The sequence below is a fragment of the Musa acuminata genome, chromosome BXJ1-11 (assembly GCF_036884655.1).
Source record: "Musa acuminata AAA Group cultivar baxijiao chromosome BXJ1-11, Cavendish_Baxijiao_AAA, whole genome shotgun sequence".
In the NCBI taxonomy this organism is placed as follows: Eukaryota; Viridiplantae; Streptophyta; class Magnoliopsida; order Zingiberales; family Musaceae; genus Musa; species Musa acuminata.
Window position 1 is genome coordinate 10,303,764 of NC_088337.1, and position 128,863 is coordinate 10,432,626.

General features: G+C 35.9%; 9 protein-coding genes across 12 annotated transcripts; 6 read left to right on the forward strand and 3 right to left on the reverse strand.

The window, feature by feature from the left end:
• Positions 1-11,978: 11,978 nt before the first annotated feature.
• LOC135597192 (N-glycosylase/DNA lyase OGG1-like) lies at positions 11,979-16,646 on the reverse strand. Its single transcript, XM_065089817.1, has 4 exons — positions 15,769-16,646; positions 13,730-13,940; positions 12,443-12,711; positions 11,979-12,335 (listed from the first exon to the last, which is right to left on the reverse strand). The coding sequence occupies exons 1-4, from the start codon at positions 16,545-16,547 to the stop codon at positions 12,299-12,301; spliced, it is 1,296 nt and encodes a 431-aa protein (XP_064945889.1). The 5' UTR covers positions 16,548-16,646; the 3' UTR covers positions 11,979-12,298.
• Positions 16,647-17,541: 895 nt separating this feature from the next.
• On the reverse strand, positions 17,542-52,177 carry LOC135597193 (kinesin-like protein KIN-7E, chloroplastic). 3 transcript variants are annotated; one of them, XM_065089819.1, is made up of 26 exons: positions 51,747-52,177; positions 51,579-51,676; positions 48,928-49,017; positions 47,923-47,975; positions 45,989-46,054; positions 45,849-45,902; positions 44,363-44,422; positions 34,840-34,918; positions 33,853-33,920; positions 29,917-29,979; positions 29,701-29,805; positions 28,004-28,108; positions 27,778-27,885; positions 27,536-27,682; positions 25,823-26,005; positions 25,242-25,412; positions 24,787-25,026; positions 23,118-23,258; positions 22,919-23,044; positions 22,512-22,562; positions 22,371-22,418; positions 21,997-22,278; positions 21,120-21,866; positions 20,820-20,909; positions 20,483-20,548; positions 17,542-17,910 (listed from the first exon to the last, which is right to left on the reverse strand). In XM_065089819.1, the coding sequence occupies exons 1-25, from the start codon at positions 52,028-52,030 to the stop codon at positions 20,528-20,530; spliced, it is 3,480 nt and encodes a 1,159-aa protein (XP_064945891.1). In that variant the 5' UTR covers positions 52,031-52,177; the 3' UTR covers positions 17,542-17,910; positions 20,483-20,527. The 3 variants fall into 3 exon arrangements, with proteins under 3 accessions (XP_064945891.1, XP_064945890.1, XP_064945892.1); XM_065089818.1 differs by having other exon boundaries at positions 17,542-17,921; XM_065089820.1 differs by lacking the exon at positions 22,512-22,562 and having other exon boundaries at positions 17,542-17,921.
• Positions 52,178-57,701: 5,524 nt separating this feature from the next.
• On the forward strand, positions 57,702-64,694 carry LOC103971266 (aldehyde dehydrogenase family 3 member H1). Its single transcript, XM_009385254.3, has 10 exons — positions 57,702-58,006; positions 59,851-59,919; positions 60,006-60,102; positions 62,489-62,695; positions 62,940-63,055; positions 63,200-63,304; positions 63,384-63,556; positions 63,637-63,727; positions 63,897-64,046; positions 64,225-64,694. The coding sequence occupies exons 1-10, from the start codon at positions 57,773-57,775 to the stop codon at positions 64,462-64,464; spliced, it is 1,482 nt and encodes a 493-aa protein (XP_009383529.2). The 5' UTR covers positions 57,702-57,772; the 3' UTR covers positions 64,465-64,694.
• Positions 64,695-65,234: 540 nt separating this feature from the next.
• LOC135597194 (probable methyltransferase PMT26) lies at positions 65,235-71,875 on the forward strand. Its single transcript, XM_065089821.1, has 9 exons — positions 65,235-65,516; positions 66,098-67,378; positions 67,449-67,598; positions 68,292-68,562; positions 68,642-68,752; positions 69,441-69,615; positions 69,713-69,985; positions 71,016-71,210; positions 71,415-71,875. Exons 2-9 carry the CDS (start codon positions 66,131-66,133, stop codon positions 71,641-71,643), a joined length of 2,652 nt encoding a protein of 883 aa, XP_064945893.1. The 5' UTR covers positions 65,235-65,516; positions 66,098-66,130; the 3' UTR covers positions 71,644-71,875.
• A 2,884-nt stretch (positions 71,876-74,759) lies between these two features.
• Positions 74,760-76,744, forward strand: LOC103971302 (gibberellin 20 oxidase 2-like). The gene is made up of 3 exons (XM_018820412.2): positions 74,760-75,313; positions 75,402-75,723; positions 76,364-76,744. Exons 1-3 carry the CDS (start codon positions 74,760-74,762, stop codon positions 76,742-76,744), a joined length of 1,257 nt encoding a protein of 418 aa, XP_018675957.2.
• A 1,395-nt stretch (positions 76,745-78,139) lies between these two features.
• On the reverse strand, positions 78,140-78,898 carry LOC103971303 (GATA transcription factor 9). The gene has a single exon (XM_009385295.2). It carries the CDS (start codon positions 78,896-78,898, stop codon positions 78,140-78,142), a length of 759 nt encoding a protein of 252 aa, XP_009383570.2.
• A 14,108-nt stretch (positions 78,899-93,006) lies between these two features.
• On the forward strand, positions 93,007-96,355 carry LOC135597195 (psbP domain-containing protein 2, chloroplastic-like). The gene is made up of 3 exons (XM_065089822.1): positions 93,007-93,393; positions 93,482-93,634; positions 95,931-96,355. Exons 1-3 carry the CDS (start codon positions 93,112-93,114, stop codon positions 96,180-96,182), a joined length of 687 nt encoding a protein of 228 aa, XP_064945894.1. The 5' UTR covers positions 93,007-93,111; the 3' UTR covers positions 96,183-96,355.
• Positions 96,356-100,009: 3,654 nt separating this feature from the next.
• LOC135597196 (lipase-like) lies at positions 100,010-105,987 on the forward strand. Of its 2 annotated transcripts, none has more exons than XM_065089824.1 (11): positions 100,010-100,163; positions 100,248-100,317; positions 102,043-102,122; positions 102,399-102,464; positions 102,592-102,639; positions 102,727-102,794; positions 103,354-103,426; positions 103,520-103,681; positions 104,810-105,004; positions 105,340-105,428; positions 105,516-105,987. In XM_065089824.1, the coding sequence occupies exons 2-11, from the start codon at positions 100,251-100,253 to the stop codon at positions 105,727-105,729; spliced, it is 1,062 nt and encodes a 353-aa protein (XP_064945896.1). In that variant the 5' UTR covers positions 100,010-100,163; positions 100,248-100,250; the 3' UTR covers positions 105,730-105,987. The 2 variants fall into 2 exon arrangements, with proteins under 2 accessions (XP_064945896.1, XP_064945895.1); XM_065089823.1 differs by having other exon boundaries at positions 100,022-100,145.
• A 2,581-nt stretch (positions 105,988-108,568) lies between these two features.
• On the forward strand, positions 108,569-109,846 carry LOC135597197 (probable esterase PIR7A). The gene is made up of 3 exons (XM_065089825.1): positions 108,569-109,015; positions 109,102-109,236; positions 109,312-109,846. The coding sequence occupies exons 1-3, from the start codon at positions 108,584-108,586 to the stop codon at positions 109,645-109,647; spliced, it is 903 nt and encodes a 300-aa protein (XP_064945897.1). The 5' UTR covers positions 108,569-108,583; the 3' UTR covers positions 109,648-109,846.
• Positions 109,847-128,863: the final 19,017 nt, after the last annotated feature.

Below are 128,863 nucleotides of genomic sequence, written 5' to 3' on the forward strand. Positions count from 1 at the left end.
TCCTTCGTCTTTTCCTTTTTTTTTTTTTTTGGAAATCAAGCTTCCATTTCCCTTCTCATGCGTTAAACATATCTTTTCTTCCTTTTTCTCTTATTTCATATTTTGAGAAATTATCATATTTTTCTTGTGTGTTTTTAATTATCTTCTCAAAATTAAGATTTGATAAGATTACAAACTATACACAAAATGTTCGACGTAATACTTATTTATGTCTATATCTTTCGGTTTTGCACAGTGTATCAATGGTATATAATATGTTTGACAATCTTATTTTGATTGACTTTTGTAGTCGTTTTAAACTTGTAAATATAAGTTGTGTATAACCACTATGTAGAGGCAAAACTATCTAGGAATAAGCCATCCAAGTAGTCATTTTGGAGATTTTCTATCTCCGTAGAATGGTACGAAATGTCAGTCAACACAACACCTATGAGTTATTCGAGTAGCACATGGTTGGATAGGCCTTTGGGATAGTATTTAAGGCTGATTCGTTGTCTTGTTCCATAATAGTATTATATGGATACTTGTGGGGACTATTGGCCACGACAAACCATCTTAGACCCTTTTTCATACGACAGTTTAGAGCTTGCAAAGTCTATATTTATAATTTATATTTTCTATCAAATGTTTGTTGAAATAGTTACTTATAAGATCATGAGTTAAACGCTTCCTCTAACACATCCTCTTTTGCATATCCTCAAGGGACCATAATAAGATGTTTCGGTGAGGCTAATCCTTTACGGATGGACACGTAAGGGTATCACATGATTTAGGAAAAACTAACTAAGTCCATGACATATAGTATCAAAGCAGGATAATTATACTTAGAAATACTTAAGCATACAAACATGGCGACCTAGCGGGGTTGCGTTGAGGATGGCCAGCATGCACGATCGCTTGAGGGAAATAGGTGTTAAGACGTAGGGAAATGAGTCACTCAAAGGACTAGGCATCCGAGATTGGTATTTAGAGAAATAACCAACCCTTCAAATGAGACGTACCACGAGGACAAGTGAGCTGAGAAGAACACATAATTTACAAAGGTTGGGATAGCTAAGTTCGAGCTATGGCTCGAAGTTGGCAACCAAACTTGACAATGCTCGTGACAAGTGAGGCACTTGGGAAATGATAAGATCATGCAAGGAGGAATGGGTTGGTCGGTGACTAAAAGAGTTGTGTAAAGCTCACAAAGGTGAGGGGAATTACTAACTTAAAGAATTCGGTGCTCATGCAAGAACTTGTATGTAGATGATCGATTGTCCATGGCCATCCCAATTCACTAAAAAAATCGACACCATAAAGAATTTAAACATTTTCTTTAGCATAGGAAGGATACATTTGTAGGAGACTAAAGTGTGTAATAAATTCAACATATTGCTAGGTCTTGAAGGGCACGATAAGGGCTATATCGGTAAAGAGTCACAATCTAGTAAATGCATTTGCAAGGGTAGAACAGTGCATAATTTGTTTTGTAAGACAAAGTACTGTAAGGAAATGGTGATCTTTAAAACTTCTAGATGGAATGATGTAAAGAGAAAAGTTATTCAAATAGAATAAATGTTCAAGAGAGATAAGTCCTGATTCTCTAGGGGGAGAATCATGTGCAACAAACTGCACATTTTGAGAATGGGTACCTCAAGACAATAACTTCACAAAGTTTAACGGACTGAGCGAGCGACGAGAAGTCATCGCATGATCTCACATGGGGTAATGTGTTGGTGGACACATTGTAAGATCAAGTGAGGAGCAACCTAAAACAATACTAAATGAAAGCACACTTAGAGTCGATATAGAGATTGAACTCAATGGAGGGTTAACACGTGGAATGGTAGGTACAAGGACCACCATCAACTTAATACAAATTGAGAAGCGAAGCAACTTAGGTGAAACTCAGTGAAGTGCCTAAGCCGCATGAAGGAAGTCGATATATAAAACAAAACATGGAGTGGAGGCATAAAGCTTTCCTTAAACAGAAGTCAAAGACATGAACTCTTGAAGAAGCAAAAGTAAGATCATATTATTCCATAGGTTCCTCGTTTGATGGAGCGGACTCATCTTGCATAGTATCAAAGTCGAAATGAGTTTTAAGACACATGCACCTTATTTTGATGAAGCATTTGATAGAAGAGCTAAGACGACTCAACTTACAGAGATGAAATTAGGATCAAAAAGCCTTAACATAGGGCAAGAGGATGTGGAGGTGAGTACTTATAAAAAATATACTCTGGTGCTACCATTTGAGTTACCGGGAAAGAAGCATGCGTAGTGGAGATTGTACTAGGGAGAGGGGCTCAAGATCTAGATATGGAGTATTAGGTTTAGTAAAGTCAGTAGACTTTGAGAGCTGTTAGGCGATGGATTATCCTAGAGCTCGCTTTGTTCAAGTGTGATTTGAGAACAAGTAGACAAAGGTCGATTATCAAAGGAACGAATACAATCTCTAGGGATAGAGGCAACCAATGTATTGGTAGAGGCCACATATGGAGAGATTATAGTCTAAGTTCATCCCACAAAGATCATAATGCAATAAAGATATCACTAGGAGGCAACATGGTATAGTGAATCGTAATGGAACAGTTCGAGAGAATACGACACATATGGGAGAAGTCCTGCGAGGAGCTTGATCATACGAAGATAGCTACTAAGAGCTCCACTTCGATAAACAATATGACGACAAGAAGGGCTATGGATTCAATGAGTGAATGTTATAGTACCGTAGAGGCAAGTTTTTCATGTGTGCATCGAATTTTATATCAGATTAAAGCCTTAGTCATCAGCATATAAGGGCTTTGTACTACTAAGGAAAATTTTCAAGTGCAAGTACCAATGAGCCTCGTAAGGGGGCCTTAAAATGATTGAAGCGGCTAGAGAATTGGACTATTCTAAAGCTCATATTTACTTAAAGGAGTCAAAAAAAAATCATAGGACAAGATCAAGTAATTGAATTTTACTATCAACGATACAAAGGAGATAATCGATAAATCTATATTATTCATATAGGCCGTATCGTCTAGTATACTTAGTATAAGATTAGTACTAGATAATTTCTTTTTAAAATTTTTCAAAACTCAATATGTATTACTAGTATGTCAATGCTCAGTACTAATATACCTCACAAAAAGATACAATACTCATTGGAACACTGATCAACGCACCATTTGTACACAAAATTCCTTACTTTGGTTACATATACTCATTGTTTTTAGACTCACGTTCTTATATATTACATGCTTAACTAAAAGAAACTAAGATAAGCAAGAAGGTTGCATGCTGAAGTTGTAAGGCACTAATAAGTAGAATCAACAAGACGAGCTCCTAGGCTTAAGCATCTTTTACGTTGCGTTGTCCTAATGCCACTACCTTCCCAAGGTTCTCTTCCTACCTAGCAGACTTACCTAAATGATTATGACTATAATATACTCTCATCAAGTTTCTCTAACTGAGAAGGTCTCTTGGAAACTTAGGTTGCAGATTCCATAACCTAAAAAGTGCCCAAGATTTTTAGGCCCCCCACCATCTATCTATCTATAGACATTTGGTCCATGTCTTCATACTTTATACTCCTTGATGACAACAGACGGGGAGTTGGGGAGACAATGAAGGACTTAAACCCATCACACATCTGCCATGTACCTCCAGCTCTGGAACATTCAAACTCCTCATGAAAGTAACAATGGGAAGAAGAAGAGTACTGCTACTTTGACAGGCCATTAGCGTGCATCTACTGCAGAACATATCCCCACATCTTCTTGCTTTTAGTCAGATGCCTGCTCCCTCGATTGCAACTGTGAGCAGATAGTATCAGACTGATTAGGGTCTTCCTGTCCATGTTCTTCTGACACGTACACAGGTTTTTATGCCTTGGCTGTGGACAAAGTTACCTTGAAAGTTAGGCTACACACACAAGCACTATAGCTGTCTGTTGCCAACGACTGTGATAAAAAGTGAACTCATACGCCATGCATATATGCTGGTTCCGATTTGGACAACGAAAGCGTGCACTGTGTTTCACTGCTATTTCCAACTTTAAATGCATGAGAAAGGCCATCGCATTTGGTCTGACCAAATTGTTATCTCAGCATGCCGACCTGAGTGAGAAACAGTGTCCTACTGACCTCGTCGCCACACTGTGTCGACCTCCCATTGGTGGATGGATGGATGGAGCGAGCTCCAGCGAGTCCGAGCCGATAGAATTTGGAGAGACCCTATGAGCATCCACGTGGCAGTCATCCATGTAGTGGGTTAGGTGCGACTGCATTAGCTCTTGTTGGGTGCGGGTCCCAGTCTAATCTACCAACATAAGCTCGCCACCTATCAGAAGTAGTTCTGTGTAGGACTTCTTGCCACGAGGAATACATGATTTCTTTTATCTCCGTTGGCGTGAGTAGGAAGCCAAAATAATTGTTTTTATTGAAAGAGGTAAACATATGTAAGTGATAGGAAATATCAATCACCCAAGTACCATATAAGATTTGTGAGAGAAAAAGACTCAGATGATTTAACATATGCTGATAGGAATTTAAGAGAGAATTCGAGACAATTACGATATGCATTCTCTTATGAAATATTCACATAAATATTAATGAGAGTCCAATAAATAATTCGGGACGATTACAAACCATCTCTTTTATGAAATTATTTATGAGAATATTTTATTTTTCTAAAATTAAGTTAAAAACATACATCCAACTTCATATGGAATAGGAATTTAAGAGAGAATTCGAGACAATTACGATATGCATTCTCTTATGAAATATTCACATAAATATTAATGAGAGTCCAATAAATAATTCGGGACGATTACAAACCATCTCTTTTATGAAATTATTTATGAGAATATTTTATTTTTCTAAAGTTAAGTTAAAAACATACATCCAACTTCATATGGAATAGGAATTTAAGAGAGAATTCGAGACAATTACGATATGCATTCTCTTATGAAATATTCACATAAATATTAATGAGAGTCCAATAAATAATTCGGGACGATTACAAACCATCTCTTTTATGAAATTATTTATGAGAATATTTTATTTTTCTAAAGTTAAGTTAAAAACATACATCCAACTTCATATGGAACATATTGAAATCGAGAATATAGACCTATAGAAGAAAGTTGACATTGGAATTAACTTGAGTGTTAGAGGGATTGACTTTGGTTTTTGTGTAGGTAATATCTCGAGAGGAGATGTTTTCCACTTATCCCACGCATATGAATCAGGATCACGTCAGACTGATAAGTACGTCAACGATATTTTTCTAAAACTTTTTAGATGAGATCTCAAAAACTTATGATAATCTTAAGAATTACTTTTGATATACACTCTGGTATCTGTTCATTTTATCCTTAATAGACTACATTGTTCTTTCCTAAAGAAAATAAGAGAAATGAATCATATAAAAAATACTATTTGGGATGAACCAAATAATCATATGTCCAACTCACACGTCTCTAAAGATGATTCAGTCCAGGTAGCTTAAATAATAGATCCAAGTGAAAGATGAGAAGTGGAATTCCGGTTGCCCACATATGTGGAGTCATAGAAAATACCCCTACGTATTGGTTGTAGAGATTCTTTCTTGGCCACATATGACTTGTGATATCAAGATTTGTGACATGTACTACTTGTACCCTCGTACTACTACGAAGTTTCATCATTTGAGTTTGATCGCTTCGCCGGTTTAGTTCTCAGTAGAAAAATTAGTCCATGCTGGTGTCAGAATTGATTCTCGATCTATTATATATATATCATGGAATCGGTCGAAATTATTTTATTTTTAAAAATTTCTGCATCGTGAGAACTAGATTTTCTAAATTATTTTGATATAGATTTCCTTTGAGTTAGATCTTTGAAATCGATTTCTCAGCTATCTACAAAATTAGTGTTAGATCTATGTGTATTTATCCCGATTCAGACCTAACTGGTAATCTCAGATTTCCTCTCCACCGAGTCATTAGATCTATGTGTATTTATCCCGATTTAGACCTAACTGGTAATCTCAGATTTCCTCTCCACCGAGTCATTAGATCTATGTGTATTTATCCCGATTCAGACCTAATGAGAAACCAAGAAACTGCAATGGAGACCAATTAACTCATCCATTTGTATCATAGTTACCATCCAATTCGAAAATGCTAGAAAGTACATCAAACAAGCTCATAGACCTGATGTGATGGCACTCCTACGTTCGAAGACGTTTACTTTGTGACATGATCTAGTTTTGAACTTGGATTGGTGGATTGGAGTGGAATCAACATGAACTATAAAGCCGAAAGACCTAAACCAACCTGAAGACCGACGGTGGATTAGGTCGACTCCATTGGTTCGTGGTTGACGGTAGGGACCTATTTTATCTACCAATTAAAGCAACCCAATAAAATATAATATAAGTCACATTTCTAGACTATTGAAAATATTGGCAAAAGTTGGAATTAGTGGAGTCGATACTGTAGAAAGGACTAAAAACAATTACTCTCTTAACATAACTATCATCGTCCTAATTAAACATGGATTTTATATAGAGATCTAAAACTATCCTTTTGCCCTTTATTGTTTTTCTCTCCTCATCTCTATTTCCTTAGTCTCACGTGTGACTCGAGACGCATCATTTTGGTCTCCCATGTGACTCAAGACACATTGTTACTCGATCGTTACATACATATGTACAAGGAATTTACTACATGTGACTTGCTTGTACACTATTATATGATAGTCTTCGATTTGTAGAAAATATTATAAAAAGCCTCTTTAGTATCTTGTTATTCATAGTTTCAAAAATTGCTAACTTTCGCTTTGATTTAAGGTTTTAATTCCTTTGACTTTTTGATGATTTCCCTCTTTATGCTTTCACATCTCACGTATGACTCGAGAAAATCATTGTATGTATATGTGTACGATGAACTTACTATGTGTGACTTACTTGTATACTAAAATATTATAAAATTCCTCTTTCGTATCTTGTTATTGATAGTTTTTTAATTGAGGTTTTTGATTCCTTTAACTTTTTAATGATTTTCATCTTTCTAATTATTTTTCACTACTAGTGCTAGTGCTGGAACCAATTATAGCTTTTTTTCATTATTAGATAAAAAAAATTTCAATGATCGCCCCACTAAGATATTAAAATATACGGAGATATATTTGTGGACCGTTTGTGATAATATCACCGACTTAGTTAGAATTATTATGTAAGTTATGAGGTATCATTACGCCAATATCACAAACTTAGGGGATTGCTTAAATCGTGAAGCACTCTTATACTAATGTCACGGACTTAGTTGGGATCGTTTAAATCGTAAGATACTCTTATGTTATCTGTTTACAAAAGGTTTGTCTAGTTACAACCTAGCTCAAGTCAAAAAAAAATAAATTGATTAGTTCCAAAGCGAGTTATAAATAAGTCTCAACATTATGCAAAGAGAAAGAGAGTAGCTTTATAAGTAATTCAACGAACACTTAGTGTGCATGAGAGAAAAGAGAGAATGAATAAAACAAAGATTTTAAAAGATAAATGAATAGTCGCAAATCCGTAAACGACTACTCATCAAGTGTCGGGCACAATAGCAAGTTCCCGTAGACTTAATATGCAAACATATAAAATATAATCAACGACTAATACTATCTCAAACCATCGTCCAGCTCGATGCTACTTGAAGAGTTCTAGAGTGCTAAAATGCTTAGCGTTTTGCATTTCATTGCAGCTCGCAAAAAACAGGCTATATAGTACATTGAAACTGAATCATTTTGGGATAGTATATTTATTCTAGTGATTGATTTCTCGACGACAAACTGAGGTGTCTTCTCGTATTAGTACTGATGGATGTGTATTAGTATGGCCCACTTGAAAGATGAGGAATGGACGGTAGGTTGCCACGTAGGTTTGAGCAGCAGAAAATCTATTTCTAAGAAATAGTTGTTTAGATTCTTGGCGACATGTGGATCGTGACATAAAGGATGACAGCATGAGATGCATCCATCAACACACAAAGTGAGAACCATTCCATGAATTAGTGGGCGTGGTTCTCTGATTGGTGTGCTGAGAAGCAGGTTCGAGGTAAGGAGGAGCATGAGTGACGATCATTGATCCTTCTTCTCCACCATGATTGAGTTCGTTCATGTGTGACGAGAGAAACAACAACGATTAATATTCATTCCATCCAATGTGGACATGTAGCATTCTCATGGCCATCCCCATTAAAGTCACGCCAGTTTCCTGACCAAGGGTGGTGCCGAATGAGCTTTGGTAGTGGCGGCTATATGCACCTTCGACGGCTTGTATTGTCTCATCCATAGCCAAATCCGTCAACCTTCCTTGTTGTAATCGATAGCACCCACAATGAATTGAACCCTTATGTTTACTTAATTTGATTAAAAATATTATTTATCATGAATTTAGTTTAAATCGTATGACGTACCAACTCAAGTTGTAATCTTTTGCTTTACTAAATTTACTACGTGGACTCTCAAACAAAAATAATTAGTGAACGAAGTAAGATACAATCGATTATGAAGATGCAAAATAGATGAAACAACTAACTCGGTCCGGATTTAATATAACTATACATAAGAAATCATCTGGCCATGCAAAAAATAAAAAATATAAAGAAATATGAAATCATAGAATAAGAAATTTCTTTGAATGGGGACAATCAACAAGCATTTGTTTAGTGGAGACTTTAGTGGGACCAAAAACGCATTGCTTTTGCTAGTGGATATGCCAAAAAAAAAAAAAGACAACAGCCCCCCAATGGGCATCCCACACATGCAATCTACTACTACTAACAAAACCTTCAAAAGAAGAAGGAATAGTTGCAATAACTTTAACATATCGAGGATTGAAACATGTGTCGAAAGGTGCTAACACTAACTCACTTAGAACTAAGTTTGCGAGTGCCTAACTTGCTCGCCTCGTGTAAGGCGGCATGAATGGTAGAGTTGGGACCAACTAATTCGTTGACCATTCCCACCTTCACCACGTCGAGCCTCCATTGCATTAGTAGTCGCATAACCAATAATGAACTCGCATGGTTCCACATTCCTAGAAAACCAAGTTTACGCATCATTCGTATTGATTGCAGTTAATTTAGCATCTTTTGACACCTTTTATGTTTGTGCTCCTTCTGATACACCTTTTAATTTTCATTTAGTGAAATCATAAATCATATCGTACAAGACAATCAATTGTTATAAAGCATTAAATAATTTTGTTACAATAATTATTATATATTTTACTACTTGTTATAATAATTTGTTGGAACCTTACAAAGTTTAGGCCTATAAAAGAGAAGGAGAGTTAATAAACAAACACTTAAAACATTTTATTCAAAAACAATATAGTTTGCTCACTCGGTATTATCGTCCAACAAAATATTTAAGTTCAAATTAATAATAATACATCTATCGGTTCCTTATAAATTATTCTTAGTCTTCGCCTACTTCCAATATAAAATTAAATTTGAGCGTTATATTATAGTCCTCCGATTCCTCTATAATATCAGAATACTCCTATGAGTTTTTTTTTTTTTTTTTTCTTTCTCATGAGGTTTCATAAAATACTCTTATCTTTAGAAGTGCTACATTGAGTACATCAAAATAAACTATTACTTCATACAATTTAAGTATCTCATTGAATTGATGGTTGTACCTCTTCCAAAATGTCAAGAGATGCATGGTTAAAGTTGGCAAAACATCATGTCAATAAATCCCGCAATCATATTATTCAACTGAAGGGCAGACTTGTCACACTTAATCATGGAACAATATCTGTATTAGAATATCATTTCGATAATTAAAGTCAATGCTCATGAACTTGATCTTCTTTATGTTAGTCTCCACCTTAAGAGGACTAGGGACAAAATACAAAGAACTAATTGTTACAATTCGCAATGGTGACAATCCAATCTCGATCTCTATCACAAGATTATTGAACATAAAGAATTATAAATAAAAAAAAGGATGAAGGGATAGTGATCATTTGTTTACCAACCAATGCTACATGATTTTTTGGTCGATACAAAAAATAAAGATAATCTGCTATCCTAGTTAATCTCTAGTAATCTATCAATATTATGAGAAATATAGACATATTGTTGACAAATATTTCAGGCCATTCTCTCACTTGTGTTTGAACCCTACTATCAATTATTCTACCATCAAACTAATCACATATCAAGGTTGGTTGATAGACTCTACTGTCTCTCATCATGTCACATCGGATTCACAAAATATATCTTTATCTTTATACAAGGATTACGAAGGATCGGATGACATTATCGTTAGGGATGATATAGGTTCTACACGCTTAAATTGGATCTAGTCAACTCTTTTCCTCATCTACAACCTTCGATCTTTTAAATATTCTTTGTGTTCCTCGAGAAAAATTAATTTTTACATCTTGTTTTTGTAAGATATATTAAACATCTATTGGCTCGTAGCAAACGCACCTCTACTACGGGCACAAAAGAAGGGTAACATAAATGAATGTCTAAGGTTGGCAAGCAATATTGCATCTCTTCTACAAGACTAATAAGTATCACCGTATTGCATATCCCTCTTCAATGATTATTATCTTATTCACACTTGTTATTTTTATTTACCAGAATAGTTTATATAACATTTTGATTTAGTACCCCATCAAAATGAGCTAAGACTTAAAATAATAAAAATCTATTAGGTCTATTATTATTAATTTCAATTAAGTATTTTGGACTAATGGTTTAACTTAAAAGTTAGTTATATCATCAAGTTTGATTGTAAATATTTGTATAAGAGTCAATCTAGCATTAAGGTATGATGAGAAGCTCAAGTAGAAAAAGGACTAACTATATACGAGGCTAAAGGATATATGAAACTGCTATTGAACTATATCTCACATGTATAGTTTGATTTTGGACAATATTGATGCTCGATGAGGTCGTAAAACTTTTTTAAATGTGAAAAATGTATCTTTTCATCGAACACTCAATGAAAAAGTCTCTATCCAATAATCATTCAAATTTATTGATGCAATACATCCGTTTTACGTTTGTCAATATATAGACCGAAGAAAAATCCAGAGAGAATTGTAAAATAATCAATATATAGACCGAAGAAAAACCCAGAGAGAATTGTAAAATAATCTCAAATAGCATCTTATATCCTTTAGTTTTACTAGCTCCAAGTTTATTACATCATTATTTATTTATCATCATGAGAACTATATGATATCATTATCATAGATAGTAATACACTCAATTTTTACGGTAGCTCTCACACTAAGTTCTCTAGAAAATATTAGGGTGATCTTCGTTATTATTTCTTAGATATTGGGAGGATTCTAACATTGAAAAAGATTTTTCTTTCCCGAGATGAATACATCAGTCTTACGTTATATGGTGCAAAACAAGTGCAAACTCCACAATCTATTTTTTAATATCCCTTAAAAAGATGGATCTTCTTATGTGATTGGAGTCTTACAATATTTGTCATCTCTTACATACATGACCAAATATTTTATTTTCTATTAATAAAATAAAATCCTATAGATACATTGGGATGCTATGAAACGATTGCTACCGTATTTAAAGAACACTCCATAATATTATGGATTACATATTCATCGTAACTAATCTCTCCATTTGTGCGCCTTTTCCAATGTATATTGGGATGATTTAACTTCGACCACAGCCTACGTTGTATACATCGGTGGAAATTGTATTTCTTAGTATTCTATAAAACACAACCGTAATACGATCGATCATGAAGCAAAATATCAAACTGCGGCATCCACCGTCATTAAACTTTTCAAGGATCAATTGCTTATTTTGCTAAAATCTTCACCGGTCATTTATTTTGACAACATTGGTAGTCAGTTTTTCATTCTCCTTTGTGTTAACAAAAATGATAACAAAAGCTGATGTAATTTATTAATAAAAGTTGTGACAAGAAAAAGCTACTGATAGCCCACAAGTTTGCAGAACAAATGTAGACTCCATCATATTCCAAAACAAAAAATCCTCATTTCAAGTGATAAAAAGTTCATATAAATGTTACGTGATGTTCATAACCAAAATAAAATGTTCATAACTCACCAGGAAAAAATTGACCAGGAAATTTTTTTTCAGATATAGCTGTGTCAAGAATTGCATATATGTTTTAGCTTCAGGCAAAATAGGTCGTGCATGTTTTACCTGCAGGATAAGCCTCCACATTCGACGCTCCATGGCACATCCAAATGCAATTTGTCAACAGGAACTCCATTGCGAGCCAGTAGCACGTCCAAGGACTCCAATGCAGCAGCATATTTGGGTTAAAAGCTATCATAATTTTGTGAAAGGCTGGGAAGCATCTTCAACTCTTAACATGAGAGGTAAAATTCCTCAGGAAATATAGTTTGTAAAATTGAAAAAACAAGCAAAATAATATTGATAACAGTAGTAATGCAGGAAAGTGGTTCATATTACCTAGTGATTGAGCCATCGTCTGACAATATATTAGCGACTGCAATTTTTGTCTCTCGTTTTTCATCATCACCAGATTCTGTCTTGCTCAGGGTGGCAACCTCTAATCGAATAGGAACCTTCTGGGAAGGTAATTCACCAATGAAAAGTACATTCTGTGCCCAACCGGCATATTCCCCAAATTTGGCCACAAATGCCTCAGACACACATCTGTAGAGCTTCGGAGTCAGCCGTGTGCCTGCAAGCTCTGGCATAAGATATCGGGTTGCAATCTGCATACACACACCAATAAAGAGCATTTGCATATCAGTCACTGGGTGACAAGTGAAGCAACACAAATCAACTTCACGTGAATTAAGTGTCAAGACCACATCAATTACACACAAGAAAGAAGAAAATAGAATGAACATATGCATTAATTCAAAAGCCAGTTGTGCAGAAAAAGAATATTATTAATAAGATCAACCATGTAGAAAATCACCCAATTATGATAAGAAAAATATAAAATCTCGATAACAAGAAACCTTAATTATCCATTTTCAACCACTAGTCAATGTAGACATTTAGATTACATGGCAATGTTTAGAAACTTGTTCTTTCAACATCAAAAGAATTTAAAACCCTTTTATTTTTGACCTAGAAACATGGTGCCCTAATCATTTCAGAATTATTCTACCAAATATAAAGCACATATGCCTCTTGATTATTAGCACAAAAATACTCTGGTAGGAGTATGATTCGTTATTTACAGCTGTACTCTAAACTTCACATACAATTAATTAGAATAATACATCTACTATACAGACAAAAAAAATGTCATTTTTGACATGCCACAAGCAAAATATCTTGTGCTCTTTCCACAACACTGCAATAAGAGGCCCTGATATCTAGATTATGCTCCATTGAGTTGTGATCATGGTTTAAGATAACAGTCAGACACCATATACCATCTGGTATTGCCAGTATGACAAAGCACCAGCGATGGAACCATCAGCGAGTACCAGACTGATTTGACCTGTTGCCATAGATTGGTACCATACTATGACCTGTTACCATCAACTACTTTTTATTATTTTCTTTAGTGACATAGGATGGTACAAAGCAGTCTATAACTGTGTATTCTAGCACCATACTAATTTGATCTGTTGCCAAAACCAATGTCATACTGGTATTTAGCATTGTTCTTGCACTCATGCCAACATTTTACATTAGTTGTTGCTCGTTTCATTTAAGGCTTTCCGGAAAGCCTTTAATAACCATATGAAGAATAAAAAAGCACAGAAAAGTTACCTGCCAAACATGAGTATCGACAGGGATGGCATGGTGCTGATCAAGGGAGAAAAGAGCAATGCAAGCAGCGACCTTAGGTCCCACCCCTGGTAGAGTGCAAAGTGCATCGATCACCTCATCAAGCTCCAAGCCACGAAGAGAGGCAAGCCACTCTGCACCTCCACCAGGCTTTGCTTGCAGAGCTCTAACTGCACCAACAATGTATTTTGCCCTGCTTGCATGTTACGTAAACCTTACTTAAAGTATGCAGAAATTAACCAATTAAACAATCCAGAGCACTGTTGATTTCCATCAACCAAGGAAAAGAGAGTAGAAAAGGAAGAAAATAGGGAAACAAAGAATGTAGAGGAATTAAGAGAGATATTACCCAGAATAGGGTCATTCATTTTAAGAAATAAAAACTGCAAATGATGACCATTGATGACTTCAACTATTTATTTCAATATCTTACTATGTATAAAATTACAATAAAAGCCGTCAAGATAAACTATATAACTGGTTAATTCTCCCCTCCAGCTTGCAGAAAATCAACAATTTTCAACTCGGAACACAGCAGCAAAAAGTTAATTTTGCATAAAGATTTTGTGAACAGGTCATTCAATCAAGTTACAGAATTAACATATGGAGTAAAAATCAACTTCTACATCACTGCAGATGTCAGTGTACTTGGCATGATTCATACTCTCATAAAATCCAAGATTAACTGCAACGTAAATTGCTCCTTGATTGTTTCATACAGGTTTGTGGGTTTATTAGTTCAATAACCAAGTTCCTAGATCAATAAATTTAATAAACTTCAACAGAAGTATCTATTCTGCATTGTTTTGAACAAAATCTATGTACTTCACTTTTGTTTGAAGAAGCATTCCATTTGCTGTATTTTTTTTCTGTTAATAATTCTATACATCATATTCACTTTAGTTTGCCATGAAGTCGTAATCAGAATAACCCACATAAAGTGTCCATCAGATCGAATAGTTCATCCCTAGCAAATAACAAGCATCACTTCAACACCATAACACAGGTAACACAGGAAAATGGATGATCCCAGAACACATAAAAATCATATAATAACAACTATCCTAATAAAAAATCATAAAGCATGCATCTAGATTGGATTCTAATGCACTGCAACAAAATATTATTGTCATGTTATAAGATAACTCAGAACAGTAATTAGTTGAAAGCTCATTATACAATCCATGGTCATTCTAATATAGGAAGGTAAAAAAATTTTGTTCCTCAAAAAGACCTCATGCCGCTTTTTCCAGATAACAATAATAAATGTCAAACCCTTGAAAACTTCTTAACTAGGGGTACTATAAGAATCCACTGTATAATATAAAAAATAAAAAACAAAAACTAGAATAGCACTCAACATTTGAGTCTATAGAGATGACTTTCCTTCTCTACACCATTCAAATTTATTATTCAGTAGGACCAACTGATAATCCAAGCTCAATAAGAATCTTTGATATTTTAACTTGAGCACCAGATCAGCTGGTATTCCTCCTCATTTCAAGCTGATTCACTCACACCAAAGTAGTAGCTTAATCAAGAGTATAGTCTCATCGAAAACATATACATCAAATACCATCTAAAAGAATACAACCATTCCTCCCCATAAAGAAAATCACTTAATCTGCGTATATCCTGTATTCCAAAAAAAAAAAGAAAAAAAAACCATTGCTGCCGACTACCATGAACCCTACTCAACAACTCGTCAGAACCCCTCCAGCATGCGGAAATAATTGTTGACATAGTCAAATTCTTTTCCAGAACAATTGCATGATCCAAATAAAAATCTGTTTCTTTTAATTCCCAACTTTCTACCATAATGCTACCAAGAAACAAGATGAGCAGTCACTTCTCTTCGTGATCTTCTTCTTCCTACATCTAAATCCTGTGAGGAATCGCAGACAAAAAAATGAACATTCACCCATTCTCAGTATGTTTCACATGAATCATGCTCTATAAATCAATAACTATACAACTGCACGCACTGTCACATTGATGATGGAAGCAAGATAAAAGCAAACCTGTAACCAAAGCCAGCCTCTCGCAGCTGCTGCTCTGTGACAAGAGATAACCTCTCAAGCGACGGGAACTCATGAAATTCGAACCCTCCGACCGTCCCGAGATATTCCCCAAACGACGAGAGCACGCCGACCATCTTCTCAATCCGCCCGATGTTGTTATTAGAGGAGCAGAGGAACTGGAAAACACACTCCACGGGTTCCTGCCGGAGGACACGGGCGCCGCCGTCGAACTGGCCGGCTAGCTCGGCGAAGCGTGGATCGGCGCCGGAGAAGCGGCTCCAGAGGTCGGCGAGGGACACGCCGAGGTTGAGGTAGTCGGCGAGGGCGTCTCGCACGGCGGCGCTTCTGCCGCCGTCCGAATTGTGGAGCATGAAGGCGACGCGGCCAGAGGGATCGCCGTCGAGGTGTCGGAGGGAGAGGAGGTAGGGCCCCACAACGCCGGTGAAGCGGGAGGGGTCGGTGCGGCGCCACCGGAAGGTCTGGCCAGTGGGGAAGGTGAGGGAGAGGGATAGCTCGGAGCGGGAGACAGGGAGGAGCTCCCATTCTCCAGAAGCAGCATCGGCCAAAGGGGCGGAGAGGGATCGCTGGGGCTTGAGACGGGGAGCAGTCGAGCCATGCTTCCGTTTCGTCGGCGGGGACAGCGATGGAGAAGAAGGAAGAGGGGTGGAGGGAGGCTGCAGCGGAGGCTTAACCCTCCGCCTCTTACTCATGTTTCCGGCGAGAGGAGACGGGGGTTTGGGGGCGGCGAGGGTGGCCAATAATGGCTGGAAAGGTCTCATTTCCAACCAAATTCTTAGCGATCATCCGCGGTAACATTTCCAAAGAAGGTAAACCCCACACCATATACAAAATACAGGCGAAAAGGATCGTTAGACATCTACATTGATGCATACACAAAACGATGCTGCAGTTACCGAGCAATGTCATGCTTCTGTCGATAACATTAGGAAAAATAAAATTAAATATTTCTCTATCATAACTATAAATTTTTTAAATCTAAAAATAAAATGCTAAAGAGGTCGGATAATAATTAGCTCAAAGAAAATGATAATACATTATACGGTTGAATTAGTCAAATGACAAGGGAGTGGCGATTGAAGCTACTGATCCAAAAGCTGACCATGGCCAGACCAACTGCGTGATCTCATAACACAGCATTAACTGCTCCTGGTAGATTAAGAAGATAAAAAAAGTTCACAAGTTTGTACAGATAAGTTGTACTATGATTAATCCTGGAACACATAGGATGGTTAATGATATCTTAAATTACATTAGTAAGACTTATAAAAGAAAGGGTAGCAGCTTTACTATTGGTTTGTACTCTATCTTGAAAACATTATTCAATCGACGCACTTAGGCCTTTAAACCACTTATGCAACAATCTCCAGCCGAGAGTCCCTGTGCTTCACCCCTTTCTTCCTTGTTCCCCGCCTTGTGGGACGCTTAAGGTGGAAAATCCAATCTCGTTACCGAAGGTTTGGCTTGTTGATTGAGTTCCCGAAACAGTGCCTCTATCATCGAGTATCTTTTGAGTAAAGAAGGGAAACAACAAACAAAAGATAAGATTTTCGTTGTTCCATATTAACTTAACCACTGAGAGTATTGACCCTTTTTATATATAGCCCACAAAGTCCATAAGACCAACTTTACATTGCCAACTTAGTCCATATTACAACTTAATATTGCCAACTAAACAATTGAGTTGGATGGAAGCCCTGCAACTCAGAGGACACTAATTTTGTTGCTATAATTAGGCAGCATGTGCCACTTACCTTAATAGTATGCATCTGCCACTTTAAATTAGTCAGCTCTCATGCAAAATAAGGGCTACAATCCTCAACCGTTTTTTTTGTTCTGTTCGAGAAGCAGCAGTTCTAAATAATTAGGCATCGTAGATATACAAGTTGTTAAGCATCATCCTTTTAAGATACAACATTGCTGACAACCATCTACACTAAAGAGAACAAACTATACATGAAGAGACTGATCTGCCAAAAAAATTATCATATTCAGACTCGTGGCAGTTATATATAACTATAGTTACTATTTAAGACTGGGATGAGCTGCAGAACTCATATTGTGCCGAAACAGACTGGACTGCCTCCATTGTGAAATAGATAAAGATGCAAGATCCTTGAAAGTCTAGACACATCCTACATGTAAGGATCAAGAGTTTAGTAAAAGAAAAGGCACAAGGCCAGAAGTTAAATTGATATAAATATACGAAATAAAACTTCCTAATGGCTGATGGGGAAAGCATGTTATCAGATTAACAACTCAAACAAAAAGAACAAAGTTCAATGCATTGTGGTCAGTGGTTAAAATTGAAACAACAACAAAGCTTGTGACCTAAATCAGCTATATATGCTCATTGGCAACACTTCATACTGTAGAATTAAATGAGGTAGTTGTCAACACACGTAAGCATGATAAAAACTTTGCTAAAGCATTGTTTAAATTAAAACTGTCAAAAGCCAGCCATACAACCCAATTAAATAACATACAACAGGCTTTCTTTTCCTTGTAATTGTTTGGGAGACTCATTCACATGCAATTCTTACAATGTATTTTTCTAAATAGAGTCATGCCAGCAAAAAAGCCACTTACTAAATAATGAATTTTAAACAATTTGAAAACCTAGAATCCATTTGCCACTGGACAGAATTACCTCAACCAACACATATAGTGATCATGACAAATATACTTGAATGCCGGGTTTGACGTACCGAAACATACCGCTCACTACGGGCAGTACGTACTGATCCAACAAAGGACCAATATGGATGGTACATCGGTATACTCCAGTATACCATGCATCAGTACAGCTCGTTATATATCATACCGATAGCTAGTCGATACACCGGTATGGACCGGTAATGCAAACCATGCTTGAATGTTAGAATATTTATGTTTGGTGAGTTCATGTAAATTTAAGCCCATTATATTCTTAACATGGATTCTTAAAATAATTTCCTAAATGACCTAGACCTTAATCAACCGACCATTGTGTACTTCCAAACATGATCCTAGATATCATGTAGTCAACCAACCTTTTTTGGTAGCCAAAATTGATCACTGATTCAAGAAATCAAACAGAAAAATAAATAAATTCACTAAATAAAGGTAAAATTTTTAGCTGAGAAAAACCATCAAGATCAGGAAAATTATCCTAAACCAACATGATCCAGCCCTAGTTCGCATCATTCAATTGAGACCTAACCAAAGAACAGAAACCAAACACTGCAGGAACTGAACTGCATCAGGTTAGGCAGAGAAAGGGAGAGTGCAGGAAACAATGGGTATGAAGCATTTAAGAAGAGTCGAGGAATCAGGGTACATTGGCCATTATGTGGTCATAAACAACTCCAACTCAATGGGCAGCCTGGTTGAATGGTTTCAATTTCTCTAATACTTCTTCATAACAACCCAACCACAAGCCAACCTCAGGTCATCTCAGCAGATTACCCTTGGCTATAAAAACTTGTCAATACAAATTACATGGAGGGAGGCCATAAACTGATAGAATGACTATAAATTTTCCTTAAATTCTATAACAAAAAATGCATGCCATAGAACAAAGGACCTATCTGAACCTTCAGCAATGACTACAGAATTTGTTCTATTCCATGTCGTTTGGAAGCATCTCTGCCAAATGGGAGTTTTCTTTTAAGTAGCATATTGCCACCTATGAGACTCAAAGAGAGAGAAAACGATAACGAAGAAACTAAAACCATTAGCAGACACAGGAAGATAACAACTGACCATGTCTAGGGTTAACATAGCACTCAAATATGAGTTGTGGGAGAAAAAATAAATGTTGTTATTCCACCGAAATGCACTAATAAAGACCTAGAGCTCTTCAACTATGATGCTCAAAAGCAAAATAACTTGCCTAATTTATACAATATCAATACTAAAACACTTAATAGTAATTAATTTAAATTAGAACTCATATAACCACTACCTAGTTGCCCGAAGAGAGCCAAGATTAATCTAAATATAATTAAAAAATTAAACACCCCAGGTTGGAGTAGGTTTAATACAACTTAATTTCCACTTCTTTCAGAGGCTATTTCTGCAAGTAGCCATCCTCAAGCTGGGTTATATCACTCCAGAACAAGTACTTGGAATCCTGTTATAGCTCTGTTGGAGGCAAGCAAGGACTGTGATAACCTTGTACCACCTCCAAAGTCACCTAACCAAGAGATTTGAGGCAGGAGAAGACCAGAGAAGCCTTGGGCTAAACTCATTTGGAATGATAGGGGATGCTTTTTAGCACATGCCATTCCTTTTGTCAATGCCTCCATTTGTTCAACTCTGCCCTTCTTAGTTGTCAGTAAACTTGAATGGATATGATCACAACTACATTATAGTTCTTATGGCCCCTCACTTTGTTTCAATGTGAACAGTACAAATAACTACAATGAGAAAAAGTAATTGCCAAGCTTTTATATTGCGAGTAAACTAATTCAGTTGCAAATCTAATATCACCAGGAAAGCTGTTATAGTTATTAGGAAATTGCATATTGGTCTATCCTAGATTTATTAGATCTATCAGAAGGTTATTATGCTTAAGCTTGAAATCCTACAAAAGCTACCAACAGCATTCTCATATTTGTCTTCTTTAGTCTTAAGTTAGTTGTAGTAAGCGTTATAGTATTGAGCACAGAACAGGATATTGACAGAAAAAGTTGAGAATATCTGGGATACTAACCTTGGGAAGAAAGAAAAATAACTTGATTTCTGCAGACTTCACCTTCTATTGAACCCGCTTTGTCACCTACAATTAACAGCAGAACAAATTAAAAGTTAAAGCAGGTACTGGCTGAAGACTGACCTAACAAGCGCTTACTTTCAGAAATGTAAACATATAGAAAAGGCCAAAATTGATATAAAGCACAATTACGGGATATACTTGGAAGCTACAAACAGACAAGGATTATTTTGCAAATCAAACTATCTAACATCAAAAAGGAAAACACAGAAATGGACACCAAAAGCTATCTAATAGCTCCACTATTGCAGTGCAAGGAATTGCACTATGCCAGTACCTTCTCTTGGCATATCTTTGATAATGCTCCAACGTGAAAACTCTGTAGTTCTTCAAGTGTTCTGTTATCTAAGCCAATGAGATCTTCACCCTGAGATAGAGGATGTAGTATCATTATAACCCTTACATAGACTGAATTTATTTTATATACATTATTCAGCCATGCAATTTCTTATTTTCATTGCTGTAGAGTGTAGACATCACCAGACTGCATCCAGTATGAGTAAAAGTAACAGCTTTCATTAAGAACGACCAAAACTAGGAACATGTAGAGATGTAACAGGAAGGCAAAATTGCAAACCTTTAATCTAGAAATAATTCCTTCTAATTCCTTAGACCTTCTTGTTTCAAGTTCGTAAGCAGCTCTTGTATCTTCCAAGATACTTACGCCATCTGTGTTCACATTTCCAGGTAACTTATCTCTCATGAACTTTACACAACTATTACCATTAGAAAGAAGAACACCACTTTGTTTAGATTGAAAGTCATATTCATTCAGACTTTCGGTTAAGGTTTCCGCTGAATTCACACCATTTTTCTTAATTTTTGCAACAAGCACCCACATATTTGCAAGCTCATTCTCTAATTCCTGTTCATGTTGTTTTGCCTCATTGATTCTTCTTTGTAGCTCTGCCTCTCTTTGATCTTTTTCAGATAATGCAGCAGCTAAAGATGCTTCTCGTTGACGTCTTGTTGCAAGCTCTTTCTGTAACTCCTCAAAAAGGGCTCCATTATCTGGCCTTTTCAAATAAGTATCCGCTCTTATATTATAATGGTCTTGCTTTCCATCACACTGATTATATCTCTGGCAATTAGATCTCCCAATTGACAGTTCTTTCATTGTGGCTAAATCGCCCGTCAATTTTGCATTTTGGTAAGAAAGTTTAGTAACTTCTTCAGCTAGATTTCTAAGCTCAACAGCGGCAGCTGCAGCCAATTCTTTGGCATAAGAAGCTTCCTCTGCTAGCTTTTGACTATGAATTTCAAGTCCATCTTTTTCTTCAGCTAATATAACCTTTTCTTGCTTCAAATTCTCAATCTCAGTAGCCTAAATGTTCAAAAGAAACATAAAACATCACTATAGTAATATTATCAATTGGTACTTCATGAAGCTATAGAATGGTGATTAACCCAGGAGATTTTTGCTTAAAACATATTACGAAGTGTTAAGAGAGAACCTGCATGAGAACTTGTGACTTCAGGGACAATTCACTATGGCACCCCTTAGAGACATCATCCGAGTCATTAGCAAAGCAGTTGGAATTTGAGACTTTATTGTTGTCAGCAGAAGTCTCACTGGACGTAATTGGTCCATCTGACAGTACACCATTTTCCGCAGATGCTTCAGCTAGACAAGTTCTACTAAGGCTATCCTCTCTTTTACTGCATTTGTCCGTCAAAGAAGAAATCTGCTTCCTCAGTGATGAAATGGTTTCACGAAGTTCAGTATTTTCAGATATCTGTTGATTTTTTTTCCCCAAAAACATTGTCAGAATGGTGCATCTTATTCCTGAATGAAAACTAGAATTACAATGCCATCATCCATTTTCACCTTCATCTGCAGCTGCTCTTGAAGAACTCTGTTATCCGCAGACATGATCTAAACGGAGGAAACCACAAGAAAATAAACAATATTCCCATGACTGACAAAACAAACGTGTTAGGAAAAGTAAACGGCAAAACTACGCTAAACCTCAAGTTCAAATGTCTTCTCGCTTAACTGAGTTGTTAGTTTTGACAGTGTCTGCAGAAATATGAAGTTTGCCCATCAGATATTATAGAAAGAAATCACACAATGACAGCAATAACAGAGCAAATACTAAATTTGTATCACTTTGCAGAATAGAAATACAAGCAGATACTTAGACATATGAGTCACCATGGTTAGCCATAGCTGCAAAACCAGAAATAGCTGGCTTTTCAAATGCAAAAGAACCAATCCAAAAGTAGTAACCTGATTACAGTATTTGTTTAGGCTAAGCAGGCACCATTATTTTATTAGTTATTTAAATTCTAATTTTAGAGCTCTTGGAAGTATTCAACAAGGGAGGAAGCTTGGAACATTTCATAAGTTTCAGATATCATTACTATGTGAATTACCTGGGAGATCTCATTGTTGTTTGATGGATGTTGGCCCACTTCTAAAGAACCAACCATCCGTTGCTCAAGAACATGCATCTGCTGCTTTTTCTCATTGATTTCATTCTTCAGCTTCTGCATTTGCTCCTACAAGAACACAAAATGAATCATATAAACAACCATCACAAGTATCAGCAAATTTATTTTGTAGCATGTATACCTGGATTTGGATGTCTTCAGGATCGTTAGCTGCTTGCTCTGATAACCGTTTAAGAGAGCTTGTACAGAGTGCTACTTCCCCAGCTAACATTTTGACTTGCTCATTGAGTAGATCCATTTGATCAATGATAGTTGTTCCTGTCTGCAAGGCATTCAGTATTTTATCTCATGAATGATTATAGCAGTAAAATAGTGAAGAATGACTAGAAGTTCAACCAGCAAAATTTTCAGAAAAACACATTCAATAGTCTAGATCTTTGTTAAAAAATGGGAGTATCAGAATGTGATATATCAACTATCTCTACCTATTTATGATTAATATAACATAGAAAGGTTATTATACAATAACGAACTCAACAAATAAACAATCTAAAAATTTAAAGGAAATTAGATTTATTAAAAATATGAATTTTCAGCCATCCTTGAGTACATAAGCAAAGACTCAGGTCATGAAAGGAGACAAAATGATAAAGATTTTTTAAAGTGAACATAAATTCGTTATCTGAATAAAAAATCACTTAGAAAGAAGGCAACATGGATAAGATGAGGACAATGCTATGCATCGTTAAGGTACAAAATTCTGAGTTCTTGGAATATGAAACTGCAGTTGATGAGGCAGATATACACAAGTCACACAAGAAATGCCATATAAGTTATCTTTAATGAAATTAGCTTAAGACTCATCACAAAATGGAGATTCCTAGAAAAAATTGTGTTATTTCAGTTATAAAAAGATGATCATGTAAGTTCAGAAAAAGATCAAGTTATGATGAGCATACAAGTTATTAACAAAGTGAAAATATTCACCGAGCATGTGGCTTGCTCTTAATAAAATCCATAGGAATGATGAACCATATATAACATTGTATGAAAAGAACACATTAAAAAAAAACATAATGAAAAAAGAAAAAAAAACATACAAGGAATACATTGCCTAAACTATCATAAGTATTCTGAGAAAAATCTGAACTTTAAATGATAGTAGGAGACTAAAGTAACTAGATGCAGTTCCTTGATTACCTTCCATGTAATTTTTTGTTATTTTTAAGAAAAAAGGTGTTCACATTTATCCCTTGTCTCTGCTCTTTCATTAGGGCTTTGGAACAAACAATTCTGGCTGAAAAATAATGGGAAAAAAAGATATGCATGAGAGTTTAAACTAGACTAACAGAACCAGTGACTGCTAAATTGAAGCCTTCTCTTAGTCGATGAGATATGTGGCTTATATCCATCAGGTACTATGCACAAGTCCAAAGTCTTATCCCACTAAATTTGCAGTTTTCTTGTTCTACATCTTTCCTTTGATTCTTATTGAGCTCAGGCTGTTCTTGTTTGTACAGTATTGTATAGATTTCTTGCAAACCTGAGCATCCTACAAATAGAATACCCCAAGAAATTGGAGCTTTAGGAGTTGGAAGCATGCTTTTGATTGCTTCAGGTGCCTCAGTATTATAATAACATATAGATGATGATATAACTATTTTCTACGCCATAATTGGTGGGAAGCTGTTGGGAAGGGTAAAATTTTCACCACACCAAGGGTTGGACAGTAATGCAAAGGGCATTTGACCACAGCAAAGGAGTAAATATTGACAAAGTGGTTACATAGAATTTCTATTGGACTGCATAATATCCATGGATATCTATTCAGTTTTTTAAGCATGTCTCACCGGTGGAAGCCGACGACCTTTAACTGTGACACCAAATAAGTCGCCTGCTTGGGTTCTTTCTGCAAAGGAGTCAACTATTGGCGAAGGATCATCCCCCTTTCTACTAATAGATCTTCTTCGCCCATCCTTCTGATCAAACAACTGCTGCTTCTGCTGTGAGGACTGTGAAGAGGATGGTGACCCACCAACAGAATTCTCACTCTCAGCACTAGGCGAAAGTCCAGAAAGTTGTTCTGGCTTCTGCATCAGAGACAAATTACAGTCATGGATACTAGCTTTCTACATGTTTAAGAATAAAAATCATGAATCAAGTTCTTTGGTGAGGAATCTAGACAACATGAAACACATTAATATTTGCTAATCCACATTGTGCAGCATAACACATACAAATATGAAACAAGTGACTAGGAGAGTGTCATTCAAGGTTGAACCACAAAAAGGAGATGATTGCTTACCCTTAACTTGAACCATCCAAGCATTCCACTCTTCTTACTCCTTTTGTCAAACCTCAATGGTTCATCTAGACTGCTACTGTCTAATCTTCCTTCTGCAGAAAGCTCTGAGTCAAGCGTACCATCCTCATCATCAATCAAGTATTCCCGTTTCCTATCGGGCAAATAGGCTAGCTGCAATAACAACAAAATTTGAAAGAAATAAGGATAATAAGAGACCAACACAGTATTTATAACTATATTTAAACACGGGATTTAGATATTGTTACAAATAGATCAGAAATCATCAAAATCAAAATAATTCCAGCAAATTACCATATTTTAACAGTGGAAGCTAGTATGTCTGAGAAGTAGACTAGGAAGAATTATCATTGAAACCATTCAATCTGACCAACTATGTTGAACCAGTTAAAACTACTCTCAACTGAACATTTAATGTCCAAAAATATGTTTCACATCACGCTGGCAAACACTTCATATATTCCATGCACCCCATACACACATTAGCACTAATAAAGGAAAGCATAGTGAAAAATAGTTTAAATAAGTATATTAGAAAAAGGAAATTGTTGAAGAGGAACAACCTCATCTTCTCCGAAGGAGTGTCTACGTCTATGCCCACCCTTCTCAGAAATATTTGATGATAAACTATTCTTGGTGGATACCAAGATAAGTTTTGTCAGCCGTTGAATCCTACCCATTAAGGCTGCTTTTGCTTCCTCCTCTTCCTCCAGCCTTGATTGCAACTTGACTTGGCCAGCTTCCAGCTTTAACAAGACAAATAAAATGACTTTAGCATGTAAGTTTAAAAGCATAAAGTAACACACGATCAGGTGGCATAAGTATGAAAACCTGTTATCAGTTACTTGATATATAGAAAAATAGTGATTCTCAAGTTAAAAACTTGAGAAATATAAGGATACATAATTATGTATCGATGCATACATACTTTCTACTCGAACTTAAGATCCTGCACCTTGGCAACAAATAAATCCACAGAAGAAAAAGCTGGTGGAAAGGCAATGGTCATGTTTAATGAAACCCCAAGATCTCTTATTTATCTTTCCCATTTTTTCTGTAGGTAGTTGTACTTTAGGGTGATAACAAGGTCATACAAATCAGAATATGACAAAATAGAAGTCAGCTAATCAGAAAAGACATACCATCATCTAAATGTCGCCCTCACGCACCATCAATTACATATGTCATCATCTAACCATCACCACTTCCATTTACTCACTTGTTCTCACTGGTGTCACTGCCCACTCGCTCTCACCATTGTCCAGCTTTAATAGGGATATGGGAAAAGGGCACTATATAGTATAAAGTATATATATAGAATATAAAAAATATATTACATGATTATACTTAAAGTTAAATAAAATATATAAGTATATAGTATATCCTTATGTAGTGAATATTTACATAAAATTATAACTATTAAGTAAAATATATTAAGATATTTCATAATATTTTCTATTTTTTATATTTTATGATTTTCTGCTTTCTTTTTTGAATTATAAATTGCTTTTGACTCAATTCCATGGCCACCAATTCGCCCTATCAATCTCAATCCCATCGCTGATGGCCAATGCAAATCCTCACTCTGTTCTCGCAAACTACAACTAAAACCAGTATTTAAATGAACACAGAAATTGAGATGTAAAATTCACCAACATAAAGAAAACAAGATATTAGAGTCTGTTCATTAGGTAAAAGGGCAGATAAATGTGTTGGCTGCAAAATGTGAAAACAAAGCAAGAAGTAGAAGAAACAGCATCTCAGAAGGAAATTGCAATAAGAGAAAAGGGGAAAGATAAAGAAAGAAAAAAAGAATGAACTAATTCTGTCGAATCCCAGTTCCCAAGTCTATATTTCCATGGATAATGAATACCTATTTTTCTACTGGCTAGTCTTTTTCCCAACTTAAAGACTGGAACTCCATCTCTGTGACAAATAAATTTAATTTGGACCCTTCTATGACATAGATCTTGCAGTTACACGTAAAAAAGATAAGTAAAAGACAATGGCCATCAACAACAGCAACAGAGAATTTGCTACTGTTGTCGCTGTTGTTGTAATAAACATAACCAAGTAGCAACACCTTGTTGACATGTTAGATAGCTTGAAATTGATCTGTTACTGCAATAACCTGATAGGATACAAGCATAACGGGAACACACCACACCATAGTACACCGCAACAAAAATGTAAAGCATAGTGTACATTGAATTTCTAATATCAGAGTAAGTACTTACAGGATGTGTCATTTATATTGTGAAACTAAAAACACTAACCTGAAGTTTCAAATTAACAAGATCTTCTTGGTTGGAAGCAATCATATATGGGTTTTCCATCATGCCACGTTTTAGTTGCTGCAGCTCTTGTTTTAGACACGAAATCTCCTTTTGATATTTCTTTATAAGGGACTTCTCATCCATTATCTACGATAGCATATTAATCATCTCCAGTCACCATGGACAATGCATTAACAGACACAAGTATCCAACAAAATTATTAAAATAAGAACTCGATTTACCTTATTCTGAGAAGCTTTGATTTCCACATGTTTGCTACGATGTGCAAACTTCAGTGTATTATGTGTCTCTTCACTATTGCTAGAAGCAGGTGTGACTGTGCAGATAAGCTACCAAAAGTACAAAAAATGAGACAAGAAAACACAAATAAGAGCCATGTTCACTGAACATAAAAAGAACGATATATTAAAAGTTTAAAACTATTCTGTGGGAAAAATAATAACTCACAGAAATCCGACCATGTCCGCTAAGAGAAGACTGCAGTAAGCGGGTAAGTTTGGAATCTCTATAAGGAATATGTGTAGCCTTACCATCTGTTAATTTTGATATAACCTGGGGAGATAAACATCAATCTTAGAGGGCAACAATAGCCAACTCGACAATAGGTTCTAAGAAATGGAAACAGTTAGAAGATAAAGCATACAATTACAAGCATAAAATGCAAAATTGTAAATCAACATGATGAAATATTAACAGTCTCAAAAGTGTGTTTACAAAATGAAAAAGCAAATACTAGGACAACTTTGTGATGTGTGCATAAAAAAGTTTAATTGTTTTTTATGATATCTAAGTATCTTATTTCATGGTCATTATAGAAAAGAGTACAGATTTCATCTTGTTTGCCTCAAAAAACATGCTCACCATACGCTGGAGACAGATAGCAAAAATAAAATAAAATAGAGGGAATAGTAAACCATTGAAAAGGCTTACTTTCAAACAAAGAGGGCATGCGAACACAAGGCTTTAAGTACGTTTATTATTTTTTAATGGTTCGGACCAGACCGCCCAAAACGAGGATGGTACACAACTACGCATACCAATTCACAGTTGGACCACTCATTTCGTTCTGGACCAAGCTAAACGCTAAACATTGCCCTCAAGAAAAGTAAAATACTTTTGATTGATCTGATGCTCATCAAATTCGAATCTATGTCAAATGTCTCAACTTGCACAAATTGTATGCGATAAGTTAATTCTATCATAAGCAATCGCACTTATACTAGGACAAAATTCTAAACTCACATGACATTCAAAGGATGTTTGTATCAGTACATATTTCACTTCATATTTTATTCGTTTGAAAAATCTGTATTTTCATGACTAAAATAAAGATGCCATCCTGCAGAGAGGCTAGATCTTTTATGTCATATACCCCATTAAACTCTATAAGAGGCAATAACCTTAGTTAAATTGTGCACATTTTAATCTTTCTTTATAATTTCTAATATGGTCTTCTAAATGCCACTAACACTAGTCGCCTCACCTCTTCTAACTACAGCATCTACAAGTCTCTGTAGCACATTTACATTTCATCTTAAACAATTCTACCCCATCTTATCCTCTATAGAAGCTACATCTTATTATTCACAAAGACATGAGGATAACTTAGTTCTACTTATTTGATAGTCTTTCTAGAAGTAAAATAAATCTTAGATATCAACTCATATTGATCCTCTTTAGGACCAGTATGATATGTTGATTGAGTACGGTATACCTAGTAATACCACTAAAAATAGTAACGAAGCACCAACTGAAGTGTCAACATACCTCAACACAAAAAGGTATTGTTGCATATTGTAAAGTGAACTCAGGATATCCCAAGCTGAAGGAAACAACAATAGGGCATTCAAAGAAAAACCCCAAAGAGACACCAGCTGTGAAGTTGTTCATCATGGTTTACTTTATACAAGCCAATTTTACTGCCCACCAAGACTACTACTAAACTTGACAGTCTGGTTTCTCTAGCTTGCCTCCATAATATCTTGCTTGAAATAAGATTCAGTTTTGATGTGCTTGCCTCAGAAAAATCAAATTATTGATAACAGATATTAAAGCTTCATCTTCAAAATGAAGTTCAAACCAGTCATAGGTACTGAGTATAGCAAAGTGAGTATTAAAAACGATTCAGGGGAACAGTTGCTTACAGTCCCAAGAGTAAGTAAACTCTTGTTAATGTATGAACCTTCTTTACGTCGTAAACCAGTTGTTTCAGTCTTAGAACTTTCCGATCCAGCAAGGTCAATCAAGTTCTGAAGAGGATTTTCAATTTTTTAAATGCTAAATCGAAATCATTAAAGTATCTAATGGGTAAAATCTAAATGTTACTTGTCAAAAGAAATTATTTGTAATAATAAACTTACCAACTGAGACAATCTCACATCTTCACCATCTTCATTTTCACCAGTCGGACTGCTCTCAATTGTCTGCAGGCTTACATATATAAGGTTATATATATGAAAACATAAAGCAACATTTAAATACTCCTTTTCTATCAGATACATGAAAAATTAAAACCAAAAGCTGCATTCAATTTCATCATAAAGCAGTGGTTAATTCATCATAATCATCTATGGAAGATTAGAAGCATGGCAAAGAAGACTCAAAGAATCTAAAAATAGGAATGTAACCTAAGAGAGACTTCATGATAATGCAAGGAAGTTCAACATGCATATACTACTAAAAAAAATCATGCTTTAAGGATTGGCAAATTTGTAAAAATCAGAATAATTTTAAAAGACACGAGCTAAAATAGTTAAAATTATAAAAAGATACAAGGCTTATGATAATTTTTTATGATAAGTTAGGAACTAACTATGATAGAAATGATATATTTTGAATTGTTAAAACTAGGAAAAGAATGGATAAGAATTTATGCAATAATAGATAGATGAAAATAAAAATAATAGATAAATGAGAATAAAAATATACTTGTCAACTAAAAGGAGATTAAAGAAAGATAGAGAAATTATTTTTATCAATTATTTAATAAATATTTATTAAAGATAGAAAATAGTGACAGGTTTAGCAATCAGAGAATTTCATAAAATTAAAAGAAACTAAGAAAAAAAATATTTTAAAAAATACAAAAAGAGCATGGAACCTGATGGTATTCCTATTATGGTATGAAAGAGTTTAGAAGATCAAAGGAAAGTTTGATTGATTAATTTATTTAAAAAAAATTTGAGAATTAGAAAGATGTCTGATGAATGCAGAAAATGTACCAATTTATTATACTAAGGCATATATCAAAACTGTGTAATAATAGAGGTAATGAGACAATGCATGAGAAACCGTAGGAAAGAGTGATTAAAAGTAGAATAAGATGTGAAACAAATATCTCAGAAAACTGAACATATATGAAATTGTAGGAAGAGTGATTAAAAGTAGAATAAGATGTCAAACAAATATTTCAAAGAACTGAGCATAAAGTACATAGAGATTTATGATAGTATCTAGTGAGATTTTTGTTATTATAGGATTAATCAAGGATCAGATTTAGAGTCTTACCTTTTTCACATTTATAGATGGACTTAGTTATATACAGACCTCCATGGTGCATTTTATATCTTGACTATGTTATCATAGTTGGTGGGTGTCTAAATAGAACTAATTATAAATTTGAGTTATGAAGACAAACGTTAGAAACTAGAGGTTTAGTTTAAGTAGGACTAAGTCTGAACGTATAGGATGTAATTTTAGTAATACTAAAAGAAGAGAGGTAATTATGCAGAATAGACAAAAAAAATTAATAGATAGAAAGTCTAGGTGTCTTTGATCAATTATTTACAAGAGATTAATGATAATATTGTCCATAGAGGCTAAACTAAATTGTCAAAGCCAAAAGGGATGGCACAAATTTAGTAAGATCACTGATGTCTTTTAGATTAAAAAAATTTCAAAGACATTTGTCAGGCCAATAATGTTATATGGATCTTAATGTTGAAACAACATATGTAAAAAATTTGTATTGATGAGATAAGAATAACGAAGTGAATGTGTGAAGTTAACAAAGAATCTACAAAAAGAACTGAACAATTAAACATAACTCTAATAGAGAATAATATGAAAAGGTATATGTTAAAGAGACAAATAGATATCGTAGTTACAAGAGATGAAAAATTAATACTAAGTGATGTGAGGAATGGATGAGGAAGACATAAAAAAATTTCATTGGAAATTATAAATAAAAAATTAAATATTTTTATTGAATAAAGAATATTAATATGCACAAAGCCCTATAGTGGAATATATATATATATATATATATATATATATGTACCAAACTCCAAATAGGAGTGACATACCATATTTGTGAACCTTGCATTCACTCATTAGCAAGATTTTTAAAATACCACTTGGTACAAGCAATATTATCAATCCAACATCCTACTGGTATGCTGAGCAGGATATATCATATTGTACAGGGCTTGCACCATCAGATACTGGTCCTGTACCGCCCAATGCACCTGGTACAATCCTTGTATAGAGCAATTTGTTTTGTTGTTTCTCAGCTTTTCTGGTTTTTTTTTCCAATACTCAATACATAACAACACTAGATACATTGGTACTGTGTGGTCCAACAAACTGCACAACACTACCGGTACAAGAAAATTGTGAATCTTCCTCATTGGCTTCCAAAATAATACTAAACACACCATCATAACCCAAAATCTATTACTTCAATGCAGAAACCTCAAAACATCCCAAAAACCATAGATCCCAACATCCATAATTTTCCAAGCATATGCACCTACAAATAACATTACTCAAGCCAAACGATATCCCATATTGGAGCATGTTTCCAAGATTCAACAGCGCTTATTTACGTCATGCTTGAATACAAATTGGCATTAGATAAAAACTCTAGCACTATAAGATTATGGACAAAAGATTGTGGTTATCTAATTTGAACTCTCAAGAATCCATCATGTTGTGCCAGTATTTGTTATTTTGCATAATCTAATTATCAATATAAACCCTGACTACACATAATGGGTTATTTGTATAAGTAAATTTAGCCATACCCAGATCCCACATCAGAGAGACTGGCGCTAGAATCATGTACAGGGGTTCTTTTACGAATTAGGTGAAAATCTAAGTTGCTAACAAAAGGACACCTTATGAATAAATAATATGTATTCATCATCGATGACACTAGAATACATCAAAGTCATGCAGGTTATTTTGAGAATCTAATCTGACACTTTCTGTGACCATCTAAAGATTGTGGGTGCAGTAATCAGAGACAAGCTGGGTCAAGATAGATTGAGGTAGTCTAATGAGAAGGAATCCTAATGCAACATGCCCCTTCAAGCAAATCTTGAATAATTAAGGACATTGACACCAAATAAAAAAAGGTGAAATGGCTAGGCCAAGAACCATCGTCTGGCGAGTTTCCCAATGAATAGACTATAAGGCTTCTCTTGGTTTTTCTTTTATCTCAAGCAAAGACCTGTCACCTGCATTGTGATGGAGTTCTTAAAACATAAGAATGCACTACGTCAGTGTCTGCTTTCTCTCCAGCCAATAATTTAATTACCTTCATTCCTACCATTTTATATCATTAATTCCTATTAGAACAGCTGTATCAGTTATCAATATGAACTCAATTCCCACCAAATACTTGCATCCACACACAGGGAACACATCCAATATTATCAGCACTCTTCAAGGTCTTCAGTCTTTTAGAAAAATTACACACCCAAATACAAACTTAACAAGCATCATTTTGAAAACCTGCATCCTTTATCATAAGTTGTAATATCTTAAAATATGTTCCAAATCTGTTCCAAGTCAACAACATTTCTTATATTGTTGAAGTTTTTACTTGGCCAAATTAATCTTCACATAATTCTCCAAAACCAATTTATCCAAACTAATAATTGTGTAATGAGTTATCCCCAGATGTATAATGACCAAGTCTAGAATGAATCATATTCCCAGCTACCAATGATATATGATGCTTATCTTAGTGATTTGCCTAACTCCACATTTCTTCTCCAAAGCATACAAAGGCAAAGGAAAAACTGAAGACAACGAACTTATAGATCAACAACCAAATTTTATAAAGAAAAATGAACATAAACATTAAAGACATAGGTGCACGACCGAAGCTTTCTAAAGCTTCAGAAAGTTGTTGAACTGTAAAAAGCATAGGAATCCTCCATAAGTCAAAGTTCTCATCAATAGACAACTCTAAGGAAAACAAAATTCATGAATGTCTAGCAAGCTTGGAAAAGAAATAAAAACAACCAGAATTGGTAAAAGTCACTTTGATAAATAGTAAAGATATTTACCAAGGTGAAAATAGTGTGGCTCCGGCTGCTGACTAGATTAAAATTATTAGAACCAACATGTCTGTGCTCTGCAACAAAGTACTGTTTTGAGGTCAATGGCACGAAATCAGCCGAAAGACAAAAACAATTGGCTAATAGAATGTAAGGACTTAAATAGTGAATTCAAGGACCACATAATCAAAAAGCAAACTTTACAAAAGAAAACAAAATAAAGAATATGTGAATGAATACTTATAAGCACCAAGGATAATTACAAAGGGTCCAGTAAAAACAGAAACCAAATGAAAGACAAAGAATGCATATAGACAAGGAAATTCGCAGACACAAACATACATATTATCTATAACTGATTTCAGGCTCCATTTTCCATAATCTGAAATGAGGATGACAGGCTCAAGCCATATACAATGTTAATGGTCAGATTCCTGCTCAACAAATATGTATGTCTTGCTGAAATAAGTGAACAATAACCAAAAATTTTCAGTCTAATGCAACTTACTATGAGTCTTCAAACCTCCAATATTGTCCCCAGATCACATACCAGTAACCAATGATACCAGTGACAAAAAACAATCATGACAACCATGGCAATTGCTTATGTAAATATAGACAACACAATGGCAGCAAGGATTCACAGGAACTACAAGGAAACTAGTCATGGGTTTCCACAAACCATATAAACATCTCAACACCAATTAAACAGCAGTATAAAGCAAAAGCAAGCAAAATAATGAGAAAAAAAATGTTACAAGAATAAACAAGTCAGTTTGATCACTGCACTTGTCAACATAGCTAATAGGACATAAAGGTCTGCAAAATTAAAGCCAAAATTTCTTCAGTAGGCGATAGGAATTTTGTCAATCCTATGCACCAAAAAGATGAAATTAAAAATGAAAGGAATTGGTTGAAGCTTCTTAATTATAGTAAACATATTACAAGACCCAGTGAGTTTAACAACTAAACTAAAAATTCACTATATTGGGGTACCTTCACCGGTTGCTATCAAAGAAAGAGCATGAGCTGGAGATAGGACCACTTCTTCCTTAATTCCTTCCACATAAGTTCCCTTTATGTCAGACAAACATTGTGAACTTAGTGAAGCTTTAATAAATCTTAATAAAAAAATGCATATTACCATTAATCCAGATATTGACCATAATAATCAAAACATGATGCTTGACACAGAGACGTGAACAATCAAAGATTCAGCTGAAAGGAAATGATGGATTACTACTGTCAGTAAATTAAATCTAATCAGAATACGCTTTAACAAAATCTGCTTTTGATATAAAATAATGTCAGTGCATACAGCATCATAACAATGACTTCACACTGGCAAACAGACAAATCTCAAGCAAAGCAAATGATAAACATCTGTATATTGTAGTCAATGGCATAGAACAAAATGCATGCCATGTATCCGCAACTTCATCTTTTATTTTATCACAAGTTTGAGGAAAGGCACTTCCTCGATATAAGTGCTTTACCAAATTTAATGTTTCCCTTTAATTACAGAAACCACAATGATCAGGGCATGCATGAAGTTCCCAGTTATATGTTAATGATTTCCCTTAGAGCCAGCAACCACAGTCATCTAGGGCATGTCTTAGACACTGTTACCTGTCATAAGCATATTTCATATTGCATTATGTGAACCACTGCAGTGCATGTTAGCATGCACCAATACATCCCTGTGCACGCCACTTGGAGCAATACTGTGATTAAGGACTGCAATTTTGTATCGTCTCTTTACCAGATTGGCATGTACCATCTAATACTGGTAGGTACAAACGTACGACACAGTGATATATACCAACATATAGTACAACAAAAGTACCCAACATATGGGACATCAGCATGTACTGACCAAAGAAGCACGGACACGGACACAACACAGACACGGTGACATACCATTTTAAAAAAAAAACTAGGACTCGAACACGGCGAGGATACACGGGCGTGTGTGTATATATATATTCAAATGATATGATGGAAACAATAAAAGCAATTCTAGAATTCTATTAGATCAGTTTCTGTAGACTGCAGTTCCTAATATTTCATTTTTCTCGATGTCAAAGAAAATAACAATTTCAGTTTGCACTCCTAAAGAAGGACAAGGATGCTAACAAAGATGTTAATATCATGTTACCATACCATTCTAAAGCAATAAGAGGGAAGGTAGGATGGAAAGATGCCCAATTGACTCCACGATCATGGCCTTCCAAGACATACTTCACAACAGCATGAACCCCCAAATAATTGTTCAGCTGTCGATCAACAATTGGTTGGCTAATGTTTCATGGACACACAAACTAGCAGTTCATTCGTCTTCCCATGTGAGTGATACAGATCAGGAGTTTGGGTTACGAGCAAGCAAAAGTTTAAAAATCCAATCATAGAACACCAGGTCTCGTTGCCCTAATCCCAATCATAGGACATATGGATTTTTCTACAAAATCCTAATCCCCTCCGCCTCCAACCTACAACAGCATTACCATTCCCCCATCCGAGCCTTCTCCTTGACTTCAAGCGTTGCTCTAAACCCAACAGCTTCTCCATCGACGTCACTGCAGCCAACTCAGGGGGCAAATCCCGTCCCCATCACGATTTTCGTTGGCATCAGTCTCACCGCCATGCATTCTGCTCTGCTGCAGCATTACATTTTGCTCTCGGTAACACTGACGATCCTCTAGGTTTGGAAACAAATCCCTAAACTCTAGGTTTGGAGGGAAAAGGTGGAAGAGGAAGGGGGAAGAGGAGGTTGTAAAGGAAGAGGACGAGGAGGAGAAGAGTATTAAGTATAACCTTGGTCGCAAGAGGGCAACGAAGTTAATTAGAGAGTAATTAAGATCTTTAATATTATGATTAGTGTGTTTAATATTGATTAATTCGAAATTAGACACTTAATAGGTCAAATATTTATATTTCACGCATATTAAATATTGAAAGATATTTATGATAGTAAAATAAGTTTAATTAGGTTTTATTAAAGTTATTGAATACTACAATTAGTCATTTTAATATTGAAAGAATCGAATCGGGCGACAAGACACCTTCACAATCACATTCAGCAACTCGCTCGGTCCAGAGACATGAGAGCAACACGGACAGCAGTGCCTTGACAGATGATGGCAACGATGTCGGGCGATCGTTGGTCTCGTCTACACAACTTGAGGGTGGTGTATGGACCGAGGAGCAATATTTTAACACATGCTACCCAAGATTCAGATCATGGAACTCGACAAGATACTGGTCAAGTTTATGCGCGGAAGGAGAAGAGGAAGGGGAAGGGTGTTAGAACCCTTGCGGATTCTAAGATTGGGGTTGATCTCTTTAGGGGATCGGCCTCCTTGGAACTCTATAGGGGTTCCTTCCTCCAAGTTGCAGCTTAAAGGCTGCTGAAAAGATTCATCTATTTCTTATCAAAAGAGGATGAATACATGACTATTTATAGGGCTTCTAAACCCCAACTCCTAATAGGACTCCTACTCAATTAGGACTCCTACTCAAGACTCCTTCTAACCAACTCCTAATGCTTCTCTAAGAAGCAACCTCCAAACTAATCCTATCCTTAGCCGGCCTCTTCACCTCTTTAATAGGGGTCAGCTAGGTAGGTTTTACATGAATGCCCCTTTTAATTAGGACTCTCTTAGCTAGAGTCCTAACAGACCCGCCCTTTTCAAATCAGCCTTGTTCTCAAGGCTGACAATCCATGAATTCTGGGAATTTGATCTTCAAATCGTCATATTTCTCCCAAGTGGCATCTTCTGCCGGTAGGTTCACCCATTGTATTAGCACTTCAGTAGTGGGTCATCGTCGTCGAGTCACGATCCGTCAATCAATAATGGCACTCGGCTGGCTCTGGAGTTCTCCTTGGGTAGTCATATTTGATAGATGGCTTTGGGTTGTCTCGTTTTGTCCCAGCTTAAGCTTTAAACACGACACATGGAAGACTGGATGGATTCGGGAGCTAGCGGGTAAGTTCAATCTGTATGCTACCGCTCCGATGAACTCCAAGATTTGGTAGGGTCCATAGAACCGAGGTGAAAGCTTCATAGATGCTCTGGTCTGGATTGATGTATGCTTGTATGGCTGGAGTCGTAGGAAGACCCAATCTCCTACTGAAAATTCTCTTTTGCTTTTGTGTTGATCATATTGTTGTTTCATCCTTACTCGAGCTGCAGTGAGATTATCTTTTAGCAATTTCAGCATTTTGTCTCTGTCCTGTAGTTCCATGTCTACTTGTTCTACTTTAGAGGTGCCCAACATATATTTTGGGATCACAGGGGAAGGTTGGTCATACATAGCCTCATAGGGGGTACATTTTGTGGATGAATGGTAAGTTGTATTATACCATCACTCGACCCAAGGAAGCCACTTTGTCCACTCTTTTGGCTGGTCACTAGTGAAGCATCTGAGGTATGTCTCTAAGCACATGTTCACCACTTCAGTCTGGTCGTCGGTTGTGGGTGATACGTCGTACTCATTTTCAATTTAGTGCCCAGCATCTGGAATAACTCTGTCCAAAATCTGCTTATGAAGACCCTATCTCGGCATCCCATGCAATTTTATAATATTCTCCATAAAGATTCGAGCAATACTAGAAGCAATGTAGGGATTACGAACAACGCAAAAGTGAGCATACTTTGTAAGGCGATCCACCACGACAAAATTGTACCTTTTCCTTGTGATGAGGGAAGCCCTTCAATGAAGTCCATCGATTTATCAATCCATATTAAGTCCAGGATGGGTAAAGGTTGCAGCTTTCCGGGACTTGCCACTGTCTCGCCTTTATATCGCTGGCATACATCATATTGTGCCACAAATTTAGCAATAATATTTTTCATCCCTACCCAATAAAAATTTTGCTTAATTCTTTTATAGGTTCTAAGGAACTCGGAGTGCCCCGCCGCAAGTGTGGAATGCATCTCTTGAAGGATGGTCTTTATGCAAGTAGAATTTGGCACAAGCACAATGCGTCCCTTATAGCGTAATTCTTTTAAGTCCCAACTATAATGAGCCACGGAACTTGGTGTTTCCTCCAATTTTTTTATGATCTTACTGGTCTCTGGATCTTCCTATCATTCCCTCTTAATATCCTCAAGGAAGTCGCTGGTCGGAAGTGAAACGACGAAAAATTCAACTTGCTCGGGTAGCCGCGAAAGCGCATCTGCAACAACATTCTCTTTCCCATTTTTGTAAGTTATTTCATAATCATATCCAAGAAGCTTTATTATCTATTTTTGCTACTCGGGAAAAGATATCTTCTGCTCCAAGAAATATTTTAGGATTTTATAGTCGATCTTGATTTAAAAGCATCGCACGATCAAGTACGGTCTCCATTTGGCCACCGAATGCACAATCATGAGCATCTCCTTATCGTAAATAGTCATCCTGAGATGGGAAGGGGATAATGTCTTACTAGTATAAGCGAGGGGCGGCCATCTTGCATTAGTACAGCATCAATTCCGACTCCGGAGGCATCGACTTCACAAAAGTCTTGCCGAAGTCAGGTAGCGCTAGTACGGGCATTGTCGTCATCGCGGCTTTAAGTTCGTCAAAGGCGATGGTGGCTTTGTCCGACCATTGGAAAGCTTCTTTTTTCAGCAAGGAAATAAGGGGTGCACTGATCTTCCCATAGTTTTTCACGAACTTGCGGTAGTAGCCTATTAAACCGAGAAAGCCACGTAGCAATTTTTTGTTCCTCGGTGTCGGCCAAATCTACATTGCTTCAATTTTGGAGGGGTCTCCCGCCACACCTTCCTCTGATATGATATGCCCAAGATATTCTACCTTCTGTTGAAGAAAGTTGCACTTCGATTTTTTGACAAAAAGAACATGTTCTCGCAAAATCGTCAAAACAAGTCGTAAGTGCCGAAAATGACTTTCAAGAGAAAGGCTGTAAATAAGGATATCGTCGAAGAAAACAAGCACAAACTTACAAAGATAATTCCGGAAAATATTATTCATAAGGCTCTGGAAGGTGGAGGGAGCATTGGTGAGACCAAAGGGCATTACCAAAAATTCGTAATGGTCGTTATGTGTTCGAAAGGCGATTTTCGGTATGTTTTCTTTGCACACTTGTATTTGATGATACCCGGATCGAAGGTCCAGCTTTGTGAAGACTCATGCTCCCTTTAATTTATCAAGCAATTCATCTACTACTGGAATAGGGTATTTGTCCTTGACGATTATGTCATTGAAAGCTCAGTAATCAACACACATTCACCATGTTCCGTTCTTCTTTCGTACGAGGAGCACCGGTGAAGAATAGGGGCTGCAACTTGGATGAATAACTCCTGTTACGAGCATTTCTTTTACAATCCTTTCTATTTTATTTTTCTGGAGATGTGGATACCGATATGGTCGAGTATTTGCTGGAGGTTTGCCCAGAAGAATCGGTATACAATGATCATGCCGACGGGTAGGAGGTAAGTTGCGCGGTTCGTCAAATATATCTGAAAATTCAGCAAGCAAAGGAAGTAGGTTTGGATTTTCAAATCCTATTGGCTCTCCCTTAGTTTGCTGCTCAAGTTGTACTAAAAAGTCGTTGCATGCTTTGTGCAAAACCTTCTCCATTCATTGTGTGTGAATCATCGTTACGTCGCCCCCACATTTCTCGTGCAATATCACATGTTTCCCCTTACTGTAAAATTTCATAATTAGTTTCACAAAGTTTCAGGAAACATCACCTGATGTCGTCAGCCATTCGATGCCGAGCACAGCCTCATAATCATTAAGAGGGAGGAGGAAGAAATCTGCAATTATCTCTTGGTCCTGCAACAACAGTTTCACCCGCGAGCACCTATGATCACACTTCAAAATTCGTTCGTTGGCGACCTTAACGTCAAACCTGCTGCAATTCTCGATAGGTAAGGCCATCAGGACAGTAATCTTGCTGTTCATAAAATTATTAGTGCTCCCGGTGTAAATAAGAACGGTGATAGGTTGTTGCTTCAGAAGTCCTCCCACTTTTATCGTTTGCGGGTTCGCGTAACCAGCAAGGGCATGCATCGTAATATCAACCGACTGTTGTTCTTCATCCGCAACCTCTTCCTCATGCTCCTAGACCTCCTCCTCCATGTCTTCAAGAGGTTCAATCAGTAGGAGGCGGCCCCTTTTGTAGCGATGATCGCGGTTCTAGGGCTCATCGCAATGCCAACAAAGACCCTATGCTGATCGGTCACGTAGTTCTTCTCTTGTCAATTTTTTTTACAGCGAAGGACGATTGGGAGCAGAAGGAAGTTTATATGTCGTGGGCCTATGAGAGGTTCTCATCCTCCGAGCATCTTGGTTGAGTCGTTCTTCTTATATTCGGGCGAAAGAAATCGCAGTTGTCACGATACGAGGCTGTCGCACCTTAACCTCCCCTTTTATCTCTGGCTTGAGTCCTTCGATGAATGTTCCTAACAATTGACGATCAATCCAATCACGAGCAAGGTAGGATAGCTTCTCAAACCTGGTTTAGTACTCTTGAATCGTAGAGGTTTGTCGAATCTTTGCGAGTTAGCCATCAATATTTTCATACTCCGTAGGTCCGAAACGATTCAACAATGCGTTCTTAAATTGATTCCACGTCAGAGCCCCATGATTGTATTCTAGCCAAATGTATCATTGAATAGCATCACTTTCAAGGTGAAGGACAGCAATTTCCACCATAGCATCATCCGACGTTCGGTAGTAGCGAAAGTAACGTTCGGCGCATGAAATCCACCCCACCGAGTCTCCTTTTTCCCATCGCGGGAAGTCCACCCTCATGTGGCCGAAGCATGTCCGAGGGTTGTCCCTCCTTTGGAGACCTCTCTGAACTCTCTCCTCATTGAAATTTGGTTGGACTCGACGGTTGTCCAATTCTGAATTCTGCAAACAAAGAGCGCAATTTGTCCTCCAAACGCAATTCAAGCCGTGATTCAATCCGAGACTCCAATGCTTCAAATGTGGCATCAATTGGATCTTGAGAAGCCATAGCATATGCCTATAGATCAGAGATGTCTCTGTCTTTTTTCTGTTGACAAGTTAATGGCATGGGGTGATGGAAGGTTCGAAAAAATTGAGGATCACGGAAAGGTACTGCAGCAGATTTTTATGTCTAAAGTGTAGCAGTTTGGACTTAAAAGATCAGTGGTTTATATTGAGATTTTTTTTACGAAACCAAAGGAAAATCCGTTGTTAGGCGGTATCAAAGCTGTCGTAAAAATTTCGTAGATATTTGGACAGAAAAAACGCAATAGCAAGATCAAACAAACTGTGCAATACGGTTGGAATTCCGCAGTGCATCTTTCGTCGTAGAGATAAAAACTTTGCGACGAAAAGTTTATGCAGTAATATAGGAACAATTTTTTTTTGGATTTTTAAATAAGGATAACTAAATTGCAGCAGCAATAAGGTAGGAAACCAGAACCTATTGCAATTCACGGGGAGATCAAAGGATGATCCGCGGTGGTGAAGATGACGGCAGAATTCGACGACGATCTTTTTAGCAATTGTGGGAATTGCTTTGGGCGTCTGTGGAGGGCTGATGGAAGGCTGTGGAAGGGCAGGGAGACGCTAAGAACACTGTTCTGATAGTTAGAACCCTTGTGGATTCTAAGCTCGGGATGATCTTTTTAGGGGATCGACCTCCTTAGAACTCTATAGGGGTTCCTTCCTCCAGGTTACTGTTCAAAGGCTACAGAAAAGATTCATCTATTTCTTATCAAAAGAGGATGAATACATGACTATTTATAAGGCTTCTAAACCCCAACTCCTAATAGGACTCCTACTCAAGACTCCTACTCAATTAGGACTCCTACTCAAGACTCATACTTCTAACCAACTCCTAATGCTTCTCTAAGAAGCAACCTTCAAACTAATCATATCCTTAGCCGGCCTCTTCACCTCTTTAATAAGGGTCGGCTAGGGAGGTTTTACATGAATGCCCCTTTCAATTAGGACTCTCCTAGCTAAAGTCCTAACAAAGGGGAAGGCAGTGGATGAATTTGAGCACATGCGACAGAGCCTACATGATGTAGACATAGAAATAAGCTCATCGTATTCACAGCCATCGTATTATGGAGAATTCTACGGGCAACAGCAGTACGGTGATAGTTGATCATCCTTCTATAAGCAACAATATGATACAAAGCAGCAAATCAGTAGCGGAAGTAGAAGCTCTAATCAATTTCATGATGATCAGCTTACGATCATCACCACATTGATGTATCAATAGCATACAATGTACCAATACACTATATCGTGGGATCAATTTCATAATTGGGTCGAACAAGCATATCATATTAATATGCAGATATATAGGATCGAGGACCCCGATCCACTATCCATGGAGGCCCATCGTTCGTTTTGGTAGTAGAATCAGCAATCAGGTAAATCTACACATGTGATTATTTAATTCATTTAAATGTTAGAGTTTATATTGTAATAAAATAGTCTAACAATTCAAATGATTTTTCTGTAGATATTTCAATATTTACATAAGGATAATCCGTAACGGACTGAAATACGAACCTTGCACAAGACTATTCCTCAAAGCCCAAAAAAGATATGTGATACTATTCTTACTTAATTTACATTGATTTTGCTAAACTTATACTATTACTATATTTATTTCTAACTTTAAAACCCTATCCTAACTTTTTTTTTTTTTTTCAAATATTTTTGGAGGATTTACACCTAAATTAGGTGTACCGCCCGGTACGCCTTGACGTACCACTCGGTACATGGTTCTGTATCATACCAAGCCAAGCTCGAAACACTGGGACAATACGGTATTTCAATCCTTGCTAATAATAATAAGTTTCTTTTCTTTTCTTCAGCTAGATTTCTTCTTCTTCCTCACAATATGCTTGTCCCCTCTGCTTTTTCTTCTTTTGAGGCTGTCAAATTGATAGTATTGGTCAAATAGACCAACTCTTTGTGTTCAAAGATGCTAGCCAATTCTGAATGATGTCTGCTTATAAGGCCAAGAAATTGACCAATACTAAAATGACTTGGTCAATATTGACAGGAATCAGGTGTACCATATCAGTTTTTTAAAACCTAAAATCTCTGTGAACTATGTATCCAGAAAATTAATTAACTAATCAGTTAAATTGAACCCAGCAACTCACCTTTCACATCTGACTGCACATCTAACAGCCTGGACTTTTCAGTTTAAAAAACCCTTAGGTGGCTTATTTAACCAGAAGTATTAGGATCAAATTGCTCAAAGATATTAAAAATGGACAACTTTACTCCATAGTTTTTAGCAAATTAATCCTCCAAGCCTTCTCCTAATCTACCTTCCTAAACACCATAAGCCTCAATATTAGTCACAGATTCCGCTGATTTTACATGTCTGCTCAATTGGTTACTAAGTGATCTAGAATGAAACAAAGTCAGCTAAACATATAGCTGTATGGTATGGAACACTACATAAATTTGACCAGCAGAGAGAAGTCTACCTTGTTTTTTTTCACCAATAATATTAAACAAGTGAAAAAAGTCATTGATATCATATAGTCATAAGCTATACCTGTGAATCTTCCCTTATTCTAAGATTTTGCCCTATTGGATCAAGCAAGTCATTGATAACCTGTAAAGGAGAAAACAAAAGAAAGTATCAGAGAAACAATTATACTACTGAGAACCAAATTAATACCTCGAAAACAAATGAAGTAAAAAAAAAAAAATCAAACTATGCTAGTTTACATTGTGGACCCATGTCTATGCCAATTTAAAAATTAAAAATGCATTATATGTGACTTCCTTTAGGTGTGTCAAAGCTAGTTATACTTTATTTGGTACAGTACCTCTTATATATAATAGTGCAAAATCATTTTTTTGATGAAGAAATATCAAAAAGTGCATGCAGTCAGGAGTATGTTTGCCACATCAATGGAGATATAGCTTAGAAATCTTTAAAACAAGGAAATGTAATCTGGTTTATGTCTACAAAAAGTCAGCAAGCAAATATTCTTCAGCCTGCACTAAAGTACAAATACATGAACCTAGATATACTACAGCATTGCCCATTATCAAAGAAGCAAATCCAGCCAACAAGCAGCACTGATCAAAAGAGCTAGAAGCAAAAGGTAACATCCTTATTCTTCTTCAGTAGTCAGCATTCCTAGTTTCTTAAAACCTTCCAGTTCAAACATCAACCACGATACGGAGTACAATAACAGGAAATTGTATTTATGAAAAAGAATCCTTCTTATTACGTAGTTAGTTGTCTTGTCCTCATTACCAGAATTGCTAACTGTTACAGTTTTTCTAAACAGCTTCAGACAAAGTTCTGATATACTCATTAAAGGATTAGTAAGCAATTTGTATTCTTGAATTTGAATCAAGAGCTGATTAATAAATTGTTTTTCTACAGCATGCAATATAGTTAAAGCATAGTTGCTGCCATTCGGGAAAAACTCTCAAAGTAACAACAATAGTGTAGCAGTCATATTGCATATCTTCGTAATAAATCCTAGGTACAGACATTCAGAAAACAGAAATATATGCATGGCTTCAAATATCATAGCATACCAACCAATAACAACCATACTGGTGGTATATTGGTCCACGGAATGTATCAATCAGTACAGACATATCAAACAATCTTTTAATATTTTCTCGTTTGTGTAACAAGTAGCAGGAAATAAAGGTTGTAATTTAGTAAGGATCTGATATGGGTCCTGCAGTTAAAATTTAAAACCCTATTTACAACAGTATTTGTTACTTCTGGCAAAAAGAAAAAGATTTATACACGTATGTGATGTGAGTAGTCAAATCCAATGGCAATCACATAGAAACTATAATGTATGGGGAAAAACAAAAAATATAATTCCTCTGTCATGTATTTAAGAGAAAGAGAACAAACTATCCAAACACCTTTGAGTATATCACCAAACAAGTTGAGACGTCAAAATTTTTCAAATGTGGAAATCATAATAGCTTGTTAGCACCAAAAACAAGTTAGCACAAAAGCTTCATAAATGACCATTCATACAGACTTAGAAAAAAGCTACCTCATTGTATATTTCAAGGTATGAAACACGGAGAAGAAATTCTCGTCCGGGTGTCTGAGATGGAAAAACAAATTAGAAGTATAAGTTAAAAAGAACAGCGCATACAAACATGATCAACCAAATATACAGACATCTCTCACCTCTTGAATAATGCTAAATACATCCTTAATGGCCAACGGGATGATACCAGGTGATTTTTGGTCACCCTGGAATATAACAAAATGATTGTTTAGGGGCAGCAAAAGAAAATAATAACAACAACATTGTAATGTCTCAACTATCGAAGGTCAGCTACATGGATCTTTTACTGTCATTAAGTACGGTAAAATAGATGAATGGCAGAAATTGAACCGACAAAATCATATAATCATGTGACAACAGAACAGTTAAAGAAATGCTAAAGAATTCCAAAAATATTCATTCAAAGTTATCATCATTGAGAAATAGAGGAGAAGCATTACTTAGACCCAGCCAACATTAGGAGACAAACATCTTCGAAAAAGAATGAATCATATGTTCCCAGTGATGTTATTCGGAACAAAGGAATTAAGTTTAACTCATAAATGAGTAGAAAAAACTTCAACAATTAGTAAATTTGAATACTTGCATACTCAGTTGTCACTGGTTATCTGTAAACCTATATCAAAATTAATATGTAAAAGGAAATGTATGAAATCCAACATGCAAGAAAAGCATGGCAACGACTAGTCATTATGTTTATGTTCAAGAAATTGAAACTGTCTGACATACTATTTAGCTCTTACTAAACACAGTAGTTTCCTTGAATATTATTTTTTTTTTGTAAATTTCAGCATTCTAAATAAGTTTCTAATAGTTATAACACCAAGAAGAGGCACGTTAATTAAATTCACTGAAGTGGCTACCTAAAAGTGACTTCTAGTTGTGTTTAATCACTTACAACATATGGAGAGTCAAGTGAAATCACTGCCTGAAACTGACCTAAACTTGAAGGTGATTGAAATCATTTCTTAAAAATCGAATTCTCACTTCCTCACATTCACTTAATCATACAGATGAAAAGGAAAACATGTCAAAGTAGTTCTTCCAAAATTTTGTCTATAAACATCTTAGATAGCTAATCAAATATTCCATATTTTCAAAATGACACAGTATTCTGAGAAGTATATATTGCATATTTAGGTACAGAATACATGGTTTTTCTAACAAATCATACAACAAAGTTTTCTCAGAAAAAAAAAAGATATTTGGTGAGCATCTTGAAGAACCACATATTGACCATGCTACAGATCAATCATGTGCTGAGATGACAGATGTGTCACATTGTTTAAGTCAACTAATGTTGCAACCAAAGTCAACAAGCAAGCACAATTCAGAAATACAAACTAGATCAACAAACAAACAATCTTCCATGTTAAAGATAACAGAATAATACCAAAGAAGTCAACTAAATAATAAAAGCTAAAGTGTGCAGTAGAAAGTCTAATGTGTCCAAACAAACGACAACAGCGATTATGATGCATAAGGAACTTGACCTATACAAAACCAACAAGTGGTAATGATGCATGGGACACTTACCCAACACTAAACCAAACCATTTCCATAATTTGGACAATGAGGTTGTGATAGAATATGCTGTTTGCAACTTTGATAGAAATTCCAAATACTTTTACCACTAAGCTTGATTTAAAAGGTTTAAAAAAACAAGTTACAGTTTGTCTAGACAGTCCATTTTGTATGGTTTTTCCAAGTCCAGGATGATAGCCTTTGTGATTTTTTTTCAATATGTAGGCCACTCACCTTTTTCAAAAATTTCAATAGTGGTAAAATTTTCAAGAGAGGAAAACCAGAATGGTGGTTGGGGAACCTATAAAATTGTAAAAGGAAAATGTGTAATCCTACATAGGTAAAATCAGAGTAAAAAAGTATAACATAAGCATACTTTTCAGACCAAGAAATACACTTTATCTTATGAATCCTCCAAGTCCATCAAGGAACAACACATGTACCAGATCCTATTTCACTAAGGGTCAAAGATCATAAAGTATTTGTGAAGCTAAAAGATAAAAAAACTATAAATGCAGCAAAGACTTACATGCATGGTATGAGTCTTTCCACTACTAGTAACACCATAGGCAAAAACAGTACCTGCAATATAATCAAGCATTACAGATTCATGAAATTGTGACACCATAGCTCACTCTCCAGTATAACAATAGTTGCCTGAGTCTAAGATTTTATGGAAAATCAAAGTGCAAGAAACAAATGCATCTGGAACAACTGGTCCCGTAATGAAAGACCACAAAGCTTGGTGTGCCACATCAAGAAATCATTGGATAGAACATTGAAATCAAACCAGTAAACTACAGAATTTTCATCACATATGAAATTAATAAATTAAAAAAGCTTGGAGGCATTGAATTTCATTTTTATTGTAAGATAAAACTTTGATAATGAAACCAATCTAATGCAGATACAACTTTCAGTCTACAGCATCATTATTCTACAAAGTCTATCATTAAAAGTCACAATACACTTCCACTAGAACAATTTTAACAATGCTTTACATTTTAGTTACTAAGTTATTGTATTTTCCCAATGTCACTGCTTGTCCAAGAGTAGCAATGCCCTCGGGCACAAGAATATTATCCTTAGGTTTCCTGCAGCAAATTATAGTTGAATGTAACATAAATAGTTGCTAAGGAAAAAAACTTCAACCGATTTAATATATAAGACCAAATCAAATTAGGGATGGAGCATAATTGCTAAGGAGAAAAATTCAACATATTTTAATATATAAGACCAAATCAAAATAGGGACAGAGCTTCTTGTTAAACGCCTTTATATTCCTAGTAGATGATTTTTTATTTTATCAAAAACACATTTGAAACAGATGAAAGCAGTTCAGCAATGATATCACTGAATCATGTTTCAGAATATGTTGCAATCACAGAGTCTGAAGCATAGAAACTTTCTTCATGCATCAAGTCAATAGCCACAATCAAATTGATCAGATAGCTCTCAGACCATGGCATAACAGACATGCAATTGTTATTTGAAGTTCATATGAAAGGCAACTTTGAATTAGAATAGAAGATACCATTAATTCCCTCCATGGCACCGCTTACAACATGCTGCGCAGCAACATCATAGACATGTCGAGTTGTGGTTGCTGGTCCGAATACTCTATCTGTAAAAAAAATTAAAATATATCTTTATCTAAATGTATAGGCATGGAGGCATGAGCATGGCAACTATGAAAAACTAAAAATGCATGTAATAACAATTAGTGCCACAAGATTAAAGACATAAATGAAAATATCATGGGCATGGACCTTTCAGAAACTAATGCATGATCAAATTGTTAAGTTTGATAAAATCAGAGAACAGTTCACATGAATAGTTTTGAAACATAGCAATGCAAAGGCCAAATTAGAGACACCAGCACTATCTACTAAAGGTCTAAGAAGCAAAGAAACAAGCAGAACAAACTACCGCAGGAATCAAAATGTCAAATAATCAGTTCCTTTTGCAGAAGAAGCATAAATGAGAAATGTTGCACATGCCCAGGGCTTGCTTCTGTAATGATTTTAAAGTTCCAGTTAATTCATTCATCAAGCAATAGCAATAACCCAAACAGCTTGCTGGTTACATTCATTAAACAAAAGACTTGGCACAACAAAAGCATCGATCAGGTTTAGTTTGGGTAAAAGAATGAGATGTAAAGGTTTATGTCTGGTTTTTAAAATTTATTTGGCAATCTTCATTTTATGATTTTATATAAATTTTATGGTTTATGTCAAGGATTGAAATTTCATACCGTATCAAAATTTCAAGACTTATTCGGTATGGTACGGTATTATATACCGAGCAACATATTTCGTTATACCGCTCTGTATATATATATATATATATATATATATATATATATATATATATATATAAGTAAACCGCTCAATTTACCTCTATGCGAGGCGACGTCGCCTCCCTTCTCAGCGACGTTGCAGATAAAAAAAAAAATTGCATTCGACATCGCCCGAGAAGAGAAGAAAAAAAAAATCTTTACCTCTCTCTACCCCGTGACGCCGATGCCTCTTCTCCTGAACGCAGATGAGAAGTCACCGACAGACGAGGAGGAGAGCAGCAATCTCCAGGTTCTCCCTTTTTTTCCTATTTCTTTCTTCCCCTTCTCCCTCTTTTTTCTTCTCCCTCGGTCACCGTCGACGATAACGCCTCAATCGATGACGATAACACCTCGATCGACGGTACCGCTCAGTAGCGGGCAATCTGTGTACCGATCTAATGACGGACCAGTACGTACCGCCCGATACGGGCCGTATCATTCGGTATTGCAAACCTTGGTTTATGTTACATTTGATTTAGGAGAGTAAATGAGTAAGTCAGTGATTATATGCTTATAATCTCCTTTTACTTTTGTTGCTCCCTGAAATCACTTAAAAGATGGTCTTTGAAGGACTTGGCTTCCACATGAAGGTAAACCCATGGGAGTAAGAAAGACAAAGATTAGCAACTCCTAATTCCAAAAATCCTAGATGCAAAAACAAGGCAATTGTGGGGGAAAAAAATCAATGCAACTGAGCATAATGTTTCACGGGGACTGTTTGACTAATGGAAATAATTATCATGCTTTGAAGAGGAGAGACGAAGTTTTCTAACAACATTCCCCATTCCTGATTTGTATTTTCCATTTCCTCAGTTCTTGCTAGCTACTCTTCCAGGATTTTGTTGATATCTCTTCGTAGAAAGTCATTACCTTATAAGTCCCTCAAATTGATCCCCACTGGACTAATTTTTGGGCCAATCAAATGGTGTGGGGCCTCCTGCAAAGCAAGAAATTCATCAAAATAATTCTGCACATGTGATACCATAAAGGGAACTTTCATCTCTCCAATCAGCATCCAGTCGATCTAGGCAACTCAAGTCTACATATCTCTGGCAAATCATACAGAACCTGGATTTACAATTGTTGCTCTGCTTTAAAGCAACATGCAAGTGCTATCTCCTTTTTAGAACACAAGTATCTTGGTTCAACTCTCCCCGATATGAAAAAAAAAAAAAGGTTAAATAAAAGCTTGAAAGTAATTAGTGACAGCATATATGGAGATTCAATAAAAGCTAGGTTAAGAGCTTGAATCAGCTATTAACCAGTATTTGTAGCTTTCCATGCAATTCATGTTTTACAGGCCACACATACATACATATGCACATACTCATGGTCATTTTGAAAAGGCATCACGATAATACAAACATTAATAGAGAATCCTCTACAATAACACAAACATCAAGACAGAATATTCTCAAGTAAATTTTACAACTATATACGAACACTGAGTAAAAAACCACTCCCAGTATTTCAGGTTCCGCATGCACTTGTTATCATAGCTAAGGAAATATCAGCTTCTTTAAAATGGTCGGCCCAATAAAATGGGAGGAAGGAAAGGGGTCAGGCAACTTGCTAATACGTCGCCTTGCCAAGTTAAATTTTCATGGAAGAAGTTAATTTTTTGCTAACATACTACAAATGCTATTGAAAGAGTTGCTACATTGGTAAAGCTAATTGTCATTGAGCTGGTTCTAAACTAACACGCTAGCCAAAACTTTGCATCAAATTCTCAGAAGCTAAAAACATTGGATCAATTCATGGATGGAACAATGAGGGCATGCTGCTGTAAAACAAAAGCAACATATAGCATAAAACGCCAAAAAGGGACATGAATCAGGAACACTAACCAAAACCATATGCAATGGACGGGTTATACTCATTCCGGACTGTGTAATCCCCATCAGCGTACCAAGCTATCTCATCCCCCTTGTTGATTTCCCGACCACTGTCCACACCATAACAATTCAAGAATAAAAGAACCCCTCAAAAATGAAGCCAGAGGAAGAGAAGAACACCTGAGTGGCCGGAATCGGACGGTGACGGTCACGTTCTCCTTCGACTTGGCAAAATCCGGCCGATCTAGCAGCTGGGACGGCAGAGGAGGACTGACGGGGGAGAGCTTGGAAGAATGCTGCGCTGGCCGCGCCACACTGGACACCGACGAGGGAGTAGTCGGACGGGAAGAGGTCGACGAGGAGGGCGTGGTAGGGCGAGCCCCGGGCTTGTGCGCCGTGGGAGGGGCAGGGCTCCTCCTCGATCGGAAAGGGGAGATGCTCGACCGCAGCGATCTCGACGCCATTGTGGACCGATCAACGGGAATCGAGCTCCGGACACCGGTATCCTCTAGGGTTTTGGGGAGGGGATCGAAGGTTTTGGTGAGGAGAGGAGGGAAGTCACCGAGGGCTCGATCACATGCCCCCTGCCGCCGTTGGGTTTGTTTTCTTCAGTTTTGAGTTCCTTTCAAGCGACCATTAAAATATTCAGAATGAATTAGGTAGGATCACCAGTCACGTTACGTTACCGCCTGGCGATTATTTCCGCGTTTGAACGGTTACGATTGGAGGACACAACGCGGAGTTTGTTTTATTTGATTCACCGACGGTGTTTGAAGTTGGCGAGCCTTTTTTTGATTTGGCACAGCGATGAGAGGGAAAGGGAAAGGGAAAGGGCAAGGGAACATTGCTGTCCACTTATTCTTTGTCACGTGAGACGCACGTGTTATCTGAGGAAGACGTGGATTTTGGGACCTGTTGACACTGCTGTTGCAATCAGAGTCGTAACTTGTAGCTTCCGGACAAAAAAAATATCAGCCCGAAATATACCCGGTGCGTTATTGGATAGAATTTTGTGATGCTGGGTCCCAGGGGCCCATCGGTCTCGTGATGTAATAAAGAAGCAGTAATAATAAAAATGATGGCCTGCCAGGTTGTATCAGGAAGAAGGGCGGGCAGCACCTGTATGTGTGTTAAATGATTCTTCTTCTTCTTTGTGACATCGAAGCAACAAGGACGGTAACTATTGGGTTCAACCCAGGTAACCCCACATCGTTGTTGGACTCAAATCGGTTGAGCCATTTGGAATTTACGAAATATTAATCAAATCCCAACCCAAAGCTCAACATATTTGACTCAATGTATATTTTAAATATAAATTGATGCTTGATAAATTTATTTTTAAATTATGTTTAACTCGAAATGTTATATTATAAATGTTCAAATGTCGATATTTATAGGATATTAATTTTTTTTAATTTTTAATTTTTTTTAAATACCCTATGTCGTTCTCTAAGATTACAATATTGTCAAACTCTAACCCATATTTCTTCTCCTCTTCTCTAATATAACCTTTATTTATTTTATAAAATAAAACATTTTTCATTCTTTATTTATTATATATCTAGGCCATACAAAATGTTTTTGTAAGTTTATATTTATTTTTTATTTTATTTTAATATATATATATATATATATATTCACTTGTGAATAAATATTAAAAATATTATATGTATAAATTTATCATATTATATTTAAATTATTATTTAAAAATATAATTTTTATTTATTGTTTATCAAACACTCGAGGAATTTTATAATTGCACATTCACCTAAGGGCAATTTTTTCTAAGAAATACTCACATTTTGGGTATTCCTTATTTTCTCAAATAGTATCCTTAATTCAAAAAATATCTAAATTACCTCTCAAATTTTTCTCATTTATTAGTGTCTTGTCCTGTTATAGTGTTTTTGACCTGTCATAGTGTTTTGGCCACTGCACTAAAAATACTATAAAGCCTACTTAAACATACTATAGATTATTAAAATGAACATTTACCTCAATCAAACCAACTACATGTATAAAAAATATGATATCGTAATGTTGTACAAGCTATAACAACTAAAGAGACACAACATGATACCACTTATAGTATTTTTAATTACATTTACAGTATTTTTAATACCTCAATAAAAATTCATAAATATCATTGAAAAATATTATAAACGAGTCAAATGAAAATATTATAACTGTTAAAAAAATAATAAAAAGCAAAGAAATTGATGTGAAAACTTCTGATGTGTATTTTAGGTATTTTAAAATCAAATATATTATTTAAAAATCAAAATAGAGGTTACGGATGAGGAAATAATCCAAAATATGATTTTTTATTTTATTCTTAAAAAATATCCTTCGTTTAATTTTATTTCTCTATATAAATATGTTTCCAAATGTACCTATAATCCAGCTTAATCTGTTCTTATATAAGATGGGTATTTATTTATTTATTTATTTATTTATTATTATTATTATTATTATTATTATTATTATTATTATTATTAGTATATTGTTGTTGTTGTTGTTGTAACATATTAGAATCATATTCATATCAATATATTTAACTTTCATAAAATATTTGTAATTTAATTTATAAACAAAATATTTTTAAAGAAAATGTTCTATCTATATTATCAAATGCAATGGGTCAACCTTAGCTTCGGTGTCAGTGATAGGAGATTTAATCGATATAGTAATATTTTTTTTATATAGGAATTGATTGTTGGCTTCTTCCTCAATGTTACGTATCGATTGTTTATTCCTAATATCACTACTCTAAAGCTCGCACTTCCTACCCTCTAGTTGGAATTCTTGTACCACAGCCTGTGCTCTAGTTCGGACACGACTCACGGATATGACGTGTTTTAGATGTGTATTGCTCTTTGTCGTATTGGCTTATTACAGCTTTAAGTCACCACACATTTTGCAATTGATTTGGTCAGGATGGGAGAAGACAGAGAAAGAAGGATAAGAGTAGCAAAGCAAAGAAAAGAAAGAGTATAGAAAGAGGAAAAAAAGAGGGGCGAGAACGATGGTAGGAGGAAGGAAGAAAGAAACCACGAAAAGAAAAGAGAGAGAGAGAGAGAGAGAGAGAGAGAAGACGAGATGAAAGAAAACTAAAATAAAATAAAAATATGTTATTATTTTAAAATATTATTTTTTAATATATAATCTAACCAATCGATCCATACAACTACTGACAAAAATATATACTCTATCTAATACACTAATTTTAAGTTCTTACGTACCATAAGTGTTTAGAGATAATGTGATCTATATACTGTTTTAGAGATAATATAATCCATATCAAGAGTATATTCTTTTATCAATAAGCATTTGGATTTTTTTTTTTTTTTTGACTTCTACCTAAATCATCGATTGGTTCGATAATTGGGCCTTCCACATGATAATTTAGTAATGAATAATTGAGGATGTCATGTTTAGTAATATTGATGATTGAGATTTTGATGTTTCATGGAAATATTACGAGACCCAAATCTTATCAATATAAAATTAATTATGAGGTATGTAAGGGGTCTCACTATTTAAGTGTATGACAGAAAAATCGATAGTCCCATGTTGAACTAATATTGACTTATAAAGACATGATAAGTATATTATTAAAAAATTTAGATTAAATATTTTGGTTAGTAATTTTGGGCTCAATGAAATTGATAAACCAGTTAGCTAATTAAATTATGATAATTGGTATTCAAGTCAAGCTCATATTATAACATGATGACGAAGCTCAAGCATGACGGTAAGATGACTCATCGTGATATAGAGTTATCATTGGACTATACCTCATATGCATAGTCTAATTTAGGCTATATTAGATTTTGATGAGGATATTAAATCCTTAAGTGAGAAAGTTTATAATACTCCAATTAATCATATATTAGAAGCAAGTAAGTTTTATTAACTTATAAAAAATTGATGAGCGTACTATAAGTTTATTATTATTTCAACTTAAGTATTTTTATTAATAATCGAAGCTCGATAAAATCAATAGATCATTTATCTCATCATTTTGGATTATAATAAATACTCACGATATACACTTAATAGTGAAAATCAATTTAGTTAACAAAGATCCTGATATATATCAATATTGCTTATTTTGTTTAAGAGACATCAATCAATCGACAAATGTAAATGTAAGAGACATCTCTCCCTACATAGTATAGTATCAAGATACGACATGCTGAATATAAGAACTGATGCGTTCATTTGAGTAGAGACTATATAATTCTTTGTAACAAAAATCAGATAAAAGTCTTGATGTTCAATAGAAATAATAAATCTCATATTTCATATAAATTACCTATTCTTTAAAGATAAATGCAATATTAAGCATAACATAGAAAAACGTTTGAAAGTTATAAGCTTACTATAAAACCCGTATATCACATCCCTCTTTCGATTTCAGACCTCAATATTCGAATCAAATAATAAAAAAATTTCACCGAATAGATGAAGGGTCGAGATTGAAAGAGGGAGTGAAATGGAGGAGGACTCTTCGTAGCAAGCAAGCATTCTTAACTATGTATGAGTTGAATCGTTCAATCATGGGGGAGAGAGGCATCACGGACCCCACCAGACTTTTCGTTCAACCCCTTCTTGACTTGAAGGAAGGAGAGGGGAAAAGCACTACCAATGTGTCAACAAATTCTTAGCGTCAAGTCTTCACCACCACAAAGCCTAAGCCACGGTCAAACCAAACCTTGACTTCCTAATCTCTTTTTAATGCAAAATAAATGTATATATATATGATTTGATTATAATTTGACATCACAATCTTTCGAAAGCTTTTTATGTTGTTTTAGTAGGAATCAGCTAATACTAATCATATCAATGAGAAAAAGTATGTTAATATTTGAATGACTATTTCTCTCTCACCTCTTATTGATATGTGGAGCCCATTGTGAGTAATGTTGTAACTTTAAGTCAGGACATGAAGTGTGGGAAATTATATTTTATTCCATAAGTGGCCAACTGGTATTGATTATTCTCCTTCTCGTCTTCAACGATAGTATATCATTCTTTTTTAATTGATTCGATCCACGCCTTAGCAAGTTGCAAATTTTTTACCACCAACCATCATCATACTACTCGTATAAATAAAATAAAAATAATAAATACTTAAAAAAAAAACTAGTGTTTAGCACTTAAGATCTTCGTATATACATCTGAATACAATCGATCGAAAAAAAAACTATTTTTTGATAGGCAAATACTTTGAGCATTTGAAAAAAGATTAAAAAAATTCTCTAAAGATATTATGGAAATAGAGAGTGTTGTTGGAGGGAATTTAAAAATATGGGATTTTTAATTAAAAAATACTATATAAATATAGGGTGAATTCAAAAAAAAAAAAATCTTTATTTTAGAATTTTTCCTAATTGGTGCTTCCCCTTTTTGTTTTTTTGGATCAGTGTTTTACTGTTCTTTTATCCCGAAATGTGAATGTTCATAGGATACATCAGTCTAGTTTAATATTTTTGAATAGAGTTATATAATTTTTATCTTTAAAAAATACTGTAAATATATATTAAAAAAAATACTATAATCATGAAAGAATAAAAAAAAGTCGACTATTTTTTAATGTCCAATGAAGAATATTTTTTAGACTAAAAGAGAAAAATAAAAAAAAGGGATCGTTCGGGAAAATTTCCATAGTAAATAACTTCTTTCATATATATATATATATGTATATATATATATGTATATATATATATATGTATATATATATATATGTATATATATATATATGTATATATACATACATATATACATATATATACATATGTATATATACATACATATATATACATATGTATATATACATACATATATATACATATGTATATATACATACATATATATACATATGTATATATGTATATATACATATATACATATATATACATATATACATATGTATATATATATATGTATATATATATGTATATATATATATAGATTGACATCTATGTGGCCCAAAACACTTGACCTCCGCTTTAATTTTGAGAGGTCAAGTGTTTTGGGCCACATAGATGTCAATCCAAGACAATTGATAGCGAAAGCACGCAATAAAAGATCGCGGACAATTCTGATAAGGAAAAAGATTTCCTTCTTTTAACGTCGTCTATATAAATACTAAAACCGCCTGCTGCGGATCGTGGAGTCGGAGCTTTTGGGGATTGGGAGCGATGGAGAACCCAGCGGAGGAGGAGGCGGTGGGGGAAGGCTTCGACGGCGCGAGGGCGGCCGTGTTGGTGGCGGGACTGAGGCGGGGCTTCGCGTCCGGGAGGACGCGGAGCTACGAGTGGAGGGCGGCGCAGCTGAAGGGAATCGTGAGGATGATCGATGACAAGGAGGCGGAGATCATGGCCGCGCTCCACGACGACCTCGCCAAGCCCCATATGGAGTCTTACCTTCACGAGGTCCTCGAATCCTAATCCTTCTACATTCAATTTTGATGCTTTCTTGTCTGTATCTTTCTTGTACAGTTGAATTCATCCAAAAGTACATGGTTGTGCTGCTATAAGTCCCTTCATGTTACTGAGAATTGATAGTTACTGATATGGGGACCGGAATATGGCATGCAAATGGCAATAATTGTTGAATTTATGATCCATGTGCCAGTACGATCTCATAATGGGAGCTTTTATTTTGCATTTGAAATAGTTGGTGTGATTAGGAATTAAGTGGATTAGTCTTTTGATGCCCCGGATCATGGACTTTGAAGTTTTTGGTTACATATTATAATTAAAAACCACTTATTTATAATTGTAATCTTTATCGAAGAAGGAAATAGTGCCATGTCTTTTTCTTATGGACGAAATGGATTATACTCGATCAAAGACCATGGATAGGGTCATTCATATATTGATGAACTAGAAGCAATAGGGAGCCTGATGAACTAATTTTAGCATAGCACATGACAATAATGCAAAAATTCATCTTTTAATATAAAAAACAATATGGAGCTAGCCATTCTTAATGATAGACTCGCTTAAGAACATAAGGTAGAATAAAACATACCAATAATAGTACCCGGTTTCTATTCTTGTAGCATTGTCAAGCTATATCGAATACTTCATACCTTTAGGTTCTGTGGGAAGTACCAATGGATAAAACTTTGTCAGCATTAATGGGCTAAGGATAATTAAGAAATTACATTAAGAGTGTGACTTATGACTGGTTGCTGTAAGTCAAGCACCGAATTTTAGTCATTGAACAAACACTTAGTAAAAAGCCTCCAAAATTTTCTTTTTTTTTGTAGTTTTGGACTTCTACTTGTGTGGACATATGATTTTTGTCTAGTTATGATGTATATTCGCCTAATTTATTGGTGCACAGTCCTCAGAAGTTTGCAGTTATACAACTGGACGATATTGAATTAGCTTTCATCTAAACATAGTTGAATGGATTTTGTGGCAAATTAAAGGTTCTATTATATTTAAGGACCATAAGAAAAGATAACATTGATGCATGGATTGTAGAAGTTCATGTAAAGCTTACACATTAATATATATAATAAGGAAGTCAAGCTTGGAAAGACAAGAGACTGTGCTCTTCTAAGAGTGATCCAGACATTTTTTGCAGTGTTAGTGCCTCAGTTTTTCTCAAGATACCAGAGCTCATTTGTCTCAGAAGACCCAACTAAAAAGATATGAAGTAAAAGTATTAAACAATGAGAACAAAAGAATGTGATACAAAATTCGGAAGATGGAGAAGACAGCCGTTATCAATTACGTCCTGTCTAGAATTTTCAATAGTTTTTGGTACAGTGATGGTCAAGTAACTGTGGTCAATGAACTTTGGTGTCTTGGTCAAAAATATACAACTGACCTGGTCAACGTGTGGCTCAAATGTCTATTAATATCTTTGAATATGTTGACTAGGCCAAAACCCCTAGTAAAGCTATCAGTAAATCCAATAAATATGATTAATGAAGTTATTAAACTCAACGAATCCTGAACTGTCTGACAAGCTTGATGGTAGTTATATGTCTAACCGCATGTGTCACAACTACTTCGATAGAAATACTGTTGTTTCCAAGTGTTGGATTCTCCTTGAAATATGCAATCTTATTCTTCTCTCTCACCACAATTACTTATATCATGGAATTATCCGGAAACATAGGCATATATAAAACTTTATGTTGTTTCTAAAGTTCAATAGGTTTTGTATGGGTAATTTTGATGCTCTTCCATGTTGCAATTCTGCTAATAAGTATTCTGAGAAAGACTGTGATGTATATGATCAATGACTCATGGTGCAGATTTCACTGGCAAAAGCAGCATGTACATTTGCCCTAAAAGAAATGAAACGCTGGATGAAACCCGAAAAGGTGTCTTTTATATCATTCTTGCTGAAAATTAAACATAACTATCTGGAAATTTCTAAAATCAACCTTCTAATTACCAAGTTCTTCAGGTGCCAACTTCTATCACAACTTTTCCATCATCAGCGGAAATTGTCTCAGAGCCCGTAGGTGTTGTGCTGGTCATTTCAGCTTGGAACTATCCATTTTGTAAGCGGAGACTCTGTGTTTTGTGTGTTTTTAGGATTGAGGATGGCTTGTTAAATGTAGTAGGATGAAAGCACTCCTTTGCTCTTCCTATTACTTTATCACTCAAAGTTCTATGCAAATATGTCTAGCTTTGGCATATATAGCTGTATTTTTGTGACTCCCAAATGACTTTAATGTTATAGAATACTGTTATATTATTGCTTTGATTGGAAAATTTATTAGCCTTTACTAGCTTATACAACTACTTTATACGTTTTATGGTGATTGAGATCCACAATCTAAATCTTTGATTCTTTATTTTGTCATTGCTTGAATTTTAATTTCAGTTGATATCTTTTTGGGATGAATAGATTTGTTTCAATGTGAATGTAGTGCAAATTTTTTTCAAAGTTTTTTTTGCTAAGTTACATAACAGGAATCTAATGAGAATGAGCATATAGCAATTAACAACAGTATGAAACTTTTTGGTGATGATGCATTTTGATGATAAGATGAACTTGTAACTTAGTTACCTAGGTCATGCACTTTAATTAATAAATCTTATATAGTATGCTTCAAGAATAAATGTCAATGGATGTTTGTAACATCTTGTCAAATGCCACAATAGTATAAAACAAGGTTCGCAATACCGTACCGTACCGGAGTTTCGACCTGGGCTCGGTACCGGTACGGTACGGTATACCGCTCGGTACACCCAGGTGTACCGAGCGGTATATTCAGGCGTGCCGAGCACTGTAGCAGTGCTACAGTACTGTTACAGTACCGGACCAGTAACAGGCAGTCCGCGTACCGGAAGCCTGTCGGACCGGTACTGCAAACCATGGCATAAAATATAATCACTCAAAATAAATTTTACTCAGATCATCTCTTATGCTTTCATTAATCTTGATAGTTGTGCCAAATGGTCGAGGATAATGTACCATTTGGTGTACAAATAATTCCATTAATAAATGCAGAATTGGGAACTATGGCATCTATAAAAGATAATACATGAGAATATTTATCTAATAATAAAATTTGTCTGTGCATTCTCCTCTAAATATATGTAACAAGATCTCTGCACCTAGACTCACACTAAGGAGGGCAAAGGAAAAAGGAAAACATGGTTTGTATTAAGTGGTATGAAATCATTGCAAGTGCATTGTTTGGTTTGTATTAAATTAGTGAATCTGCTATTTGTGCATAAAACCAAGTATATATGTCATTGAGGTTATATTTTTTTCTTTTTCCTCAGGCTTATCAACACAGTTTAAACAGTTAGATCTCTTAATGTGGTTCTGCTTTTATATTTCACATTTTCTACCCTCTAGATTGGTTTCAGACTTACAGTATTGTTGGATTTGGAGTTTTTGCTATCTTATTTTGCTCAGATCCACCAACATAGTTTGGGCTGCTAGATCTATTACTAGTTGTGGTTCTTCTTTCTGCTATATTTCACTTTATGTTACCTCCAGATTGGTTTCAGTTAAGTTTGATTTGGAGTTTTCCTAAATAAATTTGAATCTCCAGTTTACCAAGTCATCTTGGGTATTAGGCTCTTGTAAGAGGTAGTTACATCATTCCCAGCTTGTTCATCACAGTTGTATGCTTGTGATGATTATACTGATTTTTTTCTGTAAACATGTTTCCAGGGGTTTGCTTTTACATAGAAATGCTTGCTCACCAACGATGATATTGATTATTGGTTGCCAAGATAATCTTTATATCTGGAAATTATATCATATACTCCTGAAGCTAATATCTCCATCTATTTTCTAAGTTGTGGAGTGTTTTTGTGACTTTAGTGTATCCAGAAAAGTCCAAGCTCCTTTGATAGACCTATACAGATTTAACATTTTCTTGACTTGTTTGTCCATTTTCCTAAAGAGATTCTTACATGGCCCTTGCATTCTGCTGCCTGCATTAATTATCTTTAGGTGCTACACGGAAAGATTATCCAATGCAGGCTGGTTATAATATGTCTGTTTAAGTTTAACCCTATTTTTAGCTTTAGCTGAATGAGTAAAGTTTGCTCTATTATCTAGTATTGTCACTCAGAGATATGTCATCCCAATTTATTTAATGGCATGCTTTGGGTTATTTTAAATCACCAAACTGGGGAATTGTTTGTTTACTCCTGTTTTGATTGCTAGCTTGGCACTGGATAAATGAAGTGACTGCACTTAGAAGGTTTATTAGTGTCAGTTGCACTTTGCTGAAAGCAGTTCATATTCTAGTGTTGATATGGCCTCGATCTTGTGCATTTATTTTCTGTGTCTATCAATTTTTCTGCTTTGATATTCTTTTTGCTGTGGTAATCACATTTGAGACTGTTTTTGACATTGATACAACCTTGATGCTCTCTTTCTCAGGAGCAATAACATTAAGTTTCTTCTGTCTTACCTAGTGTTGTCTATTGATCCTGTAATTGGCGCAATTGCGGCTGGCAATGCCGTTGCTCTGAAACCATCAGAAGTTGCACCTGCCACATCATCCTTGTTCGCAACAATTTTACCGAAATACACAGATAACTCTTGTGTAAAAGTAGTAGAGGGTTCAATCCCTGAGACCACAGCACTTCTGGAGCAAAAGTGGGATAAAATATTCTATACAGGTTTTGACTTGCTACACTATGCTTCTTAACTTCAAAATTTTAAATTCTTCATGAATTATTAAACATTTTAACGTGAGATTCTACTTTTTAAAGCTGTTACAGCACAGTTTCACTGTTTAAATATTCTTGTGATTTTGATGATTTCTTCAGCTTAGAACATCCTTCTCTATATCTCTATGCCCTTTTAGAGTTTGAAGAGTCTGGCTTTTGCCCTTTAACTGGCAACATTCTGGAAAATCCACAGGTAATGGAAAAGTGGGCCGCATTGTGATGACTGCAGCTGCGAAACATCTGACACCAGTAGCCTTGGAACTTGGAGGAAAATGTCCTGTTCTTGTGGATTCAAATGTCAATGTTAAAGTAATGATCTCTTTACTTGCTTCCTGGGTACATTTGTTGGGTTCTATGTGTTGGCAATAATGGCATTTTAGTTATGAAACACATATCGACTTGCATTTTAGTCTTTTTTGGTGCTGATGTGTGCTTGTTGCTTGATCTTTTAAGGTTGCGACAAAGAGAATTGCTGTGGGCAAGTGGGGATGCAATAATGGACAAGCATGTGTTGCTCCAGACTATATTCTAACAACAAAATCATTTGCTCCAACACTGGTAGCAGTTTTAGTATGGAAGTTAATGAGCAGTTGTATATTGTTCATTCTAATTATTATTTCTTTGTTGACATTTACAGGTGGATGCTATGAAAAAAACTTTGGAGAAATTCTACGGGAAGGATCCATTGGAATCGCCTGATTTGTCTCGCATTGTAAATGCTAAACATTTCAGACGCTTGACAAGCCTTTTGGATGATGAGAGGGTTTCCGGCACAATTGTATATGGAGGCCAGCAGGATGAAAAGCACCTGTAAGCATCAAATATTATAAATTTCTAATCAAAATGAATTTAAAGCAGTTAAACTGCAATGCCATCCCATATCCCCGCAGGAAGATAGCCCCAACTCTCCTGTTAGATGTTCCACATGATTCATTAATAATGAAGGAGGAAATATTTGGCCCTTTACTTCCAATCATTACAGTAAGATACTCTCCATGCTATATAAATTATCTTATGCACTTTAAATTACATTCACCCTTTTGTCTGGGTATCCTAGATACTGGAGAGTATCCTAGATATGAGAAACTAGAAGCCATCATCTGCAGAGTACAGTAGTTCCTTATATACATTCTGTATTTTGTTTGCTCAGTTTAACGAGGTGGAAGATTGTTTGGATTTTATAAACTCAAAGGCAAAGCCTCTTGCAGCCTATCTCTTCACCAAGGACAAGAGATTAGAAGAGCGGTTCGTAAAAACTGTATCTGCTGGTGGAATGCTCATCAATGATACCGCCTTGCATGTGAGTTCCGTTTTCTGATACTAAGAGATAAATGCTCTATGTGTAGGCATCCCTGTAAGTTTGCTGCTAACTATGAATTCATTTACTTTTATATCAGATGAGACCATATGAGAAACAAACAACTAGGAAAATATTTGGATTATTGTGACTGAAATAATAATGTCTTCTATTTGTGCAGCTTGCAAATCCCCATCTGCCATTTGGTGGTGTAGGTGAGAGTGGAATCGGGGCTTACCATGGCAAATTCTCATTTGACTCATTTAGTCACAAGAAAGCTGTCTTATCTCGTGGATTTGGTGGGGAAGCTCCTGCTAGATACCCTCCATATACACCACAGAAGCAGAAAATTCTTAGGGGATTGATCAACGGCAGCATCATAGCTCTTCTTCTTGCTATACTTGGATGGCCAAGGGGTTAATCCTTTAGTGGGACAACGTATCAAATCAGTCATATTGCTGCATATGACTGATCACAATAATATTGCATATCAGTCATATTGCATATGATTAATCCTTTAGTGGGACGACGTATCATATCCTTTAGTGGTCCTTCGAAGATCACAATAATATTGCATATCAGATTCTTATGAGGTCTAAAGCTTGTGACTCTGTATTCCTTCCAAAAATAAATTTACAAGGTTATTATGCATCCTTTTCTATTACAATCTGAACAAGGAGAAATGAGCTTGGTGCATTTTAATTTTCAAGAGTAGATCAGGTTTTCTTTCTCATTAGTATTTTGGTACGAAATGCTACTTGGAAGTTTCTTGATAAGCTACTATGCTGTTCTTTCATGGCTGGAATGCTATCACAGGTCTCATGAGAGACTCGTAGAAGTAACAATGATAAATTACTACATACAAAGCTCAACAATCATTCAATACATTTTGATCAAAATGATCTAACATGAAATATGTATGGATATAAAAATCATTTAATATAAAAAATGGTAGAAATATATGTGGGGGGAGATTGTAACACTTCAAGCCTGCTGATAAAGAGGGCTTCTTGAATGTATAATATCATTAATTTGTAACTACGTATTCTAGATGGTTTAGACCTATCAAGTTAATGAGTCACTCATCTTATCAACTTCAATCCATGCTGAGTTTTTGAACTATAATCAAATTAATTTTTTTATCAATAAAAAAATAAATATATAGGAAAACCAAAGGCATGGAGCGGGTAAAGTGACGCATGCTTAGTTGAGACACGCATAAGTTGCGCCTCGCTCGCCTTCAAACCCGGGGCTCGTGTGGCCACCCTCTTCTCGCTCGACGCTCAACCTTCCTCTTCCGCTTCCCCGCCATGAAAACTTCTTCTCGATCAATAGAAAAGAAGCACCTTTTGCTCTACAGATCCGCTCCCCGTCTCTTATAATAATCTCGCATGCAATCAATTCTCATCCTCCTCTATTTCTCTTCTTCTTCCTCGTCTTCGTAGATCCAATGCGTCGTTGAGTTGACGAAAGGTGAGCCTTTTCCCGATACGTTGATAGTTGCGTGCTACCATCATTACTTCGGATGGAATTAGGCGAGGTAGGCGTCTTCTCAGTTTTGAATGAAGGCTTCCGAGCGTGCAAAGGAAGTTTGATTTTTATGCCTTCTTGCAAAGGAGGATAATTGTCTAACATATTGTACTTTGTTTCCATCGCTGTTACAATCATTAACGCAGGTTTCCAGCGACAGCACGCCAAAAAAATGTTCGATTGTGGTGTTCTCCCAAAACTCTTTGGAATATTAAATTAAAATCTAAAAAAAAAATTGTTTTAATTTATAAATAAGGATGATGCAATGCAATCGAAAGAGAAAGGAGGGTGGCTACAGTAACAGATTTTAAGAGAGAGTGATTTAAAATACCTGTGTTTCCCAAATTTCTCATCTATCCTCTGTCGTCATTCAATATCTGGTTTGCAATTAGGTATTAATTAGAATGTGTTTTGATTCCTATATTTCAATTTCTCGTTATTCCTTAATTTTGTTCTCTGTCGAGTGCTTTGTTGATGTTGTATGTAGATTTTTACTCTAGTTTACCTTTGATTTCGAGACGCAGATTGAGAGCATTAGTAATCGTGTGTGAAGAAGAATGGCATTTAGGAGGAGCGCCATGATGGACGCAAGGAGGTCGTCGTCGCATTGCTCGACGGTGACCCTCGTCGCGTTCATTGCTCTTTGCTTGGTTGGTGTTTGGATGATGACCTCGTCGTCCACCGTAGTCCCTATCGACATGTCCTCGCCGGAGAGCAAGTCGGACATGAAGCAACAAGTCTCCGAGACCGATCGGGGACCGCGTGAGGACAGCTCAGTGGATGTCATCGATGAAGCGGCAACAGCAGCAGCAGCAACAGGAAGAGATGCCAACGTCGACGTCAAGGATTCTACCACTGAGACGAGGTCGGAGTCACTGGATGACCAGAATGTGCAGGACAAAGCAGCCGAGAACGTGGTGGAAAAGCCCCAAGAAAGCGAAATGGATGATAACACCAGGACAACTCAGACATATAGTGGTGAAAACGGGAGTACGGAAGACAGTTCTCAAGAAGCCACAGATAGTGGGCAGGTAAAGAAAGCAGATAAGAAGACATATAGTGACGAGAACGGGATTGCGGAGGGTGGAGAAATGGTCACCGATGGCAAGGAGAGAAGCCAAGAGAAGAGCACGGAAGGGAACTCTGAAGAAACTAAATATGGTGGGCAGGAAAAAAAAGCAGACCAGAAGTTTGATGAAATGACAGATGATGGACAAAGTGAAAGCTCACAGCAGAATTCGGATGAAACTGGGAAAACAGAGGGTGGAGAAATGATCAGAGAAGGCCAAGACAAGAGCACAGAAGAGAATTACCAGCAAATTACAGAGAAAGCAGACAGTAAGTTCGGTGAGAAGTTCTCAGAGCAGAATTCAGATGAGACTAAAGGAGATGACAACAATGGAAAGGAGGCTGCAGAAAGACCCGATGAGATCACAGCAGGGAGCAAAGCGAAGGACTTGAATTCTCCTGAGGTGTTTCCTGATGGAGCTCAGTCGGAGCTGCTAAACGAAACCAGTACCCAGAATGGCGCATGGTCTACACAAGCTACCGAGTCGAAGAAGGAGAAAGCAGTGCAAGCTGCATCGAAGGAACATGGTACTAGGAATAATTGGAAACTCTGCAATGTGTCTGCCGGAACTGACTACATCCCTTGCCTCGACAACGAGGAAGCAATCAAGAAGCTTAGAAGCACTAAGCACTATGAACATCGAGAGAGGCATTGTCCTGAGGAAGCTCCTGCCTGTCTCCTTCCTCTGCCAGAAGGATACAAACGGCCCATTGAGTGGCCAAATAGCAGGAACAAGGTATCTCATTTAGTGGAATTTTGCCTCATTATTTAGACAAAGAGAAATGCTCATTTTCATTGTTGTGCAGATATGGTACCACAATGTACCTCATTCCCAGCTTGCAGCCGTAAAGGGGCATCAAAATTGGGTGAAAGTGTCTGGAGAATTCCTCACTTTTCCTGGTGGAGGCACTCAGTTCATACATGGAGCACTGCACTACATTGATTTCATCCAGGAGGTTCACTTGCTATTACTCTCTTATTTTTGCTTATTGGGCTACCCAACAACTAGTAAATTGTTTTTGTGCACCAATTTCCTTCATACACAGTGTTTTCATGAAAATTGATGCTCCTTTCATGCCCATGTATTAGCTTATAGTTGCTACAAAGAAATGCTTGCAACAAAGCCTTTTTCCTGGAGACATTCTCAAGTTCCTTTTAGGTCCCGCATTGTGTGTCTAAACTGGAAGAAGGATCTGAAACATTGTTTGCTAGTTTTTATGTTGATTCTTGTTTCCAACTTTACCATTGTTCAACTAATTTTTTTATCAAAATCCTCCTTTTAGTTGGAGAAGCCATTATAACTTTATGTCATACTTAATGCATTGCATAAGTGTTGAAAATGACCCGATATATTAGCAAGATTTAATATCCCCTTGTACATGCAAGCTAAATAAGGCTTGATGCATGATATTGTAAATGACATTACTCAAATACTGATCAAACATTGGATGCAATAGAGAGGGACAGATCCAAGTTTTGAACTTACAACCTCCTTTGATACTATGATAACGATTATGTTAAGGTGCCTTCAAATCTCAATTAAGTTGTTAGGAAAACCCAACATATTTAGAAGCTTTAAAATTATAAATTACATCTATTTGTTGAATATTATTATCATAATTGTGATTATCCTTTTGCATTTGTAATAGTCTATGCCTGATATAGCCTGGGGAAAGAAAAGCCGTGTTGTGTTGGATGTTGGCTGTGGGGTCGCTAGTTTTGGAGGATTTCTATTCGATAGAGATGTACTTACCATGTCGTTTGCTCCTAAAGATGAGCATGAAGCTCAAGTGCAGTTTGCTCTTGAAAGAGGAATTCCAGCTCTATCAGCTGTCATGGGCACTAAAAGACTTCCTTTCCCTGGAATGGTTTTTGATGTCATCCATTGTGCCCGTTGTAGGGTCCCTTGGCATATAGAAGGTTATTCCAAATCAAGACTTAGATTTATGTTTCGAAGATTATTTTTGGTGCCATAATGGATGTAACATGTATTGTGCAGGTGGTATGCTTTTATTGGAGTTGAATCGAATGTTGCGTCCTGGTGGTTATTTCGTATGGTCTGCTACACCAGTTTATCAACAAATTCCAGAGGATGTTGAGATTTGGGAAGGTAATTTTTTTTAATTGACTTACTCAAAATTTTTAAGTACTAAAAAATCGTGTAATAGAAGATCGGGTTTATTTTTACAATTTTATATCATGACCTTAGCTGATGATATTTTATCTCATATGAGACTCTAGTAAGGGAGTAACAATCTCCCTTCTTACTAGTGGGTTAACCTTGTGATATGCCTCATGTCTCATCCATACAAATCTCTTTACTATTTGGACCTTTACTATGCCAATACTAGATTGACACTAATAATATTTGTTATGACTTAATGAGATGGGATAACCAATGCTAGATTGACTCTGATATCGTTTACTATAAAGTATAATCCGACTTGATGAAAAAATAATTTATTAATTTAATATACCTAACACCAAATAACCCAAAAATATTAGGCCAAGTTAATGATACTCTATACCTGTCAAACCCTTATAATTCAATTCAGTTCAATTCTTCATCTACCCTTGATGTGACACTAAGCTGAAAAGTTATATTTTATCATTCTCCAATCTCTACAAAATTAGAATATTCACTAAAAGGAGGAGAATTCAAATGAATCCATTAAATCTTTGCTATTGATTAGAAGACTACTAATGAAAGTTTGTTCCTTGAGGATGTTGGTGTCATGCTTTTTCTGATTAGAAAGTAGCTATCGGATCACTGAACTCTAATGTGAAACTATTGCCAGCCATGACAGCATTGACACAATCCATGTGCTGGGATATGGTGAATAAGACGAAGGATCGAATCAATGAAGTCGGCATGGCAATATACAGAAAGCCTTCAGACAATGAATGCTATGCCAAAAGAACCGAAGACAGCCCTCCACTCTGCCAAGGTTCTGATGATCCAAATGCAGCCTGGTTAAGTTCTTCTTAAGAGATTATGCATCTGTCTTAGTTTCAATTCAGTATGCATTTTAATGTGCCTTTAATGAATCATTGTTCTGCACTTCTCCAGGAACATCCCTTTGCAAGCATGCATGCACAAACTGCCCGTAGATCCTAATGTCCGGGGCTCGCAGTGGCCACAGCAGTGGCCACTGAGACTGGATAATGTCCCATATTGGCTGAATAGTTCACAGGTTGGAGTCTATGGAAGGCCTGCACCAGAGGACTTCAAAGCAGACACTGAGCTTTGGAAGCATATTGTAAGCAAATCGTATATGAAGGGATTGGGAATCAACTGGTCTGCGGTGAGAAACGTGATGGATATGAGAGCCGTATATGGAGGGTATGTGAAAACATGCATTTCTATTTTCTCTCTTTTACTGCAATTTTTTTCGTATATATTATACTCAGGTCAAACGTCAATCCCGTTGAGCCTTGAGTCAGTGGTCCATTAAGCAGTCAGACAATAGGTTTAATATAAGATAATTTTTTAAAAAACATACTTTTATATTATATAAAAATAATAATAACAAAAATATAGTCATAAAATGCCTCTTTGTTGTATAATCAAAACATGGAATTTGTGGCTGACAACAAAAATAGGTTAGCTCATATGATGTGTTGTCATAAAAGAAGAATTATAAAGAATAATTGTGAAAGAAAACAAAGGCAGTGATAACAATAAAAGGAAGAGAGGTTATGAGAAAGATAAATAAATGACGAAAGCGAGAGAAAAACAGAGGTAGATAACAAAAGAGTAAATGATGATTTTAATGCGAAAAAACAAAAATGATAAAGTTGAGAAAAATCATAGAGGAGATTATCAGAGAAAGGAGTTAGATAATAAGCCCTTTGAGAAAACATCTATTTTTTTTATTTTCCAATCAGTATCCTCAAAAACATAAATGCTATATTATCATATTTAAGGATACTATGGTCACTTGACTGTCAAGGATCCAATTCCTGATTTTTCTGATTGGACCAGTTGGTCCAGTCTGGTTTTAATAACTATGGTTTTTGTCAACCCAACAAACTATATGTATACATATTTATTGCCTTAGGCATGCCAATAGAATTCATAATATGAGAAGCATGTCATGGCTGTTTCAGTGAAACTGTTGTAGTAAATATATATAGCAACATTCTTTCAGCATTTACTTATTTGTTCATGCCCTAGTCTTCATGTAGTTTTCTAGCTGTTGTCTTATACTTCCAAATGAACATAAGAACCCTGTAAATAAAATCTGTGACAAAAGATGTTATGAAACTATGAATAGCTTATTTTCCTTATTAGTACTTGCAGGATTGCCATCTTCAGCTAATTGTCAACATATCATGAAACAAATGATGTTTCTTATCACTGCTTGTTTCAGTTTTGCTGCAGCTTTGCAAGAAGCGAATGCATGGATCATGAATATTGTTTCCATTGATTCACCAGATACTCTTCCTTTAATTTATGAGCGTGGACTGTTTGGAATGTATCATGACTGGTGTGAATCTTTCAGCACGTATCCTAGATCATATGATCTACTTCATGCAGATCATCTATTCTCCAAAATAAAGAAGAGGTCAGAGCTGACATTTTATATGTGGATTCATCAGTCTCATGTTAAAAATTTTAGCTATGTATTTGCTTATTTGAGCTTCGTTACCAATTCTGAACTCATGGCGACGAACACAAAGACAAATAACTTCAACCTGGAGAAGGTACATCTGTGTTCTTTTATCTCCTAACCAATTTGTTTTTCTTGGGGGGGACTGTTTCTATGCAGATGTAAGTTACGGGCAGTGATTGCTGAAGTGGATAGGATACTGAGACCAGAAGGCAAGCTTATTGTAAGGGATAATTCAGAGACAATAGAAGAGGTTGAGAGCATGGCAAAATCATTGAAGTGGGAAGTCAGAATGACTTACTCAAAGGAAAATGAAGGACTATTGTTTGTCCAAAAGACAATGTGGAGGCCAAAAGAAGTCGAGGCAAGTTTGCCATCGTTATCTTAGAACAATTGAGTCTTGAAGAGCTGTCAGTTTCTTTTTATCTTTTTTTTTTTCCTCATTCCTATTACTGTGTACCATATAAGTTCTATTATTTTCCAACGTTTTTGTTTAATGCTGACAATACAAGGATAGGAAGTGCTTTGTGATTATGAGTTGAATGTAGAATCATATTCTTTTAACCAATAATTCCATGTTTGAGAATCCTTGAGATGTGATGTTAATATTGGCAGATCAAGTTCTTTTTGCATCATTTTGGTCTTCATCTGGTGTTTATGGCATCTCCAGCAACCTGTTTTAAATTAAATGTGTAGTTGGCTGCTCTCGCAGAAGTCAAGAGTGACCAGCAACTAATGTTAAATGAAAGGATTATGGTAGTTAATTACCCACAGAGAGAGAGAGAGAGAGAGAGAGAGAGAGAGAGAGAGAGAGATACAGCTTGAAAATCCCTCCCTCCATTCCTAACCATGGAACTCAAATAAGTAATTATCTGGATAAATAAGTGTTTTTGGATTCTTGAAATCAAATTGCTTGGAGGAAGAATTCAAGTTTGGAAGTCTTTCAAATTATGATATTATTATTATTATTATTATTATGTAAATACAACATGTGTTTTCTTATTATGACAAACAAGGACACAATGAGAACACCTTAAATGCTCTTACTGTTTCTCTCAATGGAGTGTTCGCTAATTTATAGGTTTGTGTTTTACTATCAATTCTTTGGATTTGGGTTTGGGGGAAATGTGTTAAATCTCTAATCACATGAAACGCTCTGTTTGCAAATGTTTTAGACCTTTCCCGAGTGTTTCAGAAATAATGGCCTTTGTTTTATAAAGACTCCAAACCATGTCTAGAATATGAAAGGAACTATGTCTTTTCCATTATGTAGCAGCTAAAATATTCCAAGCCTTCAAAACTTGATGCATTAAATATCATTGACTTATGCTGAGATCAACTGAAGGTAAATCCTGTTAGAAAACTAATATAAAGGCTTTGGCGACATTATAAACATTAGCTTGAACTAAATATTACTGTCAAATTTAATCTATAATCCATTGTATCGAGATTAAAAGTACTGACTAGCTTAGTCGATAAAAAAATTTGATAGGTTATCACAAGAGCTTGTATTCTATTTTTGCGCTACTTTATCTTTTGTAAAAAAAAAAAAAAAAAAATCTAACATATTGAAACCTAACCTAAACCCTTTTTCTAAAGTTCTTGGATATTGGTAAGGAGTTATCATCTTGATCTTAACATTTCTTATAAAACTATATTGAGATGTGCACCACAAGACCCTTTCAATGCTCAATTTAGTTTGAACCTAAAATAAGAATTGTCTGAGGGCTTATGTCATATCTCTATTTATAATTTAAAAGTATCTAATCATATATAGTTAGAATAATCTAGTTTAGAGAATATCTTTCGTTACGATAATTAACCTTAATTATGTGACGAACATTACGCTCATTTTATCATCTTCTATAGTGCTGTGAAAAATATTCATTATATTTGAGATATTTTTCAATGAGACGATGAAGAGTGATCCATCATTTTTTTATATAATTTAAAATAAAAAATATATATATTTTAAAAAAATATTCTTTTCAGCTTAATTTATTTTTCCCATATATTAATTAGCCTTCATCAATTTTGCCATTAGTCATCCCATATACTGGAAAGCCCAAAACACCACCAAAAAAATAGTTGTATTAGATGAATTGACCACCTATTTCCTTCATCCTACTCGTCTCATCTTTTCTTAATTTTTAGCTTACAAAAACAATCTCCTCTTCACTTCTTTCAGAGAACATCGACAACGTCCAACTCCAAAGGAACTCCTCACTCTCGAAACTGACGAAGCTTTTCGGTAAATCATTCTATACAATCCAACCTAAAGCTTCAATAGAATGGTTGAGACTTGAGTATGTTTTCCCCTTTACACTTTTTAAGTCAGTAATAGATACATAGAGATCAGGAATTCTAGATTACTACTTTAGACACCAATCAGATGACCCACAACTTGCTGGATAAAATGGTTCTTCCATGCTGGGAGAAATCATCTCTGAACTCATACTCACAGTCTCTCTTCCAAATGAGTGTGTTTTAGATCATAACTCGGAAGAATACAGGAATTAGAAGAAAGTAGACACGTAACAGAGAGAAAAACCACAAGAACACAGACGACCAGGTGCAAGAAACATCAAACCAGGGGTTTGATGAGATGCATCCGTGTGGGATTTGGTGAGCAGATCATGATGTTGGAGGATCAACTAAAATGCTCCTAAAGCTGCTTCACTCGAGAGACACTCCCAGTGCAGGACCAAGTTCATGCACGAGTCCATGTAAGAGAGAGTTACAGGTAAAGACAAGCTCAGGAAAATGGCCACTGTGCTGCACCAAATCCAATTCAATTTGCCTTGGAAAAGACACCTCCAAGTATCGTCAGCTTGTGATCAGTACTCAGCACAAACTTAGGTGGAGGTCCATCAAAATTGCATGTTGGTATGCCTGCCTAAGCCAATGTTTTTTAGTGCTATATGTTTGGAGCCATTGCCAAGACAAGTGATCAAACCTCTCGTCCACAATGTGTCAGAGGGGATGCGACTCTTTGAAGAGCTTTACTTTTGCCATGGTGGAGTTTATTTAGTTTGAGAAAGTCACATGCTCGGCAATTCCAAAGCTATTTGTTCTCTTATGGCTACACGTCTGGGAACCAAGTAAAACTTTGCAGTGGATGCTCATGCAGAGCAGCTCTTGTGGTGGTGGAGAGGAGGGCACTGACGAGGAACCGAGTTCCACGTAGACAAGGAAAGGAAAGAGAAGAAGAGTTGAAAGGAAGACGATAGATGACAACTACGGGAGTCAGTCGTCCCAGGCTTTGGCTCAGCTTCACCAGAGATTCCCACGCACACACCCTCCTCGACAATACCAAAGGCCTTAACCTTCACCTCTCCCTTCCAACTTAGCTTACGCTTAGCGTCGCCACATTTATCCAAACACAAAGTGTTGTACGCCCCCTTTCTTTCTTCCTCCATCACCTCCTCCTCTCTTGTCGCCTTCTATGTGCTGCCATTACAAATAGCTCCAACCTGCACTCCGTTCTCATCCTTCTTCTCTTCCATGGACTCCCTCCCCACCTCCCTCCTCTCCTCTCCTGCTACTTTAGACCTCGACAAGGGCAAAAGCCACTGCGGTAACAGTGTCGTCGTCTTCGACCCCTCTGTCCTACAGAAACAATCCAAGATACCCGAAGCATTCATCTGGCCTCGCTGCGAGAGGCCGCACCAACCGGAAGAGCTCGAGGTGCCTGTGGTGGACCTTAAGGGATTCCTCGAGGGCGACGCGGCCTCGACCAGCCGCACGGCCGCGGCTATCCGCGGCGCCTGCGCCAGCCACGGGTTCTTCCAGGTGATGAACCACAAGGTCGACGCGGCGGCGTTGCACGACGCCCTCCGCGTCGCCGATGAGTTCTTCGAGCTCCCCCTGAGCACCAAACTGAGGGCCCGGCGGCGGCCCGGGAGCACGTGGGGCTACGTCGGAGCCCACACGGATCGCTTCGCCTCCATGCTGCCGTGGAAGGAGACGCTGTCGTTCGCCTACGACTACAGCGGGAACAGGGATGGAGTGGTGGACTACATCACGTCCAAGCTTGGTGAAGAATTCCAACCGATGGGGTACCACGCACGCAATCTCACTGCACTTCTCATCGTCAGCACTGAGAGCTGGATGACGACCTGCGATCGTGTCGAAACATGCATGCAGGAGGGTGCACCGAAGGTACTGCGCGGCCATGAAGGATCTGTCGCTGTCGATAATGGAGCTGCTGGGGATCAGCCTGGGGATGGGAAGGGACTACTACAGGAACTTCTTCGAGGACGGGAGCTCCATCATGAGGTGCAACAACTACCCGCCGTGCCAGGAGCCGGAGCTGACGCTGGGGACGGGCCCGCACAGCGATCCCACCGCCCTCACCATTCTGCATCAGGACCAAGTGGCCGGGCTGCAGGTGTTCGCGGAAGGGAAATGGCGGTCCGTGAGCCCCATCGCCGGTGCCCTGGTCATCAACATAGGCGACACCTTCATGGTACGTGAATACCTTGTTAAGCACAGAGAAAAGCATGTCCAGTAGTACTACTCCACCATGTTCATATCATAATTTTACCATATACACATTTGTGCTGGCCTTGATACCACCAATAATTTCTTTTTCTACATCAAATGCCACATTACATGCAAGTGTTAGGAATAATCTCAAGTTGCAAACAGATTGATGAACAGTTTACTACTCAGTGTATGAGCTTAAGCGCTTCTCCTGTACTGCTGTCTGACCTCCATGAATGATTGGTCCTGATCTAGTTTCACTGGACTCAAATTATCAAAGATGATGTTAGAGCCTATTCACCGATGATAAGAATTAAGATGATGTGTCTCTAATGACTCAAGAATTTAGAGATGTAATGACATTGATCAGGACGAGCTGAGGGGTGTATATGATACAAGTGAAGCTGGAAAAGAAGAAGAAGAGTTTTTTTTTTTTTCAATGGATTTCATTGGATTTGATGAAATCTTAAATAGATTATGTTTGTTAAATGATATTAATATTATTTAGAGGTATTCTTCCCCATGCCAAAGAAGATCTTAATGCTATTCCTTAAGTCGTCATGCACGTAGTTGTGGTCGTCACCTGCACATGCAACCTGCTGCGCGCTTTAAAATTGGTGCAGGCTTTGACAAACGGGAGGTACAAGAGCTGCCTCCACCGGGCGGTGGTGAACAGGGACAGGAGGCGGCGGTCGTTGGCCTTCTTCGTGTGTCCGCAGGCTGACAAGGTGGTGCGGCCGGCGAAGGAGTTTCTGGTCGGTCGCGACGGTGGCGGCGGCGTGCCGAGGAAGTACCCGGACTTCACATGGGCGGAGCTGCTGGAGTTCACACAGAGCCACTACAGGACCGACGCCTCGACACTGCAAAACTTCACTCACCGGTTTCTCACCTACTCAATTCATCTCTATCTCTCCTCCAACAATAATAGCAACAATAAGACCATAAAGTCTCACTTAAATCGCCTATCATCGAGATATATAAAAATTCATATTTTTATTAGTTAAGATTATTTAAACATTTATTTTTAGTTTTAATCATTCTTTATCTTTTTTTTCATGTACCCTTAATATTAATCATCTCACCATTTTTAGCTATATATATATATATATATATATATCTTTAAATTATGGTAATTCATTTTATCCTATCTCTACTTCAAGTAATTTAAATTTGGATTATAACATAGCTTAAACTAACATGTTATTTGATCATCCTTCTTTTTAAAACAAAGATCGTGTGGCGAACACAATATTCAATCCTATAATATTTTTTTTATGAATTAAACCAATGAAAACCGTCTAAAATTTATTAGATGAGATTTCAAAACGTTAACTTTTGATAGATGGATTTGGTAAACTTGAAACTCGTCTCTCTTTATTCTTTGTTCTTTTAAGCTTATGCTAGTGTTTTGTACATCATCAAGCTTAGCTCATATCATAGAATGTGGAAGCTAACCCTTTTTTTTTTGTTTTTTGTTTTGTTTTGGGATGCGAGTGGATATAGAAAAATATATCAACGAGAAAGGTTGTGAGGACTGATCGCATTGCAAGCGTATGAAGTTATAACACGCATGATAATTGCATAATCTTATTCCTACACACAATTTTCATCATTAAAATCTTTCTTACATTTATGCAGGACGGGGATGAACAAAGATGCGTCGCAGATGGAAGTGTCTTGAAGACATTCTCATAGACTCTTTTTTTTTTTCTTTTTTTTTTCTATTGAATTCTCTTGTAATAGACCTTTTATGAATTAGATGATGTCATTAGGATATTTAGTTGAGATGATTAGATGATGATATTAGGATATTTAGTTTTTGAAAATAATGATAGAATAGAATAGAATAGACTGTCATTTTCATAAGAGGTTGAGATAAACAGGGTTATCCTTTACGTATCTTTGAAAATTGATTTATCTGATCTCTTAGATAAGTTGATGTTGTACGATCAAATGGAAGTAGATAACGTTCAAGCGAGGAACTACAAGATAAAATATTCGTCACCGACATGGGTGAATGCAATGTATTCATCCACGATGCAAAATTTCTCTTTTTTATTTTCTTTTTCAATTTTAGGAAAATATTTTTTTAAATTATCAATAGGATTTATGTGGGTGTAAAAAAAAAAATAATTAAGGGTTTTTATGAGTGTAAAAAACTTTTGTAAATTTAGAAAAGCTGCAGTAATTACTTCTTACTTTTTTCACTGTATCCCATAACATTCTCCGGGGCCTAAAGTATAGTTTCATGCTTTCATTATACCAACGATATATACACCTGTGTAAACCAAGGAATCCAAATTACGATGGAAGAAGCTAAAAGACTCGAACAATAATCGTGACGAGATGGGAAGACCGAATACTATATCCTGTTACTGTTTACCCTAACAGGAGTAGCATCAGCCTCTTTCTCTTCCTCGTCTTTCATTATCTCTCCTTTGTCTAATTGTCATTATAGTGCTATGCCTGTTGGAATAGTTGCTGCTGTCTATGGATGTAGCAGTTGTAGACGGCCGGTACTCCGGAAACAGGCGGCCGGACTTGTACCTAATGCCGCAGGCATTGCACAGTTCGCTGGATCCATTGGGACCGGATCGCCACTGCGGCGTCTCCCTCGTGCCACAATGTCTGCAGATGCGTTCGCCGTCGCCGACATTCTCATCCCTCACTATCGGGTCATCGGCAGCGTCGAGGGATTCGCGGGTCGACGAGCGAGCCCTACGCCGCCTTCGGCCGCGGCCTCGAGCATCGCCGACGTCCGCGGGAGCTGTACCCCAAGGGTCAAGAGAGCGCGATCGCCTTTGCGCACCGTCAACACCGCCGGGAGCTGACGTCATAGGGTCGAGACGCCGCGCCCGTGGCTGATGTTGGCTTCGTGGCCTCCTCAGCGTACCTGGTACGGCGGTGTGGCAATCAGGACGGAGCACCTCGGCGGCTTCTGCGACGGAGAACTCGGTCACTTCTGGTTTCCAGGAAGCAACGATGGATTCGTCCAAGGGATCGAAGAGGAATCGTATGCTGTCGAGGGGGTCGTCGGGAACATAGAGAGGCTCGTCGGCGGGGTCGTCCATGTGGGGCTCAAGGCTTTCGTCGAGGTCTAGATTGAATAAGCGGGGGCGATAGACCATGACTAATAGGGCGGCGAGCGTAGGCAACATGGAGGTTATAGGCGAAGCAGACGGAGTTGGGACGTAAGGGAACAAGTCGTCAAAACCAACATGGAATTTATCTCTCTCTCTATCTATCTATCTCTTTTTTAATATAAAAATTATTATTCTTTGGGTAAACTCTTTTTTTTTTTTTTTCCGGAGAGATGTCCCTCTTTCGTATTTTCCAAAAGCGTCTCTTATTTATCATAATCTAGATCCAATTTATGATGTATAAGATTTATAGGATAAATCATAGTATTTTCTAATGGACTTATAGTATTTTATATTTCCATTATCGTAAATCTATTCAAAAATATTATAATTGAGACATGCTATCTTAAAAATTAATGAAAATCAACTCATATATAAAACTATAATTTTAAATAAATATTTTATTAGTTTATAAAAAGTAATCAAATATGAAGACTTTTGTATTTGTTATAATATATTTTAAATATTTTTATAAAATATTATAAGTATATTAAATATATTACAATTGAGGAATTGTAAAATGGATTGACCATGAATCGGTTCACCAAATAGGATCAGAGTTATTATTTGATAAGAAATTTTTTAGTAAGTGAAACTACACAAGACTTATGTCATTCTCCATTAGTCTGCATATGGAGAGTTAGAGAAGTACAAACTTCAATCTCATCTATTATGGTAAGAGAAAGAAATATAAAATTCGGGAGGAGAATACAATTACAATTACAAACCCTATTCTCTTTTTTTATGATAAGAGAATACAATTACAAACTTTCTTCCTCTTCTTGAAAGATATAAAAATGTATCTTAAAGCAATTTCGGGAGGAGAACGATTTTTAACTCACATTTGGGGATTTCAGATTACTAGCTTAAGCATCAGAGGGATCAAATTAAAAAAATGCTACCGTACCTTAATTTTCGTATAGGTGATACGTCGAGAGTACAACATTTTTGTCTCGAAACTACATCGGAGCCACCTTAGAACCCTCTCAAAATCACTATAGGGCTATATTAGAACCATCTCGGAGCATAATAGTTCCACCTTGGATCCATCTCAGAGGTATCTTGAATATTCCTATGTATTAAACTACGTCAGAATGATCAAGGCGTCAATGATATTTTTTTCTAATACTATTGTATCATGTTATGAATATTTTAGAGAATATGATAAAAAGAATGCACTTTAAAAATGAGCAAATTTCTGTGCAAAAACATAAAAAGGAATTTCTCAAAAAATTTACCCTTTTTTCTTCGATAAAAATACCAGATTAATGCTGGTTTGGGTGACTTTGTGTCCTTCGTTTGCGTTATCATTTCATCGGAAAGTCAACAGTACGTTGTACGGAAAAATATACGATGTATGATAGATTACTTTTTGTTGCATGAACAATGATTTTAAAATCAAAAACGTATTTTTTTCGAATGTTTGTTTTGGTAGTGTACTAATGGATATGATATATAAAATACAAATATTGTTTGATATCATTGAATAAAATAATATAAATAATCTATATATAATTATTGAGCGATAATTTTAGCATTGGTACTTATTGGACTAAATATCTATCAATAAATATTCGACCCAATCGGTGTTTAAATATTTATATCTACCTACTCTTACCAATCTAATTTAGGTTCGTTTAGCTGATTTGACAAGGTACCTAATTACCCCGATTAGCTTTATGATTTCTTTAGAAGCATAAAGATTAGGATATGAAAACTAGAGTAGGGTAAAGTATTGCTTTGAAGCATAAAAGAAAACTATTAATTGAATTAATATATATATATATATATATATATATATATATATATATATATAGAGAGAGAGAGAGAGAGAGAGAGAGAGAGAGAGAGAGAGAGAGAGAATTTGCTATATCTAAATTAGCTCTATTATTCCCAGATATTATGTAGGTCGTTTCAACAACTATAAAATTTTCGAAATAGAATTATCAAACATTCATAGAATATGATGATTAAATTGATGTATATAAGAAGAACTTGATTATTTGAATTAATATAATTTGCTACATGCGCAAATGATCAAATCCTAATGAGTTTATTCAGTTAAACATTTATTTTTTCTTCTTTTTTTAATATCAGAGTTTGGATCTTTCATTTTTTATTTTGTAATTGATTTTCAAAATTTTAAGCTGTAAGATGAATAAACCAATATTTTGTAGTTCTAACTTCTTATTTCATAATGATAAAAATAATATCCTAAGGTCTGATAGTATTTTTATAAAATTATTTTAAAATAAATAATTAATAAGTTGGTGTTATTTTATCTAATATTATTCATTATGAGATTGATGTAGAGAAATCTAAGAGTGACATCACATGCACAACGGAAAAATAAAAAATAAAATTTCTAGATTTCCTAAAAAGGTGTTCGTCTTCGTGCGAAGATTAGTGCGCAAAATATGCAAAATCGAAAACTACGTATATGAAAGATTATATTTTACCTAGAGAGATCGTGTATCCATGTATCCCTACAAATCTGTAGGAGATGATTAAGGAGGTTAAGCGTCATCCTCTCTAACGATGATCTACACAGTAGGGCTATGACGATGTTCCTCAATTCACTACTCAAAACTCCACACTTGCTATCTGAGAAAGAGAAGGGGAGATGAGAATAGGAGATGATAACCAGAGGTTGTTTAGTACTCTCCTATTTATAGAGGCCCCTATCAACTTAACCCTAATACATCCTGTCATATTGGGTATTAGATCTCCATCCAACTACTCAAGTCTCTTAGATTAGTGGATCTCTATCCAATAATATCTCATTGACTCTGATTAAATCTCATCCATATGATCCAATAATTCAGGGGCTCATTGGATATCCAATGAGATAGGGGCTCCAACGGATATCTCATATCCGAACCTCTACTCATCGTAACGCCTACCATATGTATATGACCCTCTAGGCCCAACATCGAGTTGGCCATGAGTCATACTTATCAGAACTCCTTCTAGCTCAATGAATTATAATAATTTACTTAACCCACCGACTACGGACGTACTAAGAAACTACGCTGCAATCCTTAGACGATAGTTACCGTGTATCTATAATCCCTTATCCATCTAATATCCTAGAGACCGTATACCAGACATAGTGTTGTCAGACCCAAATGGTTTCTACTCGAGTGTCGCTCTAATCATATTCTCCTAGAGAATTCTTTTTCTCTCAATTTGAATGACCATAGCTAGAGATTTGTTTGAGCAAGAACACATAAGATATTCTTCTCATGATACCGAGAGTAGATGATTGATCCTCTATCAACACTCAATAGTCCTTGTAAGGTTGGCTGCCACTCATGATAACCAGTTGTGCTAGATCTGGAACTTGCAGGCCTATAAGTTTGGTATCAAAGAGTGGAGTACTCATACAGAACATCCTTGGTGTCTCAAGTCTAAAGACCAGGTACACCATTGGGAGAACAAAATCACTATATGACAATGAGGTATCATTAACCATATAACATTCCATAAGCAGATCAATCAATGAACTTATTCTCTAATGAGTATTTGCAATGTAACCTTAGTGTCCCCACATGAGCAGCTATGAGACCAATTGCCTCCATCATATGAACGGGTATACAACGCATCAGTCTGTCTGGTTATCTCGATGTCCCTTTCAAATAACTTATGACTAGGATTATTTAGGGTCTGTGTTTAAGGATGAATCGGTCTCATTATCATGATCTCATCATGATCCAATTCTCATTGCATGGATTCATCGACATCACAACATATATATATATATATATATATATATATATATATATATATATATATATATATATAATATAAAATGATAAAATATAATAAGAAAAAAGAATGTGTATTATGTCATACGTGCTATCACTCACGTGATTGGCTTGTAAGACATCTGTCACATCCTGAATTTTTTTTTTATATATCTTTCCACATATTTAGGCCAAATAGATAAACATCACTTTATTCATCATTCATAAACATTTACTACAATTCATTTATTACAATCCATTTATTCATCGAATCATAAATAGAAAAGTAAACATAGTGATGTTAACTTCAAGAATCATCCAAGTGGCTCTACCTAGCGGTAGAGGAAGGTCCACTCTCCATTGGAATCCGATTTAGTACTAGAGGGAGGTTGCTCTGAAAATAAAAAATAAAGAAAATTCAGCAACACTGAGTAGGAACCCCAAAAGTCAACTCAAAATATATACATGATCAAAATTCAATCAATCATCCCATCGGCGTATATCAAATACCCGAAGGAGCACTCCCCCAACAGCGGATTGTCACAGACAAACTTCGAAACAGGATGTTTGATGTAATGCTTATGTATGTTCGTGTCTTTTGGTATGTTCATGCCTTGTACGGCATGTAGAGGGGCAGTTGAAGGCTAAAGAGTCCCATTTTAGTTGGGTTGGTGGCCTATTTAGGCTTATAAATAAAGGTTGTGTCATGTGGACACGTGCGAGAGATTTTCGGTCTATAATGGACCATTTTACCCTTTGTTGTGCCACTGTTCAGAGCTTGTAAAGTCTATTTGTAATTTGCATTGTCTATGAAGTGTTTTTCGGAGATGTTTACTTGTGGATCCTGATTGAGGCGTTCTCTCTTTTGTTGGTCCTAAGGGACAATGAGAGGCTTCGGGGAGGCTGACCTTTACGGACGGACACGCAAGGGTGCCGCACGACTTAGGCAAATCCAGCTAAGTCCGTGACAGATGGTATCAGAGCGGGACAAGCACTCATAGAAACACTTAGCATGCAAACGTGGGGACCTAGCGGGGCTGCATTGAGGGCAGTCAGCACACGCGCGACCGTTTGGGGGAAAATGGGCATGGAGATATAGGGAAAAGGAGTCGCTCGGAGGAGCGGGCATCTGACATTGGCATTCAAAGGAATGGCCAACCCTTCGTGCAAGAGGCACCACGAGAACAGGCAAGCTTGGATGAATGTGGAGCACACAAAGGTTGGGATGGCTGAGTTTGAGCTACGACTCAACGTTGACAACTATACTTGATGGTGCTCAAGCCAAGCGAGGCGCTTGGTAAAGGATGAGACCATGCAAGGTGGAATGAGTTGCTCAACGACCAAAAGAGTTATGCAAAGCTCACAGAGGTGAGGGGAATTGCTAACTCGAAGAATTTGGTACTTATGCATGGGCTTGTATGCGGACGATGGAATGTTCGTGGCCATCCCAAGGCGACCGAAACTCGGTGCCATGGAGCATTGAAACTTTCTCTTCGGCATGTGAAGGATACATCCGTAGGAGGCTGAAGTGTGCAACGAGTTCAGTATGTTGCTAGGCCTTGAGTGGTGCAGTGGGGGATGTATTGACGTGGAGTCGCAATCTAGCAAGTGCGTTTGCAGGAGGCAGAACAATGCACAGTTTGTTCAGCAGATCGGAGTAGTCCAAGGGGATGGTGGTCTCCGAAACGAAGAGAGATGTTGCTCCAATGGGACAGTTATCTAGGAGGGATAAGTCTCGGCTCTCTAGAGAGAGAATCATGTGAGACAGACCTCACATGTTGAGGAGGAGTACCTCAACAAACAATAACTCCACGAAGCTCGATGGACTGAGCAAGCGGCGAGGAGTCGTCGCATGATCTCGCTTGAGAGAATGCATTGGTGGATGCATTGCGAGATCAAGTGGGGGGAGCGACCCAAAGCAACACAAATGAAGGCACACTTGAAGTCGATATGAAGATCAGATTCAAGGGAGGGCTGACCCGTGGAATGGTGGGCGCGAGGACCACCATCGACTCAATGCAAAAACGAGGAGCGGAGCAACTTGGGTGTAACTTGGCAAAGTACCCAAGCCGCATGATGGGAGCCATCATAGAAGTTGGAACATGGAGTAGAGGCGCATTGCTTTCCCTAGACAGAGGTTAAGGACATGAACTCTTACAGAGGCAAGAGTAGGATCATGTTGTTCCATGGGTCATTCATTCTATCAGAGAGGACTCATCTTGCATGGTGCCAAAGATGAAGGGAGCTTCTGGGCACATGCACCTTATCTCGGAGGAGCATTTGATGGAGGAACTAAGGCGACTCAATTTGCGGAGGCGAAGTTGGGTTCAGAAGGCCTTAGCACGGGGCAAGAGGACTCAGAGGTGGGTACTCTTGAAGAATATGCCACAGTGTTGCCATTCAAGTTGCCATGAAGGAAGCAATGCGCAGCGGAGATTGTGCTGGTAGGGGCAGAGGCCCAGGATCCAGACAATGGTGCACAAATTATAGTGAAGTCAGTGGACTTTGGGAGCTACTAGGCGACGGACAGTCCTAGAGCGGTGCTTCATCTAGGTGTGACCCAAGAGTGGGTGGATGAAGGTCGATTGCCAAAGGAGCGAATAAAATCGAAGGTGGAAGAGACCCTGCAATGTATTGGCAGAGGCCACACATGGAGGGTTCACAATTCGAGTTTATTCCACAAGGATTAGAATGCAATGGAGATGTCACCAGGAGGCAACATGGTGCAGCGGATCGTGGTGGAACAGTTCGTGGCAATGCGATACACACAACATAGTCCCGTGAGGGACTAGATCATATGGAGGTATGATCGAGAGCTACTGGAAGCTCCACTTCGGTGAACAACGTGACGGCAAGAAGGGCTATGGATTCAAGGAGTGAAGGCCATGGTACCGCAGAGGTGGGTCTTCCGTGCGTGCATCGAATTTTGCATCGGATGAAAACCTTGGTCATCAGCATATGGGGGCTGTGTTCCACCAAGGGAAAGTTCGAATGCAAGTACCAGTGAGTTCCATAGGAGGGACTTGATCATGCAGAGCTATGATCGAAGCAGCTGGAGAGTTGGACTGCTCCAAAGCTCATATTTGCTTAAGGGAGCCCGGCAAGTCAGAGGACAAGGCCGAGTAAGCGAACGTTGCTACCAAGGAAGCTAAGGAGAACAGTATCGGTGCAAACCCTACAACGTGATGGCGGAGGCCATGCATGGGAGTTGTAGTCTGTCTTTCCATCGACCAAACAGACTGCTTGGAGAACACAGAGGTGTTGAAGCAGGGGGTCGAAAGGGGCGAGGAAGCGACGACGAGTCCAGAGGGACTTAGCTACCCAAAATCAAGCATCAGTTAGAATGAAGGTGGACTCGGAGGAGTGCCACAGCGGCATATCTACTGATCGTGAAGAAAAGGGATGCAGATGCGAGGCGACGGATAGTAGGGCCATGGGCATGGCAGCGGCATGGTACCGTAGAGGCGGGACTTCTGTGAAAGTCATTGATCCCTTGCTCTCATGGAGGGAGAGCGCTTGGTCGTGAAAGGGGCCGAGGAGGTGGAGCATGCAGAGGCAATCTCCAAGTACCAAGACAAGGCTGAAGGGCAGAGGTCGAGGAACTTCGTAAGACCGGTGTCAATGTGCTTCTCATCAAGATAGCCGAAAGTGAAGGACTTCGGGTCATGCAAGAGTGCATAACCAAGGAACGAAGCAGGCAGTACGCGGTGCTGTACCTTTGCTACTCAGTGGAGTAGGCGGCAAGGTTGATGGAGAAGACGGTACAATCCCAGAAGCGACCAAACCTATGAGAGAATTACTCTAAGTTGGGGTGAAAACTTCCTGCATTCCAGAAGTTCGATGGCATTGAGAAGGTGAATCATAGTAACTAACTCAACGCAAGGAGTACAAACACTTCAAGTGCTTCAGAAGTGTGAGCAAAGAGCAGGCGAAGGCTAGTAACCAGCTCGATGCATGTAGTACAACCTGGAGGAGGCGGGCGAAGTCAAGTAACCTTTGCCTTCTCAACCCTTAAGAGAATGGGCGAAACCGAGTACCCCAATTCTCTTATCTATCCAGCAGAGGAGCTCTACATATGTTCAAAGACCCTTCGAAGATAATGGAAGACAATAGTTATCAAATCCTCACCAACGGTGATCAGTGTTACTGAGAGTAGATTGTCCGCTTCATTTCCCAACGAAATGCCAATCGAAAGCAGAAGTGATGCGAACCTACTTGGATGTGACAACTAAGTGAAAGAAGAGTCAATGAGCAAATTTTGTGGAGGAAGGACCCAAAACATCAGAAGTTTGCAAGACGATGCTCGTTAAAGCTCCAACAAGCATCCACCCGGTTCAAGCAGCATGAGAAATTTGAGAAACTGGTGCAGTAAGGATGGTCTTTTCCTTCATCTAGGGGATCCATAGGAATCAACAATGATCAACACAACTCAGCCAACCCCACACCAGAGTCAGAGTCATGGGTGAGTTGAAGCAGCATGGCGGATCAAAGGTTCGACTACTCAAAAACAGCAGCGGAGAGCAGCAAGGAGCCAAGAGGCGCATTATAGCTGGAGTAGAAGATTGAAGACTCAGCAAAGGCGAGGAGTTGCAGTGTCGACAAAGGCTTCAACGAGGACGTCAAAGGAATAAGTGGGGGAGAATGTCACGGACAAACTTCGAAACAGGATGTTTGATGTAATGCTTATGTATGTCCGTGTCTTTTGGCATGTTCATGCCTTGTACAGCATGTAGAGGGGCAGCCGAAGGCTAAATAGTCCAATTTTAGTTGGGTTGGTGGCCTCTTTAGGCTTGTAAATAAAGGTTATGTCATGTGGACACGTGCGAGAGATTTTCGATCTGTAATGGACCATTTTACCCTTTGTTGTGCCACTGTTCAGAGCTTGTAAAGTATGTTTGTAATTTGCATTGTCTATGAAGTGTTTTTCGGAGATGTTTGCTTGTGGATCCCGATTGAGGCGTTCTCTCTTTTGTTGGTCCTAAGAGACAATGGGAGGCTTCGGGGAGGCTGACCTTTGCGGACGGACATGCAAGGGTGCCGCACGACTTAGGAAAATCTAGCTAAGTCCGTGACAGGATGAAGAGGCTTTATCCTATGGGATGAGTTTGTGTTCTCTCAACAGCGGATGGAGGCAAACTCATATCGCACTCCCAACAGCGGATGAAGTGGTATCCCACACCCGCCAAAGAGGGGACACGTTCCTCCCAACAGCAGATGAAGGAACCGTCCAGCCGCCATGTCTGACGGCCTGCTAATCCCCGAAGGGAATCGCCCTACCTGCTCTCGACAGGAAAATAATATAATCACACACTGGTCATGTCCATTTCGGGATGAAATAACATATTTAAAACGTCTCTTTCAAATATCATCAATATCAAATAATATAAATTAGCCCTCAATTGACTTGAACTCTAGTTTAATCGATTCAATTGAACTAAATTTACTAGAGCCTAACTGAACTAATCTCTAATCCTTATTTAACTGGTCTGGAACCACCCTAGACTAGTATAATTTAGACTAGATTAAGTTCAATTTAGATTAAACTAACTTGACTAAGTTAATCAATTCGGAATCACCCTGAATTGATCTAGACTAATCAAGTCTAGTTTAGTTCAATCAATATTTGGGCTCAAGTTCAACAATAATATTGGGCTAGATTGAGCCAGTCCATCTACTGGTCATGTGCATTATACATGATTGAGCATGCATTACACAAAACTGGCCCATGGACTAGTCATGTGTGTCGCATGTGATCGCCCATAATGGTTGGGTTGGGGTAGCCTATGGGCCAAGGCCTGACCCATGGGTTGGGCCTGGCCTGTGAGCAATTTCATTCCAATTAATATCCAATTTCATATCATAACATATACCCATTAACAATATATATAAAAACATAATAATGCATTAAAAGATAGACGAGGAGAAAAACTTTAATACAAGGAAATAACATTCTAAATTTGACTAGAAATCATAAGACATTAAAAGAGGGACCGGGAGATAAGTTTTAATACAAGAAAATAGCCTTCTAAATTCAAATAAAAAAATCGTGTTTTCAACACATATAAAATTTCAACATATTCTAGTCATATTTTAAATCATTCAGAATAATATATTTTAAATTTCAGATCAAAGAATATCAAAAAGGATTTTAGATAACATATTCTAATCTAACAAGATTTTAATTCAGATAAGATTAAAGATAAACTGTAATACATGAAATATCATATAAAATAAATATATTTTTAACATATTTAACTCTATAATAAAAACCTTAATCATGGGTCAAAGAATATTATGAAAACTTTAACTAATTACTTTAATGTAAAAATTTTGACATTTAAAGAATTGATACATATTTTTCAAATTATAAAACTTTCAACATTTAAAGAATCAAAATAAAAGCTAAAACATTTAAATTTAAGAAATGTAGGGAAACCTACCTCTTATCAACAGGGTGTAACTCCTCGTTCCTCCCGCTGCCAGGCTCGACTAGGTGAGGAACGAAGGAGAGAAATCCCTCCCTTTAAATAGGAGGAGATGAGCATCTATTAAGGAAAATTCATTTTAATTTTCATATTTATTTAATATAAATTATTTCCATTTAATATACTAACAAATATGATATCATCATATTTGGAATACTTAATAGTTATTTCCTTAATTCATATCAACAAACAAGGAAGTAGATTAAGATTTCCTTAAATTATAATAACAAGTAAGGAAAGAAAATCAATTCCTAACTTAAATATTTGATGTGATTACAACATCTATGACCAATAATCGATACTAATAGAGACTAATTATAGAATATCTCTAGTAATTAGTTATATTTAGTATTTTGATGTCTTCATTTTTAAAAAGTACATTGACATAAGAAATACTACACATACTATTTCTCCTCGTACCATCGATTTTATTAATAGAAATACTACACATACTATCATGTAAGAAAAATGACGCTAAAAAGAGTTTAAAAGATAATTTGGTAGTGCTATTCTCATTGATATTAATTTTTCCTTTTGTAACTTCTGTGAAGGCACTTTCCTTCTCCGGCTTCGTTCTCTCCTCCGGTTTCGACGGATGAGGAGATAATTGCTTTACCAAGTGTCTTACTTTATTTCCTAACAAAATCTCTAAAGATAGAAAAAAGTAAAGCAATTCGAATGACCATAGCTAGAGATTTGTTTGAGCAAGAACACATGAGATATTCTTCTCATGATATCGAGAGTAGATGATCGATCCTCTATCAACACTCAATAGTCCTTGTAAGGTTGGCTGTCACTCATGATAACCAGCTGTGCTAGATCTGAAACTTCCAAGCCTATAAGTCTGGTATCAAAGAGTGGAGTACTCATACAGAACATCCTTGGTGTATTAAGTCTAAAGACCAGGTACACCATTGGGACAACGAAATCACTATATGACAATGAGGTATCATTAATCATATAGCATTCCATGAGCAGATCAATCAGTGAACTCATTCTCTAATGAGCATTTGTAATATAGCCTCAGTGTCCCCACACGAGCAGCTATGAGACCAGTTGCCTCTATCACATGAACGGGTATACAACATACCCGTCTGTCTGGTTATCTCGATGTCCCTTTCAAATAACTTATGACTAGGATTATTTAGGGTCTGTGTTTAAGGGTGAATCGGTCTCATTATCATGATCTCATTATGATCCAATTCTCATTGCATAGATTTATGTATATCACAACACACACACACATATATATATATATATATATATATATATATATATATAATATAATATAAAGTGATAAAATGATAAAATATAATAAGAAAAAAGAATGTGTATCATGTCACATGTGCTATCACTCACGTGATTAGCTTGTAAGACATTTATGACCAACAATCGATACTAATAGAGACTAATTATAGATTATCTCTAGTAATTAGTTACATTTAGTATTTTGATGTTTCATTTTTAAAAAGTACATTGAGATCTTCATACTTAACGAAAGTGAAATATTTAATCCTATTTCTCCTCGTACCATCGACTTTATTGATGGAAATACTACACGTACTATCACGAAAAATGATGCTAAAAAGAGTATAAAAGATAATTTGGTAGTGTTATTCTCATTGATATTAATTTTTCCTTTTGTAACTTATGTGAAGGCACTTTTCTTCTCTGGCTTCGTCCTCTCCTCTGGTTTTGACGGATGAGGAGATAATTGCTTTACCGAGTCTCTTACTTTATTTCCTAATAAAATCTCTAAAGATAGAAAAGGTAAAGCAATTAAATAACACTATCTCATTTCGTTTGCTGATAAAATCTCTTCTCTCTCCTAATTTTTAATCCTACAAAATTATCTTTTTAATCTTATTTTAGTATCTATTTTGGTATGTGACGTGATATTTTTATTAAAAAAATCAACGAAGTAAGAAAAAATGAGATTAAATATTTCACTTTTATAAATATAAAATCTCAATAAAACTTTTCATATATAAAGATTAAAATATCTAAGTTAACTAATTAGAAAAGTAATAAGTAATTACCCAATATAATTAACCTATTAAAACATTCGAGAGGTTAAGGTATATTTTAACTCTATCGTTTTGGTCATGGACTACTTAAGTCCTTATGATTTATTTGTGTCTAAAATAACCCCTACATTTTGAAAAAACATAGCATAGAAGCCTCTCTAGTCAAGTTTAAGTTAATAAATGTTAGAGTCTACTTACGTGACATACTGACTCACAATAATTATTAATATAATAATATATAATTTAAGTTTAAAAAAGGATTATGATTCATTTTAGCCCCTACAGTTTGACTATAGACTATTTAAGCCATTATAATCTATTCATGTCTAAAATAACATATATATTTTTTAAAACATAGCATATAAGCTTATCTCGTCAAATTTGAGTTAACAAACATTAGAGTCTACTTACGTGATATGCTGACTCATAATAAACTATTAATATAATATCATATATAATTTAAGTTAAAAAAAATGAGACCACCATTAAGAGCAAGAAGAGGCGTCGTTGCGGAAGTGACCACCAATAGCAGCTGCCTAGTAGGGGCATCGTATACACACAACCTCTCTCGCATTGATGACGAACTCAGAGCTTCTAGTCTTACCTCAGGTGGATGTGCATCAACTAGTCTAACATTAGGCACACAGTGGTCTGTTGGTCCTTCTTTCTCCTCCTAGACATCTTCGTCCCCACTACCTCCTATTTCATCCTCTCCTATGCCCCCACTCGTTACACCTACAATGTGGTGGTCTACTCTCCCTCATCTTTGCCTTCGGCTTCTCCTACCTCTCCCTCTCCGTCTTCATCTATCGCTACGGTCTCTATCGCTTCCTCTTCCTCGACAAGATCGACCTTAACCCTTTTATAAATTTAAATTATATATGTCATTATATTAATAATTTATTATGAATCAGTATGCCACGTAAGCAGACTCTAACATCTGTTAATTCAGACTTGACTGTATGAGTTTATATGCTACGTTTATAAAAATATATAGATTATTTTAGATATGAGAAAACCATAAGAGCTTAAGTTATCCATGATTAAAATTATAGGGACTAAAATATATCTTAATACTTTTTTAAATTTAAATTATATGTATTATTATATTAATAGTTTATTATGAGTTAGTATGCCATATAAGCAAACTCTCACATCTATTAACTCAAACTTAAATGGAGGGGCTTATATATTATGTTTTTGAAAATATAAGAGTTATTTTAGATATGAATAAACCATAAGAGTTGGTCTATGACTAAAACTATACCGACTAAAATAAATCTTAATATTTTTTAAACTTTAATTATACGTGTCATTCTATTAATAATATGTTGTGTGTCAATATGTCACATAAGCGGTCTTTAACGTTTATTAATTCATACTTTATAGGAGGGACTTATATGCTATATTTTTAAAATATAAGGATTACTTTAAACATAAGTAAACCATAAGGACTTAAATGGTCCTTGGCCAAAATCATAGAGACTACAATATATTTTAATTTTTTTAATTTAAATTATATATATTATTAATAATTATATTAATAATTTATTGTGAGTCAGTATATTAGTATACTCTAACATTAATTTATTAACTATAATAACTATTAACTTAAATTTGATGAAAGTTTTTAAAAATATAAAGATTATTTTAGAAATAAATTAATCATAACCAAACCTTCTATTAACTCAAAACTTATATACTATATTTTTAAAAATATAAAAAAATATTTTAGATATAAATAAATTATAAGAATTTAAGTAATTCGTAATCAAAATGAGACAAGTTAAAATGAATCTAAACCCAGCGTTTGTCTTTCACTTGCTGTTTCGTTTTAAGGTACTCCACCCGTTCTCCCGCGAGTCACTCGTGTCCTGCCACGTAAGCTCGAAGCGGAAAATGCCGCGGCCTCCGCTCGACCTCTATCTCGCTGTCGACGTCCCCGCCCTTCTTTGCTTCCCCCTCGAAGGTCCATGGCCATGGCGAGCTCGCTACCGTGCGGTGGCTCGGCCACCGCTCCGCCGCCTCCTCCGACTTCCGTCCGTCGCCCTCTCAAACTTTCACCCGTCCACCCTCCGGTGACCAAGAATGAAACCCCCGCCGTTGTGACAATCAGCAGGAGGAGTTCGTTGCTCTTGCCGTTCCCTTTCTTCTTCTCGTCCTCCTCGTCTGCCGCCGCTTCTTCTCCGTCGCTGGAACCCTACATTGACCCAGCCCAGGGGTTCACCCTCCTGAGACCGTCCTCCTGGATTCAGGTTTTCTTGATTCCTTCCCGTCCTCGCCTTACTCCGCGCCTATTTCGCCTTTCGATCTCGTTCAATCTGAGTTCTTGACTGGTGACAGGTGGAGAAGGCGGGGGCGACGGCTTTGTTCGAGGAACGGAAGGGGAGTAACAGCATCGGTGTTGTGGTGAACCCTGTCAGGCTTGCGTCTCTGAAGGATTTTGGGACGCCGGAATTTGTGGCCGATAAGCTCATTAGGGCTGAAAGGAAAAAGGTTCTTTGTCTTTTTCTGCATCTCTTTTACGGTTCCTCTTTTAATTTCTTATGCTTCTGCTATCTTGGACCCGAGTAAATAATTTCTTGAGAGAATTTGTGACCCACTGAGTTGGAGATTCTCTAAAATAATGATGAATGAATGATGCTATTGTTTAAATATTGTGACTTTCTGAAAGCTGGTGCTGCTGTAAATTTTGTAAGCTTTTTGGTCTTGGGATCTTTTTCTTCTCTTTTCTCTTATTTCTTTTGCTTTTGCTTTTGCTTGTGTCTAGTTGCCCGATAATCTAGTCCATACAACATGTCTGACACTATAATAGTCTTCTATATATGCATATTTAATCTAAGGAGCAGTGTTTGTGTATTTGATCCACTTACCAAACATCAAAATCTTATTCGACATATCTTTTTTTAAGGTGTCAGATACTGTAACTATGAACATTTTGTTAGATCTTTACTGTAAGCTCCTGGCCAAATCTCGTCATCACTACTTACCCTTCAAAAAATCTAAGGAGCACACAAAACTCGTGATGCTACTATCCACCTTAACCATTCCTTTTTGACTCTATTAGTAGCACCTTTCATCAATTATCTATTATTTAGATTCTTGTTAAAACACATCTGGCGTAACTGATTCTGTACAGCCAGCTATTGGGAAACTCATTAAAGTTGCTTCTGTAAAATCTAATTAGAAGATTGTCACATGTTATTGGATATTATCAAGACCAAATTAATACAGATGCCATAGAACTCGAACTAATTAAAAGATTCAAACCTAGCTTATTATCCTGAAATATATGAACCATAAAACAGTAAATGATTGTACTTGATTTCCGTTATAGTGATCCCGTTTAATTGACTCAACACAATTCAGGCTATCTATATGATAATTTGTTCTCGAAATACTTTTGTATGGATCTCATCCTCAAGATTTTCATAAAGATCATGCAAAATATAATGTTAATTCTTTTTCAGGATTGGTGGTATGGGTTGACTTCAATGCCTTGAACAAACTAAACAGCCAATTAAGCACACTCTTATCCAGTAATTTTTCAGACACTCTGAAATTGCTGGTTCTTTTATCTTTTGTTCGTCTACCAGAAAAAATTTTAGCACCACCTTAACTATATATTTGTTTGGTGAACTGAATAAGCTGACGGGAAGAGTTCTTTTTTAGTGATTTGGCCAAGTTAAATGACTAGTTTAAGGACTTTAATCCAAATATTTGACCAGACTGTATGACCAATAATAGGAATTAAGGTTTTTTTTATTGTAAATTAATTATATTAATTTAATTGACTCAGAGAAAACTAATTTGACTCCAGGTGTATTTTTCATGCATCAGTATACTTCTTTCAAAGAATAATGCATTATGCCTTTAGACTTTGATGCTTTGAACAAACCAAACAACCAAGAAAGTTTAATGTTGCTCATCTTGTCCAATCACATACCAAATGTGGTCAACTTTGGCTTTTGTTCATAGGTGGAGCACTGTTCTTGTTCTTTCTAATAACCAGACAAGCTGTAGCAACATCTTTGTGTTGTTTGATGTGCTGGACAATCCTGTTTGAGCAGATTCTGGGCATTTTACTTGGTGCTTATTCAATTTTTTTTTGCTTGTGTTCTGGGGCCTTATAGATCGCCCCTATTCCTTTGTCACGACGGGCCTTTTCCTCAGCTTATTGTTCCCTTGTCAATAACTGCTTAATGCTCTCCAGACCCGAGTGAAGTCAAGAAACAAATAGAAGAGCATATAGGAGGAAATAGGAAATAGAGCAGATCGGGGAACAAATCTTTTGTTAATGATGAAGCTAGTTAACCTGAATGGACTAATATGCAAATAGAAATTAAGATTGGACCACTTGTAGATCAATAAAACACATCTAAATGACCCAGCTTGAAGCCCAATCTAACATGGTGCAGGATCTAATTCCTTTTGACCTATATAAGAATTGTTCTAGAACATACTGCTGATTGGTCTTATATTACATGCTTGGAATTGAATCTGCAGGAAGTTATACTTTTAAAGAATTGCGAACTCTGAGATTGTTGGCCTATATGGAAGTAAGAATTTTTGCTATCTTCAAAGTCACAAACACTAATAATCAAAATTCTGACTTAATTTTGTGGCCATGTGCTTAGGCAGTAAATTTTCCTGTTATTTTACTATATTGTTCTTTATATTCTATACATGTCTTTCTGTAGCTACTGATGCAGCCATATGCAGCTTTATGTTTAATATAGGTGAATTTCTTGATGAGCTTCATTTGTAAATATGCTATACTTTAATTATGTAGGAAAGCACTAAAGATGCCGAACTGATTAGAGTTGATGAAAGATTAGGTCACAGTGGCCTGCCCATCTATGAGTTTGAGTACCAAGTTGACAGCACAAGAGGAGGGATGAAGAGGATTTTTTCAGCTGCATTTGTCATGTCTAGGAAGCTTTATCTCCTGAATATAACCTACTCGGACCGTCCAGAGAATCCTTTGGACAATTCTACTAGATTGGTGTTGGAACAAGTTCTTCACTCTTTTGACACGTTATAGCATAGCCACATCAGGTTCATTATATCTGAATATACTTCTTTTGGTTCCATGAAGGTTTTACATTCTCACCTGATCCTTGAAATCGATTGGTCTTTATTGCGCTGTTATTTAACTATAAATTCATGGAATCCAACTGAACTTAGCAATGTGTTAATCAAAGCAGGGTTTAATCATCTCTTATTTTTTCTGCTAATTGTGATGCATTTTTTGTTTGTGACCATGAAAATGTACACTTATTTGTCGTAACATATTTTCTAAACAAAATTTGAATAAATTTCCAACACAAAATAAGAAGCATTTTCAACTACATTCACTTGCTTCCTCACATTGCATGGACATGGAGATTGTTACAAAGGTGCATGCTGATGCACCCTTAGTCCATTGGATTCCTTCATGCTGTAAACCAGAGCAAGGGGCTCAAATAGATACTTGATATCTTTTCATTTCTAAAATTAAGCAATTTTGCTTAATATGGGTTCTTTGTTGTCAATATATTGATACAAATTAACTACTCTTTGGTTGTGTACAATGTAATTTGTTTTAGTTGTATTCAGTTAATTTTTGGTTTGTGCTACCATCGAATCTTTTTCTTTGCTTTTCTTGTTTTCCTCCATGAGTAATCTCTTATTTGCTGAAAATTTTTATTTCCATGTAATATAATTGGTATTCCGAAACAGGGAATTCCTTTACATTTGTCACTGCAAGAAGCTTAGTTACTTGACATTTTGTCATGGGTATTATCATATTGTAGAATACAACATTTTGTGAATTAACACATGTATGTTGTCATGTCAATATTTTACTTTTTTTTCATCTTGGCCAAGATTCATGAGAAAAAAATCTATGTAGTGAACCCAAATAGTTAGGACATTATGACTTTGTTGTTTTTATTGTTATAGTCAAGATGCTGACCAGTGAACGAATTAGAACTAGGGAGGACAAAATTTGTGTTGGTATCTTCTTTATGATTAAAGGATAGACTTAGTTTCTGTGTTTTGCCACAAAGATGCATAAATAACATGGCAAGAGAAAGGATAATATTTTAGAGCTTCATACAAGACCACATAGCTTTGAAGAATTGCATATTTCTAAGGCATTAGATTTTCGATCGTAGGCTGTGGATTAAGCTTTTGACCTTTCTAAAGTAATAAGTTTTCCTGATTATGATTTCATCTGTTAAGATATTAATTGATATAGAAGAACTTTTCATGCCAGTCAACTGCTATGACAATCTAGAGGTGCTCTTGAGGTCGGCTTGAACTACGTCAACAAAGCATAGTTGGGTCCTCCTAGGTTTAGGTAGGATACAGTAGTAGGTCGAACAAATGTATTCCGGATGGGGATTTAGGTCTCCTAAGACATTTCAGCAAGGTGGAACCCCAAGTAAAAAGTCGCCATAGCTACATGTATATAAATAAATTCTCTTTATTTAGATATGTTTCATCAGCATTAAATTTGAGGAGCATCATTTTTTATCCTGACCACATTTTTCATTTTTCACTTTTCCTCTCCTTACATCTTCTGCATGAAACTTGTCTTTATTACAATCAATTGTTGTCTACTGTCTTGTTCTTAGTGCTTAACGTCCCCACCCATCAAAAGGGAAGCGAAGCAGTCTTCTTTTCTCTTTCGGTTGTTAAATGAGATTGGTTGTCCACTTGTCATCTATATAATATTGCATCAACATCGATTGATTTCATTTCAGATGCACCATATTTTTCTTTCCCTTGTTTTGCTGTCCTATATAGACCCCAACAACATCAAAGATTTCCCCTACAAAAAAAAAAAAAGGATCAAGATGGTCGTGATATGATAATAATAATTAATAGATACTATTTTAGACGCAATGGTTGTTCTCATGCCAAACTTTTTCCTTTTTGTCATTGGGTGTGTCATATCATCAAACTTGGAAGGATGGAAGCAATCCTGATGGTGCCTATGTGGATCAGCAGTGTCTGCCTTAGACGAGGGATTGTGCTTTGCACAAAATAGTGCCAAAAGAGAGATTGTAGTTGTGAAATAGAGCATCATTTTTATTTTTCCAGGATAATCATAGGGAGATCGAGATAATTGCTAATGGAAAGAAAACAGTGTTTGTATCAATCTAGGCGAATTAGATTCCCAAAATAGATTAGATAGATCCAAATAATCTAGTACAAAGCGACAATGGATAAACATGTTGGCATTATTGTTGAAATAGAATAGTTCAAGACTAAATAACAAGGTAGAGACGCGATAAGATGTTGGTGTAGTATTATCATCATATGGGGAGAGAGCTTTTTGGATTGAAATATGTGGAACCATAAAAGTGGGCAAGCGGCGACCCGTAACGTGAGGGAGGAAGGAAACTATAAGGTACAAGCTACTTGTTCCATTGGCTAACATATATATATATATATATATATATGCAAGCAAAACACGGTCCAATTCCTTCGTAGTTCACCATGGATGGAAACTTCAAATTACGTGTAGGTACAGCTTAGCTACTTGTTCTATTGACGAGCATAAAAGAATCGACCCAATTCCATGAAAGTTCACCAAAAATCCTTTATCACTGTTTTGTATTTTTGTTTGTTCATCAAATCAATTTTTACTTGTTGAAACTATAAATGTTTTTTAAAGGAAAAGAAAAAAGAACTTGAAGATCGCTTGCTTTGTTTTTGGATATCTATTCCAGAAATCTCATATATTTAGGACATTGGTTGAATCATTAGACTCTAAGTTTAGTAAATTTTTTTTTTTTGAAAATATGTTCTATCCTATTTTGCAAATATGAAATGTATGTATAGTATTACGAAAATAATTATTATAATATAATGAATCATGATGAAATTTATATAAAATACAACTGGGAAATACTTCTTTGTTATAGAATGAATTCGTGAAATTTTATTATTCGTATATCATACATATTTCATATAATAAAAATCTTATCGTTCATGATATTAAAACAATTATACATTAGTAAATAATTTGACTAAATCAAGAGACAGAAATTTCAGCAAGCAGATGCGTAAGCGATTATGCTTTTTGTCATTACTTGCATGAGCACGTTTGCTCCACCCAACCGGGAACTACAAAAGAAATCCAGGAATAAAAATGGAAAATCGAATGTTTTCAAGGGTATTTTTGGTATCTCAGTTCACTATTCATTTATATTTTTTTATAAAATTATATTTATATATATATTTTTAAATTAAAGATGTGAGATTCTAATACGAAATGTGATGAGTCGTGATTGATATACAGTTTAATCCGTTAGTTTCGTTTGATCTAAACGATTGATCAAAATACTTAAGTTAAGATTAATTTTATTTATTTTTTATATGAGATTAATCGAGATATTATAATTTCTCTCGTTAAACTACTTAGCGTCCTCAATCTAGTATAACTGAGATGAAATGTGAGGATATAGCTCAACGATGACTTATAGTCCTTTCCTTCTGCAGTCTCCTAATTATCAAATGTTATAATCCAAGATAAACTAAAGTTAGCTCATTAACTTAGTTTGACCAAGTCTAAAATATAAAATTAACAGTAATATAGTTGATAGGTTAATTAAACTATAACCGTTAGTTAATATTAATATTATCTTTAAAAGTATTGGGAAATGTGTGAGGTCAATAATTGGTGAACGAAATAAATATATATTAAATATTTAAAATTTCAATTACCACCATGATTATATATATCAAATCTAAATTATTAGAAGGATACAGGTGTAATATTTAGAATGGAGTGGGATATATGAGTCATTTAGGAACTGTGCAGGGATATATGACTACGACTGAGACGGCAAATGAGTCGAAAAGGGAGTTCTTTAGATCCATTCTTTCCTCTCCTTTCTGCCCTTATATTTCCTCTCTCGATACGATCTTACCCCGTCAGCCTCTCTCTCTCTCTCTCTCTCTCTCTTTCGTCCTTTTATTTCGATCACACGAGCGATCTTGGGTCTAGAAAAAGGTTAGAATCGAGATACAGGTAGAGAAAAGCTGATTGCAAGTAGAAATTTCGTGCCGCTTGTCTTGAGTTGAATCGTCGTTTCTCGAGTGATGCTTTGGGTAGGTTATGGATCGACCGCGATGCCTGGTGGCGATGGTTCTGATCTGCCTGCTGTCGATTTGTCACGGGAGAGGTAATCGCTTTGTCCTTACCTATTTCGCAATGAGAGCTCTTTCTGCAATGGTAGTTGGAATTCAGTGCTTTAAGCTTTTTGCAAAAAGATTGAATTTTGCATGTGGTGATTTGTTGCAAGATTTGATTTTTGGTTGCGTCGTTCAAGGAAAAGTGGAGAGATTTTTTATTGGGGGAACTGATTCCGTAAAACTGACATATATTAGCACTTTGTTTCTGTATGTTGCCGACAGAACATGGTTGAGGTCACGAGGGAATTAGAAATCTGAACAACATGGAAATTTTCTCTACTTCAAGGATCACTATGAGCAACAGAAATCGTGCCAATGAAAGTTAAAATTGCTTGTTTATGGGCCTTCGATGGGACTCTTCTTGATAAATAATCAAAGGAAAATGATTTAGTTCAACTTGGGATGCGAATATAGGGAATACCGACTTAGAAAAAGTAAAGAGCCATTGTGGTAAAAATGGAGAATCACAAATATGTAGGAGAAAGATAAAAGCTAGTTTTCAAGTTTTCTATTCACAAATTTTACGTTCATCTCTGTATGGAACCAAATAAAATAAGACATTGACCATAGCAAATTGATGCAATCTATTATTTCCATAATTGGATTTCACTGAGCTATCTTCTCTTTAAATTTCAGTTTATAATTTGATCTGTTTAGTGATGTTGGCAAGGCCTCTGCTACCGGCCAGAACTCAACTTAGATAGCACATTTGTATAATTCAATCATATAGAAACTCTAGCATATGGCTATGTGTGTCCAAGAAAAGGTGATAGTGCATATCTGAAGTTTATGAATTGCATCAAGTCACAAAGTTCAGTTATTATTGTGAAAGCACTTCATCGACAAGATTCATGCTCAGTACTATAATAGCCCTAACATGCATGTGACTTTCCTGCAATTTACTTATTTTATCTGCATACAGAGTTCGATCTTCATTATCATTAGTATCAACTGCTTTCTTGACATGTTCAACTTGTGCTTTTGGCAAATTTACTATGCTCCACATTTGTTTGTGGCTGTGGTTATTCCTTTCAGATAAGAAAACTCATTGCAATTTGAGAAGTTCTCAATTTTTTAATAACTCTTGCTTTTCTTTGTTCCTTCATCTGCCTTGTCATTATTACTTTTTCATGCTGAGTTCCACTATAGGGTTTATCCTTGCTGCCATATGCATGCTTTTATCGAAGACATTTGCTAAAGTTGGGGCCACAGTTAGCATAATTTTAACCTTCTAACAATTTATGGTGGCTTTTAACTAGAGCATTTTTTTCTCTATCCCAAAATTCCTGCTTCATTTCTTCCATCAGGTAGCAGACTTGACTACCCTAAATCTAATTAGTAGGTTCATGCTGTCATATAGAACGGGCTTTCTCAGTTAGCAACTAGTTTAAATTCTTCTAGTTTAGGTATGCAGATCATTTTGGAAAAAAGGTGGCTGTAGTATGATCTTTGGTGCCCCTGCATGCTATTTGCACAATGCCATGAATTGTTGCTTGTCATCTTTTTTTCCTTTTTGGTTCCGTTACGTGTAACTATATTCACAATAGTACTGTTGGAGTTTGATCCTGCTACATTTTAGATGCATTTACATGATGCAACACTGGTTATTGAATACTATGCTTTATTACTGTTCCATGTCTTTATTGTAAGCAAAATTTGAGTGTCAGTTATTGCATCTGAGACAGCTTTTTGACTTTTGTGTTTCATGATTACAGGACTTAGAGTTGGTCACAAGAACGACGGTCATGTATATAATCATACTCTTGCCAAGATTCTTGTTGAATATGCTTCTGCTGTAAGTTTGTGTTCCAAGTCTTCTTTAATGAGAAATACTTGGATTTATGTGAGATAATACTTATTAGCTCAGATGGTCCTTGTCTGGTCCAGATTCCAGGGATTATCCACAAGGGGCTAAATTCTGGTTCTTACTTTGTTGATGTGGCTATTTATTTAAATTGAACTGTTGGTTACATTATTTAGCAAACTACTTATTTCCACTTGTTATCCATGTCATCGATAACAATTTTTTCAAGTCCCTTTTTGACCATTGGATGTCAAATGAGTCCTGCAGGTGTACATGTCGGATCTGACTGCATTATTTACATGGACGTGCTCTAGATGTACTGATTTGACAGAGGTTAGTAACCAATTTTCTTCTTGTTCCATTGGGTTAGTATATCTGGATGGTTTGACATGGCACCTTTAATATTATTATGATGATGTTTAACATCGGTAACTAGAGAAACTAAGTTGTAGTTGGGCAGGGTTTTGAGGTGGTGGAGCTGATTGTTGATGTTGAGAACTGTTTACAGGTGTGTTCTAAATTTATTACTCTAATTAATCAATAATATCTTTGAATACCATGTGTCCAATTACCATGCATATAACTACATAAACAGGCATATGTTGGTGTAGCTCATGACCTTAACGCTGTCATAGTTGCCTTCAGGGGAACTCAAGAACATAGGTATTAATACACTTCCTTCTTGTTTATGTATAAATAGATAGCAATTGAATTTTGCACTTGCATGTTGGTTATACCACCAAATAATACATGGCTCTGTTAGTTCTATGTAAATTATGTACTATCATACTTGTAGTTTTGATATTCCTGGAATTAGTTAGGTAAATGTCAAGCAACTTTCTGGATAAGAATCTATGGAAATGCTGGAGACTTAAAAGATTTAAATTGTAAATCCTGAACCTGAACAGAAGCATGAAATTATTAGCTATGTGATACTTTAGAAATGTAATCAAATCATTGGATTGTGATGTAAATCATGTTTAGATGTAGAAGCTTTTATATATTTTTTTTGTCCAAATTAGAGACAATCTGTGGTATTTTGTTTGCTGGAGTATGCATTTTGTTTCAGAAAATTCCATCATTTCAAGATGACTGTTGATGATCATCATAAATTGAGAAATTTGTTGAGACTGGCTTGCAATTATTAGAAGGCAATTGAGTTAACTTTTCTTTACACATATGAGTTTATTATATTTAAGTGTTTTCTTTTCCTTTTTGCTAGCATTCGCAACTGGATTCAAGACCTCTTCTGGAAGCAGCTGGATTTGAACTACCCAGACATGCCTGACGCTATGGTAGGTAACACCAATTAATATTTGGAAGTATCAGTTATCCACTTTAAAAGTGCACATTAATTCCTGGTTATATTTTTCTTCATGTGATTGAAGGTGCACCATGGGTTTTATTCTGCTTATCATAATACAACTCTACGTCCTGGGATTGTTAGTGCTGTTCAAGAGGCCAGAGAGTTGTACGGAGATATTCCTGTCATGGTTACAGGGCATTCCATGGGAGGTGCTATGGCTTCCTTTTGTGCACTTGATCTTACTGTAAGTATTCTATTATTAACTTCTCTTTTACAGTTATTACATTATAGTTTTTTGCAGCATATTATTGTTAGATTTTTACAGCATATTAATGTTGGATTTCGGTTACTCTTATATGAGTACTGAATCTGTTCCTGTGTGAATTGCTTCCAGACGAAGTGTACATCATAAATGCACTTCACATCCTTTGTTGGGATTCTATTCTGGATTTTACTGCTTTTTGGTTATCATTGCGAAATTTGACAGCACTTCACATCATAAATGTACATCATAAATGCACTTCACATCTTTGGCATAGAAATCAACTTTTTACAATAATGTTTTCCACTGTGACCCTTTCAACCACAATGTTGTCAAGGTAGTTACTTGTTGGGATTCTATTGTGGATTTTACTGCTTTTTGGTTATCATTGCGAAATTTGACAGCAATAATCATCTTTGGCATAGAAGTCAACTTTTTACAATAATGTTTTCCACGGTGATCCTGTCAACCATAATGTTGTCAAGGTATTTACTTGATGGGATTCTATTGTGGATTTTACTGCTTTTTGGTTATCATTGCGAAATTTGATGTCAGTAATCATCTTTGGCATAGGAAGTCAACTTTTTACAATAATGTTTTCCACTGTGATCCTGTCAACCATAATGTTGTCAAGGTAGTTACTTGTTAGTCTCTACCAGTTTCTTTCCTGTGGAAGGCATTTTCAGATTGTTGTGGAGGATAGAATCTCTAGCAAGTTATGCAATGATAGGTTCCTTCCATGTTATGGATCTTGAAATTCCATTTCAATTGGAGCATGTGCGGTTAACTGTCTCACACTATAAATTAATTAATTACGCCTTGTCATTTGGTCTAATCTAGCCTTGGTTCTTAAAATAATTCTTTTCATGCCTGTATCTCTTCTAGGACATCGGTTCAAATGTTTGGCTTTCTAGGGCATCAGTTTCCTCTTAAATGTTTGAAAGGATTGGTGTCCTTTCTTCACAGGCATTTTTCTGGAGTAGAACAAAGATTTTATAAGAAGGATTGGTCTTTTTTTTTCATGACTTTAATATTAGATTTGTAGTAGGTGCTAGAGCTCGACTTCTATTTCATTTTAGCAGTTTTTGAAGGCATATGTTTATTTTATAGGTCAATTACGGAATACACAATGTTCAACTCATGACATTTGGACAACCTCGAGTGGGAAATGCTGCTTTTGCGTCGTACTTCAGCAAACACGTGCAGAATGCAGTTAGAGTTACCAATGAGCATGATATTGTGCCACATTTACCACCGTATTATTCTTACTTTCCCCAAAAGACATACCATCACTTTCCAAGAGAGGTAAGTGACTCGAGTTCTGTGTCTTTTTGCCATAGTATTTTGATTTCAAGTTTGGTTTTAAACTACATTGGGGTTTAGCCATGTATACCAAAGATGTTTTCTTTTCTTCTAACTTTACTGCTAGATTCTGAATCTGCACCTTGTAATCAAATTGCTTCTTTTGAAGACCATGATGAGCACTTCATTTTAATGCACTAAGCATAGCGGATCTTACTTGCCTTCACCATTTCAATCAGCCAATCTTCGCCGAGTGCTCTTCCTAACAATTGGCTTTGATACTGATATGTTTTATCTTTTAATTCCTGAATGTTCTATGTTTTTTTTTGTGTTTGCAGGTATGGGTCCATAATGTCGGAATAGGCAGTCTTGTTTATATGATCGAGAAGGTTTGTGATGGTTCTGGTGAAGACCCTTCTTGCAGCAGGTACATGCTAGGTTCCATCGGCATCTGTATTTCAATTTGGTGTGTGATGTTTATCATGTTAATCATCTTTTGTCGTGCTGTCCAAAGGTCTGTAAGTGGGAACAGCGTATCAGATCACCTGGCATACTTTGGTATCGAGATGCAGGCAGATACTTGGGGCACCTGCAGAATCGTGTTCCATGGCAATATGGTGCAGTACCAAGTAGACCTTGCAGGAAACATCGTCTTGTCAAAGCGGCCTGGGGTTTCATCAGTTCTACAACAAAGTGTAGAAGCAGATAAAAGTAGGAATGACATTTAGCATTGTGAGGAAAATTGTCAAACAAAGCGAGAATAACATCCTCCCAATAGCCCCACGATGAAATAATAGAAGATCCAAAAGATTAACTACTTGTACATAGTTATTATGGTTGCAAGTCCTCACAAAATTGCCAAAGCTGTATTTGTATATATATATATACATACACACTGGATGGGCCAATCAAGAAACACTGATTTGTACTTTCTGGGTTAATGATTTAACATGATATTGTAGAATAAGTCTGTCTTTGCCAGACTATGTGAATTTACTTGTTGTGAAGAGTGTTTTTGTAACTTATCACCTGTCACAAGTGAGTATTGTGTTCCTACCAGGAATGATAACCATAATCCAAGCTCATTACTATGTGAGCCAAATCCTCAAAAGGAGTATCCTAAAGGGATTTTTGTTCTTTTTTGGGTGTATAGTGACTCAAAACTCATAGCTAATGTAGAAACTATTCGTTAATTCTCTTTGAATGTAAGTTGACAAATGTATAGTTCACTAAAAATTTTCTACTCATTTAAGAGTAAATCAGATTAAGATTTCGTGTATTAACTGCTCGCTCATTATTTAGTACTTTTTTCTAAAATAAAGAAGATTGATCTTTTTTCCAGCTTACTCATATGATTTAAATTTCACCTATCACATATCTCAAATTGAATCTTTTGTCAACCTTGTTTACGATAAGTTAAACTAAACATATATAAGATTTACGTTATTCACTCGATAATAATATTCAGACGTAATCTATGGGGCTAATTATAAATTATTCTTGTAGTTAGCTATCATTAACTTTTCGGTCCCTGTACTTTAAAAAATTACATTGACTTATGTATAGTTACGAAAATAAAACATCTAGGTCCATTTACCTTGACGTCATCAGTTTTAATAACGAAAATAAAAGATAAAAAAATATAATTTTAATGTTCCAATCGGTAATAGCGGATGTGGCACCACTAGGAGCTCTGGATACCTATCGTGGATGAGAAAATGATGGTGAAAGATGAGAGTCAATCTGCATTTGTGTCGGCGCCGACATAATTGTTGAGTGGTGAAAGAGTTGTTCGATATATACATCAACTTGATGCAAATGTAGAGCTATCCTCACCTCTTGTCGTCGCCCTCCTCATCCATGATAGTCACCCGCGGCCCTTAGCGACATTGTTGTTTGCCTCCATTGACACTATTCATCACCACCGATGTCGTTCGTTATTGATGATGACGTTAAAATTATCTTTTTATCTTTTATTTTATATTTTTATTAATAAAATTGATGATATTAGGATAAATAAATATAGATATTTTATTTTTATAATTATATATATATATATTAATATAATTTTTTAAAATATAAAGATCGAAATATCAACACAGTTAAGTATGAGTAGTAATAGGTAATTAGCTTCGGTCTCTGCGTTTGTCATTCGACCTGATCGAGGACTTCCATTAAGTTTGACATAGTAGACATGGCAGGACATGTGTTCCGACAAAGACGAGGGATTCTACCAACCTGAGGAAACTCGTCTAGGACAGTCATCATTGTGTTCTTCCATGCCTCCTCGTGAAAAAGATCAGATGCTCAAGTATCATTCATGCTTTCTTTTACGAGAGTAGATCACTGTTGCAAAAATTTCTCGTGAAAGCAGTGGGGTTCAACAGTTCTTACAGGAGATAAAAGGAGACATCGAGTACCGAGAACTTGTGCACATCATAATTACTTTTAATCTTTTCATCTCTCATCCTCTCTTAATCTCTTTTGAAAATTCAATTTCCCTTTTGGATCTCTCTATTTAATAAAAGATTCTTAAATCAACTTCTTATCTAAATACAAATTTCAATTTAGATTACAATGGGAATATCTGAAAAGGCTATATTTGATTCCTCTATATATATATATATATATATATATATATATATCTTCTTTGCAGTGCTTATACTTTCTAATATTTATCAGTTACTGCTACCATTTAATTATAGATTTTTAATCCGAATGAGATTATAGAGTTTTCCTTTTATAACTGTGCATTAGCTATCACGTCACTCTTATCTGAAAAGCACAAAAAAAATATTCTCATCATCCTAAATTGGTAGAAAAGTACAAAATTTTTTTATGACTGTATACACTTTCATTCTACAGGAAGAAAACACAATCATTATTTTGTTATTTAAAAGAATAATTATTGCAACAACACCAACACAAGTAAAACTTTAACTATTCGGATCTCTAAATTCTTATTCATAATTTCTAATAATAAATTTCGTTCTATCTTTCTTGTATCGTTAATCCTATTTGTTATCATTAATACTATTTTATAGTAAGATATCACTTTGAATGTTTCTCCCTCTAATTATTCAGGAATTAAAATATTTTTCTATCTTTTCTATTAGTTCTAGACATCATCTCAATATTTTATTTTCAGTGACATAAAAATAAAAATAAAAATAAAAATAATAATGATAATGACGTCTTAAGAATACAGATCAGCCTCTTGAAAATGACTACCAACCACCAGGCCAAAGCCACTGTTCCCCACAATCTGATGCTTAGTGGGTGGGTGACCAATGAGGGTCTGGTAACTTCAATAGGATCGAATTCTGTCAGCATTTTTTGTCTCACATGTCGTTGTCACGTTCACCAATTCTTTACCGACCATAAAAGAGGAAAAGATTAATGATAATAATAATAATAATAATAATAATAATAATAATAATAATAATAATAATAAATAGTAATGCGGAACAACACCGCAGACATTTTTGTCTGACTTGGTGGTGAAGTGGGGGACGTCTTCCCTACACATTCAGAGAATCTCGATCTGAAGCATATCAAATACCTGAGTCGGACCCGTTGGAGATGCACACGGGAGCCCCATCAACCATTATTGGAAGCTCCCTCTCAGTTGAAAGGGAGGAGATGGAGGAGGAGAGGAGCAAGCAGCACTTCGTTCTCGTCCACGGGATCGGCCATGGCGCGTGGTGCTGGTACAAGCTCACCGCGCTGCTGAGGTCGGCCGGGCACACCGTCACGGCGCTGGACCTTGCCGGCAGCGGCGTGCACCCGCAGCGCCTGGACGAGGTCCGCTCGTTCGGGGACTACGCCAGGCCGCTGATGGAGGTGATGGCGTCGATCCCGCCGCCGGAGAAGGTGGTACTCGTCGGCCACAGCTACGGCGGCGCCTGCGTTGCGCTCGCCATGGAGAGATTCCCTGAGAAAGTGCTGGTCGCTGTCTTCGTCGCCGGCATCATGCCAAGCCCCGCCTGCTCCGTCGCCAGAATTGCAGAAGAGGTACGTCTCGCGGCCGCCACACCTTCAATCTATATACTTAGAAAGAGAGAGAAAGCGAGATGACGAATCCTTCCATGTCGTGGCAGTTCTTCAAAGGACATCCACTCGAAGCCTACATGGATTCCACGCTCGTAGTCCGTAAAGATCCCCTGAGCATTTGCTCGATCAGCTTCGGATACAACTACTTGTCGACGAGGTTGTATCAGCTCAGCCCGCCGGAGGTAAAAGCTCGGAAGGAACCCTGAGCTCCTCCAGCTCTTGTGCTTCGTCTAAGCCTCCTCTTCTACCTCCCGTAGGACCTGACGCTGGCGACCATGCTGGTGAGACCAGCGAGCTGCTTCCTCGACGACGCGAACGAGATGATGCAGCTCACGGAGGAGAGGTTCGGGTCGGTGAGACGGGTGTTCATCGTGTGCAAGGAGGACAAGTCCACGAGCGAGGCCTTCCAGCTGTGGATGATCCAGCGCAGCCCGGGGGCGGAGGTGATGGAGATCGAAGCCGCCGATCACATGGTGATGCTGTCGAGGCCCCGCGAGCTCTTCAGGCTCCTCGTGGAGATCGCCGTCGAGCATGGATCGAGAACTTCCTCCCATGATTTGCCTCGACCACGTGGTGGGGGCCGCCTGAGGTAAGCTTGGCATTGCAAACCCCCAATCCGTTCGGCGAAAGCTCTGATTGAACACCCAAAGTTCGATACGACATGAACATTGTCTTCTTCTCGATCTCATCAATTCTTGGATTACCCCCACGCATTCTGGTGTACTCATTTGTGGAATGCATCCGAGGCATACATCATTGTTCTACATAAAATATATTAAGGCATCGAGAACATGTGCAAGCTCTCTCTCTCTCTCTCTCTCTCTCTCTCTCTCTCTCTCTATATATATATATATATATATATATATATATATATATATATATATATATATATATATATATATATATATATATATATATATATATATATATATATATATATATATATATATATATATATATATGTATGTATGTGTATGTATGTATTTATCAAGTCTCAACATTTCCTTCATGTGCTTTGGGTCAATCAGACAATAAGTGAGATGGATAGATACATCATACAAACGTATGATGTGCTCTTATAGCATATGATTCTTTCGGACTGAATGACCAATAATCCATTGTGTTTGTTTACAATTTATTTATGAAAACAAATACGAACTAATTTAGGGAACTAACAATCGATCTCATGTATATAAATTAAAACATAGTAATCTACTTATTATACTTTTAAAGTTTCTTGTAGGAATCCTATTGGTTCCAAATTTAAACCTTGATGATGATGATGATGATGATAATAATAATAATAATAATAATAATAATAATAATAATAATAATAATAATAATAATAATAATAATAATAATAATAATAATAATAATAATCCTGTTAAAGGATTATTATATCAAAATCAACCATTATATATATATATATATATATATATTCATTTTTAATATCAAAATAAAATGTGATATATTTTGATTCGACAAAGTATTAACAACTAGCATCTTAAAAAATATAATAAAATTTTAAATATTTAATTTTTAATAAGTGGGTCTAATAAACTATCATCAGAATTATTATTATTATTTTTTGTTTTAGATTCATCAAGTGAGGTTTTGAACCTCAATATTTGGTACGTGGATCAGTTATATATAAGATGAGATATCCAACCCTCAATCTTTCATTATTAGGTTTAAAGTAAAATATATGTTCCATTATTGTTTTCAACTATCAACCTTTAAGTGAATAAATCTTGTATACCAGTAACAGACCAATACCTCAGATGTAAAATATAAAAAGTGAGATTTTTAACCATCAATATTGATAAATAAATTTGGTACATCATTAACAAAATAATGTTCAAAGTATAAAGTATGTCCGAATAAGTATCAAAATTTCAACTCTGGATATACAATTCTGATAAGTAAAATTGCTTAATTTGACGTTCATTGCAAACCTTTTTTTTTTGTTGGAAAATATCTCGGAAATATGGTAGATTTCAATAATGTTATTAGACGTGTGGTAGACTTCATTACTAAAAAAATTATGTATCACAAACATTTATAATTTCTCCTATCTCTCTTAATATTTCCTTCTCTTTTTTTAGTACTTGATTTTTCCTACATTACCCTATAGGAATTCTCGGGGTCAAGATAAGAAATCCAATAATCTGATTTTAATCAGAAGATGGATATTTCTGCATCTACTGAAACTCCTAAATTAACTGTTCATCTATAAACAAAATTTAATATTCTTTCCTAAATTAAACTTACATTAAAATTTTATTAAAAAAATTCAAAATAGATGCAAATTTTTAATTTTTTGAACCAACTCATCATCTTAAATCGGTCTCTTTTGAAAGCCATAAATCATTCAATTTATCACTGCAATATTTCTCTTCCCACTGTTGTCTTGTTCTTATATGATTGTGAATATAAAAAATATCTCGGCTTCGATAAAACAGTGGGCATCAATAATTCACAAAGATTGATAGCGAAGGAGATGAAAAAAGATACATAATAATAATTTAATTTAATTTAATTTAATCAAAGGTGATGAGGACTTTACCTTATAGCAAACAAATAAAGTGGTGGTTTCGTCCCTTCTTGCATCAGAAATCACGGATCCATTATTCATTTGGAGTATGAATAATTTCACGTATGGTCAAAGGTGACAAGTCAGGAGAAGTATAGTGCCATCACTCTCACATGATTTTGACTTCAAATTGGAGGTGAATCACATCTGCTCCTAACTCTGACTTTAATTCGTGATCGCAATAGGAAGCGAAAACGACTTTAGCACTGTTACAGGTTGATGGAACGACCATCAAGACTATGAGAGATTGTGGATGGATTCCGAGAATGATGTGATTCTCATATAAGTTGTGTGGAACACATCATCCACGAATGTGTGATAGTTGGCTGAGTGATGTGTAATCTCAAAATGTTTAATCTATCAGAGAAAATATCCGATTAAGTATTGATTAAAACACAAGGAACATAACGATGATATTGGGTTGAGAGCCCACATTCAGCCGAAGATAGATTTTATTAGTAAGCTAAAAGGGTAGCAACGAGGACAGTAGGGCACATCTTGGTGGCAGTAAAAAGAGGAAAAAAAGATAGAAATCGAAAAAGAAAGAAATGGAAGAAAATAAGGACAATGGACTATTCTCAATCATCTAGCAGTATTCTCATCTCAGGTTAAATCAAATCTATAGTAGATTCTTACCATGATTACTTAGAGAGAATTAGGGAGAATTTAAAATTTTGTGCATAGTGACGTGATCCTTGTATCCCAGTTATTCTCTTGTGATTGTTCCTAATGTTTTGGGCAAAAGATTGAGATTTGTATATTCATTATTCTTATAGTGGATTATCTCTAGTTTGCCCCGTGGTTTTTACCCTTCATATTGGAGGGGTTTTCTATGTATATCTTAGTGTTCTATTTGATTATGATTCCATTTAATTCCGCTATGTGTTATAGCTTACTAATATTTGTTCATATATAAAAGTTTATTTCACTTTATATCCCAGTAGTGTTTCTTGCATGATTAGTTTGAATGGAAACAATTTGATGATATGAAAATCAAGAACGGAAGATCTCTTGTATTGCAAAGATTTGTATGGACCTTTGTAGGGGATAGTGCAAAACCCACAACTATAATAGATGATGAGTGGAAGAGGTTAGATCGAAAAACAGTTCAGTTTATTCAATAGTGGCTTGATGATACTGCCTTTCACCATGTTTCTATTGAAAGTTCTGCATATTCTCTTTGGAAAAAATTGGAAGATCTCTATGAAAGAAAAACAACCGGTAACAAAGCTTTTTTGATCAGAAAACTTGTGAACCTAAAATATAGAGAGGGTGCTTCTATTGCTGAGCATTTGAATGAAATGCAGAGTATTACTGACCAGTTATCCTCTATGAAAATGTCTCTTAATGATTAGTTGCAGACGTTGTTACTTCTCAGTTTATTACCAAAAAATTGGGAGACACTAGTGGTTTCCCTTAGTAATTCTGCGTCAGATGGTGTTGTCACAATGAGTCAAGTAACAAGCAGTTTGTTGAATAAGAAGTTGAGAAGAAAGAATTCAACAACATCTTAGAATGATTCATAGACACTTACCTCAGATAATAGAGGAAGATCAAAGTCTAGAAACAGTTCACGCATGGGTAGGAGCAAGTCAAGATCAAGAAAATGTATTGTTTGCTATAACTGAGGTGAGAAAGGACATTACAAGAACCAATATAAGCAACCTAAGAAGAGCAAAAAAAAGGGAAAAGAAGTGGAGTCTACATAGTCAAAAGATAATATCACAACTACAGTGCAGGGTGGTGATTATTTGATTTTGTCTCCTTCTGATGATATTTTTTCTTGTGTGTTAGGATCTTGAGTGGGTGATTGACATAGGTGTTTCTTATCATGCTACACCATGGAAGAAGTTTTTTGCTACATACAGGTTTGAAAATTTTAGTGTTGTCAAGATGGGCAACTACGACACAGCATACATCATTGGCATAGGTGATATCCATTTAAAGACCAACCTTGGCTACAAGTTGGTGCTTAAGGATGTGAGGCATATGGTTGACTTGAGGCTGAATTTAATTTCCGTTGAAAGACTAGATGATAAAGACTATGATAACAAATTTTACAAAGGGCAATAGAAGCTCAGTAAGGGTTCTCTTGTTATAGCTAGTGGAAAGAAATGTCATACTTTGTATAGGTTGCAGACTAAAGCTTATGGTGAGCAGTTAAATGCTACAGAGAAGGACTTCAGCATGGAGTTGTGGCATAGGCGACCGGGACACATGAGCGAGAAGGGGCTGCAAGCTCTTTCTAAGAGAGAGGTATTGCTAGACCTCAGAGGTACATATTTGAACCCTTGTATTAATTATTTGGCTGGTAAACAACACAGAGTTTTATTTGCTAATCCTGTTTTATCTAGAAAAATGCATGCCTTAGACCGTGTTAATACAGATGTATGTGGTCTTTTGAGGACAAAAACTCCTGGTAGATCTGTTGATATTCCTGGTATAAGTGGTGTACTTTATTTTGTCACTTTTATAGATGATTTTTCCAAAAATGTTTGGGCCTATGCTTTGAAGACCAAAGATCAGGTGATTAATGTCTTCAAAGAGTTTCATGCTATGGTTGAAAGGGAGACAGAAAGACAATTGAAATGCATAAGATCAGATAATGGTGGTGAGTATATAGGATTATTTAATAATTATTGCAGGTCACATGAGATCCAACATGAGATGACAGTTCCCGGTACACCTTAGCATAATGCAATTGCAGAGAGGATGAACCGCACCATCATGGAAAAGATCAGATGTATGCTTTCACAGGCCAAGCTACCCAAAAGGTTTTGGGATGAGGCTTGGAGGACTGTAGTTGATGTGATCAACTTGTCACCATGTGCAGCCCTAGATGGTAATCTTGCAGAGCATGTATGGTCAAGGAAAGATATTTCCTATAGGCATTTGAGAGTATTTGGTTGTCATGCATTTGCACATGTTCCAGACAATGAGAGGTCTAAGCTGGATGGTAAGGCTAAAGAATGTATTTTTCTTGGTTATTCACATGATCAGTTTGGTTACAGACTTTGGGATCCAAAAAAGCAGAAGGTGTTCAGAAGCAAAGATGTAGTCTTCTTTGAGGATCAAACTTTTGAAGATTTGAAGAAGAAGACACTGACCAAGACTTCTACAGAAGGATTAGCAGATTGTAACCCAGTTACTCCTTCAGTATATCAGGGTGATGAGAGAGATGTGCAGGAAGATGGTGTAGAGCTTGATGTTGATCTACCTGTAGGACATGTTGAGCAAGAAGAAGTTGGAGAGCAATTTCTCGCAGAACCTCAGTTGAGAAGATCTTCTAGATAATGTCAACCTTCCAGAAGATACTCTGCAGATGAGTATGTGATGCTTACTAATGCAGGTGAATCAGAGAGTTACCAAGAAGTAGTTGAAAATGAGTAGAAAGAGAAGTGGTTAGTTGCTATGCAGGAACAGATGGATGTTCTTCAAAAGAACCACACTTATGATTTGATACTACTACCAAATGAAATGAAGGCTTTGAAGAACAAGTGAGTTTTTAGGTTGAAGACTCTGATGTGATATAATACGGAGTAACCTTGGTATATGAACAAGTACTAGAAGACCATAATACGCAGCGGAATTAAATGGAATCACAATCAAATAGAACACCAAGATATATATGGAAAGCCCCTTCAATGTGAAGGGTAAAACCACGAGACAAACTAGAGATAATCCACTATAATAATAATGAATATATAAATCTCAATCTCTTGCCCAAAACCCTAGCAACAATCACAAGAAAATAATTGAGATACAAGGATCACGTCACTAAGAATTTACTGTAGATTTGATTGTAGTTTTTCTCCCAAAAACTCAGCCACCTGCTCCTTAAAACGCAGCCACCACACCCCCCTTATATTGATCTAGGGTTAGGTCAAAGGGGTGTAGGCTATGGGCTGATAAAGCCCACCATAGGCTAAACCCACTATGGGTTGTCAGCCCAACAACCTCCCCCTTCAGCCCATAAGGGAGGTTATCCCATGACTCCTCAATGTGAAGCCATACTAACCAGCTGTCGGCATATCTCCTATTTTTCTTTTGGTAAAGTCTTTATCAACATGTCTACTCCGTTGTCATCTGTGTGAATTTTCTAAAGTTGTAACTGCTTCTCTTCAAATACATTTCGAATCCAGTGGTATCTGACATCTATATGCTTTGACTTGGAATGAAACATTGGGTTCTTACACAAACAGATGATACTCTAGCTGTCATAATGCACCACATAATTTTTCTGTTTCAGCCCCAATTATTATAAGAATTCTTTCATCCATAATATTTCTTTATATACCTCTGTAGCAACAATACATTCTGCTTCTGTGGTGGAGAGAGCAATACATCTTTGCAACCTAGATTGCTATGACATAGCTCCCCCTACAAAAGTAAGTATATAACATAAAGTAGACTTTCTTGTATCTATATCTCTTGCTATATCTGCATCTGTGTAACTTGTCAACACATGTGGTCCACCTCCAAAGCTTAAACAAACATTAGAGCTCCCTCTAAGATATCTAAAAATCCACTTCACTACTGCCCAATGCTCTTTGCCTAGATTTGCAAGAAATCTACTAGTAACACCAACTGCATATGCGATGTTTGGCCTCGTACATACCATTGCATACATTAAACTCCCAACTGCTGAAGCATAAGGAACCTTTTGCATTTTTTCCTTCTCCTCATCACTTGACGGACTTTGTTCTGAGCATAACTTGAAGTGACCTACAAGAGGAGAACCAACTGATTTTCCAATACCTTTTCGATGTATTTCTCCTATGACAACCAAATCTTCTTATTTTTCTTGTCACGAGAAATCTGCATCCCCAATATTTGCTTTGCTAGCCCCATGTCCTTTATTGCAAAAGACTCACTCAGTTCCGTCTTCAACCTATCAATTGTAGACATATATTTCTCAAGAATAAGCATGTCATCAACATAAAGTAAGAGAATAATAAAATCCTCACCAAACCATTTGATGTACATACAATGATCTAAAGTCGTTCTTTTGTATCCATTTTCTATCATAAATGAATCAAACTTTCCGTACCACTGTCTTGGAGCTTGCTTTAGCCTATATAAGCTCTTCTTCAATTTACAGACAAAGTTCTCTTTGCCTTTGACTTTGAAGCATTCTGGTTACTCTATATAAATTTTCTCCTCCAAATCCCCATGAAGGAAAGCTATCTTCACATCTAACTGCTCAACCTCCAAGTCCTAGCTAGCAGCAATACCAAGAGCAACACGAATATAAGATATTTTAATAACAGGAGAAAAAATCTCTTCAAAGTCAATACATTTCTTTTGACCAAAGCCTTTTACAATCAATCTAGCTTTGTACTTTGATTGAGAACAATATTCTTGAGTCTTCAACCTGAAAACTCACTTGTTCTTCAAGGCCTTTATTCCATTTGGTAGTAGCACCAAATCATAAGTATGGTTCTTCTGAAGAGCATTCATCTCTTCCTGCATAGTAACTAATCATTTCTCTTTCTACTCATTTTCAATTTCTTCCTGGTAACTCTCTGGTTCATCTGCATCAGTAAGCATCATATACTCATCTATAAAGTATCTTCTGGAAGGTTGGCATTGTCTAGAAGATCTTCTCAACTGAGGTTCTGTGGGAAATTGCTCTCCAACTTCTTCTTGCTCAACATGTCCTACAGGTAGATCAATATCAGGCTCTACACCATCTTTCTGCATATCTGCCCCATCACCCTGATATACTGAAGGAGTAACTGGGTTACAATCTGTTAATCCTTCTGCAGAAGTATTGGCAGATACCTTCTTCTTCAAATCTTCAAAAGTTTGATCCTCAAAGAAGACTACGCCTTTGCTTCTAAACACCTTCTGCTTTTCTGGATCCAAAAGCCTGTAACCAAAATGATCATGTGAGTAGCCAAGAAAAATACATTCTTTAGTCTTACCATCCAACTTGGACCTCTCATTATCTGGAATATGTGCAAATGCACGACAACCAAACACTCTCAAATGCATGTAGGAAATATCTTTCCCTGACCATACATGCTATCCAACATCACCATCTAGGGCTGTACATAGTGATAAGTTGATCACATCAACTGCAGTCCTCAAAGCCTCATCTCAAAACCTTTTGGGTAGCTTGGCCTGTGAAAGCATACATCTGATCTTTTCCATGATTGTGCGGTTCATCCTCTCTATAATTGCATTATGCTGAGGTGTACCAGGAACTATCATCTCATGTTGGATCCCATGTGACCTACAATAATAATTAAATAATCATGTATACTCATCACCATTATCTGATCTTATACATTTTAATTGCCTTTCCATCTCTCTTTCAACCCTAGCATAAAACTCATTGAAGATATTAATAGCCTGATCTTTGATCTTCAAAGCATAGGCCCAAACTTTTCTAGAAAAATCATCTATAAAAGTGACAAAATAAAGTGCACCACTTATACCAAGAACATCAACAGATCCACCAGGAGTTTTTGTCCTCAAAGGACCACATACATCTGTATAAACACGGTCTAAGGCATGCATTTTTCTAGATAAAGTAGGACTAGCAAATGAAACTCTATGTTGTTTACTAGCCAAACAATTAATACAATGGTTCAGATGTATACCTCTGAGGTCTAACAATACCTCTCTCTTGGAAAGAGCTTCCTGTGCCACAACTCCATGCTGAAGTCTTTTTCTGTAGCATTTAACTACTCACCATAAGCTTTAGCCTGCAACCTGTACAAAGCATGACATTTCTGTGCACTAGCTATAACAAGAGAACCTTTACTGAACTTTAATTACCATCTGTGAAATCTACTATCATAGTCTTCATCGTCTAGCCTTCCAACTGAAATTAAATTTAGCCTCAAGTCAACCACATGTCTCACATCCTTAAGCACCAACTTGCAGCCAAGGTTGGTTTTTAAATGGATATCACCCATGCCAATGATGTCTATTGTGCCATAGTTGCTCATATTGACAATACCAAAATTTCTAGACCTATAGGTAGCAAAAAACTCCCTCCATAGTGTAGCATGATAAGAAGCACATGCGTCAATCACTCACTCAAGATCCTGACTCACACAAAAAAAATATCATCAGAATGAGACAAAATCAAATAATCACCACCTTGCACTATAGTTGTGATATTATCTTTTGACTCTATAGACTCCACTTCTTTTTCCTTTTTCTTGCTCTTCTTAGGTTGCTTACATTGGTTCTTGTAATGTCCTTTCTCACCTCAATTATAGCAAACAATATCTTTTCTTGATCTTGACTTGCTCCTACCCATGCGTGAACTGCTTCTAGACTTTGATCTTCCTCTGTTATCTGAGATAAGTGTCTATGAATCATTCTGAGATGTTGTTGAATTCTTTCTTCTCAACTCCTCATTTAACAAACTACTTGTTACTTGACTTATTGTGACAACACCATCTGACGCAGAATTACTGATGGAAACCACTAGTGTCTCCCAACTTTCTAGTAATAAACTGAGAAGTAACAATGGCTGTAACTTATCATCAAGAGACATTTTTATAGAGGATAACTGGTTAGTAATACTCTGCATTTTATTCAAATGCTCAGCAATAGAAGCACCCTCTCTATATTATAGGTTCACAAGTTTTCTGATCAAACAAGCTTTGTTGCTAATTATTTTTCTTTCATAAAGACTTTTCAACTTTTTTTAAAGAGAATATACATAAATTTTAGTAGAAACATAGTGAAAGACACTATCATCAAGCTACTGTCGAATAAACTCAACTATTTTTCGATCTAACATCTTCCACTCATCATCTGTCATAGTTATGGGTTTTGCACTATCCCCCTATAAAGGTCCATACAAATCTTTGCAATACAAGAGATCTTTCATTCTAGGTTTCCATATCATCCAATTGTTTCCATTCAAATTAATCATGCGAGAAACACTACTGACCTTCATGTTCAAATACAAAATTAAATCACCAAAACCCTGCTCTGATACTGGTTGATGGGATATAATGCGGAATAATCTTTGTATATGAACAAGTACTAGAAGACCATAATACACAACGAAATTAAATGGAATTACAATCAAATAGAACACCAAGATATACATGGAAAGCTCCTTCAATATGAAGGGTAAAAACCACGGGACAAACTAGAGATAATCCACTATAATAATAATAAATATATAAATCTCAATCTCTTGCCCAAAACCCTAGCAACAATCATAAGAGAATAACTGGGATACAAGGATTATGTCACTGTGCTCAATATCTAAATCCTCCATAATTCTCCCCAAGTAATCACAGTAAGAATCTACTGTAGATTTGATCTAACCTGGGATGAGAACACTGCTGGATAATTGAGAATAGTCTCTCTGTGTTGTCCTTGTTTTCTTCCCTTTCTTTCTCTTTGGATTTCTGTCTTTTTCTCCTCCCTTTTACTACTACAAGGATCACCACATTGCTGTAGTTTTTCTCTCAAAAACACAACCACCTGCTCCTCAAATCGCAGCCACCACACCCCCTTTATATTGATCTAGGGTTAGGTCAAAGGGGTGTGGGCTAATAAAGCCCACTATGGACTGAACCCACTATGGGTTGTCAGCTCAACAGACTCAAGAATATTGTTCTCAACCAAAATACAAAGCTAGAATGTTTGTGAAAGACATTGGTCAAAAGAAATGTATTGACTTTGAAGAGATTTTTTCTCTTGTTATTAAAATGTCTTCTATTCGTATTGCTCTTGATATTGCTGCTAGCCAAGACTTGGAGGTTGAGCAGTTAGATGTGATGACAACTTTTTTTCATGGTGATTTGGAGGAAAAAATTTATATGGAGCAACCAGAAAGCTTCAAAGTTAAAGGTAAAGAGAACTTCGTTTGTAAGTTAAAGAAGAGCTTGTATGGGCTAAAGCAAGTTCCAAGACAGTGGTACAGAAAGTTTGATTCATTTATGACAAAAAATGGATATAAAAGAATGACTTCAGATCATTATGTGTACATCAAATGGTTTGGTGAGAATTTTGTTGTTCTCTTAGTTGATGACATGCTTATTCTTAGGAAAGATATGTTTAAAATTGACAGGTCGAAGAAAGAATTAAGTGAGTCTTTTGTAATGAAGGACATGGGGCCAACAAATCAAATACTGGGCATATAAATTTTCCGTGATAGAAAAACTAAGATGATTTGATTGTCACAGGAGAAATATATCGAGAAGGTATTAGAAAGGTTCAATATGAGTAATGCAAAGCCAGTTGGTTCTCTTATTGTAGGTCACTTCAAGTTATGCTTAGAACAAAGTCCATCAAGTGATAAGGAGAAGGAGAAAATGTAAAAGGTTCTTTGTATTTCAGTAGTTAGAAGTTTAATATATGCAATGGTATGTGGATTTTGAGATATCTCAAATGGAGCTCTAAGGTTTGTTTAAGTTTTGGAGGTGGACCACTTGTATTGACAGGTTATACAGATGTAGATATAGCAAGAGATATGGATACAAGGAAGTCCACTTCAGGTTATGTACTTACTTTTGTAGGGGGAGCTGTGTCATGGCAATTCAGGTTACAAAGGTTTATTGCTCTCTCCACCATAGAAGCAAAATATATTACTGCTACAGAGGTATGCAAAGAAATGTTATGGATGAAAGAATTCTTACAAGAATTGGGGTTGAAATAAAAAAATTATGTAGTGCATTATGACAGCCAGAGTGCCATCCATTTGTGTAAAAACCCAATGTTTCATTCCAAGTCAAAGTATATAGATGTCAGATACCACTGGATTCGAAATGTATTCGAAGAGAAGCAATTGCAACTTCAGAAAATTCACACGGATGATAACGGAGCAGACATGTTGACAAAGACCTTACTAAAAGAAAGATAGGAGATATGTCGACAGCTGGTCAGCATGGCTTCACATTGAGGAGTCTTGGGACAGCCTCCTTATGGGCTGAAGGGGGAGGTTGTTGGGCTGACAGCCCACATTCAGCCCAAGGTGGGCTTTATTAGCCTACAACTCACCCCCTCTTAACCTAACCCTAATTCATATTAAGAGGGGGTGTGGTGGCTATGAAAATAAGCATAAAAGGGCAGCAACGAAGGCAGTAGGGCGCATCTTGACAGCAGCAAAAAGGAGGAGAAAAAGACAAAAATCTAAGGAGAAAGAAAGGGAAGAAAACAATGACAACGCAAAGAGACTGTTCTCAATCATCTAGCAATGTTCTCATCTCAGGTTAGATCAAATCTACCGTAGATTCTTACTGTGATTACTTGAGGAGAATTAGGGAGAATTTAAAATTTTATGCATAGTGATGTGGTCCTTATATCCCAGTTATTCTCTTGACATTGTTCCTAGGGTTTTAGGCAAGAGATTGAGATTTGTATATTCATTATTCTTATAGTGGATTTTCTCTAGTTTGCCCCGTGGTTTTTATCCTATATATTAGAGGGGTATTCCACGTATATCTTGGTATTCTATTTGATTGTGATTCTATTTAATTTCATTGCATGTTATAGCTTGCTAGTATTTGTTCATATACAAAAATTTATTTCACTTTATATCCCATCAAAGGAATGAGTAGAAATGACAAACTAGCAAATGGTGATCTGTAACACGATGGATATGATTGACTCTCGATAAAAGTAGAGATTTTAGTTGAGCATAAAAGCACCTCAAAAGTCTATGCTATTAGAGAGAAAAAAAAATTAAAACTTTACATGAGCATTGATGTTCACCAAAGAAAAGAAAATAAAATTAGATCTAACAATATTATGATGCGTACCTTCGTTATTCAGAAGAATAAATTTTATATGATTTATCAATCTGCAAGAAGAACTAGATCCTTCTCCTCTCTTCTTATAGGGAGATTGAGAGAAAACTTTAATCTCTAAATTGTATTGAGTTGCGTCTAATTTAGCCCCTAAAGGAGGTCTTGTCTATTTATATACGAAAGCAAAGGGTTTATGATAAGTTATTAGGAGAGCTCCTCTCATCAAAGTTATTCCTAAAGAATCCTACTTTAACATGAACTTCTTTTCTATTGGCCAATAACCATAATTAGAATTCAATCATATCTATAATATATCTTACCTAATTAAATAGGGTCATATAATCTAAAATTCTCCCACTTGGCCAAGATACAAAAAAAAAACTTAAAATCAAAAATAAATAAATAAAATTTATTTAAAAAATAATTTGACCCAATTGTATTCTAAAAAAACTATATACATGTGCGCGAATTTTAAAAATAGGCCAATAAGTCTAATAAATATTATAATACTATATTAAATCTAACTAACAATATGAGTCATAGCGGTTGTATGCCATCAGTGTCACACTTCTTTCTATGTACCACAATACTATTAGCCTTTCCTAATGCAGTCCAAAATAACCCTTATAATTTATTGTATCAAGACAATCCTATCATCGTATTTAAATATAATATGTACATACATAATTGTGAATAGGATAGCAGAAACAAATAATTTTAAGTATATAAGCAAGAATGTCAATTATATTATCCACTCAAACATGTATCACCAGATCCTTTATGGGTTGCTCATAAACTCAATCATAAGAACATGTTCTTTCAAAATACTTTAGGTTGTAAATCCTAAGTGAATGTATTAGCAATTAATATAGTGGTACTCAAGTAATTAATTGACATTGGATATTTCTGGACTCCTCTTTTCTAACCATCAAGTACTTTATATAATAATACATAGAGATGCAATAGTACTTATCATTCTTAGAGAAGAAAACTACTACAATGTCACAAAATATCTTCAACGACTTGATAATTGAGTTTGACTACACCAAGTCTTGAGATGAAATTTTATAATAAAAAAGTTTAATCAGTGGCATCAAAGCATGCTACAAAATCAACTTATATTATTATTAATAATAAATTACTCCTCTAATTGATATAAATATTAACCGTAAGGTGGACTTCCTATTATCGAGTTAATTTATACAATTAGCATCTGAAAAATATCATTATTTCAAGCTGATATAATTTAATAAATATGAGTATATAATCCTTTATCCCTTTTGGATATCTTATTATTTTCTTTGTAGTCCTTTAGAGTTTTTACTTCTAGGTAACTCCAACATATGTCTAGTATTTTAACTGTAAAACTGATATCTTTTTTTACATAGGCTTGAGCATAGACTTCCAACTATGCATATACAAAGAATATTTTTTTTATCTGATTCTTTTCAAGTCATTTTAAAGCATTTACTATTGAATATAATTTTACTTTTATGATTTACTGAAAAGTTGTATATTAAATCTTTTTCAAGCCTCGGTATATCTTTTTTAAGATAGTCTTCACAATCATTAAGGTTTATCCTTGAATTACTCAATGTTAATAATATAAGATGTCTCATTCATATCAACCATCTTAAAACTCTTAGTAACAAATTTCTTGATTTAGTATAATAAACCAAGATCATTATTGATAAGATAAAATAATATATATATATATATATATATATATATATATATAAGATCAATATAATAAACTTGCTCCCCACTGATATAAATATTGATCAATAGTATTTTTCTTAAATCTAGAATAATGATATCAAGAACCTTTATATATCATTATCTTGAAGCTTGTTTAAGGTCATAAATGGATTCCTGAATTTGTATACTAAACTTTATATTTCTTTCATTTTCGTTGTAAATCATTTAGTGTAACTCATATAAAGCTAGACCTTAGAAAAAAACATTTTCATATAATTATGATATAACTCAAACTCATAATGAGTCACTAATGTCATGATGATTCTTAATAAATTCATTAAAAACTAAATATCTTGTTATGATCGTTATGAGTAAAATTTTTAACCACAAGTCTGATCATTATATCGTTCAATATTATCCTTTGAGTCACATTTATATAATAGACTCTTTTACAATTATTGAATAATTTAATAAATTTATCAGACACCATTCTGGTTATTGATTTTAACTCTTCTTTTATTGCATCATATTACTTTTAACCTATGAAAACAATAAGGAATCCATTATGATTCCTATATCATAATATAATTCTTGTAGATATGCCATATAGTAACCATAAATGACAAAATTCTTTTTCCTTTGAAATATTCCCAAGGTTGATAATTATGATTATTCTACAAGATCATTAACAACGATATCAATATAATGTGAGAGTTTAGTAAAATTATTTTGTTGTTCACTTTTACTAAATAATTTAATAATTTGAGTAACAACAATCTATCGAATAATCAAGGAGTATCAACTTGTATCTCCTCTATATCAAAATTAAATTTTAAGATTTTCACTCCCATTATTTTATAGGAATCTTACATTACCATATTTAATTATTCTCGTACTATGATTAGAGCAATAAGATATGTACCCCTTTAAACTTTTATGAATAGAAAATAAAATATTCAGAAATAGTAATTAAATCTAATTTTCTTTTATGTGAGTTGAAGATCCTTATCTTTATAGGATAATTTTAAATATGAAAATATATTAAGTTAGGTTTCCTATTATTTCATAACTTAAAAGAAGTAATGTAATTTACTTACTAGGAACACCATTCAAGATATATATAGTTGTCCTTTGAGCTTCTTCTTATATTGATTTAGGTACCAAAAAAAACCTTATCATGCTCCTAATCATATCTATAAGGGTATGATTATATCTTTCAGTAATTATATTCTATTTGTAACACATCTGATAAATCATATTAAACATGTATACTTTATTTTTCCAAGAATCTAGCAAAAGAATTATAATTATAATTAGATTCATCATAAATATCATAAAATTCATTACCCTTATCAAATATGATGATTTGACTTTTCTATCTAATTGTCTATTGACTTTATTTATATATACTTTAAGAGTATGAATGGTCATAGACTTTACATAAATTAGATATATATAATCATCTCTCAACAGGTTATTTATATTATGATAAATTGTCTCTCTTTAATGAGACGAAGGAATAGAGTGACTCGCGGATATAAGTATAATCTCAAGGAGTTTATAAAACTAAATTTTATTTTAATATTTAATTATAGGATCATTGTAAACTTGAGATTCATATTAATTCTATATAAACTATTATACAGAATTCGAAGGTTAATTTTTATTGAATCACATTAAGTTTACAACCATCAAAAGGGAAATGATATTCTAATAATTCTAGGTAACGAACCCAAATTCCCAGAATTATAAGAATACAGCATGGATCCTCAAGATCTATCAAATGAATCATCTTTAGATATAGGCGATAAATACAAAGTAATATCGCTTTCACTTTAAGATGATTCTTTATAATCATGAATATCTCATTCTCTTTTGGTTTTATCCTCTTTCATAAATATTTATTATTAGTAACACAGGCTGAAGCATCAAACTAGTCCATCAAGTATTAAAAAAATAATTTTTATAATATTTAATTTGAACCATATAAAGGTTATATTTATACCTTTTCATTTCAAATAAAATCTTATAGTTTTTTTTTTCTTCTTCACATAACTTTCTTTACTACAGAAGTAATACTTTATTATGAATATATTTTTTTATGAGTTTATATAGTAATTATAAACTCAGGTAACTTACACTTCATCCTTATTTTAGTGTTACCCACTCTTTGAGTAGTACTCAAAATATTATGAGTTTTGAGCTTACAACTTTATCATTTATATTGATGATATAATATTGAATTCCTCAAATTTTATCATTTTAAGGTGTTAACTAATGACTTATCAGAAAATTTAAATTGATCATTTGATATTCTTATACGCTAGTTGTAAAATATATTGAAGTCTTAAGTATCATAAAATTAAGTCTTTCATACTTTTCTTGATCGGTCACCTTAATTATTTATTCTGTAAAACTTTCAGTGATTAAGCTTGTGTTCTGTTCAATTAATCTGACCAAGGTCTCTCACTCACTCAATACTCAATACAACTTGCATATGCTCAAACCATTTATTTCAAAAAGTACTAGAAAATTTACAAAAATACAATGAAGGAAGAACCACTTTAATAATATAATATTAATGCGTTGATTTTCTAAAATATAATGAACTATTGATATCATATATATTTCATCTTTGGGTGAAATATTGACATATCTAGTATTCACTTAAAATCATTTATGGAGGACTTATACCATCCTTGAGGAATAGTGTTATTACTTTTGGGTATACGACCCTAAACTATAAGAATATTCAAAACAGTATCATCCTATACCATCATATAACTATTTGAAATAGATTCTCCTTTGGGATTATCTAAATCTCCTAATCATATGTGTCATCGTGAATATTATTTTATTTAATATCATTTAGGATCAATTCCATAATGTATTTTATAGATTATTGGTCCAGGTTGGTGGCTACAAGACTAATACAAAAAGATAAAATACAATCTAAAATATCTCATGAATGATAAGAACTTTATTGTAATTCATATCTCATAAGTCTATTATCCCAAGTTACTTTAGTAATTATTGGTCAGATAAAATTTAAGAAGATAAATTATAAATAATATTCATTAAATATATATACTCAATCGGATGACGTGAGCTCCAACTCGTGGGAACACACATCACCGGCAAGAACATTAATTTGGTGCGTCCAAATAGCAACAGATCGCACGGATCCATTTATTGCTTCCTTTATTGTCGGTAGATAGGCATTATTTGGTGGTGAGACACGATTGCTTCTCGGCCGAAAAAGAACCCGCACAAGACTCGACATTTCTTCTCCATTTAATTATTTGATAGAAAGACTTTCTATAGATATTTTTTCTTTCTCTCTTTTTTTTTTCTTATCGGTTTTTTTCAGATTTGATTTTGTTTTCGTATGCTGAGATAATTTTGAGAGCTTCCTGACAGCAGAATGGCCGTGGTCCTTATACTAATGGTCTTTGCTAATGTCGTCAGACTCATTGTGATCTAACTTATTCCTTAATTTTACAAAAAAATTGTACCATGGGTGATGCGTGATAAGATCTCTCTAATGCTACAATAAATTACGAGATGTGTTTGAGACCAATGATTTGATGATTGGATGTCATGTATCATGTTCCAATTAATTATCACTCTCGTAACATTCTCGCATGCACTCAAAATTGACATTTACCAACTTTGCAATAATATATTGCCACCAGAATATCTCTAGTGATGTGGATGTGGAGAACTGATCTGCACTATCTTTGTGGATCACATTCACATGCAAGATGGATTTCAGAGATATTAAATTATTCTCTCTCATTCGATCCCCTCAAGCAAGAGAGAATAATAGTTGAATGACCTCCACCGCCGACTCTTTTCTGGGTTTGTAAGGCAGTCATCCCTGTTGTGTGGTTGGATTTGTGCAGCGCAAAGAATGATCGGTGGAAGCCTTTTTCTACTCTCAAACCTCAAAACCTTCCTGTTGGTTAAATCTCTGACCAACGAAAGCTTTTTGAGAAACCTGCCTTGCTGTATGTCGCATATGGTTCACAAGTCACCTGTAACACTCATTTCTCGTCAAACAAATCTGATAAACGGATTAGATGTTTGAAAGAATTGTACAGTCCTTGAGACAAAAACAAAATAAATAGAGAGAGAGAGAGAGAGAGAGAGAGAGAGAGTCAGATAGGCCATATATATATATATATATATATATATATATATATATATATATATATATATATATATATATATATATATATATATATATATATATATATATATATATATATATATATATATATATATATTAGTAAAAGTCATCTATTGTAATGGTGACATGGAATCACGACTATATTAGATTTTATGATCCTTTATAATTAGATAAGATATATATAATATAATTAATTGGATTCTGATGTCATATTTTGGTCAATAGAAAAAAGTCATAGAAAATAGAATTCATATCTTATATTAAATATAAAATTTAAATTTTAAATCCTTAACCTTCAACATTAATTAATTTTGATGTTTAGAATATCATCTTTCGCCACATGTTCTCTACCTGCTTTAGTTACACTAGTCTCATCCAACAACACTAACTGGTATTTCCTATACCTCAATAAAGTATATTATAGTTTTGAGTCAATCACTTATATTGATTAAAATATGTCATCAAGGACTTCTTTTCTATTCAGCTGTATATCACTTCTCAAATAAAAATATACAAAATAATATAATAACTTTGTCAAACTACTTATTATTCATCAAATTTGTCTATTATGAACCTCATAAGTTTTTTTCTATTCA

Excerpts from the sequence above, each read along its gene's own strand:
- LOC135597192 (XM_065089817.1), bottom strand. The coding sequence starts at position 16,547 with ATGAGACCTTTCCAGCCATTATTGGCCACCCTCGCCGCCCCCAAACCC. Across the intron at positions 13,941-15,768 it reads GAGGCTGGCTTTGGTTACAG|GGCAAAATACATTGTTGGTG; the intron begins GTTTGCTTTTAT and ends ACATGCAAGCAG. Across the intron at positions 12,712-13,729 it reads TCGATACTCATGTTTGGCAG|ATTGCAACCCGATATCTTAT; the intron begins GTAACTTTTCTG and ends GTGTGTATGCAG.
- LOC135597193 (XM_065089819.1), bottom strand. The coding sequence starts at position 52,030 with ATGGCGTCGAGATCGCTGCGGTCGAGCATCTCCCCTTTCCGATCGAGG. Across the intron at positions 27,886-28,003 it reads GCGGACATGGTCGGATTTCT|CTTATCTGCACAGTCACACC; the intron begins GTGAGTTATTAT and ends TACTTTTGGTAG. Across the intron at positions 22,279-22,370 it reads AAGAGCAGCTGCAGATGAAG|ATATCTGAAAATACTGAACT; the intron begins GTGAAAATGGAT and ends AAAAATCAACAG.
- LOC103971266 (XM_009385254.3), top strand. The coding sequence starts at position 57,773 with ATGGAGAACCCAGCGGAGGAGGAGGCGGTGGGGGAAGGCTTCGACGGC. Across the intron at positions 60,103-62,488 it reads AGCTTGGAACTATCCATTTT|TGTTGTCTATTGATCCTGTA; the intron begins GTAAGCGGAGAC and ends TGTCTTACCTAG. Across the intron at positions 64,047-64,224 it reads TCAATGATACCGCCTTGCAT|CTTGCAAATCCCCATCTGCC; the intron begins GTGAGTTCCGTT and ends CTATTTGTGCAG.
- LOC135597194 (XM_065089821.1), top strand. The coding sequence starts at position 66,131 with ATGGCATTTAGGAGGAGCGCCATGATGGACGCAAGGAGGTCGTCGTCG. Across the intron at positions 67,599-68,291 it reads ACATTGATTTCATCCAGGAG|TCTATGCCTGATATAGCCTG; the intron begins GTTCACTTGCTA and ends CATTTGTAATAG. Across the intron at positions 69,616-69,712 it reads GATGATCCAAATGCAGCCTG|GAACATCCCTTTGCAAGCAT; the intron begins GTTAAGTTCTTC and ends GCACTTCTCCAG.
- LOC103971302 (XM_018820412.2), top strand. The coding sequence starts at position 74,760 with ATGGACTCCCTCCCCACCTCCCTCCTCTCCTCTCCTGCTACTTTAGAC. Across the intron at positions 75,314-75,401 it reads GAAGAATTCCAACCGATGGG|GAGGGTGCACCGAAGGTACT; the intron begins GTACCACGCACG and ends ACATGCATGCAG. Across the intron at positions 75,724-76,363 it reads ACATAGGCGACACCTTCATG|GCTTTGACAAACGGGAGGTA; the intron begins GTACGTGAATAC and ends AAATTGGTGCAG.
- LOC103971303 (XM_009385295.2), bottom strand. The coding sequence starts at position 78,898 with ATGTTGCCTACGCTCGCCGCCCTATTAGTCATGGTCTATCGCCCCCGC.
- LOC135597195 (XM_065089822.1), top strand. The coding sequence starts at position 93,112 with ATGGCCATGGCGAGCTCGCTACCGTGCGGTGGCTCGGCCACCGCTCCG. Across the intron at positions 93,394-93,481 it reads GACCGTCCTCCTGGATTCAG|GTGGAGAAGGCGGGGGCGAC; the intron begins GTTTTCTTGATT and ends GACTGGTGACAG. Across the intron at positions 93,635-95,930 it reads TTAGGGCTGAAAGGAAAAAG|GAAAGCACTAAAGATGCCGA; the intron begins GTTCTTTGTCTT and ends TTAATTATGTAG.
- LOC135597196 (XM_065089824.1), top strand. The coding sequence starts at position 100,251 with ATGGATCGACCGCGATGCCTGGTGGCGATGGTTCTGATCTGCCTGCTG. Across the intron at positions 100,318-102,042 it reads GTCGATTTGTCACGGGAGAG|GACTTAGAGTTGGTCACAAG; the intron begins GTAATCGCTTTG and ends TCATGATTACAG. Across the intron at positions 103,682-104,809 it reads TTTGTGCACTTGATCTTACT|GTCAATTACGGAATACACAA; the intron begins GTAAGTATTCTA and ends TTTATTTTATAG.
- LOC135597197 (XM_065089825.1), top strand. The coding sequence starts at position 108,584 with ATGCACACGGGAGCCCCATCAACCATTATTGGAAGCTCCCTCTCAGTT. Across the intron at positions 109,016-109,101 it reads TCGCCAGAATTGCAGAAGAG|TTCTTCAAAGGACATCCACT; the intron begins GTACGTCTCGCG and ends ATGTCGTGGCAG. Across the intron at positions 109,237-109,311 it reads ATCAGCTCAGCCCGCCGGAG|GACCTGACGCTGGCGACCAT; the intron begins GTAAAAGCTCGG and ends TACCTCCCGTAG.